This window comes from Choloepus didactylus, chromosome 4 (assembly GCF_015220235.1).
Source record: "Choloepus didactylus isolate mChoDid1 chromosome 4, mChoDid1.pri, whole genome shotgun sequence".
Lineage (NCBI taxonomy): Eukaryota > Metazoa > Chordata > Mammalia > Pilosa > Megalonychidae > Choloepus > Choloepus didactylus.
In genome coordinates this window covers 115,974,327-116,118,505 of record NC_051310.1, presented here as the reverse complement: position 1 = coordinate 116,118,505, position 144,179 = coordinate 115,974,327, and the positions used below count along the sequence as shown (strand labels likewise).

General features: G+C 38.6%; 3 protein-coding genes, 2 long non-coding RNA genes and 1 pseudogene across 9 annotated transcripts in view; 4 read left to right on the top strand and 2 right to left on the bottom strand.

Annotated features, from left to right (window-relative positions):
- The window catches only part of RPS27L (ribosomal protein S27 like), a 3,193-nt gene extending 113 nt beyond the window's left edge, over positions 1-3,080 (bottom strand). The window contains exons 1-4 of one of the 2 annotated variants that reach the window (XM_037833765.1): positions 2,828-3,080; positions 2,089-2,197; positions 1,295-1,405; positions 1-85 (exon numbers count right to left, since the gene is read on the bottom strand). The exon at positions 1-85 is cut by the window's left edge and continues 113 nt beyond it. In XM_037833765.1, coding sequence (XP_037689693.1) covers positions 57-85; positions 1,295-1,405; positions 2,089-2,197; positions 2,828-2,839 — 261 coding nt within the window. In that variant the 5' untranslated portion in view covers positions 2,840-3,080 and the 3' untranslated portion in view covers positions 1-56. Of the gene's footprint in view, positions 86-1,294; positions 1,406-2,088; positions 2,198-2,300; positions 2,320-2,827 lie in introns of those variants that run through there. The other variant, XM_037833766.1, reaches the window with a different exon arrangement.
- Positions 3,081-7,163: 4,083 nt separating this feature from the next.
- Positions 7,164-9,968, top strand: LOC119532771 (annotated as a pseudogene).
- Positions 9,969-25,417: 15,449 nt separating this feature from the next.
- Positions 25,418-37,092, top strand: LOC119533333. The gene is made up of 3 exons (XR_005216629.1): positions 25,418-25,512; positions 35,038-35,438; positions 36,282-37,092. It is a non-coding gene; the product is annotated as an uncharacterized LOC119533333 (long non-coding RNA).
- A 1,117-nt stretch (positions 37,093-38,209) lies between these two features.
- RAB8B (RAB8B, member RAS oncogene family) lies at positions 38,210-102,938 on the top strand. 3 transcript variants are annotated; one of them, XM_037833762.1, is made up of 8 exons: positions 38,210-38,386; positions 82,297-82,357; positions 85,241-85,301; positions 93,265-93,342; positions 94,279-94,368; positions 95,615-95,680; positions 97,828-97,878; positions 98,685-102,938. In XM_037833762.1, the coding sequence occupies exons 1-8, from the start codon at positions 38,263-38,265 to the stop codon at positions 98,775-98,777; spliced, it is 624 nt and encodes a 207-aa protein (XP_037689690.1). In that variant the 5' UTR covers positions 38,210-38,262; the 3' UTR covers positions 98,778-102,938. The 3 variants fall into 3 exon arrangements, with proteins under 3 accessions (XP_037689690.1, XP_037689691.1, XP_037689692.1); XM_037833764.1 differs by lacking the exons at positions 38,210-38,386; positions 82,297-82,357 and adding exons at positions 82,476-82,491; positions 82,671-82,746; XM_037833763.1 differs by lacking the exon at positions 95,615-95,680.
- LOC119531926 lies at positions 49,906-105,216 on the bottom strand. Of its 2 annotated transcripts, none has more exons than XR_005216450.1 (3): positions 104,689-105,216; positions 87,441-87,534; positions 49,906-50,904 (listed from the first exon to the last, which is right to left on the bottom strand). It is a non-coding gene; the product is annotated as an uncharacterized LOC119531926 (long non-coding RNA). The 2 variants fall into 2 exon arrangements; XR_005216449.1 differs by lacking the exon at positions 49,906-50,904 and adding an exon at positions 86,402-87,192.
- APH1B (aph-1 homolog B, gamma-secretase subunit) lies at positions 104,689-137,881 on the top strand. The gene is made up of 6 exons (XM_037833761.1): positions 104,689-105,181; positions 106,691-106,861; positions 114,076-114,146; positions 114,941-115,063; positions 122,610-122,737; positions 134,365-137,881. The coding sequence occupies exons 1-6, from the start codon at positions 105,069-105,071 to the stop codon at positions 134,530-134,532; spliced, it is 774 nt and encodes a 257-aa protein (XP_037689689.1). The 5' UTR covers positions 104,689-105,068; the 3' UTR covers positions 134,533-137,881.
- Positions 137,882-144,179: the final 6,298 nt, after the last annotated feature.

Genomic DNA, 144,179 nt, shown 5'->3' with positions numbered 1-144,179 from the left:
CTGAATTGTTAAGGCATTCTGTGATGTAACACAAATTCAGGAAGTTGTATGGATCATTAGTGTTGTTTTCTTCTAAATGAACATCCTGCAAATGAATCATGACAGCATAGTAAATAAAAATTTATTCTACCTTTGGTATCATTTTAATGACAAAATATACTTGTAAAGTACAAAACTTAAGCTTTAGGAATATTAGATTAATATTCACATAGAGGTTATTTACTTTTATACAAAAAATTTGCTATAATAAAATCTGTTATATTTGGGTTTAACTAGGATATTACTAAAACTCTTACCCCTTTCCTCAAAATGCTACAATGGAGTCTGTTTAAGACCATGAGCCTGAATTCAATAGTTAAAACTATTCAGTGCAAGCTATCAGAAGATGCACTCGTGATTTTTAAGAACTATTCTGAACTACTTCCTCAAGAAAGTAATCTTGATTAGGGTGCTTTTCAGAATTATTAGGAAAACTCTGGTACAGATTTGTCAGCATATGGGCACAAAATTTAAAGGTTTTAGAAATCTTACAAATATAGTTTTATAAGCAACCCTGCTCTTAAATGTATCTGAACTCAATACACTGCAAGTTGACTTCATATTTAGATCTCACCAGGTCATAACAAACAGCTCTTGGACTTGTTGTCAATCCACTTGTACCTCTCTTCTAGTAAGAACAACATGGAATTCACACGTCCTCAAAATATCACAAGCAAGTCTCAAATACCATTATGTCTTTGTAAATCTATACTACTATGGAAAACTATATACATAATTTTTTTCTTATTCCACTAATGTGAAAGAAAAATTCTGATATTAACCATTAAGTGGTGATTAATAAAAATAAAGCCTCTGACAGTTTAACCTATACATTAGCTATCTGTTGCTTAGCTGGTAATAATAACATCTGTCTTAAGTCATATGTACCAAGTAAATACGAAATGAAACATTTACAAGAGAAGATTTAAAAATCATATGGTTTAAAAAAAACAAATGGCCTGCTGTTCGTTTGTTTCCATTCTGATTGATTTTTAATTTGTTCAAAGTTAAGCATTTAACTGAATAAATACATAAGAATTGGGTGTTTCAAACTAAGAAAAATAATTGATAGAGCTCTCTGAAAGGTCATGATTATAAATTTTATCTAATTGAATAGAACACACTATGAAATAGAAAAATTATTTTGGTAATCCTGATTTCATTTAAGATTTATTTAAACTGTTTTTTAGTAAAGAGGGAAACATTTATAATAATAAAATCTCATCGCTGGGTTAGAAAATGCCAAGCAATATACCTTCTGTGAGTCTGGCCTTTCCTCCTGTAGGCTGGCACAACACTGTTGAACAACCTACACAAAGAACCACTGTTTGAGCATGGCTGAAAACCGTAGTAATCTTGTAGCAACCTAAAAAAAAGGGCAATGTCAAACATGAAAAGGAGAAGGAATCACAGCACCTGTTAAACATGTTTATAAAGACCCTGTAAAGAGTTAAAATTATTTTAGCAGTATCCAATAGCAAGCCACATATGTCACTTTAACAGGTTAAAAGAAAGTGATGAAAATAATAATATATTTTATTAGACTCAATATTTCCAAAATTTTATTTCATTAAAATCAATGTGAGGTTTTTTGTACTAAATCTTTGAATCTGGTGTATATTTCTCACACACACACACACACACACACACACACACACACACACACACAATCCCCATTTTGGCTAGCTACTTTTCAAGTTCTCCAGAAGCCACATATGGTTAATGGCCACAGTATTAGGCAGCACGTTAGACAGAAGAATAAATATACTTTTCATTGCATCATGAAAAAAAGAAAACATCATTGAAACAGCTTACATACATAGTAAGTCAAATATATAATACCCTTTGGATTCCTAGTCCTACTTTCACCCCAAAGTGCTTCTACAATGTTTTAAGTACACCTACTGTGAAAATGTCCCTTATGATATTCTAATTTTGTAATCCCGTTTCTACTCAACAAAGCGTTCTAATATATCTATATATACACAACACACTAGCAACTCCTTTGGAAATCTTCCCTAGGAAAGGAATTAAGATTTGAAGTTTTACCTGGACATTTTACATCCATAAAATAAGAATTCGGACTTTGAACTAGCCGTTTCTTTTTATGTTTTTTCTTTTCCTCTTCCAAGGACGGATGTAGTAAATCTCTAGCCAACTGAATAAAAAAAGCATATTATTACTACTAGAGTTAAGACATACGGCTAGCAGAATGAACTATATGTGAAATAGATATGCAAAAATATGAATAACAGTCATACTCAGCTGAGGCAAGAACACTTCAGATATTGAAGTTGTTGTAAAGCCTGCTAGCTTTCATCGACACTTTATAATACTTGTCTTCTCTAAATCCCTAAAAAAGGGGCTGTATGGCGATCAGCAAGCATATGGCTAACCCCGTTTTTCTTTACTCAGCTGAAGAAGAGTCTCCAATAAAAACAAAACCGTGGTGCTAATTAAGAACCGGAACCCGACCCTGGTCTGCTTCGGCATAAATCTCTGAGGTAGACAAGGGAATGTCAACAACAAGATGATTACTGCCTCCAGGGTTCAACGTCCGATCCGACATGAACTCTCCGAGTGGCTGAGGCGTGACCGCCCTTAGTGGAATTAGTATGTACAGCAACTGCGAAAACAGTTCCAAAAAAGGAAACAAGGAGGAAAATACTGAGAGAAGACAGAGGGGGACGAGAACCGCTAAGCGCGAGAAAAGCAAGAACACCCCGAAGAGCCCAGGCTCGCGGACGCAAAGGGGCTGAAAAAGTAACTCCGGCGCAACTCGTCTAACCACAGACTCCATCCAGATCGCGGCCCACGGAGGCGCCGGGTCCTCCCAGCTCCACGCCCACGCAGGGTCCGACACGCCGCGCTGTCCGGGCAAGTCACAACATGCCCCCCACGCGCGAAGGATTCGAGCAATTCGAAGCGCCTCGCCATGGGCGACAGGGAGCCCCGCTGGCCCGGGGACCCGCCGGGCTAACCGCCCCCTGTACTCCTCGCTACACAGAGAAGCCCTAAACAAACCCGAAATCCAAAGTAAACAACTTACAGGCATGTTGATCCTCTCTCAAGCCCAGCCCTTTCAGATCTGAGGTGACACCCCTAGAGAACAGCACGCGATTTTACGCGCGGCATCAACTTCCGGGATAGAGGAGGCTGGGAGGGGAGGAGCGGCGGGCGGGGCCCGGTCGCTCTAGGCACTCCTCTCGGTGGTGGGAGAACGGCCCCGGCTGAGTCTGCAAGTCCCGGGCCAAGGGTGTGTCGGACGGTTTCGCCACTCCGAGTCCAAATTCCGCTAACCCAAGGGGCTCCCAGGCTGGGGCTGCCGGCTCGGGTTTAGGAAGCGCCGGCGGCCACTCGCTGTACGGTCCCGGCGACCAAGCCCGGGTGCTTTCTTTAGCACACCCGGCAATGCTTTATTTTCTGCTTTTTCTGCGGTTCCAGCGAGAGTATTCTTGAGTATCCAGCTTCCAAGTGGCCAGGTTTCTAAGTGCTTTGAGGGATGCGGCTGTTCTTTGGGTTTGCTTAGTCCTGAAAAAGTTTAAGAAGCATGGATTCGCTGCTGTGCTTAGTTCACTGCGAAGTTCCTTTTGCTCTCCTAAGATTACATGTACTTTCCAGCGCCGACAGCTCTGGCCTGAAAAAGCAGCGGAAAAGCCAGTCATGAAAAGGTTTTTAAAGAGGACTGCAAGCTTGAGGGATAGATGTGAGCGAGCATGATTGAAAGCTAAGAAACCAGGGAGACGCTTGACCAGAAAATTGCCTTCGACAGTTTTAACTTTTTATTTCTGTTTACAAAAATAATGCATGTATAACAGTGATCACTTTCAAGGTACGATTTAACAAGTAGTTATCACTTATGTATATATGTTAAAGTTCACAATAAAAATGCGTTAAAAATCATGTATAATACACATTTTGGAAAATGCAGAAAACTGAAGAAAATTAAAATCACCATCCAGAAATAAGCATAGTTAATATTTTTACCCATATCCTTCCAAACATTTTTTACTCACATATAGATTTATTTTGGTTTGGGTTTTATATAATTGCGATCATCTTGTGCAAATTCTTTTGTAGATTTGATCCCCCTCTCCCCCCATTTACTATATAGTGAACATTGCTCTATGTTACTATATATTCTCCTACATCATGATTTTTAAAGGACACATAGCATGTATCCTATGAATACATATTCTCATTTATTTCATCCATAAACTAAATTGGACTTTAGGTTTGGGATTTTTTAATTAAATATTTTCATACAGACAATTATATAGAATAATACAATGTGGTAGGCAGAATAAGGTCCCCTAAAGATGTCCTTGTTCTAATTCCCAGAACCTGTAAATAGGTTACATTGCGAAGGGAATTAAAGTTGCAGAAGGTTAATTGGTTTCTAATCAGTTGACCTTTAAATGGGGAGATTATTCTGGATTATCTGGGTAGGCCTAATGTAATCATAAGTGGATGAGGGAAGCAAAAAAGAGAGAGAAAGAGATGTGACAATGGAAGCAGGATCAGAGATGTTGTGTTGCTGCCTTTGAAGATTGAGGAAGGGGTCACAAGGCAAGAAATGCAGGCAGCCTCTAAAAGCTGGAAAAAGCAAGGAAACTAATTCTCCCATACAGCCTCCAGAAAGGAACACAGCTCTGCCCACACCTCAATTTTAGCCTAGTGAGACCAGTGTCAGACTTCTGAACTCAGAACTGTAAAATCATGAATTTGTTTCTTAAGCCATTAAATTTGTGTTGCTTTGTTACAGCCATAACAGAAAACTAATACAGTAATGGAGACCTGTGTACCCACCCCTAACTCCCAAATCTTAACATTTACTATCCCCTTGCCCCAATTTTTCATTATTAAAATGACAATATAGTAAATATTTTTGTAGCTAAGTTTTTGTGGACATCCTTGATTATTTCCTTAGGATAAATTCTTAAAGGAGAAATTCCTCAATCAAAAGTTATGCACATTTTAAAGTTTTTAATATAAATTATCCTCCAGAAGAGTTAGACCAATCAGCATTCCAGATGTAAATGTATGAGATGCCCCTTTCTTTGCATCCTTGACAATGTTATGTATTATAATATTTTCTCTGTCAGCCAATCCAAAACTATATGCTATTTTGCCATATTTCAACAACAGTTTTAATTAATATTTTGCATGTTTATTGACCATTAGCACTTTTCTATTGAGATGGTCATCTCTTTCTTTATTTATCCTTCTATATTAAGGATATTAACCATTAACCATGGATCATATATGCTGCAAAGATTTACCCCAGCTTCTTGTTTCCTATTAATTTTCTTTTGGGATGATTTTTTTATTAGATGTAAGTTTTATGCTCTGTCCCAGGAGGCTGACTTCAAATGTATATTTTCAAGTCTACTGATTTTTGTCCATTATTATAGACAGAACTTCACTACCTCAGGAATATTTGCCCATGCTTTCTTCTAATTCTTTTGTTGTAATATTCATTCTTTAACTTTTAAATTAACTTGGAATTTATTTTGACACTGGCTGTGTAATATGTCCCAGAACAATTTCTAATGATCAGGGCTAGTTATTGCTTCAGTTCCTTGACCAATGCACAGGACAGTGTCAAAAACATCTAACCTCTGAGGCACTGTGGTAGCATGAGAAATAACACTCTAAGGGTCAAGGAGACCTGGACTCTATTTATAATTCTGCCTCCTCTTCCAAAGCTATTTCTCCTAAAATGTCCCTGGAACCCTCCTCTGATAGCAGATTAAGGGGCATGCTCATTTTGTAGGGCCCCTCTGCCTTGACAGCCTGCTCTCAGGGAATCTGCAAAAGGTGTTACTGCCTGACTTCCCAAAGAAACTTCAAGTGGTATTGGGAGTTCTGTCCATTGCCCTGAGAAGCTCCAGCTGTTCCATCTGGCGGAGTCAGAGTAGGTGCGACTGTACTCTCCCTTCCGGCACCTGCCTCCCTTCACCTCAGAAGTGTGCAGTCATCTCCACTTCCTTCCCCTGTTACCAACTTCAGGCACTGGGCAAAACTCACATGTGTTCAGTCAGGTCAAGCCAGGAACCCAACTGGGACTAAATTTCAAGCCAGCCAAGATGTGTCATAAATAGGTCAGATCCTTACCTTTCCCCTTGGGCTGAAGTTCCTCAGACCTATGCCTTTCTTTTTTTCAGGAAGATGCTCAGAAGTTTCAATTTGTTTTGTTTTTAAGAAATTCAGGGTGTGAGGTGGGGGCCCTGATGATAACTTTCTCTCTCCTGCCTTTCTAAGTATTTTTTTGAGAAGCTCCTAGAAAGCCTGTGTCATAAGCAAACAAGACTGCATTCTTCTCCTTTCATCATCCACCTGTTGACAGTTTTCAAACCACTTGTAGCTTATTCTCAACACATTCCTGAAATCAGCAGTGACTTCTGAAAGTTTGCCTCTCCTTTGTGCACCAGTTCTCCAAGTGAGTCATAGCCATTGCCTTAAAAAGCTCTAACTGAAGGTTGCAATCCTTCTGCCATTCGTGAGGATTCTTGATGCTACCAGGGACACTCCCATCTATAAGGGATAAGATTCTCAGGTACAAACTCTGGTGTCACTTTCTTTATTTTCAATGACAACTTAATTTCTAATTGAGGCTGAACCCCATTGGGCTGGGCTGGCAGAACATTTCACCTCATTGTGCTAGGTTTTCTGTGTTCAATCCCCATCAGATCTGCTCTCCGTCCTTCACCCTGCTCCATGCCCTGGAGGCTGACTTTGATGGGCTGCATCAATTGGGTTCCCTTGCCTTCTGGTTTCTAGATGGGTTAGGTCAATGGGAGGCATCAACAGAAATCAGAGAGCAGGAGAAGAGCAATGTTGGGGTATTTACTCCCCTGGATCTACCCTTGATGGACTATGTTTCTCCCAAGTGACTGTGTTTCTCCAAAGACAACAGCTGCTTTAGGTGGCCCTTTCCAAAGCTCTCATTGGGTTCCAGTCACCATTTCCTCTCCTTGCCTTTTCTGACTGAGGGGTGGTGCCTCACAATTCTTTCTTGGTTTCTGTTAACATGGCCCCAACTTGTGAAGCCCTTTCTTGAAACTCTCTTCAGTTGTACCTTTTGAGTGGACCATCTGTGATCTGCCAGGACCCTGACTGACATGGGGATCATCCACCAGCTGTGCTCCCCTTGTGGCCTGGAATGCTTTGCCAGTGGGGTCCAACTGCACCTCAGTCATCAATCCAACTGGGTCCCTGCAGAAATGCCCATTGACCCTGCCTGTGGAACCCTTCAAGTCTGACAGGTCATGGTGTCTCCTGTTCTTCACTTGAGATAGATATAAGAACCTTAAGGGAGATGGCCTATCATTCTAGCCTTGCTACTTTGTGGACCAGAAGCATGGGTATCACCTAAGAACATGTTGGAAATGCAGACTCTCAAGCCCCACCCCACACCTACTGAATGAGAATCTACTTTTTAACAAGATCTCCAGATGACTGATATGCACATCACAGTGTGAGAAGCATGGCCATTCTTTCTGGAGTCTTCCTACCTCCCCAACAAGGCCATCAGGAAGCTAGAACCCAGATTCCTGCTACTTCAGAGTAACACATTAAGGGTGTTTCTCTAGATTGGAGCAGGGAAGATCCCTCTTCTCCTGCTTCTCCAAGATATTTTGTCCATGCCAGAAAATCTCATTTTCTCTTACCATCTCTAGGAACCCTAAATCAATGATTTGTAAACTTGGTTGTACATTAGAATCACCAGAAGAGCAGCCCAGGCCAATTAAATTAGAGTATCTGGGTGATATCCAGGTGGCAGTGTTTTTTAAAAGCCCCCCCAGGTGATCCCAGTGAGCAGCCAAGGTTGGGAACCATTGCTGTAAGTTCTCCTGAGGGCTCAGAATTTTCAAAAGCAAAACCCAGAAAGAGCTGCAGGCAACTCTTGCTTAAAGGGGCAAGAGGGAGAAATACAGGGAAGAAAAGAATCACTAGACTCAGTAACCAGGTAGGATCTCCTAGCACCTGTCCTGCCTGCTTTGATGATCAGATCTGGCCTTATCACTCCTGTTATTGCTTCTTGCAAACCCTTGAGCTATCTACCTCAGTCTCCAAGGAAGAATGTGAACTACTTAGAGGTAAGTCACTCTCTCAAACTTCATTGTATTCCCATAGCTCACAGTAAAAATGTTTTATAAGTTTATGAAGTCAGCATAACCTTACGCAAATATAATCTCTCCCGTTTCCGAACTCCTGCATCACTTATTGCCTACATTAATCACTTAATAACCACTGCTGTCTTGCATGTGTGTTTTTAAAGCACTTGTATTGCTATTTCATTTTCCTTGTGTCTATGTCTTCTCTTCCTTGAAAGTCTGTAAGCTTCTTGAAGATCAAGAGTTTGTCTCATTTTCCCAATGCTTAGTACTGTGCATAAAAAGCCCTCCAGTAACATGTTAAGTGACATAACTTGATGGCCATTCTTTAAGACTGGCCATTCTATCTCTGGTTTTTCCAAAATCCACCTCTTCTGGCCATAACTTTACTAGGTCCTTTTTCTTGATGCATGCCTTTGGTCATTCCTCTGCCTCAACTTAGTTCTGGCTGAATTTTCTTTTTTCTAAAATTGGGAAAATATTTCAAAGTCGTTGTAGGGTTAATGAGACAACTTAGTGAGCTCTATGCTGCTTCCGTTAGCAAATGTGTACAGGGAAAATAATACGAATCATGCTGTTTTTCCGTTAGATAATAAGCAATTATAAGACTAATGGGAGGCGGCGGAACCGCGCAGGCCAGAGCCGGGCTGTGAGGCTGTAGGTTCTGCGCGGCAGCAGCTGAGGAGGAGGACGAAGAGGAGGGAAGGAGGGCGGGAGCGTCTCCGTCGGTGGTCAGAGGCGAGGCTGCCGCAGTGCGAGCGTGAGCGCGGGCGATCCCGCGGCGCCTCCCCCGGCGGGTGGGGACGAGGGGGCCCGGCGGCGTCATCGGCGGCGAGGAGCCGCGGCGCAGCAGCCTAGCCGGTCGCAAGCGGGTGAGGAGCAACCCATAGAGAAGACGGGCGCCCCCGACAACTGACACGAGGCTGTCACCGGCCCGAGCCAGAGGCGGGGTCCGGCGCTGGAAGCGCGGCGCCCCCCAGCGTGAACCAGAACCGCGCCGAGGGCGACCAACGCCGGCAAGAACGAGGAGGACGCGGGAACAATGTTTATTGGCGGCCTGAGCTGGGATACCAGCAAAAAAGGACCTACAGACCTATTTTACCAAGTTTGGAGAGGTTGTTGACTGTACAATAAAAATGGATCCCAACACTGGATGGTCAAGAGGGTTTGGGTTTATCCTCTTCAAAGATGCAGCCAGTGTGGAGAAGATCCCAGACCAGAGGGAGCACAAGCTGAATGGCCGTGTCATTGACCCCAAAAAGGCCATAGCCATGAAGAAAGATCCAGTGAAGAAATTCTCTGTGTGTGTGAAGGGGGGGTGGGGGTCTGAATACCGAAGCCACTGAGGAGAAACTCGTAATACTTCGCGAGTTTGGGGAGACTGAAGCCATTGCGCTTCCCATGGATCCAAAGTCGAACAAAAGACGGGGCTTTGTTTTCATCACCTTTAAAGTTCTGGAGAAAAAGTTCCACACCGTCAGTGGAAGTAAGAGTGACATCAAGCAGGCCCAGCCCAAAGTCTGTCAGCAGCAGCAGTATGGCTCTGGGATCCGCGGGAACCGTAACTGAGGCAAGGAGGCAGTGGCGGCGGTGGAGGACGTGGAGGTCAGGGTAGCACAAATTACGGGAAGAGCCAGAGACGCGGTGGCCATCAGAATAACTGCAAGCCATACTGAGGCTGCGGCAGGACGACCTGCTGACCGCACGTGGCTTGTTTGGCTATCGAGTGAGCACAAACAATTATGTACCAAATTTAACTTGGCAAACTTTCTATGACCTGTCCCATGTGCATTTTATTAAAATTTTACCCCTGGAAATCACTCTTCTGTTTACTATTTCCAGAGCTCTAGTTGTTGTTAGGCAGCGTGTGGCGTTATCCGAGGCCAGAGCGGCATTACGGGCTGATTGAACCAGGTTCCCCAGAGCTAGATCCAAAGGTCTGCTTCCGGCTGCCACTCTACAGCCTGGACTTGTGGACCCTGGTTGTAAAGAGCCACCTGTATCTTAAGAAAACAGTGTCACCATTTTTTCACCTTTTAATTTTATATTATTTGCGTCATACGCTTCCTGTAATGGAAGTGTTAATTGTACTGTACTTTTTGATACCTTTGGGGAATCCAATGTTTTGTAAGGTGTTTAACACGTGTCCTGATTTTGCCACAACCTGGATATTAAAGCTATTCAAACTTTTGAAATAAAAATTTATCCCCCTTCCCCCCCAAAAAAGGCTAATGGGTTAAAGGACTCAAAGTATTAAGAAGAATGGTGTGCTATTTAATAACATTGGAAAACTTATTCAAGTATTTACGGAATATCTGCTATATATAAGGCAGTAGGCAATGCAAACCCTGTTTCCTAGGAGCACAGAAACTTTTTAACTCTCATGGCCACTTAACTTCTAAAAGCTGTTTCCCCATCTGTAAAATGAAACTAATGATACCTATTTCATATAGTAACATGAAGAAAAAATGAGAGAACGCATGTAAAGTGCATAGTGTAAGTGCCTGATAAATGCCAACTATAATTCTTGTGCTCACTGACAATAAGTAAATCAGTCAGCTCTAGGAGTCTTGGATTGATGTTGATTTCAATCATAGCAACTTGCAAAAATGTAGTGTCTTTACAATGACTCTGCATTACAGGAGATGATGAATATGTTCCATCCGTAGAAAATGTTTGCTGGAATATTTTACCTTTGAATCAAAAGCACAGAGATTGTTCCTTCCAAATCCAATAGGTGGCACAAGGAGTACCTGGACAGGACAAGCACTGGTCAGCAGAGAACTTTCTCTCTCCATTTCCAGAGGGCTTTTCTTGGTGATTTTTTCCTTGTCTGTGCCATGATCATTCCAAAAGTAACTGCAAATTAGGCTCTTTAAATATACTGACCATGGTTATTTTGAGTCTTCCTAAAGGAAAAAGAGATGTGGCCTAGAAAGTGGTTGAGGTGTTTAATTTTCCTCAAATATTCCCCTAAATATTCCACTCATCTGAAACTAACTAAATTAAACTATTTAAATTCCAAATTGTCCTTACATGAAAGTGAAATACTATGCTAGTTTAAAGTTGTTATGTACCTCCAGAAAAGGCCATCTTCTTTTAATCCATTCCTGTGGATGTAGACCTTTGATTAGGTTATTTCAACTGAGATGTGACCATCCTATTCAAGGTGGGTCTTAATCCCCTTACTGGAATCCTTTATAAGAGGATAAAAGATACTCAGAAAAAGCTGAGAGAACTCAGAGAAGCCCCAGAGAAGCTAAGAGATGAAATTCAAAGAAGCTCCCAGAGAAGTTGAGAGAGGAAGCCAGAAGCTGAAAGCAACTGGAGCTAAGAACCAGCAGATGTCAGCCATATTCCTTCCCATGTGACAGAGGTGTCCCAGATGCTGGCAGCCTTTCTTCAGAGAAGGTATCATCCTGTTGATTCCTTAATTTGGACATTTTCACAGCCTTAGAACTGTAAATTTTTAAGCTAATAAATCCCGATTGTAAAAGCCAACCCATTTCTGGTATGTTGCATTCCAGCAGCTTTAGCAAACCAAAACAAATACCAAAGCCTCTAAGTATATTTTTATAGAGACACATAGTCCAAAAATCTAGTAAAAGGTCTGCCATCATTATTAATGATGTCGGTTCTAATAGGATTGGGTAGCATAGTCTCTAAAGCAGCAGGGCACTGGTAAATGAGAGCTCAGATGGGGTGAAGTGGGGGAAGGAAGGAGGGGGCATGATCTATAGTGTTTGCTGGTTTCTGTGGTGTAAACAGTCCCACCATGGCCTATTTTGAAATATTAAAGTGTAGTCACTTTACACAGAGTTGTGCACAATCTCCTAATCAGATAATGACAAGGTCTTTTATTAGGACTACTTCCCATTATCACCAAACTACTAATAAAATCCAGATCAACACTGGATGATGGCATGGAATAAAGGAATAAATCATTTTATCAGTCTGAGCACAACACATTGCCCAGAGTAAGAGCTCTAGAAAATGCTGCTTTCTGACTTGTTAATTTGGCAAAATATTAAATATGGAATTTTGAGTTACAAAGGGACAATCCACTCCAGTTTAGACAGTTCCGCTTGTTCCTTATATTGTGTCAAAATCTGCTTGCTTTTTCATTTAAATTCACCTATTGAGGCTCTGGCCAAGAGAGGGAACATAGAAAATACATGTCATTCATTTTCCAAATGACAGTCCAAGAGCTAATTGAGTGTTCTCTCGCTTTAGGCTTTACTTCTCCAGGATGAGCATCACTGGCTCCTACTAACAGTATTTGCAGTTTCTAATCATCCTTTTCACGTTCTCTGGACATGCTCCAATTTGCCCATATCCCTCTGAATCGAGGCTCAACAACTAAAAACATTGCCAGCTCAGAATAGCAGAGAACCATTATTTGTGATTATCACATGTGTATCAGTACAGCCCAATATCACATCAGCTTTTTTGGCGATGCAATGGTAGCATACTATTGATTTATGTGTGCTTGTAATGGACTAAAATCCAGTCTCTTAAACTGTTATTAAACCTCATACCCCCTCCTATCCTATAATTGCCTTTTAAGAAATCTAAGTGTAGTAAATATACTAAAAACCTTTGAATTGTAGATTTTAAGTGGGTGAATTGTATGGTGTGACTTATATTTCAACAAAGCTGTTTTAAAAAAAATCTAAGTGCAGGAGAGAAAGATATATTTTGTATATTCTATTGAATACCTACTAAATTTTAGGTACTTTGCCAGACATATCACTTCTTATAATCCTTTCAATAATCCTCTGTGTTCTAGAGAAACTAAGAAACCTGTCTAATGGAAGGGTAAGGATTTGAACCCACCTCCACTCAGATGCCCATACTCATGTCATGCTCATTCCACCATGCCACCCTGCCTCCCTGTCATCCTACTGAGTGCTAAGCATTATGATCAGTGACCAGGTAAAGTCATTGGAAGGAAGTCTGCCAGGAAGGCAGAGCTGTGGGGCCATGTGGACCCTTGGAGTAATAACAGGTCATATGGTAGTTCCGTCAGGTTCAGGGTTAGAAAAATCCAACTGGTGGCAAAAGATAGCAGTCCAGTAAGTAGGCATATATGATTACTGGTGGTGGTGAAAGTGGGCGTGGTGGAGTGGTGGGAGATGTTGGGAAGAGCAGAGTCAGTGACTTAGAAATGGTGGTCTGTGTCAGGCAGGACAAGTAGCAGGTAGCGAGGTCCCAGCTTGGTCTGTGTTTCAGGGGTGTTGCCTGGGAGAATAGATATAGTCAAATAAGTGCCCTGATTTTGAAGGGACCAAGGGTCCTCCTGGTCAGGTCATGAGGGCTGGGCCTGAAGCCTGGGAGATCAAGGACTCAGGTCCTGTACCAGGGAGTCAGAACTGAGGTTCAATTCCCGGATCAAGGCAGAAGCCCGGTAGCCAGAACCAGGGCATTGGATCGGAGCAGGACAAGTCACAGGGTAACTTATCTATGTCCCCTGAATTACCGAAACAAGGCTCCTTAAACCTCTTAGCTGGAGAAAGGATTTACCCCTGAATTTGGAGCAGGGCCAAAGCTACAGATGAGTGTCAAGTGCCCCAGCAATAGACATGATCTGGAATTGGTGAGACTATTGCCTACCCAGTTTTATTTTCATTGCAATGTACATGATCAATGACAGTCACAGGTATAGAAATATTCAGGATTAGACAAAATTCTGGGTGTGCCATCTGTAATAACACCCGTTCCCTACTGCACAAGAAAGTATGTCAGGAAGTGACTAAGAGAGAACATTATTTTAGGGGTAACCATGAGGCTGCTCCATGTAACGTTATCATCAGCAAAAAACTACCAGTGTGCATATTTGATTTTGACAGGCCAGCATGATGGGATATCTGGGTGGGCATCACCACGCAGACCCTTCCTGTGCAGGCAGGATTCCTGACTTAGCTCCTCTCTCTTCCAGCTCCACTGTCTTAGCCAAGGCTCCTTGTGTTTCAAGTAAAAGATACATCTTGAACTTGCCAGAGCTAAAGTGGAGAGTATACTGGACGTGGGCCAGGGCAGGAAGGGCAGCTGCCTCTCACAGGGGTCGGAACAAAGCCCTGAGAGGCCACTGGGACTTGAGACAGCTATTCCCTTACTACGTCCCTTTTTTTTTCTTGGTGACAGCCTGGTTTCTCATCTCTGTTTCTCCCTGATACTGTTTGCCGTCTCTCTCTACAGCCCAGTTTTCTCTACTTCCCAGGACACATAATGAAGGGCCAATAGTGATTGACTAAAAGGCCTGTGTCCCAATTCCAGATGCCCTGGAAAGAGAGTCTGGTTGCATCAGCATGACCAGGGCAACAGGGACCCTTAGGGTGGTAGTGACCCCTAGGGCCCACTCCTGTGGGAAGATGGGGCAACTCTTAGGAAAGGGGACATAGGCTGAATGGAAATCCTGTCAGATGCCCACTCCCACCACATTGTGGTCACTGCTACCTTCAACTCTAAGTCCCCCACTTCAGGCTGCCTCACTGCTCTGTCTTCTTCCTGAAACACTGCATATTAATTAGATAGCATTTGTCAACTGAAAACATTTTCTACATAAACTTCAGCAAATTGGTGATGAACGTCTGCAACAAAAACATTTTTTTCATGTAGAATAATCAAATCTGGGACCACAACCATTTTAAACTAAAGACACATCAACTACATTGGCACTGAGGCCGTTTACAAGGATCCACATATCCCTAACAATATATTTTACAACCTACAAAATTCCTATGCATAATACACCAGTAATTAATTTGCAAAGTGTCTTTTAAGCAACCCTCATGTTATGTCTGAATTAGAACTATCTTATTCATATTTCTCCAAGTGGCCAAATAATAGAATCTGAAATTAAGGGCTAGAAGTAGAAAATCTGGAGGTTCTGACCTAAAGGGGTTTCTGCCTCTGGCTTACAATGTGGCATTAAGGAAACTATGAGGCAGCTTATTAAATCCAAAGGTTCTTAGGTTCTGAGAGCAATCAAGACTCTTTCTCCTATAATCTCTAATGAGGAGGAGGAGGAGGATGATATCAGTGTCCCAGTTACTGTGCTAAGTACTTTACTTGAATTGTCTCATTTAATCTTTAACCATCACTATGAGGTAGATAGTATTATTATCCCCATTTTACAGATGAGCAAACTAAGGCACAAAGCTAGTTAAGTATCTTTCCCTGGGTTCCATGAATGGTAACTTGCAGAGCAAAGATACAAACCTGCATCTGGCTAAAGCTAAGATGGATCATAATCAATATGATATACTTACATCTTCCATATAAGAACATTTTTTAAATATTTGAAAATGAAACTTCTTATAATTTTCATCACTCACTAGGTCTTTTCATTTTCAATGTATTTTAACTAGTATTTTTGTGTCACCTGTAAGGAAGGTCTGATGTCGTGGGGAATGTGAAAATGATTAAGACCCTTTTCAGGCTTTCAAGGAGCTCAAGGTAATCTAACATCAAGGAGGATTCAGAACAAACATAATGATAACACAACACTGAATACAGTATGCTATTGTAGAAACCACAAAGACTCCAGGCAATTAAGGGATGGAGGGACCATGCCCACTAAGTATATGAAAATTATTATTTGCTGCATATGAATAGATGAATAGTGTGAGGGAGATGGAAAGCTCGTGTTAGCTAAAGTAATCAACAATTCCCAGATGTGATTCTCAGCAAGACTAGTATACTTCTAGATAGACATGTCTTTATGCGAACCATCACGTATGACCCTTATGAGTAAGACTCAAGATTTTAAAGAAGGAATGGATCCTAGGCAGGCCTGATCCTTGTTGCATGTTCTCAATAAACACTGCCCCCCAAAGAAAACACTGCCAACATGAACTGTCAGCCTGCAAACCGAGGCAGGGACCATAGAAACAACTGCAGGTGACAGCTTCGTAAAGAGCCCTTCCTTTAGTGTGACACTTCAGATCTCAGGATCTTTCCAGAACAGTGCCAGGAATACACCTTGTTCTTTGTACTTTGATTGCAGAAACCAGCCCATCACCTGCCACCAGCTGGACCCAGTGGATCTTTGTGCCGTCTGCCATCCAGAAATCTGAGACATGCACTGATTACTTGCTCTGTTCAGGTAATGCAAACCCAGTTGCGCTTTTCCACACCCCTGAGGTCTGCAGCAGTCTGTGATCTGGACTTAAGAGGCTTAACTGTGGCAGTGGAAAGCAGGATGCACTCCAGACTTAGCTGACTTTAGACAAAATAGCTCTAATGCCCCTTTTCATTTATGTGCAACTTTACATTACAAAGCCCATCACAATCATCATTAATTAAACTGCCTACTGGTTGCTCTCTGAGGTAGCACTGAATTAGTCGGTTCATTTTACAGCTGACAAAACACACAGAAAGGCTCGGGGATTTGCTGAAGTGAAGTGGTATTCAATCAAGAAAGTCTGGCCCGATTCCTTTTCTACTTCATTTTTCTTGGCCTGGAAGAGGCCTTCAAAGTGATCACCTCTTAACTCCAAGCAGCTTCAGGAAGTCAGTTGGGAAGAAGAGCTTGGTGGGGAAGCAGCAGAAATCTAGGTGTGGGGCTCAAATTATTTGAAAACAGCCATATCATATTTTTCTGGTTCTCAGTGGATGTTAAATACACACACACACACACACACACACACACACACACACACACACACACACAGTTTCTCCGGTCAGGCCAGGAAGCAGGGCCAGGAGGGTGGGACATAGTTGGAACTTTGCTGGTGAAAAATGCTAGATCTGACCTGGTGGCAAAGCAGCTCACCCCATACCTGCACATCAAGCCCCTGTTACCAGATCCTTTACGGTAAAACTTTAAATGCATTCAAAATCAAATCTGTTCTAAGAGCAGGCCCAGTGCCACATTTATGGGACCTGGGGAAAGAATAAAAATGAAGGCCCACATATCATATATCTAAATAAGTGAGGGTACCACTCCAATTAAGATGGCAGAGTGAGGCACTTCAGGGCTCCATTTCTCCCACTGATGCTTTGAACAACCATCAGGAACTGGCAAAAACATCTTTCTCAAAGCTCCAGAAAATTGTTAAAGGACTACAGTAACAGGGTGAATGCCAAATCAAGAAAATACTACTTAAAAGTGGTAGGAACTGGTGGTGCCTTGGCTAACCACTCCCCCATCCCTCATCAACCCACTCTTCCACTACTCAGATCTCTGGTCCCAGTTCCAGAGGGAGTAGAGTAATCCTCATGCAGATACATCTGGCCCAATCTGTCTGGTGGTGGCCTGAAAGACTCAACTTCCCAGAACTTGCCCTGCATGTAAAAGGTGGCTTACCAAGCTCTCCTACAGAATGTTGCGCAGTGCCCCAGAACTGCAGAAGCTGTGTATTAGTTAGGGTTCTCTAGGAAACAGAATCAATGAGAAGTGTCTCTGATTATCAAATTGTAAAAGTGACTCACGCAACTGTGGGTATGCACGAGTCCAAATTCCGTAGAGCCGTCAACAAACTGTCAACTCCAAGGAAGGAGTCCAATGAACTCCTCAGGAAACGAACTGGCAACTTCGACGAACTCCTCAGGAAATGAACTGGGATCTTCGACGAACGTGTTCGATGAACTCCTCAGGAAATGAACCGGCAACTTTGATGAACTCCTCAGGAAATGCTTCACTGGGCAGCCGAAGAAGAAGTGAAGGTCCTCTATCTGTCTTGCTTATAAGTCTTCAACTGATTAATTGGATTAAATCCAGCCAATAGCATCCTCTAATTGTGGAAGGCACGCCCTTTGATGAGTCATCAGTCACAGCTGCAGTCAATTGACTGATGATTTAATAAACCAGCCTGTTGGTTTATTAACCAGCCTCAAATGTCCTCACAGCAATTGTTAGGCCAGTGTTTGCTTGATCAGACAGCTGGGTTACCTGGCCAAGTTGACACATGAACCTAACCATCACAGTCCACCCCTTGTCAACTTGGCAGTTATACACATCACCTAAAACCATACCTTCAAAATGAACATTACAGCTTATGCCATATGATAAGGGGATAAGACAGAGAAGAAAGCAAAGATATTTGCTTTACAGACAAATACAAACATAATCATAACAAAACAAGGAGGAAATATTCATGTCATCATAGTCCTCGTTTCTGTAACTGGTCACGTGACCGTAGTTCATATTTATCACGACCTTCTTCCACTACCCGTTCCGTGTTCCCTTTACCCTCAGCAAGCACTTCAGCTGGCCGTGGTTCTTTGTCTGGTGGGGTGACCCAAACCTTCATTCCTGAAGTTTCTTGGCCATTGGTAGTCCTGCCTGGATTGGGTTGTTGCAGTTTTCCATTGACTTGAATCACGGGGCATGGTAGTACTAAGAGACGCCCCAGGGGATCTCCTGTATGCCAGGAAAACTCTTCTTTACTTCCATTGTGTAGTTGCAGTGCTATTTCCCCTTGATAGTCAGGATCAATCACCCCAGCCAGTACAGTAATCCCCTTCCTTGCCTGTTGATTCAGAGGCATAAGAAGCCCAAAGTGGCCAGGTGGCAGTCTTAACTTCCAGTTCAATGGGATAATTGTTGTGTTTCCTGGTGGAAGCACTCCTCCTTTTGGAACCAAGACCTGTAGACCAGCAGAGCTTAAGCTTGCAGGGACAGGAAGCAAAAATTTACCTAGGGGATCACTAGGAGTGATAGTGAGTGGTGCCACTCCTGTTTCCACCCCTTGATTCCTGGACCCTTGAATTCTGGCTATGGGAGAAACAGCACCATAGAGTGGACGCTGATTCAGAGCATACACAGCCTCCTGGAGAACACTGCCCCAGCCCTGCAAGGTATTGCCACCTAGTTGGCGCCGTAATTGAGTCTTCAACAGGCCACTCCACCGTTCTATCAACCCAGCTGCCTCTGGATGATGGGGAACATGGTAAGACCACAGAATTCCATGAGCATGTGCCCATTCCCTCACTTCATTTGCTGTGAAGTGGGTTCCTTGGTCCGAAGCAATGCTGTGTGGAATACCATGACGGTGGATAAGGCATTCTGTAAGTCCACGGATCGTAGTTTTGGCAGAAGCATGTCGTGCAGGGAATGCAAACCCACAAACCCATATCCGTAGTATGTGTCTATTCCAGTAAGAACAAATTGCTGCCCTTTCCATGATGGAAGTGATCCAATATAATCAACCTGCCACCAGGTAGCAGGCTGATCACCCCGAGGAATGGTGCCATATCAGGGACTGAGTGTGGGTCTCTGCTGCTGGCAGATGGGACACTCAGTAGTGGCTGTGGTCATGTCAGCCTTGGTGAGTGGAAGTCCATGTTGCTGGGCCCATGCATAATCTCCATCCCTACCACCATGACCACTTTGTTCATGAGCCCATTGGGCAATGACAGGAGTTGCTGGGGAAAGAGGCTGATTGGTATCCACCAAATGGGTCATTTTATCCACTTGGTTATTAAAATCTTCTTCTGCTGAAGTCACCCTCTGGTGAGCATTCACATGGGACACAAATATCTTCACGTTGTTTGCCCGCTCAGAAAGGTCTATCCACATACCCCTTCCCCAGACTTCTTTGTCACCAATCTTCCAATCATGTTCCTTCCAAGTCCCTGACCATCCAGCCAAACCATTAGCAACAGCCCAGGAATCAGTATACAGACGTACCTCTGGCCAGTTCTCCTTCCAAGCAAAGTGAACAACCAGGTGCACTGCTCGAAGTTCTGCCCACTGGGAGGATTTCCCCTCACCACTGTCCTTCAGGGACATCGCAGAAAGGGGCTGCAGTGCTGCAGCTGTCCACTTTCAGGTGGTGCCTGCATATCGTGCAGAACCATCTGTAAACCAGGCCCGAGTCTTCTCTTCCTCAGTCAACTGACTGTAAGGAACTCCCCAAGATGCCATAGCTGTGGGCTGGGAAAGAGAAGGTAAGGTGGAAGGAGTGGGGGCCATGGGCATTTGGGCCACTTCCTCATGTAACTTACTTGTACCTTCAGGACCTGCTCGAGCTCTATCTTGTATATACCATTTCCATTTTATGATGGAGTGCTGCTGTGCACGCCCAACTTTATGGCTTGGTGGGTCAGACAACACCCAGCTCATGATAGGTAACTCAGGTCTCATGGTAACTTGGTAGCCCATGGTTAAGCGTTCTGTCTCTACTAAGGCCCAGTAGCAGGCCAACAGCTGTTTCTCAAATGGAGAGTAGTTATCTGCAGAGGATGGTAAAGCTTTACTCCAAAATCCTAAGGGCCTGCGTTGTGATTCTCCTATAGGAGGCTGCCAAAGGCTCCAAACAGCATCTCTATTTGCCACTGACACTTCCAGCACCATTGGGTCAGCTGGATCATATGGTCCAAGCGGCAGAGCAGCTTGCACAGCAGCCTGGACCTGTTGCAGAGTCTCATCTTGTTCCGGTCCCCACTCAAAACTAGAAGATTTTCTAGTCACTCGGTAAATGGGCTGGAGTAGCACACCTAATGAGGAATATGTTGTCTCCAAAACCCAAAGAAGCCAACTAAGCATTGTGCCTCTTTTTTGGTTGTAGGAGGGGCCAGATGCAACAGCTTATCCTTCAGCTTAGAAGGAATATCTCAACAGGCCCCACACCACTGGACACCTAGAAATTTTACTGAGGTGGAAGGCCCCTGTATTTTTGTTGGATTTATCTCCCATCCTCTGCCACGCAAATACCTTACTAACAAATCTAGAGTAGTTGCTACTTCTTGCTCACTAGGTCCAATCAACATGATATCATCAATATAATAAACCAGTGTGATGTCTTGTGGGAGGGAGAAACGATCAAGATCCCTGCGGACAATATTATGACATAGGGCTGGAAAGTTGATATAACCCTGAGGTAGCACAGTGAATGTAAACTTCTGGCCTTGCCAGCTGAATGCAAACTGTTTCTGGTGGTTCTTATTGACAGCAATTGAGAAAAAAGCATTTGCCAGATCAATAGCTGCATACCAGGTACCAGGGGATGTGTTGATTTGCTCAAGCAATGATACCACATCTGGAACAGCAGCTGCAATTGGAGTCACCACCTGGTTAAGCTTACGATAATCCACGGTCATCCTCCAAGACCCATCTGTTTTCTGCACAGGCCAAATAGGAGAGTTGAATGGGGATGTGGTGGGAATCACCACCCCTGCATCCTTCAAGTCCTTAAGAGTGGTATTAATCTCTGCAATCCCTCCAGGAATCTGGTATTGCTTCTGGTTCACTATTTTGCTAGGCAGGGGCAGTTCTAATGGCTTCCACTTAGCCTTTCCCACCATAATAGCCCTCACTCTGGGAGTCAGGGAACCAATGTGAGGATTCTGCCAGTTGCTGAGTATGTCTATTCCAATTATGCATTCCGGCACTGGGGAAATAACCACAGAATGGGTCCGGGGACCCACTGGACCCACTGTGAGACGGACCTGAGCTAAAACTCCATCAATCACCTGACCTCCATAAGCCCCAACTCTGACTGGTGGACCAGAGTGACGTTTTGGGTGTCCGGGAATTAATGTCACTTCTGAACCAGTGTCTAATAATCCACGAAATATCTGATCATTTCCTTTTCCCCAATGCACAGTCACCCTTGTAAAAGGCTGTAGGTCCCCCTGGGGAAGGCTGGGAGGAAGATTAACAGTATAAATTTTTGGCAGTGTAACAAGGTCCTTCCCCAAGGGTACCTGGCCTTGCCTTCATTCAAGAGGCTCTGGATCTGTAAATTGTCTCAAGTCTGGGAATTGATTAAGGGGCCATGACTCTCTGTTTTTGTAATTCAAGGGAGACTTTTGTTCACGTGACCTAGAATTCTTCTGCCTGTATAGTTCAAACAAGAATTTAGTCGATTGCCCATCTATGTTACTACTTGGTACTCCATGATCCACTAGCCAACGCTGTAAGTCTCTGCAAGTCATATTATTTTGATTGCTGCTTTGAGTCTGTTTTCCATTGTGGTAGCCATGCCCACCTTGTCTGTGGCGATTAACAGCAGCCACTTGGCTTCTACCAACTCCAAACCCGATTATCCCCATTGTGTTTAAGAATTCTAGCTCAGTGACAGCAGTTCCTACAGTAATATCTGACCTACAGAGAAGGGCGACTACAGAGCTCCTCAGGGATGATGGAGCTAGTCTCACTAATTTATTCCTTACAGTCCTGGTAAAAGGTGTGTCCTCTGGACATTCCAGGGCTGTGTGAGCAGGTTTTCCATGATAAATCCACTCTAACATTCCAGTCTCTCTAAGCCTTTGAATCCCCTCCTCCACATTGTACCAGGGCAGTTCTGGCATTTCAACCTTTGGCAATGCCGGCCACCTTTTGATCCCTGTTTCAGCCAGCCACCCAAACAAACTGTTAACACCCTTTCTAACCCCTCGAGCTTCAACACTGAATGCAGAATCTCTGCTTAGTGGGCCCACATCAGTAAATTCAGCCTGATCCAACCTTATATTCCTTCTACCATTATCCCACACTCTCAATATCCATTCCCACACATATTCCCCTGGTTTCTGTCTGTATAAGTTGGAAAACTCATACAGTTCTTTTGGAGTATAGCGTACCACTTCATGGGTCACACTTTGTATCTCACCTTCAGGGCTTGTTGGGATTTGAGCCTAGTTATAGGTCTTGAAGCAAAAACTGGTGGTGGGGGTGGGTCATGAAAAGAGTTAGAATTATCTCTCAAGCCATTCACCTCAGGACATTCTGTTGCATTTTCATCTCATAAAACAGGATTAATCTCTCCAGACAAAGGAGTGAGGGCTGCTTCCTCAGGGGAGGTGATTACAGGATTAGCAGGCACTGAAGGGTTCATCTCCTTAGGTGGGGGTTGGGTGGCAGGCTCCCTAGGGCAGACTGGAGGTAGGAAGCTGTTTCCCCAGGACAGCCTTCTACAGGTAAATCTAACAATGACCCAGCAGAATCCAGGGTTCCAATGTCCTCACTGCCATTATTATCAATCCATATGTCCCCATCCCAAGTTTCCAGATCCCATTCTTTTCCAATCAGTGCCTTTACTTTAACAGCAGACACCCTGAGAGGTTGAGATTTTAGTTTACATTGTAAATTTGCTACTCACACAATGAGAGACGGCGTCTGGTTTTCAGAAACTTCCAGTCTGCAAGCACAGGAACTAAGATTTTCTTTGAGGGCACATATGGAAACCTTTACATCTGTCATACGGCGTTTAAGTTTTGAATTTGAAGCCTATAGCTCATCCCTTTTTCTTACAACTTTATCCAAAGTATCTAAGAGCAGCCAGCCAACATCACTATACCTCTTAATACTGCAAAACTCTGTGAAGGTGTCGAAAACACTGTCACCCAGAGCCTTGCTTCGTACTAAAGTATGATTAGGAGAATCAAATGGTGCTATTTTGCGTATTTCCTTTGCCAACTCATGCCATGGACTGTCAGTGCTCTCTTGATTATTGGAAATAGAGTCATTAGTGCCTCTGAATCTAATCAGAGTAGAAAACAAATTGTAAAAGCCCATTTTAAGATTCTGTTTCTCAAGAAACACTCCCGGTACCAAGTTGTATTAGTTAGGGTTCTCTAGGGAAACAGAATCAATGAGAGGTGTCTCTGATTATGAAATTGTAAAAGTGACTCACGCAACTGTGGGTATGCACGAGTCCAAATCCCGTAGAGCTGTCAACAAACTGTCAACTCCAAGGAAGGTGTCCGATGATCTCCTCAGGAAAAGAACCGGCAACTTTGACGAACTCCTCAGGAAATGCTTCACTGGGCAGCCGAAGAAGAAGCGAAGGTCCTCTATCTGTCTTGCTTATAAGTCTTCAACTGATTAATTGGATTAAATCCAGCCAATTGCCTTCTCTCATTGTGGAAGGCATGCCCTTTGATGAGTCATCAGTCACAGCTGCAGTCAATTGACTGATGATTTAATAAACCAGCCTGTTGGTTTATTAACCAGCCTCAAATGTCCTCACAGCAATTGTTAGGCCAGTGTTTGCTTGCCCAGACAGCTGGGTCACCTGGCCAAGTTGACACATGAACCTAACCATCACAAGCTGTTTCCAAGGGAAGAGGGGCCATGCACCCAGGGGAATTCGTAAGGCCACTCGTGCATGCTCAAGATAAGATGCATATGCAGAAATGGTCAGGCACCTATAGGCGGCGCCTATGCTTTGGCTTGGAACTATTCTCTAAACTCATTGTATGGATGAGCCCTGAATAAGAGCACTTGCACAGGTCAGGCTGCAAACTGGGAAAGGTGTTTTCTGTTAGCTCCTGGCAATCAAGGAAAGTTCTGCCATAATACTAACTGGATATCAGCCTAAGGAACAGAAGTCTCAGAGTCTAAATTCCAGTGGTAACACATTAAAATATCAAAATGTCTAGGTTTCGACAAAAGGTTACAAAACATACAAAGAAACAGGAAGTGATGATCCAGGCAAAGGAGAAGATTAAAACATAAGAAACCATCCATGAGAAGAACCAGACCTGGGACATACCAGAAAAAGACATTTAAAAATGATTCTAAATAAATTTGAAGAACTAAAAGAAAACATGGACAAAGAACTAAAGGAAATCAGGAAAATGACAGAGGAACACAAAGTGAATATCAATATAGAGATGGAAATTATGAAAAGGAACCACCCAGAGCTGAAGACCACAGTAACAGAAATTAAAAATTCCTTAGAGGGGTTCAACAGCAGGTTGGAACTGGAAGAAGAAAGAATCAGAGAACTTCAAGATAAGATAATTGAAACCATTTAGTCTGAGGAGCAGGAACAGTAAAGAATTAAGAAAAGTGAACAGAGCCTGATGAATCTGTGCAACACTATCAAGCACACCAATATATGCATTGTGGGAGTCCCAGAATGAGAAGAAAGAGAGAAAGGGGCAGTGAGAGTGTTCAAAGAAATAATGGCTGACAGCTTCCCAAATTTAATGAGAGACATGAGTATACACATCCAAGACTCTCAACAAACTCCAAACAGGATAAAACCAACCTGCACCATGTTATAATCAAACTGTTAAATGCCAAGGATAAAGAGAGAATTCTGAAAGCTGCAAGAGAGAAACAACATGTCGTGTATAAGAAGTCTCAATAGGCCTCAGTAAGATTAAGTAGCTATTTCTCATCAGAAACTATGGTGGCAAGAAGGCAATAGGATGATATATTTAAAGTGCTGAAAGCAAAAAAAACTGCCAACAACAATTCTATATTTGGCAAAATTGTCTTTCAAAAATGAGGGAGGGATTAAGACATTTCCAGATAAACAAAGCTGAGGGAGTCTGTCACCACTAGATTGGCCTTACAAGAGATGCTAAAGAAAGTTCTGCATGTTGAAAGGGAAGTACATGAGATAATAGATTGAGGCTGCATGAAGAAATAAAGATCTCCAGTGAGATTAATGAGGTTGGTAAATATAAATCCCAGTACTATTGTATTATGGGTTTTTAACCCCACTTTTTCACTTCCTACAGGATCTAAAAGGCAAATGCATAAAATGTAATGTCAAATCAGTGGTTTTGGACCCATAATGTATACACATGTAATTTGTGACAAAAATTACATACAGGTGGGGGGGACGGGGGTATGGGAACATAGTTTGTTTATACTATTGACGTTAAGTTGGTATCAAAGCAAATGAAATTGTTAAAGATTTAGGATGTTGAATTTAAGTCCCAGGGCAACTACAAAGAAAATATTGGAGAATATGTAAGTTCATAGAGACAGAAATTAGAGTACAGATTGCCAGTGGTGGGGGCGGGGGAGAATGGGGAGTTAATGCTTAATGAGTATAGGTTTCCTGTTTGGGGAGATGGGAAAGTTTTAGTTATGGCAGGTGGGGACCTTAATATTGTGGGGACCATAATATTGTGAATGTGATCAATCCCATTGAATGGTATGCTTGCGAGTGGTTGAGATGGGAAAGTTTATGATGTCTTTATGTTCTCACAATTTAAAAAAAAGAAGAGCAACTAAAGAGACAATAATAATTAAATGCAATACATAATCCTGGGTGGGATCTAGCATGGGAGGAGAAAAGAGTGAAAGGACATTATTGTAACATATAAATATATGAAAAAATTATAATACAGACTGTAAGCTTTATGTCAGTGTTAAATTGCCTGAACTTGATAATTGCATTTCAGGTGGTTACATAAGTGAATATCCTTGTTCTTAGGAAATGAACATTGCAGTATTAAGTGTTTAAGGAGCATTACATATACAGCTACACTAAAATATAGGTTAGACAGATATATCGACAGACGGAATAGATAGATGGATAGATGCATAAGAATGATACAGTGAATGTGGCAAAATGTTAAAATTGGTGGATCTTGTTATCTGGGGGGTAGGGATACGTTGGAGTTCAATGTATAGGATTAGTATAATGCCCTGTAAGTTTGAAAGTATTTCAAAGTAAAAAGTTAGAAAAATAATAAAAATTAAAGTTGAAGCTAATAAACTAGCCTTCTACCTTGACAAATATACCTTTATAATGACCAGACAAATCTGTTTCAGGCTCCTCAGAGCTCCTCACCAAAATGTAGTGGTTCAGGGAGAGCTTTCCTGGTCTGGGGCTGTTCCCTTGCTTTCTGCTCCCAGGTCAGAAGGGCTTCACACATGCATGTGGATCCCAGCCCACAGTTCATAGCTCTGGTCACATGCCCATCCCCTTTTGGCCACAGCATGGGCCTATGGTGCCACACCAATATACAGTCCACCCTCAGAAGGGGAAGCTGGAAGCAGGGCCTGTGGCAGAGAATTCTGTGGTTTGGGTACCCAAAGAGTGGCATAGAAGTGGAGCATGTTTCGGGGTGACTAAATCCTCTTGGCCTGTGGACTCCTTGCCTGTAGGAGGAGTGACCAGAACAGGACAAGGATAGGTCTCTCTAAACAGGAGGATAGGGGGAGCAGGGAATGGGCCCCTCTTGCCACAATGTAAGAGCACATGAGATCTGGCCAAGTAATAAAATAAGCCCAAAATGTGAGTTAATAACTGGAATCTGCACAAATCTGGATACCGTAAATAATTTCTACCTCAACTATAAAACACAGAGGAATGAGCCATTTTAAGTGTTTTATCTGCTGCCTCCAATAAATAACTTGCTTATTCCGGGTAGCATATATGATCTTCAGTAGATATAAGGGCCAGAAACCAAATGAATGAGCTCTGTAATTGAATATTTCTCTGCCGAGGTTGAGCTCCCATAAGAAAGCCAGATATCAAAGCTCTAGATGGTGATCCTAGGAAATGGACAAGGTGGGAGGAAGAAGAAAAGCATCAGTCCCTGGGCCACTGGGCATGTGGTGCATTGCTCTTTGTGGGGGGGTTCCTTGGGTCAGCTGAGGTTGTGAGGAGCTGGAGGACAAAGCAGACCCCTCTACTTTCATCATTTCGCTCATCAATAACCCAGGCCAGAGGCAGGGTCAGGATCCTGGCTTGAGATGCAAAGTTTAAAATTCTGAGCATCCTTTTTATTAGCCTTACCTCAGTTTTGTTTAACGATTTTCTACATTTTAAGGGAAATACATGCACATACAAACATATTTTTATCCTCAAATTCTCAAAGATGTAAATAAGGAAATGTGAAAAATGGATGCCTTTTTAACAGCATTGAATTCTGGGTTCTTGGCCCAGGTATGGGCTTTAATCCAACCTTCTCTGGCAACATTGTTCCTGGTATATGAAGGACACAGTTCCTTGATGATCTTTGGAGGTTGGTTATATGAATTAATTTCCTAAAATAAAATTTTGCATTTAAAATGGAAGCAAAAATACAGCCAGAATCAAAGTAAAACAGTTGGTTCACACCACCAGGTGGTGATCACTGCTGTGGCTGGACAGGCAGGCAGGCCCTCCCCACCTCCCCCAGAGCCCTCTGCCCCACAGACCCACCCTGTCAGTCCGGCAGAGCAGCCCTGCAGAGCCAGGGACCATTCGTGTGCCCGCACCAACCCCATTTCTGTGTGTCACTTGATAACTTGGCCTGTCTACTTCTGTCTTGTGGCCCCCACAGTATCTAACTTCCTGAAAGTCTGTCCGCAGCCTCTCTCACCACGGTTCGGGTTCCCATGTCATTCACCCTCCTTGCCCATCCAGTTAAGCTGAATTGTAGTCCAAGTACCGTGACTCGGTGCTGGCCAACAAGATCTTGCTGGGGTGATCATCCCGTCCAGCCCTCTAATGAACAGCGAGCCTCCTGGGCAATGCTCCTGACTCTTAGTGAAACCTAATTATACTGGGTAAGCTGCTTAACTATAGGTTACCAGGTTTAGAAGCTGTATAAACCAGTTTTAAAAGAAATATAAACTAACACAACAATACATTACAGTCATATCATGATTCTACCTAGCAGTGTGATTGTTTATGTGTGCTCTTCCTCTCCTGAAAGACCATAGGCCTCTTAAGGGTTGGTCTCTATGTTTCATCTTTTTTCCCTGAAAAGCACCTAGCAAGTTGCCTTCAATATTGTAGGTGTTAAATTTTTTAAAATAAATGAATGAAAATATAGAACATAAACTATAATTTGCTTACGTGACTTAATCCTTCTTTGATGACTCAAAAGACCCTTTAGGATTACACATTTCTTTAGGGTTGCTATTAGGTTGCTCTGGGGATGTTTAAGTGGAGGCCAAGTGGCTGAAAGGGGAATTCCGTAATGACTGTAAAATAGGACTTGATGTTTACTGACTCATTCCAGTTCTGAGTTTGTCTATGTACATGTGTTTAAAAGTCAAGTATAGGAATGATCCCACTTAATATTACATAAAAGAGATACCACATCAGAGTAATTGTAGCTGAAAACAGAAGATTACAAGTAAAGGAGGGTTAGCCTCTGTTTATAAGCCTTAACCAGAATTTATGGTCCTTGATCAAGATAGCTCAAGGAATATATCTTTGGTAATATAGGATACCATTATTACATTAATGTATTGTTACCATTATTTAATTTTATTAAAGTCTCATCATTAGATTATAGTTTATTAATTTATGTAAACATATTTACCACTATGCACCTATTATATGCCAAGCCCTGTGTTAGTCATTAGTGATACAATGTGAATATAATCCGTGCCCTCAAGAAATTTAAATAGTTCATCTTTTAAGACATTTTATTGTGCTGATCATTTTACAACCCTGTAAATGTTAGTGTAGGAAATTAGCCTGGGTGTGATGTGACCTTCTAATATATCCTATAACTCACTCAAAAGAAAGAACAATAAAAAAGAAAAAACTACTGTTAGCTTAATTACTTGACATTAGTCTTTTCTCAAAAAATATAGCAGGCAGAATGTTCATTTAAGAATCTAGTTTTTTTGTACTTTCAGGATTCTGGGTAAATTTTCTTTTGCATCTAAGGTGATTTTCATTCCAGTTTCCAAGGACTTGTGTTGAAGCAGCTGCCCCAGGTGGGGAAGAAACAGCCATCACGGTCCCTCCCTCTGCCCCTTTCCCCCACACCCTTGGCTGATCTTTCTGTGGGTGTGACAATGGCAGGGGCAGCAACAGGGAGCCGTGTCCTTAGACTCTGGGGAAACTTGGGAGGCAAGAACAGGTGCTCTCAGTCCAGTTTGTCAGGAAATCTGGTAACAGCTTCCTGTAAACATGCAGATTTTCATCTTGACAGTAGGACTTTATAATTTAGTATCTTCATATCTAAAACCAGGGGTGTAGATTAGAGCTTCTCCATAAGCTCTGTATGTATGTATGTATATATACACATATATATATACATATATACATCTGCATACACACACACACACACACACATATATATATCTGCATAACATGGACCCCTTAAGATGTTGCAGCAAAAAAAGGAGCTCTGGGGGCAGGAGTGTGGGGAAAACTACAGGGGACACCATGTTGTAGAAATTCACAAGACACATCAGCAGGTTAAAGTTTCTGAGAAGCTGAACAGTCAAAACGCTATTATAGCAGCATTTCTCAAAAGGTTTTGCTCACAAAATCCTTTCTTCTAGTATTATCTACTAACATCTACTGGATCACTTAGTGTTCTGAGGATTTGGGGAATAAATAATCTCTATGCTTATTGGTTTTATAGCATCTTAAAGTGGAAAATAGCCTTAGAACTCAGAGATCCACTGATGTCAGGTATTCTGCCAAGGACCCCACAGCTCATCAGTGGCCAAACTGGGTCTCTTTCCTTTGTCAATTTCTTGCATTCTTTTATCCTTATAACACCAACAAATGAAATTTTACTGTGAGGAGAGCTCAAGAAAGCATCGATAATTGAAATCTATAGATAATTCCCAAGCTCCAGAGTTTCCACTTTTGGCTTACCACTATTGGTTACAGTGATTCATTATTAAGCAAAACTGGCTTGAAATTTATTTCTTCTAGTGGTGCCTAACCATAATTGAGTGGAGGTGTTACTGAATAGAGAAACATCCACAATTCAAGAAGCTAATAAGAATAGGGGAAGGAGAAATGCACAGTACAGGGTCTAAAACCCAGGTAATTAGTTCCTGGGTGACTAAACGTAAATTATCTTTTTTTGATACTGAGCTCAAGGCAACCCTTTGATTTAAAAAAAAAATTTAGTGATACATATGAATTACATGTTCCTTTGGCATCAGGACTAGGAAAAGAGATTTGATGCTTGCTACACTGATCCTAAAGCCCAGTATCTTAGATAGTGTGTCTTTAATGCAAGCTCAAAAAAAGTTTCACACATCACTTCACAATGGTCTTTGCCTTGAGTTAAAAGGACAAATATAATTTTAGGCTTCAATTTCTTTCCAAGCTGTTTGTTTGTAAAGAATTCTATAAGTTGGTGTCTAAGTAAATAACTGTCTTCACCCAGCAGTGAATTGGCTGTCCTACAGTCCCAAGTATAGTATTGCCCAGCCCGAAAGTAATTAAAGAACCAAGTGATTTGCATTATTTTTCTACAAAACTACTCTTGAGTAGCAGATGGCAAACACAAATGTTTTGCTCAAGAGACATATGGAAACCTCTCTGTTTCATAAAAGCCTCAATGAATATTAAACTTCAAATGATGCTATTCATTGCAGAAATAAAATGTGATAATCCCCCAACAGGCCTAATTAGGCCATATAGCTATTCGAGTTTCAGAAAGTAATAGGTGGGAAATTACTATGTGATTGGGATTTCATTAGCAGTTTTTCTTAATCTGAATATTCATCTTCACCCAAAATAATCACCTATTCAGTCTTATTTCTTCAGCATTCTATTAAGTTGTCATGATCGTTCATAATTGTAAATCTTAAAAAAGAGTAACCCAAGAGTTCTGTTTCAATTCATATTAACTCTTCAGTTTTGTCTGAACAGTGGGAGTGAGGAATTTCACAAAGAGATAGGATGTTTTATCACAGGTTTTCAAGCAACTCAACATGCTCCCTGATGAACTGTTTCTAAGCCCTTGCTGCTGTTAAATTAGAAAATGAAAAAAGTTTATGTTTAAGGATATTCAGGAAATGATTATTCAAATAAAGTAGAAATTGGAGGCAGGGATGTGATTGGACTTGGCTCAAAATACAAAGTGGATTTCATTTTTCTCTTAACCCAGTAGGTTGGCTGTTCAATAAATTGTTGCCATCTCAGAAAGGACTGAAACTTCTCACTTGTTGGAAAGAGAGAAGTAGCGATAACTGAGTCATAAGAGTGAATCGAATACAATTTAGAACAAGGAACTTTGGTGTCTTGGACTCCTTTTGCAGCACCACACCCTGCATGGCCACTGAGGCTGCTGATATATAATTCCCTTGATTCACAAGGGTGTTTGGGTAGCCTGGGAGAACCAATGTCTAGAAGGCCAGAACTCCAGGGCAGATCTCAGTTCATCTGAAGTTATGAGAGCCTGTATCCAAGAACCAAAGGATTTTATAGATGGAAAGGGATTGTTTAATCCAGCCCTGCCCCCTCATTGTTTTACAGATGAGGAAACTGAGGCACAGAGAAGTTGTGCTTGTTTAAGAAGTTGTGTTTGTTTAAGTTGTGCCAGAGCTAGGAACAGAGGTCACCTGATGCTAAATTCAATCCTTTTTCCATTAAAAAGTCCTAGGACAGACTTCTCAGAGCCTGATAAAGAAATCAGAAATTTTGAGGCTGTCAACATTTTCATAGGCCCTTTAACCTTAGCTGTTTACTGAAGTAGCGTAGAAAAGGGACCCATGCCCAAGTGCTTGAGTGAAGTGTTAATTCTGGCTTTGTACCACCTATCCCCTCCTCAAGGAGACAATATTTTCTTCTTGTCCTTTCTTCCCAGTTCAATGTCAGTTCATCTGTTCAAGAGAATGACAAGTCAGAATTTCCCTAGATTCACCTCCATGATGTCTCCAGAAGCTCCAACATAACCACCCACTTTGTAATACTCAATGTGAATATCAATATACATTTGACATTTAAACACAGGTGCTAGAGTTTATTTGTTGCTTCCCTAGCACCTCTTCCTATCTTCATCATTTCTAAAAGAATCCTCTGATTTAGGGTGAGACTGACCCAACATCCAGCTCCTGTGACTTAAGCCAGTTGGCCTAGGCCATTCTCTTGGCCCTAGTGATTGGGTCAGGAAAGGGCAGTCAAAGGCCATGGAACTCAATTCCAGGGCATTTGTTTGAGCTCTGGCAGGGGGAAAGGATTCTCTGTATTCTGCTTTGTTTGAATCTGGGAACAATTTGTTCCAGGAGTTTCAAGAAAAAAAATTGCAACCACATGGCGTGGGCCTGTTGCAAAAAGTGCTGCTTTGAGGAAGCAGTGCTAAGAAACAGAGAGAGGAACCAAGTCCTAGGCTTGCCATTTGAACTGCTGGATTAAACTTCACCTGTTACTAGATCTATATCTGATTCTTTTAGTGTGTGATTAAATAAGTGTCTTTATAATTTTAGCCAGGTTGAGTTGATGAGTTGAATGTTCTGTTATTTGCTATCAAAAACATCCCAATACCTATTATGATGCTGATTGTGGGTTTCAGCACATCTTGACTTTGCCACTGGACCAGAGTCTATTTTAAAATTGGTCCCAAAAGGTTTTCTTTAATTATTCAAGCTTATAAGAAACTCTATCCAAAACACATAGTATTTATTGACAAAATTCTACATAGCAATGCCGAGGTTAATGAAAGCAATGAATTTTAGTAGCATATTTTATTGTCAGAACTTTATTACCAGAGAAAGAAATAATCCAAGAGGTTTTAGAGTGGATTCCTTCTAAGTCACCCTTTAGTAGAGCAAAATATTAAACCCTACTCCCCATGCCAGCCAAGCTGCATCTCCCCTGTTTGTGGGCTGGACCCTACCTAGAAATGAGCCACCCAGAAAAATTGCAACCGGGTAGCTTCTTCTCTAGGTTCTTAAGCCACCCAATCCCTCTCCCAATAAGAGTTTCCCCTTTGTGTGGGCACCGATCCAGACCATATTCTAGGGGCCTTTGCCAGAGACAGCCTCCGGTTCAGCCTTGTTTATTAACCTAGGGCTGAGGGATGCAGAATTTCTTCCCATCCTCTCTACCCCAGGGTGACTTTGTTATAAGAATCTTGGTTTGCAGAGATTTGTTAGTCAACTAGATACTGTATTTTTATGTAGCAATTTTTTGGCATTATCTCATTTTTATTTAACTTTAGCATCCAGTGGTGATACGCAAAATATTTAACAATCAGTATGGCGCGAGCATTTGACCAGTCAGATGGGAAAGCTGGCCAATCAGAATGTATGTCCAAGCAATCAAAATGGATACCCAACGAATCAGAAAGGATGGCTGACCAATAAGAATGGATACCTGTCCAATCAGAATGGACTTCTGACCTATGAGAATACATGCTGTCTATACCAGTCTGCCTTGCATTTATCATTGAACTTTTCCCTCGTGGGCTATCCCCTCAATAGCTGGGAAACAAACTGAGGACAGAGACCACATGATAGATTCCTGATATTCAGGTGCCTTGCTAAAGCTGGTTTCCATAGAGTGAACTTAATGACTATTTGTTTGAGTGGACATTATTCACCCAGTAATTGGTCAGGAAATATCAGTGGGTGGAAAAAGTACAGTTTGTCCCTTTCTGATGAAGATAATTAAAGAATTATCCCACTGGAAATCACTAAATAAATGGCATATTTTTGGATGACACAGAGGTGATAAGAGAAACTGGTATTTTTGAGAGCTTATCATTCGATGTCATCTTGACAAGCTAGAGAAATAACATATAATCACACTGATGTCTTAAGCACAACAGTAAACACAGTACTTGCAGAATGCATAACATTTACAATGCAGAGTATAACCAGAAGGGTAATACCAAAAATATCTGGGTCTTATAGCAAACAATAAAAGAGTCCCCAGATATTATTTAAATAGAGTGCTGGCATGATAACTAGATGTTCATTTATTCATTCAACAACTTAACTGAGTGCCTATTGTGTGTAAGAAAAGGTAGCATGCTAGGCATCATGGGGCAATGTTGTGAAATTATCAAAGTCCCTTTTCTCCAAGAGCTCAAGTTTTAAGGGAGAAGACAAAGAGGTACACAAACTGTTACATAACAGAGAGAGAACTTATTCGAAAGCTGAGCCATCATCAGTCAAGATAACCACTGAGAAGGACAGCTTTGTAGCCCCAGGACAGCTGTGTTCAACAGTCAGCAGAGAACCAGAACCCATGAGTGGTTGAGCAGAAGCATCCACATTGGCGAGAACAGACTGATAAACAAAGACTGTTTTGCCCCTAATTTTTCAGGACTGTGTAAGCTTTTGGATTCTTATAGGATACGATTAAGGGAAGGGAAAGTCCCAATAATGACTGATATTGGTTTTGCCAGCCCTTGACAAGTAGGGAATCTTGTCCAAATTTAATTTAAGCAATTAAGAAAGGTGACATTTCTTGCACTTAACTTGTCATGAAGCAAGTTAAACCAGTTAAAAATGCTTATATTAATTTGAAAATTTTCACAGAGAACACAGACTCTCAAGAAAATGTTTCCAGATTTTTTGGGATCTCTGACCTAGGATGAAGATCTGTCCTTGAAATTGTGCAACATGCCTGTATGTCTTGCTACCATGAGGAAAGCCAGCCTGAGGACAAAGTAAATCCATAGAGGAAGACAAGAACAAGACAATACAGGAAAATGAATTACGGCTCTGATCAAACCTAGCCCGAAGCTCACAAAGACACCAACCAGGCAGCCCTCCTTTGAGCATCATGACCCTACCTCCTTAGAAAATGCCCACAGAACTAAGATTGACCCAGCCTGTGTCATATGCACACTAATGTATCCTGGAAGAGTTGAAGTATCATGATTCACAGCCATCAGTGGGGAAGGCAACTTCAGAAAAGGAGGAAAGAGTACTGGCCAGTAAGTTTGTGCACCACTGTTGAACCATTCAAGCATTTTGGTATATTGACACTACTTCAAGAACAATCAGATTTTTTTCCTTTGGTTATTATTTTTGATTTTCATGCTTTGTTCAACAATATGTTACTTAGAGATCAGCTTCTCATGGTAGTAACAAAGTACTATTGAATCAAGGCACTTTGCTCAAAGAACTGGACAAAAAAGTGTATTTGTAGAGCTGAGAGTACCACAGGTAACAGGTTGCCATTGTCCCTTCTTTCTCCAAGCAGCTCCAGTGAACTTTCTAAAAATCTACATTATTGTGTTCTGAGGAAACCACATCAACACTTTTTGTCAGTTGCTCCACCCCAGCCCAGAAGTGTTATAAAACACTGCAGACCACTAGGCAGCCTGCACATTCAATTTGATTTGGTCAATTATGTATTGAAGCCTTCTATAGGATTAACATTACATGATAGCATGTTTACAGAAATCTAGATGTCCAAGTAGTTTACCCTGAATGGTTCAACAGTGGTGCACAAACTTACCAGCTAGAAAATCTTCATATTATATACACTTGGTAGTAGAGAAAAAATGGGGAAGTGAAAATAAGACAGAATTATTCTTTAAAGATTCCCATTAATTAACAAAATTCCCCTAAGGAAATTTAGGGACTTTAAAATTCCTAATTCTAGTTCTTCAGAACGTAAGTTCTTTACCACATCAGTGCGTTCGTATTCATACTGAAACAGAATGCCAGTAGTTGCGTGCAGATGGTGGAATGAAAGTATTTTAATAAGTACACATTTTAAAAGAGAAAGAAGATTCCACTAATCTATGAAGATTTTTTTCCTTCTTTTTCAGGAATGAGGATGAACGTGTACAACTAAGCTGTCCACACTTCTTCAGACCCTAGCAAGGGCAAAGTTCACAGACTTGCTCAAGGACTGGCTGGAGCAAAGAGGCTCAGCCTGTACCAGAGGGCAGAATTCTTCCTCCTTTATCAAACTTGACTTTGACTTCATTAAAGCATTGTTCCCATCAAGTGGACTATAGGAATTAGCCATTAGACTAGCAGCAGCAGCCTTCTGGGTCCTATCTAAGCAATAAGTATTAATGATAATGCATTTCACAGTCTATCCACATAGAAGGTGAAGGCCAATTCTAGGGTCAGTTGAGACTTCTCCCACAACAGGACTAAGAATGGAATATTCTTGGCATTGTATATGACCATCACAAGGCACTCAAAATGTGTTTTAGAAAAGCTTGTTGTCTTGTTCAGCTATCTGTGCACATTTTTCTTATTCCACTAATGGTTGAGTCCACTGGTTCCTTTAATAACTTCCTCTAACTTCCAGAAGGCGTTTCCTTATGTGGAAGGCAAATGCCTAGGCCAGCAGTTTACTACTTTTGGTTTCAGGACTCCTTTATCCTTTTAAAAATTATTGAGGACTCCAAAGAGTTTTGTTTATGTGAGTTACATCTGTCGATATTTTGCAGTATTAGAAATTAAAATTGAGAAGGGAGAAGCAGAGATGAGACACAGAGTCCTGACAGGATGGAGGTTCCCATCCCAGCCCCTCTCAGCTGCTCACCTGCCCTTCCACCTTACCTGAGGCAATAAACTTCCCTTTCAGAAGGAGCTGATCTGGCTTGGTTTCTGCCACAAGTGAATGAAAAAGGTTCTAACAATATATCCACAAAACAAAGAATCAGTCCAAGACAGTAAATAATAAGAGTATGGAGTATAAAGGAATGCTGTTTTCCCCTCTTCATTAATGACCAGAAGGTAACCATTACCACTAACATACCTGTAAGTGCCTTATAGGTTTCAAAGTGCTTTCATATTCAGCATCTTAATTTTTGCTGCAACCAAATGAGGTAGTTTGTTTTATACCCAATTTACAGATGAAAAGACTGAGGTGCAGAGAAGCTGTGTGACTTGTCAGGGCGGTTAAGTGGCTAAGCCTAAACAAAATCCAAATCTTAATCTCTAAATTCCCACGGTCATACTTCCCCTCTCACGTTAAACTTCCAGTTTTAAAGGGGACAGATCTGTAGCACAGCCTTAACACTGTCAATTCCCACGATGCTTTTTAATCCATCTTTCTGGTGGTGGTGGTTTTGTGTAGCAGACCCTCTAAAATACTCACTATATTTGACTTGGAGTGTGTGATTTGAAAAAAGGGGCACGGTGAGGTTCAAGTCAGCTTGGATATCATTCTTTCTGAGCCCTGTGACTAGGGAATGTGGGAGGGTGCTTAGAGGTGTAGGTGGGCAGGAATTGGAAAAGCAGGATAATGCACCCTATAGATAGTCCACAGGCTGCGCCACAACAGCGCAAAGGAAAGAAAGCATCTCGGCTTCGGGTCCAGGCGGAAGACATGCGGGTTCCGTGGGATTCCAGATTCCGAGGTCCTGGATTTGAAAGGCCCCCGTACACAAAGAAACGCCGAAGTTAAGTTCCGGCGGCGCGACGTGCAGGGTTTGAATAGGGGTTTCCTACCCCAGCTCTGGTGGAATCACCTAGTTCACCCGGTCACCCCGCCGACAGCAAATCTCCTAATTGTTCGCTGTGGCTGCTCGGACAGCCCGCGCCCGGCACGCCCGAAGCTCTCCGACGGAACTACAAGTCCCATGAAGCCCTGAGGCGTAGGCGGTGATGACGAAGCCCTAGTGGATTGGCCGCGCGGGGCGGGGCGCGCAGGCCTTTTTCGAGGGGAGGGGCGGGGCGCGGGGCGGGGCGAGCGGCGGCTTGGCGGGCACGCCCCCTCGCCCGCGGCCCCCTCCCCGCCTCTCCCCGCCGCCTCCTCTAGCTCTCCGGTCAGAGGGCCGGAGCGAGAAGATGGCGAAGACGTACGATTATCTGTTCAAGCTGCTGCTGATCGGCGACTCAGGGGTGGGCAAGACCTGCCTCCTGTTCCGCTTCTCCGAGGACGCCTTCAACACCACCTTCATCTCCACCATCGGTGAGGGAGGGGCCACGGCCCGGGACGGGGGGTGAGAAACGGGAGGTGGGAGAGAGGGGCCGGAAAGAGGGTGGGGGGCTTGGGAGCGCCTGAGGGGGGATCCCGGGGGCGGCAGGGCACGGGGGCATCGGGAGAGGGCGAAGGCGTGAGAGAGAGGGGCGGACGGGATCGTAGGGCTGGTGGAGAGAGGGGGAATTTGGGGGCAAAGGAAGGAGAAGGGGAACCAGGGGTATTGGGGAAATGATAGGGTTGGGGCTGACAGGAATGAGTCCTTGAGGGACAGAGTGGGGGACGCAGGAAATCTCATGGGGAGAGAGATGGGGATAGTGGGTGTGAAAATGGATTAAAAGACAGGAAAGAGGAAGGAAATGTGAAGGGGGGAATGAAGGTTTGGGGGAATAGGAGGGAGCGAAATCAAGGGACAGAGGACACAAGGGACAAGAGAGGCGAGAACCAGACAATCGGAAGGGAATTGAGGGGGATGAGTGATCAGGAGGTGAGGGATAAGGGGATACTGGCCACAAGAGGTCTGGACATAGATGTCATGGGAAGGGGCAAAGAAAATTGCAGGTGGGAGAAGAGTACAGGGGACAAGAGGATGGAACGAGGATACTTTGGCGGAGAAAGTAAAGGAGGGCTGGTGTGAGACAGGGAAAGAGTATGTATAGTGAAGAGAGGTTGAGCAGAGAATACAGAGAAGATGGAAAAGGGAGAGGAAATGGAAAGCAGCGGGATGCAGGACTTTCTCTGGTAACTGGGAACACTCCTTATCATTTTCCCTCTCTTTACTCCCCTTGGATCAAGTGTAGGAGAAAGAGCAAAAATTGATTAATGATGAAATAGTGTCTGTGGAGCTTTAAATTGCTCCCAGAGTGTTAAGGGGTGGTAAGGGAATTGGTGATATGGAGGAATGGTGTAGTGAGGAAAATATGGTTCACCCCTTTACTACCTTCTCCTGAGAAGGAACATTTCTTAATTAATTCTTGGACTTGCATGTTTAATAACTTCTCAGCCAAGGAATTGATCTTACATTCTCCCTGCCTCCATGTATATTTTGCTTTGGTTCCAATTATTACTTGCTAAATGAATCACAACATGCAATATACTCTCCAGTTACTTCCAACTGACAAGAGTTTTTTCATCTTGGCTGTGAGCTTTTTTCCCTACTTGTGTTTAGGTGACAAGATCTCTAACTTACATAAACTGAAGAGTTAATAAAATCTTGTTTTAAGCTGCCTATAGAAGTGACCTAATCGTTTTCCTCTAAAATAGCTGCAGTCAATTAAGCGCCTTAAGAATCTTAGCTTTTTGTTTGTCTAGGTGATATTTGTGGCCTTTAAAAGTAGCTCATTCAGACATCTTTCAAATGGTGGCAATAGCGTATTTTCACCTGGAATTTCTGGGTTGGGAAATTTCTAGCACTTTTGTAATAAGTGTGTGTTTTAAGGATAATTTATCTTTTTTAAAAAAAGAATATTTTAGGTATATAGTGCTCTTCAAATCAAGTATTAGAAAAGACTATGGTTTGTTTTGACCTCTTAATTTTCATATGGATTGGGTGGTCGGAAAACTCATGGGTATTTGATATTTGAGGTTAGGGAAGTCTGAGCTGCAAGTTCTTGGCAGTCAGTCTTGAGTGGGACTTTTTCTTTTCTGAGGAAGCAGGTTTTAAATGTCATGTCTCAAGTATATTCCTAAGAGGTTTGGTGGGAGCTGGTACCGGAACTAAAGGGTGTTAATTTTTGACGCTAGTCCCAATTTCAGAACCCCAAACAATCCTTTTTCATTGTTGAAGGCATACTGCAGTATAGATGGTCTTAAAGGACAATTTTTAACCAGTTGAGTAGGTGGCCTTTTGTCCATTCTCTGTGTGACCCTCCCAAACTGTCGTCCTGCCTTGAAAGTGAGTGAATCTTGATGGTACTATTTCTGATAAGCTCCTTTGATGACTTTTGCTCCTGTTAGTTTCTCTTTTTTGCCTTAATTTTTGTCCCATATTACCTGTATAAGGGTGTCCATTTCCTTTTATTTTATTTATAGTTTTAATAATTCAATTTTATTGAGATATATTCACATGCCATGCAGTGTTTTCCTTTTAAAATAGCAGCTTTTAAAAATTACTTTTCATTCTGAAGGATTAGAATCTTCATTGAGTGGATTTTAAAAAATGAAATGTGAGTTCTGCGGAGGGTTGCAACTATTAAGGCATGAAAACCCGTGTCTTGAAACTCTAGATCAGGAGGTAGACGTTAAATGGGGTGACTGTCATGTAAGATCTTGGTCTTTGTATTTGCTGTGGGGTGGATGTGGTAAGGAGAGTCTGTGAGCTGTGTCTTCAGTTGACATGGAGGAGGGGAAATCCCATGCTTCTTATTTAGCCCCAAAACTCTGGTAGGAAGTGGTAGCATGCTGCCTTCAAACAGCAGGTGAGTTAATATACCTGAAACCTAATGCTTTGCAGTTGAAATTAAGCTGGGAAAATAAGATGAATGTTAACATCATTCTAGTGAAAAGTTCCACAGACTCTTTCCTGACCACAAACCTAGTCTTGGAGTATTAACATTTCTGACAGCACTGTCTACCTTCCAAGTCGCCTACTCCCACCCCCAGGTGATCTGAAGTTGTTATGGTGAGAGCTGGTGGTCCATCTCCTCCTGAGTCATAAGGATTTCTTGAAGTACCAAGGTGTGTAATTTCCTGGGCTTTTCTGACTGGGTTCTTACAAAGTCTGCCACAGCATTGCTGACAAAATGTGATAAGGCCTACCTCACAGGAAAGATCCATTTTGTAACAACTTGGGTTTGTGTGTGTACGTTTTGGTAGATACATATGAGTGCCTGTTTCTTCCCATGGAGACATATTTTAAGTCTTAATTTTGCTCTGTCAAAGTTTAAGTACTTTATGAAAAAGACATCTGCCATCTTTAGATACTGTTTCAATAGGTGTTCTGCCATCACTAAAGGAAGGAAACAATTAGTCATTTTGATTCCAGATACAGTGTCTCACAGATACTTTCTTCTCACTTTTCTAACATCTTGCTATCTTCTCTGATATTCTGGTCTCCTCATTCTCTTACTGTCTTTCTGCTCTTGGAAGTGGGGTGGGGAAAGAGTTTTTCTTTCATCTGACTTATTGGAGACCTTCCAGTTCATCAATCAGGTAATATTTGTTAATTATGGAGTGAGGTTCTTTTATCCATTCGAAGCCTTAGGTTCAGTGTCTAGAACCAATGAACCTTTCAGTTTAAATGTTGGAGGACTGGAAAAAGTTTTTTGATTGGTTTAAAAAAACAAAACAAAACCTTACAGAGTCATAATTAATGTTTAATTACACGTCTGTAGAATGTAATATTAAGACAATGAGGAAAGGGCAATAACAGTCTATATATTATATTTCCTGTGAGATGTGGGTGCATTTTATTATTGACATAAGGACATTTCAATGCTTGGAATGACCTAGTACCAAACAAGGTGCTGGTAGAACAAAAAGAGAGCACCCAGCCCTGTCGTCTAACAGGACAATCTAAGCTTCTTCCCTTTGCTTTCTGTCCCCTGCCCTGCCCCCTTCTTCCTGCTAGGGTATTTCCTGCGTGGTTTCATTATTTAGTATAGTCATAGTTGACAGCAGAAAAGGTTTTAGAAATTGTCCATTTTATGCCCCTGCCCCAATTTTTATAAATGAGAAAACTGGAGTTAAGTTGATGCCCTCAAAATCACACAGCTGGTTGTAGTAGAGCCTCCAAATCCAAGCCTGTGTCACTTTTCACAAAATAGCCTCTGCTGTTTCTAATCAGTATGATCATCTCCCTCAATTCAATTCATCTCTTTTTCCAGGGAGGAATTAGATTTTGTACATATGTCCTTTTGTGAGGAAAACCGAGACATTTCCACTTTGATTAACCAATTCTATTTAGGGACACAAATTCCTGTAGGAGTTTACTTTGGGATAACTCAGTACATAGATGTTCTGTGCCCTTTCTTTCTGTGTCTGCAGTTTCAGGTTAGGAGCTCAAAATGCATCTTGTCATTAAAATTCCTTCCATGTGCAAAATAACTAATGAAATCATCTTAATAGTGGTATGTTGGTAATCATTGCAGCCTAATCTCATCAGAGCACTTTTAGACATTTTATTCCGTTATATTGTATATTTTTCCTAGGTTGACTTTCCTTGAAATCAGGGGTTGGTGAACTCCCAGATCTGGCCTGCAGCCCCGTTTTTATAAAATCCATGACCTAAGAATGGTTTCTACACTTTTAAAAGGTTGTTTAAAAAACCAAAGAAGACGTGTGACAGAGAACATACGTAACTTACAAAATCTAAAATATTTACTAACTGGCCCTTTGCAGAAAATGATTGCTGACTCTTAAACTTAAAAACTGTTTTTGGTTGGTAGCAATTCGAAGCTTTTATCAAGACTTATTGACTGAAAAATAAACTTTGTCATATTTACATTTTTATCTGAGATGATATCAGCATTTGGCTGAGCATAATCCAGATATGTAGAACAAGTTGACTTTAATTTTCACAGTTGCTTCTCTTGGTTTCAATTTCTCAAACAAAAATGTGCAAGGAATAAGAAACTACAAATTGAACATTTTGTACATAATGCTTTATTTTAATGTCATTGCGTTCTTTCAAAGCTGCCAGTAGACTTCCCATCTAAATATGACCCTTTTGGAATTCATATGAATTCCAAAGCTTTGATGACACTATTTCAGAAAAAGCAGAATTTAATGCTTGATGATAAAGGGTTAAACTCATCTCCTAAATTAGTGTTCGAATGTATGAAAAAAGCTACTCAAGCAATGTAAGGCTTGGAGTGGGGAAACCAAGTCTTGGATACAGATATGGATATGTCTTAAGGATTTCTTAAATGTATTTTAATAGAGAGTTCCACCAGCTGTTCTGCAGGGAGGAGGTTCTCTTTGGCAACAGCAGCAAGATTGTTTGGATCCACAGAGAAAGGCTGTAGGAAAATAGATTTGGATATTGTTTTAAAGGGACATAGTTTGGTCTTTGAATACAGGGGAAAACAAGGAGTTGATTTTTTATTGAATGCGGTAACTGAATCTGAAAAGAACCATGGAACCAGAAGTGGAAGACTGAGAAGCTGCTGGCATGGCCTTCAGTTGGCTCTAGTCTGTGTCTGCCTGCCTGCATACAGTGCTGTCCTGGGGACCAACTTTCTTATGTATGTTAGAATTGCTACTTGGGAAAAGTTTGCAGGAAAAGAGTTTTCATAGCAGAGTGAGACGGGGGTTGGAGTGGTGATGGGGAAGTAGATTTTAGGTGATGAGTAATGTTGTGCATAATCTTCTGGAGCTTCTGAAATGTAAGCAGCCATGGAAAGATGAAGGGGAAATTCAGGGTAAGATAATATACAGTTACGGTCTAGGTCAGGGTTTGCAAACTCAAAGGAGACAGGTAAGAACAGGGAACAGGGAGAGTAGGCCCAGAACGGGAGGCAGTAGTGAGTGGTGTGGACCCTGGCACACTGAACAGCATATTCCCTAAAGGAGCGGCTGCTTTTCAGCTGCAGCTTTGCTGTTACCATGCTTGAAAATTCTCTCGTGTTTCCAGACATGCTGGAAATTTCTCATAAAAATCCAAATTAGTTGACGGTTAATAAAAAAAACCAAGCAAACAAACAGTAGGAGGACCAGTACAGCATAAGGACCCAACAGTCATGTCTGTAGGCTGGAAGAGGCCTGTGAGCCTCCAGTTTACTATGCTTGAGGCTGTATGACGGCTACACTACTTTAAAATGGGTCCTTTATTGGAGTTGATCAGAATTGAAGTGTTTGTGTATAAAAGCCCTAAAATATTTTCAGTTTTCCAGGCAGATGAAATGAACTGGTTCATGTTTGGTGTTAGGGAAGAAGCATGGTGACTTAGGAAGAGCAGTGGATCTGAAGTCAGATCTGAGTTTATGTCCAGGTATCTGCTGCTGTAAACCAGCTTTTTGGCTTTTGGTGAGCCAGTTATCCTTCTAGGGCCTTGGTTCCTTCATGTATAAGAGAGTGATAATAATAGTGTACCTACCTCTTAGGGTTGCTGTGAGTTCCCTAGCATAGGAATCAAGTGTTCTTCACCTTTTAAATTTCTCAGGCCTGTATTAAATGACTAATTGACTGGATAGAAGGATGGATGAATGAATTGTGAAAGCACTATAGGAGTAATTAAACATTGAGTGAATTTCAATTATTGTTATTATCCTTTATAGTCTTATAGATGATTCTATGATGTCTGAGTTAAGATTAAAAGTATTACATTTGAATTCTTAACACTAGGATGGTATTTCCCCCAGTATAAAATACTGTATATCCTGGTATAATCTGTTTTTAAAAGGATGCTTTAGAATATGAAAGATATTGCATTTATCTTTTAGTTTCCATAATAAGCTAACACCCTGCGTCCAACCCCCACTAACATAAATACCAAATAGAAAATGAGTGAAATCACTGGGTTTGCATTAGAAGAGCCATTTCAGCTTTGTCTCTGTCCATTAGCTTGAAACAATGCAACAGATGCCTGTTAACAGTTTCATGCCCAGTTTTAATTAGCAGATGGAGCTCTGTGTATGTGTTCTGCCCAGCACTCATTTGAGTGACAGGGGAATGAGTGGTTTGTCTCTGGGCTGGGTGTTTGGTTTGAATAAAGCTAAATCCTATTTGTAAAAAGATGTATATAAACATTGATAATATAGAACCACTTGTATTTCTCATTGGAACAACAGTGTCTAAAATAAAACTGATGTTTACAGTTATGTTTTCTGTCCTTATTAGAGAGGGAAAATAACCATTTATTGATTTAAATGAAAGTTTTACTTTAGTCTTGAAACTAAAGCCACTATCACAAAGTGGCTTTCTTTGAAGATCCATTTCAATGTTTTGACATAGCAATGCTGAAGAATACTCCAAGCCAGGGTGAAATCGGCTTCAATATGAATGGCAATACTAACTGATTGCTTGTGGCCCCTTTGGAATACTGTGTTCTGTAGAATTCTGAGGTCTAGTCTGAGCCCATGTCTGCCATGGGCAATGGTGGGAGAGGGAGAATAACCATCCTATACATTTGCCATCTATTTTCTAAGGTTGAGGTAGTTTTTTGCTATCCAGCATAGTATGGCTAAATTTCAGTGTTAAAAATATTCTCATTGAGTAATTACATTATGTCTAAAGATGTGTCCTTTTCATGTGTTCAGTTTTGTGGTTTGGGATTTTTTTTTATTTTGAATTGACCTAATATTAACCTTAAAGGAAGAAGGTACCTGATTGTAAAGGAAGAAATAAGTCTGCTTTTTAAAAGCTACTTAGTTACTCAGGACTTCCTTTGGGGAGCATATAAAGTGGTGGAAACAGTTAAGAAACAGTACTACTCAGGAGCCCTGTTACTTTGCTTTGATGGAATTTTCTACCTGTAGCATTCAGCACTGGTTTAATTATGCACTTTGGTTTTTACCTGTTGCTGAACCCTTGGACATTTTCCAGGCAACTCTCATCTTCCTCAGCCCAGAATTTTAATTCTTGGCTCCCAGGGGAAAATGGTAAAGCTCTGCATGTCTGCATGTTCATCAAATTTAGGCTTGCTATCACTAGTATATTCAGGATGACAGTGCTACTTGCAGTCGGTGACAGCATTGCAGGATTTCAAAGCACTTTGCAAAAGCTAGGTTAGGTTTGGAATCCCACCACATCACGATAAAAAAAAAAAAAAAAAAAAAAAAAAGCCAACCACAGAGCAGTTATGCAATATGTACTGTTTTCTGCTGGCAGAGCTGGGGCTGGTGTGGCTTCCCCATGTCACATTATCATTTTGTATATTTTGGCAAACAATTTGGCAGTAATTATTTCAGTAACTCAAAGATATTTTCCTGATACATAAAGTGGCAGAAAAATCTGCAGATGTATGACCAAGTTTTGACATGAAATAAAGGGTGATCTTTTTGAAAGGTTGAATTATAAGAGTTCATTTCTTATAGCCCTATGCAACATTTGCTTTTCTGATATACTCTACAAAATACTCTGATCTCCTCATATGTATACACTCACACAAATACACAAAATCCATTACAAAAAAGTTTGCATTGAGAGATGTCAGTGACTAACTTTACTGTAATGTGTTAATTGCTTATGAATTTGGATGGGATATATGTTTATGGTTTTCAACAAGGAATTTTTCATTTTTTCTCTTTGAAAGATCTCTGAATAAAATCTTGAGAAGGCATGGAAAACAATTAATTCTTTATGGGGAAGTAACTGTTCCATTTTTGGAATGGCTCAGACCATTTTCTCATTTGACTGCCCATTAGCACCTCACCCATACCAGGATTTGAGGCAGAGGAGATTGGATTGGGAAGAGGAGTAAGATTAAAACAATATTCTACCCCCTCCCCCATCAGTTTCTTTTGCTACTTGTTCAGTCTCTTTTGTTGCTTGTTCCCAATTAAACTATTTGGTAGGCATTAGAAACTTCTTCCTAAAATCGTTTAAGAATTAACAGCAACCTGTAACTGCTATTCCTTTCTTATATTGTTTAGAAGTAGATGACAAAATATTGACGCATGTCTCAGTCATAGCCAGTAATGAACAAAGACACACAACAAGGTGTTGTTCACAAACAGAATATTTTGAAAGAGTCTGTTTCCTATTTTGTCTACCTACCATTGTTCTGAAAGTTTCTAATCTTATAAAAGTATGAAAATTCTGTGTTTGTGTGTGTGTGTGATCACAGGTGTGTCTCTATCTTGGCCCTTCAGGCTTCAACTTTGATAAACACCATTATATTTTGAATTTATGTTGTAATTATGTGATTTGTCACTTTTTTTGTTCAAATCATCTTATTATTGCAAGATATATAGTACTCTGAAAAAAAATCGGTGCATGTTTCCAACGAGTCATGGCAATCCCCTCCCAAAGAAATCAGACTAGGCCTATTTTCTCATCAGAAGAGGCAAGTTCAGGCTCCAGTGGTCTTCAGAGTCTTTCTGTGAACCTATGAAATCAAGAAGTGTTTCTAAAGGGGTTTGTCCCTTTCGTTCTTCAATTAGTGATTATGGGTTTGAAGTAGTAGTAGCATTAGTTAATTCAGGCCAAGCTTGTGTTGATCTTGTCAGTCGGTTAACATTTTTACAGTACTGAAGAGACTGCTTAATGTTTTTGAATCCTGCCCTAAAATGGCTTGCTTTTAACAATAAAATTAAGTATCTCCAGAAAAATAACTACTTAAAGTTGTAAAAAAAATTTCTTTGAGAAGAGATTTATAAAGTATTTTCAGATAGTCCCATTTTCTTCACTTAAACTTGGTGAGGTAAGTGGAAAATGATCTGAAATAATAGGAAGCCTTTTGCTGTTCCATTTGGCAGATGAGGAGCCTGAGGCCCAGAGGCACTGTGATTGCCCAGTGTCACACAGAGTCTGCACCTGATCATTGGTTCTCTGATTTCAAGGACATAGTCAATATTTTGTAAGAGAAAGGGAAGGGATTGAGAACCAGGAGATGGAGGATTTAGGCACATCTCTGCCAATGATTAGCCATTTGATTAGCCAAAATGCATATTCAGGCAAATTGAACACAACAATAAGGACTCCAAAAGGGATAAATATAAGATATTTCAAAAGCACAGAGGAGAGGTTGGAGAAAGCTTCTAGAAAGAAATGAGACCTAAGGCAAAGTCTGAACTCAAAGGAGGACTTAGTTGCATGGAATGGGAGTGAGCCAGCGGGAGGGCTTTCCAGGCAGTCAGTCGCTCCTGCAGATGGAAGAGATCGCACAGCCCTCTGAAGGAACTCGAAGGCATCCTGTTTGACTGAAGCCTGGAGTAAAGTGGGGTGTGTGACAAGGCATAAAGTTAAAGGGTAAATAAAGGGCAGATTGTGAAGGACTTTTAAACCTTGCTCAAGAGTCTGGACTCTACCCTGAGAACAATGGGAAGTGTAGTTTTTTACTCAGAAGACCAAATCTGGGGGCCAGAAGACAGGATCAGTTGCTCCTTACTTTCTTGTGGACCTTTACTATTTATAGAGAACTTTCACTTACATGGTTTTATTTAGACTTCTCAGTAATCATAAAATGGAAAGATTAATATTCTGTCCTCTAGACAAGGCAACTCATGCTCTAAGAGGTAGTTGACTTATCAATTAAGTAAGTGGAGGAGCTAGGACTTAAGCCTAGCACTTCTGGGTCTGGACCATGCTCAGTCCAAGACAACCTACTCCTCTCAGAGTGGGTCCTGGAGTTTTCTCTTAGACTCAGTGCTTTGGGCACTTAGCCAGTAGGAGTGGTCCTTTCAATGGTCTGTAAGAACTGTGTAAACTGACCACAAACTCTTGAGAAGTGTATTGAGTGGGGAGATGAAATCAACTCCTCCCTGGACAAGCGGTGTTGCCTGTGCATTGTGTTGCCTGTCGGCACGTGTAGGACAGTGGATTGTAGTTAGGGTTGCCTCCTGACCCCTAACCCAGTCTGGTTTGGTAGTCCCTTCTTTAGGAAGCAAATATGTGTACAACAGTGTGGGTACAAGAGGGGACAGAATTTAATTATGAATCTGACTCTTGTGAAAAGAAAAATGATATCAGAAATCTCAGCATTGCTTCTCCACATGGGGCTATTTGTTATGCTTGTAGGTTGTTGGCTTAGACTGTAACTGTAATGTGCTGTTCCAAGAACAGCTACCTTAATCAGGAGCTTCCTTCTTTTGACACATTAACTTTAAATTTCACATTAGCTTGTCCTTTCCTTCTTTTGAGGGTTTCGTTTGTGGAATCTGTTTGGCAAAGTTTTCCTCAGAGTCACAGTGGCATTGCAGACTAGGCTAACACCTGATTTGGTTGTTAACCCTCAGTCTCCAGAATGTGGCTGGGAGCCGGAAAGCCTCAAGGCCTGAGCAGCTAAACTTGACATAACAGAGGCCATTTGCTAAAACTCAACTTGCCTCATTGGGGAGCTCCTGGGCCCTCATTTAGCCTTTGCATTCTTGATTTATACAGTGGTCATTGGTTTTTCTCAGCCCCTAAAAGTTTAGAAACAGGGTGGAGGACCTCTTAGGGGCAGGCCACCAACATCTGAGAGGAAAAAGTGGCACTGTGGTACCCTGGAAATGACATTCATTATATGTGACTTTGGCAAGTCAGTGTTAAACTTCCTGGGCTTCCATTTCTTCATACGTTAGAAGGAAATGTGCTAGATACACTCTAAATGTGCTAGATACACTCCTCTCTAAAGCTCTTATCCCAAGTGATAACCAGTAGACTTACTGACAAAATGGAAGAAGTAGACATGAGCAGCTCAAATAACGTGGTGTAGGTAGAAGAACTTGGGCTTTTCAGATAGAAACTCCCAAATTCAAATAGTTCTACTGCTTCCGATTTGAAAACCTGGGGCAAATTATTTAACCATTTTTTAATCAATAAAAGGAGAGTAACTCTTTGAAGGATTTTTGTTTTGAGAATTAAATGTATTATTGTGCGTGTAGTATCTTTGGCACACAGGAGACAAAAAAAAAAGGTGAGTATGTGAATATGGGTGTGCAAAATCAGTCCCGGTCCACCCAAGGTAGGGCCAGACAGCTGTAAAAAAATCTCAGTAGTCCCTGGGGGCTTCATTATTATAGCACTTACTTTTAATGATGAGTTAACATTTATTGAGTGTTTACTATACATACCAGGCCCCGTTTTTGTGTGGATTAACATTTTATGTGGATTGGCTCATATGATCTTTACAAAACTTCTTGGGTGCATTCTGTTACTATTCCTGTTTTCCAAATGAGGTAACTGAGGCACTGAATGGTGAAATAGATTCTCAAGGTCATACAGCTAGTAAGTGGTAGAACTAACCCAGATTTGAATATAGGCAGTCTGGTTCCAGAAACTATGTTTTTAACCACTATGTCTTACTGCCCCAATGGTGACTCTGAAATATTTTTTAAAAAAGAAGGAGAAGGAGAAGGAGGAAGAAGAGGACGAGGAGGAGGAGGAAATGAGTTATCTTTAGGGAGGCAGGGTAGTGGAGTGTGAACCCTCCTTGCCGTCTGGGTGACTTCATCCACTTCTTTAACTTCCTTGGTCTCAGTCCCCTCTTTTCTGCAGAGGATTGTTGTGAGGTGATTTAATGAAGTCATGTACTAAAGCTTTTAGCATAGGACCTAGCATGCAGTTAGGTTCAGTAAATGGTGAGAATTTTTCTTTTTCCAGTTTTGTTAACTTAAGAAGCACCTGCTAGAAAGAGTTTCATAAAAAATATGAATGGGAACATTTTGATTACTTAATGGGATGCATTTCTGTTTTCTAGAAAATTAGTTCTCAAGAAAGATTTAGAGCCATATACATTTACAAAGCTAGATTAGAAATATTTGTCTTTAAACTGATCTCCAGAGTGAAGGTTATCGTCTCTGGCCCCAGCTCGCATAAGGGGACATCCAGAAGCAGCCTTGACTTGGATACAGCATGTCAGTGTAACATAAGGAGCAAGTTCTTTGTGGCCTTCCAACTGTTGCAAACTCTCATGGCATCTTGAATTCCTAGTTAGGGTGAAAACAAAAACAAAAATGAAAAAACAGTAAAGAATGCCTGTCTAGTCCTGCTCAGTGTCCTCTGCTGGGGCCATGAATTTTAAGTGCAGTGAGTTTCGGAGTGGAGCCTCCTGAATTTTAATGAGTTTGTTTGCATTCATGAATTTGAACAATACATTAAATCTCAAAACACCATAGCTGATTTTTTTTTTTTTTTTTTTTTTTTTTTTTTTTACTGCTTAACTTCCAACATGTTCCTACTTTACCCCAAGAAAGTTACATACTATAGCAACATTTCAGTGAACTTGTTCCTACTACATCCATCAGAAATTAACAGACCATAGTCATTTCTGGGCATCCCCAGAACGTTAAATAGCTTATCTGTTCTTCTTGGATTATTGTTCCCCCTTCCTTAATTGCATAGCTGATTTTAATGAAGAAAATTACCCAACTTGAAAGTTAGTTAATAGGATTTTCTTTACCTAATAATCCAGATGATGATTCTTTAATCTCAAAAAGTCATTAATATTTTTACAATAGGGATACATGCTATTGAGTTCTTTTTAATCATTAAATTGTCTCATCAAGAGAATTAGGGAAATAAATTTGTCAATATTTGTATAAAGCATGATATTTTTTCCCTTTTAACACTTTTTTCTCCCTGTAATATTCAGTACATAATGAGTGATGACATAAATAAGGTAGGCATAAAGGTCGAATTGAGTTTGGTTTTGTATAGTACTTGCTTTGGACCAGGAGGTTAAGGCCAGATGCTCTTTGACTAGCTTAAAATATTTTAAACATTAAAAAAGTAAGTGTAAGGATGGGGAAGAAAGCAAAGAGGTGGTGGGGACCAGGTCCTAAAGGACCTGGAGTGCCAGTGTATGGAGGATGGATTTTATTCTGACTATAATTGAAAGGGTTATGTGCAGGGAAATGAGACCTTTGATTTATAATTTTAAAAGCTGAAGTCGTTTTTAGGAGAGATCATTTTGGGCTTTAATGACACTGAAAAACCATGCCATGGAACCCACTAGTCCAGTCCATTCCTTAAAACTATGTTGCATCCAAAAAGTATCTTGTTAAAAATGTTCAGATGATGAGAGTCTTACTGTCTAATGAAGCATAAAGGTTTGCCATGGGAGGTTCAGTTAATGCTCAGTACCGAGCAATGAAATGTGCCAAAATGCTGGAAAGAGCAGAAGCTTTCGGGACACATCACAACTGGTTGTAACCCCCTCAAAAGGACAGGAACCCTGATTTGCCTCTTCAGGGCTCATTTCTCTGATGCTCAGGCACACTATATATGTTTGTGGAATAAATGAACTAGCACATTGTATTTCCTTCTGACAAATGGATCTTGGGCTCCTGCAGCAGTGAAATCTCATCCATTAGCACATACATAAGCTTGAAAGGATGTGTAATTTTCAACTGTTATTGCTTATGTTTTTTTTTTTGTTTTTTTTGTTTTTTTCTAGATGTGAGGGTGATAAAATCAACCTATTTCTCTTTTACTTAGGGTATTTGTCAGTAGTAACAAATGCCTGCTAATTCATGTATGCTCATGCATAAATTCTTTTCCTGGTACATGGAAGACCCTCAGTAAATTTTGTTGAGTGACTGCACAGTGACAACCAATGGCATCTCTTCAAGAGCCAGCTAACTTTTCACATCTCCTACAAATCACAGCAAATGACCCACCCCCATATTTGAAAAGACCCCCATCCCTACCCCACCAAGAAGAGTTTCCTCAATGTCCTTTCTTACCATCTCTAATTTCTGAATATTTTCATCTCTTCTTCACCTTCTCTTCCAGGAGCCAGTGCTAACTTGTTCATCATTGTCCTTTATCAAATAATACCTTCCTGGGTCTGGGCTCTGGCCATCATTCCCCTCTTCTCCTAAATCTTGTCTTCACTTTTTCTTTCTCTCCTGGCCCTTTCTGCTCTGCTGTTAAAAATCATCCCATTCTAATAAAGAGATCTCTTGAATTCACCACTTTCTCAACACACACATCTCTTCATCTCCTTTCCTTTATTGGTTTATTTCCTGAAAGATAAGTCTTGTCACCTGCACTTTTCTATCATTTCCTCACTCATAATTCCCTGGAATCCTTCACATCCTTCAAGACTGTGCTCAGGTCATCATGTGCTCCTAATTGAACAGTCTGATGGCCTCTTCTCAGTTCTTGTCCTCCTTGACCTCTCAGCAGCATTTGGCTCCTTGGAACTTGTTCTTCCATTGGCTTCCAGGAGTCATCTACTCCGATTTACTTCCTACCTTTCTAACTGTGCCTTCCATCTGTTTCCATTGATAGTCTCATTTTGTCTTTTAAGCGAAGTATTTTACAAGTGTCTGCTTTTCTATTCTTTTTTCTCTTTTGGAAATTAGACACTTTAATACAATTGGTAATCACACTCATCTGTGTGATTATTGCTTTGAAGTCTGTCTCTTCCTGCCAGATTGTAAACTCCATGAGTGTGGGTACCAGATCTGTAATTGCTCTCCCTTGAATCCCTAGCAGCTAGTACAATGTCTGGCACATACTAAGTGTTCAGAAATCCCTGTATGACAAAGGCAGTAAGCTTGCCTTCTTCCATGCCTTCCACCTATGACTCCCAACTTTCTATCTCATTATATCTACAGCCTCTCCCAAACTCTTGCCCTGAATGCCCCACCCCAAAATGAATTCATTTTCTCTTATGTAACACCCATTCATGAATTTGAATATTTTTGTAAACACCACTGTCATTTTTTTTTTCTTTTGGTTATCTAGGCTTAAAACCTGGATGTCATCTATGTTTCTCTCCCTTTCCTCGATTCCTATATAAGATTTGTTGCCAAGTCCTTTCCATTCTTTTTTGCTATCCTAATTTAGGCCCTCAACCCCTCTCACCTGGACTTTACAGTAACCTTTTAAGTGACCTTACCACTTCTCATCTCTCCCATGCAACCCTCTCCCATTCCATCCTACACACTTCAAGCAAATTAGTCTTAGAGCATTAGCTATAATTGTATTATCGTATGTTCTAGTTTGCTAATGCTGAGGAATGCAAAACACCAGAGATGGATTGGCTTTTATAAAATGGGGGTTTATTTCGCTACACAGTTACAGTCTTAAGGCCACAAAATGTCCAAGGTAACACCTCAGCAATCGGGTACCTTCACCGGAGGATGGCCAATGGCGTCCGGAAAACCTCTGCTAGCTAGGAAGGCACCCAGCGTCTGCTCCAAAGCTCTGGCCTCAAAATGGCTTTCTCCCAGGACATTCCTCTCTAGCAAGCTTGTTCCTCTTAAAAACATCACTCCCAGCTGCACTCCGTTCCCTCTTTGAGTCAGCTCATTTATATAGCTCCACTGATCAAGGCCCACCCTGAATGGGCGGGGCCACACCTCCATGGGAACATCTCATCAGAATCATCTCCCACAGCTGGGTGGGGCACATTCCAAGCAAATCCAACCAGCACCAAAAACTTCTGCCCCAAAAGACCACAAAGATAATGGCAGTTGGGGGACACAATACACTCAAACTGGCACATCGTATTAATCCCTCACCAACTCTCCTCCTCTTCCCCAACTCTTATGCTTTAATTGAATAGATCATCCTGGGACTATCATTCCAAACTCCCCACAGAGTGATTCCAGCCCACTCTTCCAGCTCTACCTCCTTCTGTTCCTTCCAGGAGTCCTATACTTTAATCTAGAGAGTCCTGAATACCTCAACAGACCACAGTAAGATGGCTAGCTGTCCTTTCATGGGAAGAAATGCCATTTTTAAGTTTCCGAGATGATGTGCTTCCTACATTTTTGGAATTAAAATGCTTTATGAAATGATGGTGATAATAGAAGGTCATTCTCTCACTATCATTTGCAAAATAAAAATTGCAATAAAATCCTTGCTATATATTTTGTTTCTCTGAGAGAGAAAAGACTATTTGCAGCTTAATTTCTCCCCAAGCAAATTTTATGGAATACACAGTTCCTATCTTAGTATGTTCTGTCTTTCAAACTTTATTCTTCCTCCCACCCCCACCATTCATTTGTTTTATTTTTTACTGACTCACAGAATTAAATGGTCTAGGAATAGCTGCTATATCCAGAATGGATGGTTCCATAAACACACTTCATTTCTGCCTGTTGACATCTTGTCTTTCCTTCTTGGTGCCCCTCATTTGCCACTTTCTTCATCATGCCATATAAGAGCGCTCTCTCTCCTCTCTCTCTCTCTCTCTCTCTCTCTCTCTCTCTCTCTCTCTCTCGCTGCTGTCGCCCCTCCCCCCACCGATGTTTTCTCTTTTCTCCTTCCTTAGGGGTACTTTGTACCGTATAGTACTTTGGACTTTTGAATGGCACTCACCATGATTTTCCTGTGTTATAAGTAGAACCATCCTTCTTTTCCATTTCCCTGACTCCCCACTCCCATGATAAATTCCTTTAGGACAAAAACTTGTTCCTTACATTAACAAATATTGTCCTTGGCACATATTTGGTGCTCCTGAAATTTCAGGAGGATACTAATGAAAATGTTTGATTAATTAAAACTTTCATTTTTGGGGGAAGGTGATCTTTAAAGCAGTTAGGTGAGATTTCTTTCCTGATGATTCTGAAATTAGAATTACAGCGGCTTACCAAAACATGGTAGAAATGTTTGCTCATTTATCTTTTAAAGATAAAATAATCTTAGACTTCTACTCTAGACATCTAGGAAGGGGATTCAGTTGTGATTGTAGTGGTTAAGTTGAGAAATTACATGTGTCATTTGACATTTTTCTGTGAAACCTTTGTTGACAAGTTGATTTTGATTTCATTTTGACAGAAGGGCCCTGAAAAATCTTTTCCCCAGGTGATAGGCTGCAATATTCTTTGCCTCTGGCCTTCTCTGGCACTGTTAGCACCTTGTGAACACTGCCCTGATCTAGATAATGAGGCTTTCTCTGTAAGGGCCTAAGAGAAAGCCATCCTTAAGCTATACACAGGCCTGCCCCGTTCATTGTTCCTTAACATTTATTTTCCAATGAATTCAGTTTTTCTTCTTGCTTTGTCTACCTCTATCCTCTAGAAATCTTTTGAGTTTGAATTGTGAAAAAGCAAACCTGGATGGGCGATAGATAGTGCCACTGCCAGGCCTTCTTGTATACACTTGAAGCAACCTTCTGTGCCATCAAAGTACCTTTTATCTCCAGATTCCCTACTTTTTATGGTGCGATTTTTCACTTTTGCCCCCGAAACACTGAGATCATTTTGGACCTAAGAAAGGTGGCAGGGTTTCTGACATTGAAGCCCCTGAAAGGAATACAAAAAGTGAGCCTTAGAACTTGCCTTTCCTACTGAAAAGAGGGAAGGGAGGGGGAGAGGATTAGCGATGACAGTGGTGGTGGCTGCAACTGTGGGCAGTGACCAATTGGCCAGTTCTTAGCCTCCTTTCTCTATGGTGTAGGCTGGTTTGTGTTATGAGTGGTATATAAACAAAAGATGAAAATTATCTCTTGAAGAGAGTGAAGACTTAATATCATACCACAGACATTTTCTAACATTGTATTAACAATACTGCATGGTGTGGTTCTAATTAGCTTTGAAGAACCAGGCCTTAACCCAGCCCAAGGAAAGCTCTTGTGCCAAAAGATACCCCTAAACAAGCAACCATTGGAGCCCTTGCATTATCAAAAGATAAAAGCAGGAAAAGAGTTTGGGGAAGGATTCTATGATTTGTTTAAGATGTATGCCTTATCTGCAAAAGCCCAAATAGTGAAAGATCAACTCTGCTTTCCTTGGCTTAAGTGTTTTGCATTAAAATCTCTTTTGGCTTCTATGGCCTCACTTTTTTTTTTTTTGGACAAGGGAGCAAATAATAGACTATTTTTTTCTAGATCAGAGGTATAGAAATTATTGAGATTATGGGGAAATGTTTCACAGATGTTCCTGAAACTACAGCCAAATTGAGTAAATTCTTGCTGCTTTACGTGTTGGGAGGTTGGGAGATTGGCTCACTAAATTGGATATTATAACGTGTGCTCCACCCCAGTCTGTATACACTCAACACATTTCTCATCAATAGGCTTACTTAACCCTATTGTATCTTTAACTTCAATGGCCATTTGAACAGGAAAAAATGTTTAAGCAAGATTTTAGACCGATCCTTAGCTTAAATTTTCTTTCTAAATTTTCTTGGCACTATATTTAGCAAATACAGTACTTCCTTTAAATGTACCATGATACAAGTAAAAGCAAGTGTGACAGAGTTCAAAATTAACCTCAGATTAAATTCAGTTAATTATTTTGATGGATTCTTTTGACCAGGAGCATATTTTTTTTAGTATTATTAATCATGTTGATTGACCAGTACACCTCATATATATCATATTTGAAGGCAAAATGCCTCTAGTTGATTGTTCAACATCATTGAAAGCCCTGTCATTTAGTACAGTGCGCATGGTCCTTCCTTCTGGGTTGGTGTGGAAGTTTCCTTGGTATATAACAAGCAGACCATGCTGGACTAGTTCATGGCAAAAAAACAAACAAAACAAAAAACTTTATCCAGGTTGTTCTTGAATAGGTCTTCATGTTTATCATTTTTGTACATTGGAGTTGGGAGATAACGTTAGGAAGGGATTTCAGCAGTACGTTTTCTGTTTCAGTTCATGTTCAGCTGTGACTCATATTTATTCTAGTCTAACCCCATTTTGCTTGGAAATTTTATGTATTAGAAAATGTCACTTTCAACTAGAGGTGGGGGAAGTTCTGATTGGGGTTCAGAAGAGTCAAGATAGAGTAGTGATAATTTGGCATCACTTTTGATTCAAGGAAAAAATACAGAATCCTTACAAGAAAAGCTTTGTAAAGTACAAAGTGATTCTTATAATTAGACAGGAGAAGGGAAATGGCACCTATGAGCTTTCCTGTGGAAAGAGGGCAGAAGGAGCTCAAGTAAATTACTGTAAAATTTTCAGACATGATGGGGAGATAATCTCTGGAGTTCCCCAAATGTTTCCCTAGTCACTAAAACAGCTCTAGTGATTGCCTTGTGTTTAGCGTATGAATAGAAAGACACTAGAACTCTTAAACTTGATCCTGAAGGGCCCATCTTCATATATAATGATCCACAGATGTCTGTATGTGATTATCTATTCCCATGATGAGGGAATGATAAATGTAAATGAAAACCATGAAATAATTTTCCCTTGCTTGCTTGCACATTTTCAGAATATAATTAAAAGCACATGCCACTGTCAGTAGTTAACTATGAGGTTTGTGTTAGGTTTTTATAAGACTTTGGCAGAAACCTAAAACATGTTTTAGTGTCTTAAGTTCTCCCTCCCTCCCTTCTTACTTTCCTCTTTTCCTTCCTTTGTACTTCTCTCTCTCTTTCTTTGTTTTCTCTTCCCACTTTGGAATCAAAAGGGGAATTTCTAAATTCTGACTATTCTCATTTCAAAGCTAGGGCCAATTTCAACCTGCACGCAGATTAAATTTCCATTTTTCTGCTTCCCAGATGGTACTTGAAGTTTTAACTAAGTTATACTGGATAAATTGCTTTTTAATTCTTCCTTCAAATAAAATTCTAGGAGGGTAAATGTCTTCTAGGCACTATTTCACTACCAGTGACAGGTTGATGTGTGTGGAAGGTGGGATGTCGGAGGGAGAGAGGTCAGTGGGTTGCTGCTTGGTAAATTCTGGTTCCACAAATAGAGCCTGCAAGCCCAGAAAAGCCACTGTCCTGTCTAAAGATGTTCTTGTTTAAGTCTATTTAGTCATTCTGCTTATCTAAAACCATAATGTGCACATCATTTAAATTCAGTAGGCTGTGCATTTATGACTGTAAATGATGCCACTTTCATTTTTAAAAAACAGTAAAATCTTAAATTTTAAATTCAAGTTGTAATTTGGACACTGCCCTTACCTCCAACTCTCCATCCCCCGCCTCCCCACCACCACCAAAAAAACCCCACGATTTTCTTCCTGGTTGTGGAGAATTCTTACATCAGTTCCTTCCAGCTGTCTTTTGTTTATATGAGTGTGGCAACTTAAATTGACTTAATTCTGTCTTTTAGATAACTTTCTACATTTTCCAGATTTCTGTTCTCAAGAATAAAATAAAAGTGGTTTTCTGGTATACCTTCCTTTTTCTCCACCAACTTTGAAAAATGTAGAAATTTGCAGTATTTAAAAATTCAAAATGTTCATTCCTTTCACGGTATTCCATTTTGGGGTTATCCAGGAACTTACTTTCAGTTTGAAAAAGAACTCGGCAGTGGTGTTGAATTCCTTGGAAATGGGTGTACTCCATCTCTAACACTTGACAAAGTTTTTCCATCTGATGGCAGAGGTGACCAAGGGCTGGCTCTCCTGCCTGCAGTTTCAGCAGCGAGTTCATTTCTCTTTTCTTACGTAACTCTTGAGATATGAGTTTCTGCTTTTGAGAGCTCATGTTTCTGATTTTTTCCCCAGACTTAAAAAACTACATATAGTGGTGTTTTGTTTTGTTTTCCCAAAGAAATTAGAAATATTTTCTATGGAACGATATACTTATTTTTCTTGTTTATTAAGGCTTTAAAATTGAACAGGGTATATTTATTTTTCTTGTTTATTAAGGCTTTAAAATTGAATTGGGTATATAGAGCTTTTGTGCTTTCATATCCTCCACCTTGTTATCATAAGAGTCAAGTGTCTACAATCGCACAGGATTCCGAGTTCCTCCCCCATCTCAGACACAGCAGATAACTGTTGTTGCTGTTCGTGACCAAATGCCATGTTTGTCCCAAACCACCAGCGAAGGTCCAGGGAATCTAGAAGTTGAAGACAGCAGCTAACATTCAGTCATGGGGCCCTTACTCTCGCATATTCATCCCTCCTCCACTCTCTGACTTAGACTTTCACCTTCCTCCATCTGATTGCATTCTCATTGTGAGTTGTGGGTACTTTTGTGTTAGATCTCACTCATTGATGCATTGATTTTATTTTTTTATCAGTTTAACTTTTTATTCTACTTTTGAAGAATATATTTACATAGTTAAAAAAACTTTCATAAAATAAAAAAAGGAAGTAAAGCTGCATTTTTACTCTGATACTTTTAAAATTATTTTTATTTGGTCTTGGATCTTTTAGATCTTTGTCCTTCTGTACACATATTTTCCATGTAATTTTAATAATAATACAGTCTATATAAAATTTGGGCTTGCCCTTTTCACTTGCCATTTCTTCATCAATATCTTTTCATGTTGGGTTTACATTTTAACCACTGCATAATATTCTGTTGTTATTTTGGTTCGCATGATTTTATTTTAAAATTCATTTGTATATTTCTGTTCTGTTGATAATAGTGTTACAAAAGCTGTCTTGGAATTTTTCACTTACTTCTTTGGTTTTAAGTGGAAAACTGCTTTCTGGTCAAACAAGTTTGCGAAGGGTGGAAATTGGAGTTTTTAATGCTTATATAAAAATTTAATCAATCGAATACTGTACCTTTGTTATGTTATATTCTTTGTGGTCTTCTAAGGAATTGGAAGAACTGTGTGATGCACTTTACTAGTTGTAAATGGATTATTGAAGGGAAACTTACTTGCAAGTTTATTTTGAAAACTCCCTAGGTCTTCATAATTTTCATTTCCAGTAATTTTAGCCACTTTTACGATTGTCAGCTCAGTCTTATTTCACAATCTTACTTTTTGCTGAAAGTTTTAGGTTTTTAAAGTTTTTTAAGTGGGAATTGGCAGAGGAGGCAGAAGACATGGGGTGAGGAAAGAGGAACTATGTTATATTTACCCTAAGAAATGAAAGCTGTCTGAGAGTCCATATTAAAATCAGCATCTTATACAGCTTAGCTCCATAGCGTGTTCCTCTTCACTATAATTTTTCATATATACTGTCTATACTGACTTCTCTCCTCTATTAATGTCTATATGAATGTTTCAGTCCAATTTTTAAGTTTTGAGTCCCACTGATTTAAAGGTTTTAGCATGTAAAGTATTTCCCTTCTTTTATTCATAAGATAGCATCTGTGCAAGTGTCTGCACTGCCTATCACAATGGGGGATTTTTCCCTGGGAGAAGTTGTGCTCTGACCAGCTGCACATGGGTTGATTACATTTATATTTCTCTTAATTCTACTGAATCTGATTTTTTTTTCATTTCATTATGTTTTCTGAGCTCAAGATAGTTCTCTTCATCTTTAGAAAGCTCATTTTTCCATCCTTAGAACCCTCTTGTCAGAGAACTCATATACTCAGGCAGGTAATAGGAAGACTGATGTACTTTGCAGATGCTGATGAAGAGGTGGTACGTATGGAGGTTCGTTGGTTTGTGGACTAGGTTATTGTCTTGGGGAAAGGCCAGTTCCATATGATTATTTTCTTGTGGAAAAAAAATACATTTAAAAAAATTGAATAGGGTACGGGACTTTTCCATTCAAATTTTCTAAGCTCTTCCGATCTTTATTCTAATAGTAATTTAGGCACTTAAGAAAAACTTTTATTTCACTATGTGGTGCTATGTTTGGAGGTTGAGATAGACTTTTGCTTGGTGGCCCCTGTGTAACAAGTCTGTGTCCTTGACCAAATTTGGAGTTGCTTATGGCCATTTGAAACCAAATGAAAGATCAAGGGACTAATGATTTTGAATAGCTGTGAATGACTCCCACAAGCTTGAGAAGGGTTTCAGTTGGTGATATAAAGACACAGTGTGCAAATGAGTGTAATTAAAGCATTGCCTTTAGTAATACTTGATTACCTTTAGTTTAGCTTGTTTTTTCCCTAATGAGGAAAATTTAAAAATCTTCACAAATTAAAATCTAATAAATACAGCATTTCAGGAGAGGGAGGGATAGATTGCTGTTTTTGTGCAACTTAATACTTGTATCAAAAGCAAACTCTCACTTTGAAATTCTTTCTAGTGGTGAGTTTTTTTACCCCTAGATTGATAACACAGAGTTTACTTAGTAATAATTGCTGTTGAAATTGACGTTTAGGACTACAGAGTTAAAACTTAGTTACCAACTGCTGTTTTCTGAAAGAATTTTTCTTATTTAAAAGGACTAATTGATTCCTCGCTCCTAACCTCCCTCCTTTTCTTCTTCTGTTCCTTCTAATACTCCATGTATGTTGTGCATTTGGTTATCTATGCTCTATGCATATGCTCATATCTTTTATGCTGGCAAAGGAATGTGCCACTGGGAGATGAGCGTTTAAAGTATCAGTTGAGTTCCTTATCCCAATATTTAATTCTCTAGGTGTATGATCATAATCCGGTTACCTAATTTATCTGGACCTCAGTTTCCTCTTGTGTAAATTGGGGAAAATAACCTCCATGTAGGCTTGTTATGAGAATAATGATATGATATATTAAGTGACACTAAGTAAGCTCTTGAGCAGTAATAGCTATTTTTATTAACCATAGCCTATCCCATTATAGCTGTCAGTATCATTATCTGTTAAGTGGGGGTCTCAGGAGAGTGTCTTAGGGGATACTATTTGATCCCATCATCTAAGGTTATCTAATCTGACGCTCATCTTTTTTGGCTTCATTTTATTCTTTGGTACAGTTTGTGCTTTAGCCATTCTGCACTGATTTACACTTAGAGTCCTTGATTTTGCAGGCAATTTTCCTCTCATTTAAAGGTTATAGTCCCATTTCATTCATTTTAAATAAGGTCTGTTACCAAACTCTGTTGAACTCTTCTGTCCTTTTGTCATGGGCCCTTCTCTCTTTTACTGTGGATCAAAGCATCTCAGGTGATTGAGGAAGTAGAACTCCTGGCAGTCATGCTAAAAATATTTGGCATGTTGCCTGGGAAATATTTCCATTATTGGAATTCTCCTTTTCTTTCCCTTTAAATGTTAGCTTCCCCTCCCCTCTGTGTTACTTTACCCACAAAATAGAAAACAAAACAAAACAACTTTGTAATGGCCTCTAAAGTTCAACAAATATTTTACTGCCCCCCACATGGAAGGTCCCACATTAATAAAGTTGTCAATATTTTTTTCTCTCTCATTAAAAAGTGGAGCTAGCTAGAGTGGCCTTTCCTTACCAGCAGTGGATTCAAAAAAGAAAGAAAATGAAAAAGCATGTGACTTTTGGTTGACTTCTAGAATGGTTCTTGAGGCTAATGTTTTTCAGATGTGGGTTGCAACCCATTATTGGGTCATGAAATCAGTTTAGTGGGTCCAGACCCCAATTTTTTTTTAAATGAAGGGGAAGAGACTAGACTGGAAAGAAATGAAAGTACAGAGTCCATTGCACGTTCAGTAATAACAAGGAGTAAGGGTCAACAGCTATTTTATGAAACTTTTGTTTTATTTATATAAGTATGTATTATGTGTGTACATTGTTGTGATGCAAAGTGTATTTCTTAACTGGGTCAAAAAAGCTTGAAAGCCACTGCACTAGGCTGGGTTTGCCACTGAAGGCTTGTCTCATTTTTTAAAATACCAATTCTGTGGAAGCTGTATTTGATTGGACAGTTCCCTTTTTCATGAAAGAAAACGGGGCCTTTTAATTGACCCGTCTTTATTGATGGAAGGCTTTGGCTGCTGGCTTGGCTAGCTATCTTTTTGTTAGCATCCCTTGGGTAATGAGCCTATTGTCTCTTTCTCTTTTTGGTTTCCTGCTTTCTGTTCTCTCAACCATTCTAGTTGCTGGAACTTGGCAGAAGTTCCAGCACAACCATAGGGACATCTGCAACATATGGTTTTGTGCTTGTCACTGAAATTTTAAGAAAATTATGTTTTCTGAAGAAAGTAAAACTTTCTAAACAACATGAAATATCCAGTTCTTTTTCTTTCCCCTGGTCATAGCGCTGATGATATTAGTCTTCCTAATATAATTACAGAATTGATATTTATCTCATTGTGTAAAACATGATTTTAAGGATTACAATTGAGACACTGGTAGCAGAATCTTTCATTCAATTCAGTTTCTTTAGAAAAAACTGAATTGTTGTCTTTTCTCCATCCTGAAAAAAAAGACATTTACTTTGTGCTTAGTATTGCTGTTTTGTGATTTGGGCTTTTCTTAGTAATTTAAATGTTTTAGTGTTGTTATTTATTTTTGTGTGTGTATGTCACTTAAAGTTATCCAAATATGTAACTTAATTTGTTAGTCATTAAGATGCATCCAGTAGGATCAATTTGGAGATGTGTGAACCTAATTGTATTCGGAAGTAATTAATCAATGTCGAAAAGAATTCATTGAGTGCCTGTGATGTGCTTAGCAAATAGGAGGGAGGTTCCAAAGGAAGTACTATAAGTAAAGCTCCTGCTTTTAAAAGGGCTTATCTTTCATTCCTCCCTCTAAACATTTATTAAGCATCTACTCAGCTAGCTACATTCTATTCCAGGTTCTCCACTCAAGTCCAATTGGGAAGGCAAAACTTACTGTATGAAACAAGAATAATTAAACATTGAATCTAATGATATTTATTCTAAGTTCTGTAGGAATTTAGGGTAGAGAGTAAGCGAGCGGAAGACAGGAGGTACATGTGGTATTCCTCATAGTTTAAGGTGGGTAATTGTAGAGTTACATAAGCTAGGAAGGCACCCTATATCCTGCTGTGCTTACAGGCCTCTTTGGGATAAAGGAGAGTCTTGTAAATAGCTAATGAGGCTGTACTATGAGTACTCTGATGGAAGGTAGTATTCTGATGGAAGTATTATAAGCACAAGCATAGAGTCACCAAGTCAGTGGCTACCTTTGAGCTATATTGGTACTGCTGTGGCTTTGGGCTTGGCAACAGTGCTGACTCAGTGACAAACTTCCTTTCTGGAAGGCCTGACTTGCTGGCATATGCCACTCCCAGTTCAGTAGGTCATCCTGTCTTGACTCACCCGGTAGAATGTGAAGCTGCAAGTCAGCAATGGCTAGGACTACTTTCTACCACTGGCTGGGCATTCTGCTGCATTCCTGGAAAGATTCCTGAATGTGCTTATCTTTCAGAACTGGCCATGATTGGGGGTCTGTACATATACTTGCCCGCTACCATGGGCTCACAAATTAATGGTAGAAATGGTTTCCCCAAAGCAATTCTTGGAAATAGATTTCACTCTTCTCCATTTATTTGATTCTCCATTCATTTCGCTGTTTTGTCTGCTGATTTACCTCCCTTCTTGATGTTGTTTGTGCAGGTATGTATCAGTCAGCCTTTGCTAAATTATACAACCCCCAAATCTCAGCAGCTTACAACAGTAACACACATTTAATTCTTACAGCTGAAAATTAGCTGAAGTCCTTGGTCCTGTGTCCCTCAGATTCGTTCCTCTGTGTTCCCCTGCCCAGCTCCTGTGGCAGGAGATTGGAGCAGAAGAGAAGGGGAGAAGCCAGGGTATTTCTCCTTCTTGCTCTCTGCGTCAGGTGCTTCTCTAGCAGAGACTGTTTCTCTCTGTTTCCATCTTCCACGGGACAGGCCCACCATGGTTCCATCCTCTTGTCATGTGACTCTTGGCCCTCAGCTCCAGTAACACCATCTCCTCCTTTTGTCTCTCTGGCTTAGGGGTGGCTTTCTCGTGTTGCTAAATCTCTAACCATCACCTATTTGGATCAGCAGCTTCCTGGCTTGCGTAACCAATTCCCTGTATTAAATTTCTTCTGTTGTAAATACTTGAAGTAGTGTCTTTTTCCTGATTAGACTCTGATACATTATTCCAAAAAGGGATTTTTTTTTCTTTTGCCTTTTATGTTGTCTTTTCTGTGGTATAGCCTCAAAAATAGGTATAAAAACAATCCATTTTATTATTCCATTAAATGTCTCCTAATGAAGCAATGTGATGTAGTGGTAAGAGAATAGGATTTGGAGTCAACTCAGACCCAGATTAGGATCCCAGCCCTGTCATTTCTGGCACTGAGGCCTTAGACAAGTCACTCGTTCTCTCTGAGTGGAGGTATTTATAATTCCTGCCATACCTACATCTTCAGGGTTGTCTGTAATGATCAGAACAAGAAAATGCACTATAAACTACCAGGCTTTATTCAAGTGATGCGGGGAGCCTTAGTGATATCATAGAATGGTCTACCAGCTGGTTATGTTTTAATCTTTTATGGGTATTTGTAGTTTTTTCCAACATAGTTATTTTTCATTATATACTCAGTATTGGAGGATGCAAATACAATTTGATAGCTAAGAGTTTTATAAAGCATTCATTCACCTCATGTTGGAAGAAATTTATGTGCATTTAAAAAGTATCCTCCAAATGACCACTGACCATATTCCAGGTACTCTATCCCCAAACTTTTTTGGTTCTTTCTAGCTTTCTTGTAGAACCAAGAGCATGTTCCCTGGGACAGCATGAATGTCACACTCCCTGTCACATAGGCTAATATGTGATGTTTTGGTCGAGTGAGCAGACAGTAGCGTTTTGCCCCTTCTGCTCAACATCCTTTGTTTTGGGCCTAGCCCTGGGGGAAAGATCCTCTCTGATTCAGAACAGACTTACATGGATTTGAGGCTTTTCCAGTTTGCAAGATGCCAGGATGGTCAGATCTATTTCAGACTAATCTAGAAATAATAGTTCTTTATAGAAGGGCTATACTAAGCATACTTAAAGTATGCTTACAAAACTTGATATTCAGGTCTACTCGAGTGGACCCATTCTCCTTTTATGATTGAGAGATGACCTGGAGCTTGGTTCTACTTTCAGGGCTCTGTTGGAAACTAATTCCTACCAAATCTTTTTTACTCTGAGCTAGTACCTTCAGGGCAAACGGAAAGGTGATATTCTTATTAGTACCACTTAATTCACAGAATTATCATCCTTAATAGCCCAATAAAGGGAGCAAGGGCATTGGAGCTAGGCAAACATGGGTTAAAATCCCAGTTCTGCCACTTACTAGCTTGTTATCTTAGGCAAGTTACTTAATCTCTTTGAGTCTCACGTGTTTATTGATAAAATGGAGGATAATGATGGCTATTTCTGAGAGTTATTCCTAGAACATAGTAGGTAGATAATGAATAACAGCTCTTAGTATAATATCCTGCTTATCAGCCAAAGAACTTTGGAATCAGAGACTCAAGACTCCAAAGCAGAGCTACAGAAGTTTGCTGAGCATCCCCAGCCTTTGCTAATATAACCTAAAACTCATGTGGTTTGATATCCCCATTCTTTGTAAATGTGATTTTGATAATTTTGATTTTCAACTTGAAATTCTCAGAGAGAATTTCAAACTTGACCAAGACTACAGCTTATTTATTAGAGGGCTAGAAGGGAATGTACAGGTGATGGTAAAGTGAGTACTTTTTTTTTTTAACTGTCTTAAATGTTAGGCCAAATTTGTTTCTAAACAACAGTGAAAAATTGCTATTACCATATTTTCCATTTTTGATAGAGAAATGTCACTTGTTTATGCTCAGCCTTTGGAGAGATAATTATGTGCTTGCTTGTGGAATTGATAGAATTAAAGCATGCAGTTTCATGTCTTAGGAAATCATGTTTTCTGTTGGTGCATCATCTGTTGTTAGTCCCTGCTTCTGAAGAGTGAACCTAGTATATTATCTTTAACAAAAAACACAGGTATGGAGTGGGATTTTCACATTATGAAATTTTAGTGACTACCAGGAGCTCTTTGAGGCCCATAACTTTTCATCTTTGTATTCCTTTTTGCCTAGCATAGTGTCAGACTCATGGTAGGTGCCCAGTGTTTGTCAAATTGAATATTGAAATCTGTCCTTTTATTTGCATCTTGATTTTCATTAAATTTAACATTTGACTAAGCTAAACCTCATAATCCTTCTCATACTTGATTGGTATTTAGCTGTATCTTTTATGTAGCTAAAACGAAGCAGCCTCAGTTGTGTCCTCAATTTAAAAAATGGGTTGTATTCACATATAGCCAGGGGAATTAGTTGCAAAGTCTAAGAAGCAGCCAAGTCTTCTCTGGCTTTAGTGTCACAGTCTCACGTAGGCAGTTCATGTTTGATCATAGGGTCAAACATGGACTTCAACCATGAGGCCTGCAAAGATGTTACTGGTTATCAGAAGTAGATTAAATATCAGTTTTTCTGAATGTACAATTTTTTTCTCTTTCTTTTGTCACTCTCAGAAATGCATTCAAAACACTGTAGCCCAATGATGTGACCTCTTTTGTTCCCAAATGACCAGTGACATTTTCTTTCACACTTCTCATTCCACTGATAGTCTATTTGGGGTCAAAAATACACAGTCATTGTATATCATGTTTCTTAACTTTTTTGCATCACTGTTGTATGCATTTCCTGACCTAATGACTATGCTGTCCAAAATGGGAGAACTAAAATTGTAACCACCAGATTTGGAAATCCTGCCCTAGTCTTGCCTGAGAACATCCTTGAAATTACAGTGTGTCTGTAAAATGATCATGTGAATGGGTGGTTCTGGTTTTGTTTTTCATATTAATAACTTAGGTTGCAATTAGGGTGCTGCCAAAGTACATTTCATCCATCAAAAACTGGGTAGATAAATTTAACATCGTAAAGCAACAACTTTTCAATTGCAGAGGGAGTTCGTTTGTTTTATTGATGTTCATTTTTTTATTTAGTTTTACTTTTTTTCAATTGTTTATATATGGCAACACTTTGGCTCCATCCAGCCCCTATATACCCAAAAGCCCAGAATTTTCCACCTTCTATACCCCTGAATTTATTTTTAAAATAGTGTGTGTATTTTTGCTGATTTTTATTTTTACTTTTTTACCCATTGTAATATGGGGCCTTACATGAAGAATGATGAGTTAAAAATATACAAAGCAAATTATTCACCTAGGCCACTTTTGCCCTTTGTCTGAGTGGGAATTCACTGTGATCCTTTTAGTTGAACAGCTGTTAAAATTCAGTGAGCTCATTTTATTAAAGCATGCAATGTTGTCCTCTCCTGTTTTACAGCTGATTAAATTAATTGACTATGATTAATAAATTATAGTATGGCAAACTCAGAATTATCCATGTTAATTAGTAACAGGGATACCTTGGAAAAATGATAAAGGCAAATAATTCCTTTCTTCCTGGGTGTGTTTCTGCAGATGCTACAAAGAAGCATCATGTGAAAGCAAGTTTTTTATCCCTTTGTATCCTGCACATTCTCTTGTAGGTGACAGCAAATAAACTGGAATTGTGGGAATCAGGGAGAGAGGAACAAATTTGTCCAGGCTATTTGCTAGATAATGTTTGCAGTCTCTAGTTAACACTGGCTCTTTCCGATGTGAATGTGTGAATAGGCTGTTTGGCACTCTTCATGCTCTTTTCTCATAGAAGCAACTTTATACTCAGTGGTAAGATTTTGCAAGGGCAGCCTCCCAAAGCTTCTTTAATCCAGAATTTGAAGTATTGTTGTACTGATTGCTGGTTCATCTATATAGCATGTGTAATATTTTCTTCAAAATTACTTAAAGCAAAGATAATATAAGATTAAGTGAAATTTTAAGTTCATAATTTTGAAAATGATCTCATGTCAACATACTAAAGTAACTACTGCTTTACATCTTGCTTTCCTTTATGCACATATATTTTCTACATAGTTGCAGACATAGTGCATTTTCTATTTTGCTACTTTTGTAACATTATAATAAATATTTTCCAAGTTTTTGTATAATCTTAATAGATCCAAAATATTCCTTCATGGTGAAAAAGACGCAAAGCCTTTGGTAGCTACTCCAGCATTGAGAAGTAGGAGTTGGGACATGTGGGAAATTTATCTTCAAGGAAGTATGTCTGTACCCGCCTGAGAAGACATAGCTCTTGGTCAGTCACTCCCAGGTATTCTGTTTTGGGGAAATAAGAGCCATTGCCTTCCAGGGCCCAAGCTGCTAGATACTTCCAAATGAGTCTTTTGTATCTTACAGCCTGTCAGTTAAAGCAACTGATTTTAACCTGTTTAAAAAGGTTATTTCTTATTTGTCACTTAAACAAAAAACTCCCCAAGGAAGACAAGTTTGAATTTAGTTTTATAAAAACAGGTTGTGATAAAATACAATATGAATAATTCTTTTGTCAATGTTAGAAAAAGTTATATGTGGTACTGGATGATTCTCCAAGCCATTATAGAATCAGGATGGCTTTTTAAAAAGTCTCTTGTGAATGTCATTTAGGTTTTCTTTTCCCTTTCTCCTTCCTGAACACTGGGATCTGGAAGTAGGGAGAATAATGATTGAATGTGAAATCTACTGTAGCATATTTTGACAACCCACTCATTTTATGCTTTGAATGTAGTTATTACTCATCCTTTGTTTTTTTAAAGTTTAAATGGCAATGAGCTGGAGGACAAGGGAGAGAAAATGTGTTCTAGCTCCTTCATTGGTCCAGACTTCATTGGTAGATCTGAAGCATAGGTTAGAGATCTTGGATTTACCATCACAGTCGTACCATTGTATTCTGTTTTAAATGCCAAGCCAAGGAAGTCGTAGGCAACAGAATTCTTTTTCATCCTATAAAGTTAGAAAAATGTCTTTGAATTATTTTGGGGCCAATGGCTATGTATATAGATATGTATAATATGCTTGTGAAGACTATAGAGTGTGGTCAACTTCAAACTTCTGTATCATAGAGGATTTTGTTTACAAATCAGGATGATATGATCATTGGTAGAAGTTTTTCACTTTTGATTAGGAAAAACTGTATTGTTTGTGCCAGTTTTGTTGATTTTTGTCTCACCCTTTTACTTGCAGATACTCCATCTGTTTGTTTTAACCGTACTCATTAGTGATAGCTTATTATAATTATACATCTGTCTCACTGGCTACACTGAGCTAGAGATGTTGCTTAATTTTACTATGCTTTTCTGGCATTGATGTTGGTTTTAATCAAGAAAAGGCACTGCTAACTAGATCCAGAGCATTGTGAGTTGCCGTTATGCTTGTTTATTGTATAATCTCTGATTATTTTCCTTTTATCCAGAGAAAAGTCAGTGGAAGAAGAGGATGGGGAGGAGAAGTGGGCGGATAGGAGAGAAAGATTATGACTTACAGATTCTTCCCTTCTTATCTATATTTATTTGTACAGATTCCACCCACCCCCAGCCCCAAATATTGTTGATTTGTATTAACTGGTTGAAGGAACTTACCAGATTTTACATTTTGCACAAATCTAAGCTGAAAACTTTCTAAATAAATGATTTGGGAATTTCCCTGGAAAGTAATGAAATTATATATGAAGTTTATTTCAGTCCTAGTTGCTGATTTATTACACAGATAACAACCTTTTTTATTTTTCCTCTCTTAAGAACTCATTCTAAATGGGGAAAAGATGTCATTTGTTTTTATTTAGTTGTACCATATAATGTTGTTATTTAATTCTTTTACTTTATTATTTTTCTTTTTAACTTTCACTTAGCTCTAAATGAATGGAAAATATGATACGTGGTTAATACTTGAAAAGATTTAAAGGATTGGTATCACTGCATTTTTGGTGTAATGTCATTGGAATGTTTTAATTTTTTCCAATGATAATTCCAGTGATTTGACAGTATGGTTTTCTGATAGCAGTAGTGCATAAAATCAGGATTTGTATTTTTCCTTCATGTTTTGAATGACCACAGTATTCCCTTCACCCTTAAATGAAACTGAGACCTGACCCTGAGTTGTCAAAGTGCAAACAAGGAAATTCCAGGTTTAGGAAAAGCAATAATGACTCATACTGGAGTTTTCCTGTTACTAAGGTACACTTTCTCGGAATTGGTGGACAGAGCAGAGGAGATGCAACTGGTTTCTTTTTTGGAGCAGCAGTTTGGTTCCTGAGATGGTCAGGGGAAAGGAGTGGAAGTCTTAAAGGTGTTCCAAGCTTTTATTCTTCAAAAAAAATTAGATCACAAGTTAGGCTCTTTTTGAAAAAAGAGATTTTGTTGATGGTAAAACATGTATTCATTATGAACCTCTAAAATTCACATTTTGACATCTTCCAGTGTATCACTACTTCCAGATTGAATAACATTTAAAACACATTCCCTTTATTATTTTTTTGAACACGTTTCCTTGAAAGTGCAAGATTTGCAAAAGATACTTGGCATACATTCATTCAGCCATTCTCAAATACTGAGTTGAATGCTGGGTAATCTCTTCTGGCTCCTTAATCAGATTTAAAATCCACAATCCTTCATAGGTGTTTCTGCATACTTATCTGAGTTGTTGTAGCTCTGCCATTACACTTTTTTTTTTTTTTTTTTGCTATTTTGCTATTTCTGTTTTTCTTTCTTGACATTTTGGTAGTTCTAGCACTTAGAAACCTTTCATTTGTGATTCAACACATGGTTGTATTTTAGTGTTTATCATTTGGTATGTCATAATTTATCTTGCCTTTTTATTTCCCAAAGATATTTTGAGGGGTAATTAAATCATTATATTTTATATTATATTTGAGCTTCTCAAATATGAACATCATCTAAAAGTATTCTTACCTGTAGTATTTTTGTCATGCATGTGTTTATGGCTCAAGGAAAAATTAGGAAGTCCTTCCTAATTTCTGGAATTAGTTTAAGAGTTTCTTGTCTTTTGTTGACATGATCAGACTTTATGGATGCATCTGTCTTATGAAGAATGCCAAGAATTGAATTTAATTCAGCAGCAACTAGAAAACTAAAACACTGTAAATATGTGCAGTTTTTTTCAGCAGGAAGTGGTAATGAGTGTCATTGCTGATTTACACCATAAATGGGGTTTAATTTACCACTTTCTACTCACAGAAGAGAAGAATCAAAGAAATCTGAAAACTTCTAGTCCCTCTTATTTTAGTGTATCAAGTATCCTTTTTAAGGGCAAGTTATATTTACAGACCACTTGTTAGTCCATGGTAGAAAAAAAAAAAAAAATCCCCATTTCTTTGAGTGGATTTAACAAAACTAACATAAACATATTCAACTACCAGTGATCACTTCAAACTCGTTAAAATGTCTTCCAAACTTATGTTCGGTGTGCTTCTCGTCTTAAACTTTAGACTTTCCAATTTAAAAATTAAAAAACATAGTAAATTTTAACATAAAGTAAAAATTGATTTTAAATATAAACAGTGAAAATAGGCTTTTATGAACTTGTTGAATGTGTGTTTACAAAAGAACAATGCCTTGCTCTTTTAATATAAGTAGCATTCTCATTTTATTTCTACTTTTACACATTTTCTCTAAGTCCTTTATTTTGGAAAAAAATATTTTAAAGCTTCAGTTTATGACTCATATTTTTTCTATTTCAGGAATCCATTTTTTCCCATTAGAGAGTCCAGCTAATTATCCTAAAGTCAGCTACTCTAAACTTCCATTAATCTCCATGTTTAAAAGTCCACCAAAAAAAAAAAAATTAACTGTGGTTATCAAAGAAAGCTTCAAAAAAAGCTGGCAGGATTCATCTGAGCCATATCTTCATTGTTAATAATAAAAATCTTGAGTAAGGAAGTGAATGTAGCATTTCTTAAAGTGGGTTCAATATTTGGGAAACTTGTTTTTCTGTTTCTGGAAGATTTCTGAAATGTAAATAGACAAACCACGTAACAAATGTACATTTGAAGCAAACTGCATTTTTTTCTTTTAAATTATAAAAGCACAGTTAAACGTATGCTTCTTAAAGTGGGTCAAAGGGATAGGTAACCCATGTTTTTGTCTCCTTTACACGTGGCATTGTGAGTGAATCCAGCATTGATATCTTAGTTGCTATCGTTCATTGAAAGGCTGACTGACCCAGAAGTTTGAATGTGGTTTTTTTCATGCCTCCTTAACTACAGCCAAATTAGAAAATCTCAGTAGAAACTCTCAGTTGAAGGTCCCGGATGTTTCCCTACCCCTGATTTGCCTCAGTCAGGCAGCAGACTTCCTGAAGTGACCAAGATCGTAACCCGAGATAGAAGAGAAAGCTCCGAGTGCTAAACTGCAGCATCCACAGGACAAAATGCATCAAGTCACGGTTTACACTGAAGGTCAGGAGAACTGACTGGCCTTCGAGAGGGAGTTTTGAAGGCCATGGAAAGTCCTCCTTTTGTACTTTTTTCCACATTCAGCAGTGGTATCCTTTCACCCATTCACAAACCTGGGGTCAACCTCCCGATTGTCTTAAAACAGAAAAAGTTATGTTATTAATATCTGTTGCCTGACTGATTCTACTTTCATGTAAAAATTCTCTTCTCTTTTCATATTAAATTTTATCTAATTTGTGGAGTGAAAACTGGCCCCATACTGGCTGTTCCAAGTTCCTTTTCCCTGTTAGGTCTGTTAACCGTGGGTTTGAGCCAAGTTCAAAGTTTCCTTCTCTCTGTTCTGCTGCCCAAGCCCTTCCTTCCAGCTGCCTTCAACTATATCACTTGGTTTCTGAGAAATATCTGATTAAGTGGTACTCTGGGCAAGTGCTTGTTCCATATTTCTGACTAGAGCCTCATTCCTAGGTCTCTGCTAGCTCTTGTGCCCTGTGGATTCCCCAGGACAATGCTGAGGCCTCAAGCTGCACTTGGCCTTCTGAAAGGTGCAGGGCAGAGACAGCCTAAGCGCCCCTCCTGCCGCTCTCCAGCCGCCCCCCTTCTCCTTCCTCTCCACCTGTAGCTGTGCTCTTCCTTTTCCCATTGGAGTGGAAAATCAGAACCCCTTTACTCCTCTCGCCAAAGTGCCACTCTCAACATGGTGACCCAAATCTGTGTTTGTCATTGCTCCTTGGCCTAAATTGAAGCTCTTTTTCCTCGAGGAGGAGGAAATGTCCATGAATCCCCTGCTTGAAATTGGAGTAGGTGGTGTCCCTGGCTACCTCAGTCCCCTGATGTGCCTCCTACTTTCTGAACTGGATCCGGTCTTGCTGTCACCCATATCTGGTCACCTAGGGCTTACAGGCCCTCTTTATATTGAACAAGGGCAGTGGTGCCTGCTGTTCCCCTGCCTAAATCTTCTAAGGTACCTTCCATGTCTAACATTTAGTTTGATTTTTCTACTACCCTTAGTGAATGAAATGCTTACATATGGCATTTTTCTAGATATCTAATACTTGCTTTTAAAAGTTGTGAAAATTTTCACACATACCAAAAAATAAACTAATAAAAAAACTCCCAAGGTCCACGTACCCAACACACAGTTATGATTCTTTTTTCTTTATTAGAGAAGTTGTGTGTTTTCAGAACAATCATGCATACAATACCGGCTCCCCATTTACCACCCTATTTTTAACTCCTTGCATTAAAATGGAACATTTGTTACAATTGATGAAAGCACATTTTTATAATTGTACTATTAACTATAGTCCATGGTTTAAATTAGGGTCTACTGTTTCTGTAATGTAGTTCCATGAATTTTTAAAAAAATTTTTATTCTGTTACTATACATACAGCCTAACCTTTCCCTTAAACATTCAGATGCTATTATTTATGTTTACAATGTTGTGTTACCATCACTACCATCTATTACCAAAACATTTCCATCATTCCAAATAGGAATTCTGTACATTTTAAGCCTTAACTTCTCATTCCGTATTCCCACCCTGTCTCCTGGTAACCTATATTCTAGATTCTGACTCTGTGAGTTTGCTTATTCTAATTATTTCATATCAGTGAGCTCATAAAATATTTGTCCTTTTGTGCCTGGTTTATTTTATGCAACATGATGTCTTCAGGGTTCATCCATGTTATTGCATGTGGAAGAACTTTATTCCTTTTTACAGCTAAAGAATATTCCATTGAATGTATACACCCCATTTTGTTTATCCATTCATTGGTTGATGGACACTTGGATGCATCCTTCTTTTGGCTGTTGTGAATAATGCCACTATAAACATTGGTGTGCAAGTATCTGTTTGAGTCTCTGCTCTCAATTCTTTTGGGCATGTACCTAGTAGTGGGATTGCCAGGTCATATGGTAATTCTGTACTTAACCTTCTGGGGAACTACCAAATTGTTTTCCACAGCGCTGCACCATTTTACATTCCCACTAGCAATGAATGAGTGTTCCTATTTCTCCACATCCTAACATTTGTAATTTTCCATTTTTTTTTAATAGCAGCCATTCTAATGGGTGTGAAACAGGCTCTCATGGTTTTTATTTGCATTTCCCTAATAGCTAGTGATGTTGAGCATCTTTTCATGTGCTTTTTGGCCATTTGCAGGTCTTTGGAGAAATGTCTATTCAGGTCTTTTGCCCATTTAAAAAAATGGGTTGTGTGTCTTTTTATCATTGAGTTGTAGCATTTCTTTATATTCTACCCTTATTGGATATGTGGTTTCCAAATATTTTCTCCCATCACCACACAGTTTTTAGAAATAATAAATTAATTTAAGGACCCCTCTGAACCATTCTCTAATCCTCTCCTTTTCATAGATAATGCTTATCCTGAATTTGTTGAAAATCATTCTCATGAATGTTTTTTCTACCTTGCACTCACATGTATATATATAAATGATACTATTGTTTGTGATATTTTTGAAATTTTACAGAACTGGTTTGACTGTATATTTCTGCAACTTGCCCTTTTAAATTAACATTATGTTTTTTAGATTCATCTGTGTTGAAAAACATGGTTCTAATTCACTTCTCCAGAATGCTCAGTTGTATACCAAAATATTCTCCTGTTGGTGGACATTTCAGTTGTTGCCAAAGTTTTGCTATGAGCAGGTTTTCCTGGGGAGACAAGACATTCTTGTACATGTCTCCTTGGGAAGTCCTGACCTTTAAATGCCAAAATTTGATTTTAACCACTTTTTGTTTTGATCTTTGTGAATTTCAGTAAGTCACTGCATCTCCCTGAGCCTCAGTTTTCTTATCAACAAAGGGAGAACTGGAGTAAATAATTTCGAAGATTCTTTCTAGGTCTAGAATTTATGATTCCATTTTACACTTGCTTCCCTGTCTCCTTCTAGTGTATAATATGTACCAGCTCTGAACAACCTTTCAGCATGAAAATCAATTCAGAAAAAAATGAAAATCCATAAGTATACATATGTGTGTATATGAATATGTATTTAAATTAAAAATGAAATGGCTTTATTGAGTCCCATGGAAATGTTTTCTTACAACTTAGATTTCCTGTTTATTGACTAGATAAACATTAATGAGCAAATTGGCACTGCTTTAAAGCCATCAGATAATTAATGTTGGAGCATATTTGAGCAACATGGAAGCAACTTTTGATCTTGTCTCTTGAAATTAGGTTTGGGGCTGAACTTCAAAGGTGGGCCCAAGCTGCATGCAACCTTGTGGGGTGGGCCATGGATTGCTCGTAAGATGGGATGACTCAGGGTTATCATTTTGAATATGAATTATTATATTCTGTGCTGCCAAAAAATGATGCTCCCTAAAAGGATATTGAAATAAGAAAGACCTTTTGGCCCTAAATTTATGCCCTTCAGAAACTCAGTTTTTTTGAGATTCTGTAGATCTCTTAAATTAAAAAAAAAAAAAAAAAAAGAAAAGTTGCTTCCTTTCTATCAAGATGAGCTATGGTTCTTGCTGCTGTTCTTTGCAGTCTCTCATCATCTGGGGTTAGGGGATAACCCAGGTAGGTCTTTGCGGTTGTGGGCTCAGGGAGCCCCCAATCCGTAAAGGTCACAGTTTAGTGCTGAGATTTAATAGCAGCTACTTGGTTTGCTCATTGTCCTTTCTTCTTTTCTGGTTCTTGGCTGAACACTATACAAAATGAATTTCAGAGAAGTACTAGTTTATCACTAAATTTAGTAACATTCTTGACAGGGTAAGAGTGACAGCTGTTACGATTTGTCCATTTCATATAGCTGTGACTATAAAATTTTATTAATTAGGTACATGCGTCTTATTGGAGCAAATGTTATGATCCCAACAGCCTTTCCACTCTCCCTTATTGTATAGTAGCCTGTGGATTGGGGAAGTGACCCCGTTCTAAGGATGGGTCTTGATTAATCTAAATTTAAAGATGGGTTTAGATTTTTCCAGTCTTGGTAACACTCCATGCCAGAAATTGGTTCTGACATAGCCCACCAGCACATGACATTCCTCTGGTTATAAATTCAGAAATGGCCTTGGGAACCAATTTAGACCAATGAGACATGAAGGTTTGGGGAAATATTTCCTTACTTTTAAGAGAGAGATACAAGGAAAAGAAGATCTCTCTTTCTTTCTCTCTCTCTCTTTGATATTGTTTTTGTTGTCAGGAACTATCAAGGATGAAATTTATATTCCCAGCAGGGCAAAGCCAAAGGAGGCACAGAGAAATGAGCTGGGTCTGCTGAATTGAGCCAACCCTGGACCCTTCCTCACCACTGGGCTTTGATACACGAGTCAGTAAATTTCCTTAATGTTTAAGCTAGTATGAATTGGGGTTTCTGTTATTTGCAGCCAAAAGCATCCTAAACGATATAATTATATTGTCTTCTTATAACTGATTATTCTTTTAATCCTTGGAATAGCCTCAAGAAATTATCCTTTCTTTAAATCTTAATGTTCATCTACTATATATTCCTATAGATCTTGTCAAACTAATTTTAATGTAAGGATCTTCATTTTCTTAAGGTGGAATGAGATTTTCTCAGCATATCTACTATTATTGTATATTAAGAAAACTTGGATTTTCTAGTTTTCCTTTAGTCCTCTGCATACCTGGTAGTATTTAACCTTTACTTAAATATTTAAGGGTATGTAACCTTAAGTTTAGTTCTGTGCACTTCCTAGCTGGCAAAGAGAGAATGGCGCCCTTGCTTGATTTGAGAACAATTACAGAGCAATATGTTAACAGTACCCTGTATCACAGGATTAAATGACCATGTGAAAGCCAGACCCTGAGGTAGTGATTGGACATGGCTCAGTGGAGATGAGGAGGGAAGAAGGGAAATACTGCATGGGTGGGGTGGCACCCTCACAGAAGGAGGTTGAGTGAGGTGTCATGCACATGGTTGGAGAAGAAATGCAGGACCTACTGAGAGAAATAAAAGGCCTAAATTGAGAGAGGCGCTGTGGGGAGAGTTTGGGGTTGCAGAATTGGGAGGAGAAGGTAGGAAAGGCTTGTATTATCAAGCTGAGGAAGCTGGACCCACAGCTTCTTAAATAATCCAGTGACATTACCACAGGGGATTGTTGAAAGTTATTCTAGCAGTGGCATGTAGGGGAATTAGACCAGGTAGAGATGTTGGCACAGCGTCTTGGAAAGCTATTACCATAATCCAGTCATGAAGTGACAAAGGCAACAGGATAATAGAATCCGCATGTGTAATCGCTTACATTTATATGGAATTTCAGAGTCCCCAGAGCGCATTCACACACGTTATCTAATTTATCTAATTAGATGCTCACAACAACCTGTTTAATAGATAGGAATGTAGAGGTGCAAACCTGTCCAAAAATTGTTAATGACAGACCCCAACCTAAAATCTAGGTCTCTTGATTCCCTAGTCCAGTGCTTTTCAATAATAATGTATATTTTCCATTTTTAGTGAAATTCTTAGTTTCTTAAAATGTTAAATATTTTAAGTTCCAGCTTGCATTTTTCAAATTGTGCTAATTTGACTGTGCTGTTTTGTCTGTCAGCCAGCTCTTGATAGCAGCATAAACAGAAACTAAATACCAATGTTCACAACTCTTTACAAACATTGAAAACCTCTGAATAGTGAAAAGATGGTTAAGTATCACAGATAATGGCAGAACTTCCTCAAATAACAGAAAGGTGATACTTCTAACAAAAAAGAAAAAACAAAAGACTAGGTCAGTAGAAAGTTTCCTAAATGTTTTAAATCAACTGAGCGTAAGTGAGACTTTAAAGGAGTCTGAAAATGGCCTTATTGAATGTAGAAGGTCACGTTGCCCATGACTCCAACTACAGGCAAAACCAACCTTGAAAGAACAGAAGTTAAAATCTTAATAAGCCAGAATAAGGAAAGTGTTAATTCAAACGGGCATTTTGATGTGCAGTATCTTTTATTTAAAATACAAATGAATTATTAAATGATGAAAGGTTGGACATTAACTTTGTGATTAAGTTATTCTCCAAGTATAAAGTAGAGATTTTGAACATCATGAATTAAAAAAAAAAATTAGTATCGTAAACACTTCTTGAGTTCCTACAAGTGTTAGGCATTTTCTTGATGTTGGATCCATAAAGAGATATAGAATAGAGGAGGGATCCCTAAAAGGTCTTTCTTACACAATAAAAATCAGTGTGTATATACCCAAAGAATTGAAAGCAAGGACTCAAACAGATACTTGCACACTGATGTTCATAGCAGCAGTACTCACAATTGCCAAAAGATGGAAGCAACCCAGGTGTCCATCAACTGATGAATGGATAAAAAATGTAGTGTATACATTCAATGGAATATTATTCAGCCATAAAAAAGGTATGATGTTCTGCTACATGCAACAGCCATGGATGAACCTTGAAGACATGTTGAGTCAAATAAGCCAGACACAAAAAGACAAATATTGTATAATCTCAGTGATATGAAATAATTAGAATAAGCACACTCATAGAGTCAAAAACTAGAATATAGGTTAACAGGGGCCAGGGTGGGGGTAGGGAAATGTTTAGGATGAGGGAAATGTTTTGGTAATGGATGGTGGTGATGGTAGCAGAACATTGTGAATGTAATTAACAGCACTGAATTATATATCTGAATTTGGTGAAAAGGGGAAGGTTTAGGTTATATATATATTACCAGAATAAAAATTTTTTAAAAAACCATAGGACTGTGCAACACAGTGAACTTTAATATAAACCATGGACTATAGTTAATAGTAAAATTATAAAAATGTTCTTTCATGCATTGTAACAAATGACCACACTAATGCAGTGTTAGTAATAGGGTGGTATATGGAAACCCTGTATTTTATGTATGATTAGTCAACTTCTCTAATTAAATTTTTCTAAAAAAATCAATGTGCTTTAAGGCTTTAAGGAGTGATGGCAACAGTAAATTCTGATTAGGGGGAGGGGCAGTGATGCTAACCATAATATTCATGCTGTGTTGCTAAGTTTTACTTCTGCCTCCACAGACCCAGCAATGCTGAGGCACCGTTGAAGGGAAAATGTGAGCCACGTAACCTGGGGATATTGGGTATCAGATTGTATTTGTTAACAATACATAGTTATTAGCGAGGAGCAAGAATGATGGAGAAACTGTTCTGCTAGATTAGCTTGGGTGTGATTATTGTTTATTTCAAGGTTCATTCACAAGAGAACATAAAAAGTTTCCCTTGGATGGGGGTGGAGGGAAGTACCACAGCAAGAAGCCGCAGAAAATCCAATCTGTTTATTCTTATGTATTATATAAAGCTGGAGCTTGGAAGCAGCCTTTTTCAGGTGCTCTCAATGTTTATATGTTGAAACATAGCAACATAGCTGTTGAAGGCTTCCCAGCCCTCCACCCCACCCCACCCCCAAAAAAGCCCCACAAAAAAACAGCAGTTAATGTTTAAGTCAATTTAGAAGATACATAATTTAAATGTTTACTTGGAATGCCTTAGCAACCACTTGAAAGGGTTTTGTATAGAATGCAAGAGAATAGAAACACCTAAAACAAAGCTGAATAGCCAGATGATGAGGATTTAGCAAATTGCAACCAAGTAGTATTCACGACTGGTCCCCACTGAAAGAGTAAAAGCTTATTTCTGAAGAGTAACATGTTCATATTTATAAAGGACTTTTTGGTTCTTTGTATTTGAGAGTTCTGAATAAGTTTTGGCTGTCTTGGGCTGGGGGGGGATAGGTGAGGGAGGGGCTGAACATTTGAAGTGCCAGAGCGCCGGATGACTTTGACATTCTACCTGTCAGACTCCTGTTGAGTCTATTGGGTCAACTCTGGCCACCTGGGGAGCTTTAAAACTTACTAGTTCTCAGGTCCCACCCCTGACCAATTACATCAGAATCTACTGCAGTTAATGTTTAAGTCAATTTAGAGGATACATAGTTTAAATTTTGAGAAGAGGCAGATGTAATCATCAGTTTTGTTTTTTTTTTTTACAAGTTCCCCAGGTAATTCAAAAGTGCCACCAAGGCTAAAAACCACTCTAAGCTACTTCAGCTCTAACCAATAAGTTGTTTTGCTAACTGTTTAAAATAGGTATGCAGGCTTTCCCTGCCCTGTGATCAAATAGGCAGTATTTTTTTTCCTCAGCCAGCGGTAGATTCTGAAGAACCATATGGAAAGAAAGGTAGAAAGACATTTTAAAGAGGTCCGAGGAATTCTTTAGGAAGTATGGGGGGTGGGGTGGGAAGCATTGTTTAGATGTATTTCAGGAAGTAGAAAATATGTCATGGTCTCAGTCTATCCAAATTATGTAACCTTAAGGGATATAATCCATTTGTGTCAAAATAATGAGGCATATAATATGTTGCATTTAACATGTGTGGAAACTCTTTGCAGAGTAATTAGCATTCCTTTCTTCAGCCTGTATTCAGAGGAAACATACCATTCACACCCCCTCTGTGTTCACATTTTCCAGTGCGTTGGAGAGCTTTTTTTCAATAGGAATCTTTGTCCTTTTCCCAACAGGACTTGGATTATATTTGAAGAAACTTAACATATCTTTCTTTATTTTTCTGGCAGGAATTGATTTTAAAATCAGAACGATAGAGTTAGATGGAAAGAAAATTAAGCTTCAGATATGGTAAGTAAAAAAATATGTATATATATTTACCTTAATTGGGAATTGGAAGTGGAAACTGAAATATGAATTGTGAGAATTTAGAGGCGTTCTGATAGCTAACATGTCTTTTCTTTATCAGAACCAAGGGGAAATGAGTAAGTATTGAGCATCCTTCAAAACTATCTCCACCAAGAGTGAGAAAGCGAGGAATGGCATCACTAGATCTTGGAGCCAGAAGAAATCTGAGAGCCCATTCATCTAAAACTCTAATTTTGTAGGGGAAGAAACTTAATTCTATCAAGTGCAAATTACTTCTTTATCTTCGTTGTTGCAGTTGTGAAATCAGATAAGGCAAAGCTGTCAACAGGAAGTGCAGATCTAGGTTCCAGCCATCACGCCACTGAGTTGAGGTGACTTTGGGGCCAACTGCTTCCCTTCTCTGGATCTAATTTTCCTCATTTGTAAATTGGTTGGATTGATGACATTTGAGTTCTCTTCCAGATCTGTTATTTTATAATTTTTTTCATATTTCTTTTTGTTAAATTAAAAAAAAAAAATGAGGAGGCCCATTTGACTGGGAAATACAGGAGAAAAAAGGCACATCTTCCATTTTTCATGTTGCAGTATGCAAGGCACAGATATTATGATCACCTACCTCTGGCCAGTATATTCCTGAAGAATTTGTCAAATGCCAGTTAATAAATATGATTCTTCAGATTGCCAAGTAGAATATTTTTGGCTTGAACTCAGATGCTCTTAGATTTTTTTTTTAAACCTCCTAGAAGGAAGAAACTGAAGCTGGTTTAATTTCTTTTGGTACACTGCCTTGCATGAGGCCATTTGGATTTAGTGCCTTGAGGAATGTTTTTGATGATATTTGCTTATTTACTGTTTATTGATGACAGCAGTAACAAAGCTTAGAAATTGGAGACAGCATAGACTAAGAAGGAGATAGGGCTAAAATGAAGTAATGTGTATCAGCTTTTCCCTTAGGCTCCTTTTCTTCCTTGAATTTCAGAACTGCGTTAGAACTGGAACATTATATTGAAATCTATCAGCCCTTTTCTGACAGAGGAGGAGCTGGGATTTAGAGTGGTTAAGTCCATCTGAAGGCATATGTCTGTTTTAGTGGGAAAGCTGGGATAACTTAACCAAATCTCCGGGAACATAGATAGCATCAGCTTCATATACTAGCTTAGTGTGGTGGTCCCCAGTATACTTCATTGGAAAACATTGTGAAGATTACCACAGGCTGCCTTTTTCATCTGTTGGTAATTAGTAAGAAGTTGGATATTTTAAAGATACAAAAAACATATTTTTAAGAGGGAAAGTTTTAAGAGGGAAAGAAAGAGAATTTCTGATTCTGTGCTGATCGTAGCAATAAGGAACAGGGAGTCTTAAGAGTGTTTCTCGGAGCTTGTGGATGATCAGCTAATTAGAACTTAATATGGAGTGGCCAAAACATCATGACACTGTCTATTCATTATTACCTTTAGCAGCAAAATAATCTTCATTCAGTCCTCACAACCTACATTTAGTGTGGTAGGGATTTTTCCTCCATCCTCGCTGCAAAGCTGACTCTAAATGAGTAATGTGTTAGAATCAAGAAAATATGGTTAGTCTGCTCAAAGATTCTTAGCCTCTGTTTTCCCCATAATTTGTTTCCTGTGTACTAAACAAGTGCCCAAGCGTCTAACTGTGATCAGTGAGAGAATAATAGGATAAGATGACTTTGGTGGGAATGCTAGCCCTGCACTGAACAGCTGAGATCTAGGATACATAAGTCTCATTCAGAGGTTTAAGCTGTTTAGTGGCAGAGCTGGGACAACAGCCCTCCTGAGAATGTTTCCTCTTCTGCAGAATGAGGATGCTGGCAATACCCACCACTTTGGGCTGTGGTGGACACCATGTGAGTGCAAAATACTTTACAAAAAAGTATTTTGTAAAGTATACATAAATGTCAAGGTATTTATTAATGCTTTTTTTAATCTACTGTATTTCCTTTGGGCCTTTATCTGTTTCAGTTTGGCATGTGTTAGGTTTCTAGTATGTTTCCACAAATGCCTCTTTCTTCCCTACAATTAAATTGTATACTTTAGTTTGTCTTAGTAGCATAGGTAGTGAATTAGTTCTGGCTATAAGTGGCAAATTTGGGAATATTGATTTTCCCAAATGTGGAGGAAATTTGACTTCCTTTAATGGGATTGCTTCCATAAATGTAATTAGCATTTTTCAGGATATACTTTAATGGCATACCATCAGCTAAAATGGGAGAATATATGAAAGGTTATGTACTTTTGAGGTGTTGTTCATGTTTAAGTCTCTGGAAATATTGCCAAGGATTTTGTTTTAACTCCACTCTTCCATTTGATCATGGGCTCCATAGCTGCAAAAGTTCTTTAGGAGATCCATTTTAGTATCTTCTGCCAAGATGAATTTACACAGTCATAAGTTCAGTTCAGTTGTTTGCTTTGTGCAGAAATCAGACTTTCAGTCAAGAGAGCAAAATGTCTTAATCATTAAGCACTTATACAAATGATTATAACTACCGCTGGGAGTCCAAGAATTCAGAACTATTCTCTGTTCCCTCCTACATGTATTTAACTAAAATTACGTACTAGTTCTTAGCAGGGCCCGTGTATTTTCCTGTTGCTTCTTTTATCATCAAGGTCCAAGTTTTTCACCCAAGCCATTGTGAACTCCCAACAGGCTTCCGTTGCCACCTCCACCTCACCTCCAGATTGCAGATGCCCAGCAGGCCCCCTTTGTGTCCTATTCCCTTTTCCTTTGACACCACTGTACTTGTGAGCAGACCACAATTATATCTCCTACAGCTTATAGTCTCTTCTCAGTGATGCTGGTGATGACTTTTAAAACCACTCTCTCCTTTGTTTCAAATTTTAGGGACACAGCGGGTCAGGAAAGATTCCGAACAATTACGACAGCATACTACAGAGGAGCCATGGTGAGTGTGTTTGAGGATTTTCTAACTCTTCAGGTGAAAGTAAAACATGAATCTTCATCTATCAAAGATTATAGGATTCAAGCTAGAATCTAGTACAATAGGAGAAAACAGATTTCTTGAAATGAAAACAAGACATTTAAAGGTTTTTTTGTGATGTGTTTTGTGTTTAGTGACTATACTTTGCCATTGGTATTCATAATAATAATCAGACGATTAGCTTGTAGATGTTCTAGAACTCTTCCACACATTCTAAGGTGATTTTATATTTTTGTGATTTTTCCTTTTATTAATAGTTTATGCCTAATCTTAGTCAGCCACAAGCCCTATGTCGAAGTAATAATTTCTTGCACCCTATTATTCAGCCCTGACACCATCACTCCTTATCTCTTACTGCCTCCACAGCCTCCACTGCTTATGGCTCATCTTTGTGGAGTCTCCTTGACCAGCATTCTGCCAGCTGGCAAGGAGGTAGCTGAATGATCTGTGACTCTTTGAAGCTTAGAGTCTGGTGAATCTTAACTACCAAGCCCTTCTTTGATACATCATGGCCTTATTCTTGTTACCATAACTTCATCACTTGGTTATTTTCCATCCTATAATTTTCAATCTGCTCATCCCATTTATATTGCTGGGCTCTGGGCAGGTGCTGTGTGGTGCTGGGAGTACAGTGGTTAGTAAGACAACTTAGAACCTAGAACTTCAGGCCTACATCAGGGCTTTATCTCTATCTTTAGGCTTAAGCTTGAACTGTGATGAAACCCAGTATGCTCAGAGATTTTTTGAAGGTTGAGCAGTTGAGATCATACAGCCTGACCTAGTAGCTTGTGGGGTACCAGCTGCCACCATACCCAGCCCATTACTGACTATTGTGCTCCTGGGAATGGTGCCAGGGGTGATGGAACTGAAGGGGGGTGATGGCTGTGCCTTTGCCTCCAGGAAGATGCGATCTGAATCCACAGATCCCTTCATTATCATGCTACCATCTCTTCCTCCCCACTACCACTCACCGTCAATTATCTGAGCAGCAGTAACTCATCCCCACAAAAAGATTGGAGATCCCTTTTTTAAGCTGTGTACCTTTGCACTACACACCCCTCAGCACTTTATATGTACGTGTTCTCCATATCCCACCCTAATAGGATTGTGAAGGGTCATCATTTTAAGAAAGAGAGTTGCCACCTGCTCTGTTTAGCTTAGCTTGGAATCACTCTAGTGTGGCAGGAAGAGGTTTATTTATTTAGAGATAAATAAGAACATCTTAGCAGGTATGATTTGGAATAGTTTACAGGTAATTCTGGTTAGAGGCATCTTATACACACAAGCCTTTCTGTTGACCAGGCTTTTAAGAGGTCATTAAAATGTGTTATTTAATTTAGATTTGGGGATCATCTGCCTTTTTCATTTATCTACTTCCTAGTCATTTCTCTATTACTTCAAATAATTAGAAATTGTGGCTGTTCTAGTTAGTATTGTCTTTTCCATTTTGAAGGCAGGGATTTTTGTCTCTTGTTCTGCTGTAATGCCAGTGCCCACACCAATGCCTGATGCAGAATAGATGCTCAATAAATACTTGCTGAATGAGTGAACCAGTGGAGAATTTCAGTCCTAGAAACAATCTTAGATAAATCTTCCAAGAAATCCTGGTCTGCTTGAGTCTTTTGGTTCTCTCAGGTCATCTGTTCCTGTGGGATGTGGGTCCATCATGTTCTCATTGACATGCAGCATTTTCTGCAAGTGGTGGTTATGGCAGGTTTACTTTGGTTGATTTGGGCATGAAGAATGCTTATAAGCACTGGACCGGAGTCTGCCACCATTGCAGAATCCTTTGGTCCCTTTCAAACTCTTCAGAACCGTTTGCAGGCATAGCAGTAAATCCTGATGTACAGTGGGGCTTTTAGGAAAAAAAAGGATCATATCATAGACAATTATCAAAATTTCTCATGGACCAGTACCATCTCGTGAACTCTAAGGAAGCTGTTCTTATTGTGGGCATATCCTAGATTTATAATGTTTTAACTGATATACTTGAATTTGTATCTCCAAGTGATTCATATCATCAAATCATTTAACTTACAAACATAGGAGATAGTTGGATGGTTTCTGCTATTGAAATCAAAAGTATAAATTAATTATACCTACCATTTACTGGGTTCTGGGTCAGTACTTTACAAATAGAATCTCAGTAAAGCCTCAGCAACAATCCAGTGTACAGGAAGATGTTATTGCCCTCATTCTGTAAATGCAGAAATGGAGACTGAGAGAGAGGAGTTAACATCTCCAGGATCCCCCTATTAGAACGTGGTGGAATCTGAGCTTGAAGCCTCTGACTCCAGAGCCTGCACTCTTCACCACCACACTGTGTTCACAGTTTTTCTGCTAACTAAAGTGCAGCTTCATAACATAGACATAAGACATGTAACTGATCAAGGTTGTCCAGACAGTCCAAAGGGTAATAGAGCTATGGCAGTTATTTGGTTAATTTTTAATACTAAAGGCAGCTAGACAGAATGATCCTTTTTGAATCAGGAATTATTCATATTCCACTTTGATTTTTAAAAAACAAAATTATTTACATTGAGACAATTATAAATCTCCCTTACAGTATAGCCAAATGAAACATTTGCATTCGACACTGGGGGGAGGGAGGATAGAGGAGAATATTGTTCATCATTTAAACAATAATATGTATTTTTTTGATTGTAAAAAAAATACATGTAGTATAGAAAACTTAGACAATTCCTAGAAATATAAAGACAAAAATCATCCAGAATTCCACTGCTGTGAAAGAGAGCTTCTATTAATGTTTTGTTGTATTTCCTAGATTCTTTTGTCTAATATGTATGTGTAATTTATATAGTTTATATTTATTTACATTTATATTTTATATTTATTTACAAAGTTGGAAGCCAGACCTGTTTACCATGCTAAGGAATTTTAATTTATTTATGAGTGCAATGGAGAGGTACGGAAAGATTTTAAGCAATGAAGTGATGACTCTGGTGCCCTTTGGAGAGTGGATTAGAGGAGGTTAAGGATGAAAGCAAGGAGCCAGTAATCCAGGTTAAGTAATCCAGTTAAGGCTAATTGATGACAGTAATCCAGATTAAGGCTAACAGATGAAAATCAGTAAGGCCATGTGTATGTGTGTGCATATGGGGGTGGAGGTGAAGATCAGATTCTGGAAGTATTGAGGCAATTGGGACTACAGTGCTTAGTTACTGACTATGGAGGGGAAGGTAACTCCCAGCTGTCTACTTGGGCTGGCTAGCTGGGTAGTAGTGTCCCTCACTAAAATGAAGAGAATACAAAGAGGAATACAAGATCTGCAGGGGTGGGGGACAGCCTTAAAGGTGTTTTGTTTTGTTTTGTTTTTATTTAGTTAAGTTTGTGGTGACTTTGGGAGATATCTAGGACCTGATATCCAGTGATTGGCCCCAAAGGCACATCTGGGCCCTGCCTAACTCTTTGGCCTCAACTTATACCCTTCTTCCATTGGATCTGTGTACTTCTGCTAAGCTGACTTTCTTTCACTCAATCTGGTGGGCTCCAGGCCTTCATAATCAGCAAAATATGTATAACACTTCTGCTGTGTATCAGGCACTGTGGGTTTCCCCTCTTCACCCCACCTCCAACCCCTCTGCCCAGTTCAGGTCTGTTTGGTCACTTTCTGACCAACCCAGCCCCTCAGCCCTTATCCCAGATTAGGTTATGTTCCTAATGTTGTGCTCAGAGTACCCTGTGCATCTTCATAACAATCGTCAAAATTATAATTAATTTTATAGTTATATGTTCATTGTCTGTTTCCTTTACTAGCCATCTGTGAGAGGAAGGGACCTTGTCTATTGTTCACTACTGGTAACACCTAGCATAATAACTGGCATATAGTAGGTGCTCATTAAATATTTTTTGAATGAGTAGATGGGTGGGTGGATGTAGCACTTAGTATGGAAGTGCAGTCTGGAGATATAGATTTTGGAATAGTTAGCATACAGGTTTTAGTTGAAACAATTGGAAGGTGAATCCTTTAGCTATACTAGACATGGGTCTTAGAAAAACATGACAATGCCTTTCATTAAACCTGTTTAACAAATGCATTATATATTTTAAGTGTCTTAGATAAACAATGACCTTTTAAAAACTGTCTATCAATCCATTTTCTGAACACTTGAGTGTAGGTTATATATGTCATGCTCCTTTAACACTTAGTACTGCCATATACATTTCTTAAGAAATTTATGTAACCACTGCAAGTACAGTTACCAAGTTCAAGAATTTTAACACTGATATAAAGCTTACAATCTCTATTTCAATGTTTCATATGTCCCAATAATGTCCCTTTGAGCCTTTTCTCTTCCCTTGTGAGATCCCCATCCAGGATCATGTATTGCATTTAATTGTCATTGTCTCTGATTTTTTTGTTAATGGGGGGACTGTTTCAGTTTGCTAAAGCTGCTGGAATGCAATATACCAGAAATGGATTGGCTTTTATAAAGGTGATTTATTAGATTACAGATTTACAGTTCTAAGGCCATAGAAGTGTCCAAACTAGGCATCAACAAGAGGATACCTTCACTGAAGAAAGGCCAATGGTGTCCCGAACACCTCCGTCAGCTGGAAGGCATGTGGCTGGCATCTGCTGGTCTTTGCTCCCGGGTTGTGTTTCAAAATGGCTTTCTCAAAAATGTCTCTGGCTTCTGTCTCTCTTAGCTTCTCTCAATTCTCTGCTTGGTTTTCCTGGGGCATTTCTCTCTTAAGCATCTGAGAGTCCTCTCTTCACTTCTCCGAGGCAAACTCTGGGCTTCATCTCTTAGCTTAGCATCTCTAGACATCTTTCTGTTTGCATCTCCAAGTGTCTGGGTTTATGTCGGCTCTTAGATTCTCCCAGGGGCAAACTCTTAGCTTCTCTCCAAAATGTATCTCTCAGCTTCTCTGAGCTCCTTCTCTCCATGAGCTCTCTTAAAGGACTCCAGTGATTTAATTAAGACCCATCTGGAATGGGCGGGGTCACACCTCCATGGAAATGATCTAATATAAAGGTTTCACCTGCAGCTGGGTGGGTCACACTCCACGGAAACAACCTAATCAAAAGACTAATAAGTCTGCCCCCTAAAAGACTGTGTTACAGAACATGGCTTTTGTGGGGGACATAATAGATTCAAACCAGCACAGGGACATATATACAACATAAACTTTTCCATCTCAACCTCTCCCAAGCATATCATTCAATGGGATCAATCACATGCACAGTATTGCAGTACCCTCACCACCTTCCATTATTAAAGTCTTCCCATCTCCCCAAATGGAAATCCTATATCCGTTATGCATTCCTCCTGCCTCCCACCCCTGGCAACCTGTACTCTAATATCTGCTCTATGAGACTGCATATTCTCCAATATTTTCTTAGTAGTTACCGTGGGGCTTAAATTTAACATCCCAAATCTGTAACAGTTTCATTTGCTTTAATACCAACTTAATTTCAACTAGTCTCCTAAACCCTCCACTCCCCACCTTTACATAGCCCTTGTCACAAACTGCATGTTTATACATTATGAGTCCCAAACCACTGATTTATCATTACATTTTGTGAATTTGCTTTTTGATCCTGTAGGAAGTAATAGGTGGAGTTACAAACCCAAAATACAACAGTACTGGCATCTATATTTAACTAGAGATCTTTATTTCTTCATGCAGCTTCAGTCTATTGTCTATTGTCCCTTCCTTTCAACTTGTAGAACTCTCTTTGGGGCCAGTCTAGTAGTGACGAACTCCCTCAGCTTTTGTTATCTGGAAATGTCTTAATGTCTCCCTCATTTGTCAGACTTTTTTTGTCTGTAATAGAACTCTTGGTTGGATGGTTTTTTGCTTTCAGCTCTTTAAATAAATATGTCATCCTACTACCATCTTGCCTCCAAGGTGTCTGATGAGAAATTGACACTTAATCTTATTGAGGTTCCCTAGTATGTGACATGTTGCTTCTTTCTTGCAGCTTTCAGAATCCTTTCTTTATCATTGGCATTTGACAGTTTGATTGTAATATGCCATGGCATGGGTCTATCTGGGTTTGTCTTGTTTGGAGTTTGTTGAGCATCTTGGATGTGTATATTCATGTCTTTCATTAAGTTTGGGAAGCTTTCAGCCATTATTTCTTTGAATATTTTCACTGCTCCTTTCTATCTTACTTTTCTTTCTGGGACTCCCATAATACATATATTGGTGTGCTTGATGGTATCCCCCAGGTTCCTCAGGCTCTGTTCACTTTTCTTCATTCTTTCTTCTTTCTGCTGCTTAGACTGAATGATTTCAATTGTCTTATCTTCAAGTTCACTGATTCTTTCTTCTGCCAGTTCCAATCTGCAGTTGAACCCCTCAATGGAATTTTTAATTTGTTACTGTGGTCTTCATTTCTGGTTGTTTCCTTTTCATAATTTCATATTTCTGTTGATATTCTTTATGTGTTCATCTTGCTTTCCTGATTTCCTTTAGTTCTTTGTCAATGTTTTCCTTTAGCTCGTTGAGCATATTTAGGACTATTTTTTAGTCTTTGTTTAATATGTCCCAGGTTTGGTCCTTCTCATTGATGGTTTCTAATGCTTTAATCTCTTTGCCTGGACAATCACTACTTGTTTCTTTATATGTTTTGTGACTTTTTGTTGAAACATGGTCATTTTGATATTTTAATGTATAATTGCTAGAATTTAGACTCTGAGAGGTGTGTTCCTTAAGCTTGTAGTCAGCTAGTACTATGACGAGAGCTTTCTTTGGTTGCCAGAAGCTAAAAGAAACAAAAAAAAGAAAAAGAGACACCTTTCCCAGTCTTTGCAGACTAACCTGTGTGCTTTCCTTCAGCGCTTATCTCTAAATTGACTTTGAAGAATAGCTCTGGACCAAAGCATAGGGGCCTGCTTGATCCTTTCTGTGCATATGTTTTTTCTTGGGCATGTGTGTTTGGTGCTAGGAATTACCTACTTAGGGTTCGGAATGTCCCCTATTCCCTGGGAAAGTTTCTTCATGGTCCCAGTGCTGCGATGTATCCTACTGCACTGTGTCCTACAGCCAGCAATCACTTGCTCCAGGCAGCTGCTTGACTGCTCTCCCACAGCAGCTCGGTGAGCAGCTTTCTATACACAGAGCAAGTTCTGAGACAGTGAGACCCCTCAGGTCACCACCAGGTTGGACCAAACATCCATGATCCCAGTATGTGCACAAAGGTTACTCTGCTTCCTCCAGAAGCAGGACCAGGGGTCTGCCTAGCTCCATGCGGAGCTGAATAGGAGTGGGAAAGGGGCCAGCCAGGGCATCACAAAATCCTACCACTTTTAAATAGCCTTTTTCTTGATTTGGCACTCTCCCAATTACTGCAGTCCTTTAACTATTTTCTGGAGCTTTTGAGAAAGATGTTTCTCCCAGGCCTTGCTGGTTGTTCAATACTTCTGTTGGGGAAAGAGCCCTGAAGCATCTCACTCCACCATATTGATTGGAATAAGCCTCTAAATAGAGAGTTTTGATTAGCACATATAAAAAATAATATGTTTTCAGTCTTACCAGAGGATTAAGAAGTCAGTCAATTTCTACTTGGAATTAACAAGTGCACAATGGAAGTGATTATCTTTTACTCTCAATGTTATCTCTGTTTTAATTTAAATCCTCTTTCAGTGCCAGTTTGTGCCAGTTCTTTTTGTGAGGCTAGGTTAAAAGGGTGTATCACCTTACCCATAATCACTAATTCATTAAAGGTTTACAGTGAAAATGTTAACAGTTTTTATTTATTTACATGGTAAGACAATGAAAGAATTTATTTATATCTTCTCTGTATTTTTCAAGTTTATTGTGAATTCCTTTTGTAAAGAGGAAAAAAGGATAAACTGATAAAAAGTTTCTGGAAGGGAGAAATACATTGACATTAATATTCTATAACTTTAAATATATAAAGTACCAAATAAAGACCTTTTTTTCCCTCTTACAGGGAATTATGCTGGTCTATGACATCACGAATGAAAAATCCTTTGACAATATTAAAAATTGGATAAGAAACATTGAAGAGGTATGTGTATACAGACAGCGAAAGATGATAATGGAGGGAGTCCTGCCGGATTCCGCTGTAAAGCTACTTCATGAGGCAGCTGAGCTGCTAAGAGCATGGCAAGCTAGGCGCTCTCCCGCTGAGGGGCACTCTGGAGGGCTTGCTCTCCTGTGCTGCCAGTCTGACTACTCTGGCTCTCTGTGAGGGGCAGACAGAGGAGAGGTTTCACAGAATTTTAAACTTGGGCCGGATCTTGGAAATCATTTAATCCAGGTCCGCATTTTACGCATGAGGAAACCAAGGCCAGAGAGAAGTGACTTGCCTATCCTCATACAGCCTTTAATACATCTGATCCCTATGTTGTTTGATTAGCAAAAATATAGTGACTTTGGCAACTTATCATTTTGCTCATCTAGCGTTTTCTCTATCTTAGATATTTGAAAGCTTGGTCTATAAATTTGGATTAATTTCAAGGTGACTGGTATCAAAGTTTTTTTTGTATCTTTGACATTTCAATAAGAAATCTGATTCTGAAGTAAATTCATACATATCTGTATCAACCTACATGAATTATTTTTAAATAGTTCAGAATCCAGAATACCTTCCACACTGGGTCACTCAGGACCAGGGTCTTTTTTTCTTCTTTGACCCTAACAGATGTTTGGATGTTTCATGGTTAGGTAACCATGAGTTTTATTTGTTCATGTGGAAAACAAAACAAAACAAAACATGGGAATGAAGTTCTGCAAGCCTTTGGAAAAAAAGTTTGCACAGGCTGCAGCTTCTCCCCTCTTCCCATCTTTAAACTCTTCTCTGAATTAGGCCTTGTGTTCAGTGAAAGATTATTTGTTCTAGTATTAAATTTATGGATGTATTTCTGACAGGTTAGGATTTGTCCATTGGATAACTGTGATTTTTCTCAGGCTGTTTTTATAACATGCTCTTTTCTCTTGGCAGCATGCCTCTTCAGATGTTGAAAGAATGATCCTGGGTAACAAATGTGATATGAATGACAAAAGACAAGTATCAAAAGAAAGAGGCGAGAAGGTAAATTTGAATTGAATGCATAAAGGTTGGAATCTACTCACATTGAGCATTTATTTTTTTAGTATTATTTAATTATCGATTTAAGTTTTAAAAAGATCTGTGTTTCAATCCTTTCAAACTGGATATCATCAACAAAGAATGTAATCCTTACTTGAATGGTGTGAATTAGTATTCGAGAACCAACGCCATATATTATGTGGTCATGACTCATTCCTAAAGAATTTGCTAATGTTTTCTGGGAGATATAAATTGGTCTTTTTAGGATTCCTGTAGTTTAGAGTTCAGGCTATTTTTTCTATATCTGTGTGAAACTGGCCAGTTTTGACGTTGAAGTAATTCATTCTCTTTGGAAAAAAAATTAATAGTATGGGTGAAGTTTCAATAGTAATCATTTTCCAATTGTTTGTTCTAAGAATTTTTTTACTACATATTAGTTATAGTCATAATGGATTAACTCCCTGTAATTTATCAAGCTGTGGAGGTCATTTATTTCATTTATTGGTGTTTCTCTATTTTGTATCCTGTAAAGCATAAGATTATTTTATATACATATTAATTTCCATGGCAGTTCGTAATTTGACTTAGAAGCTTCATATTGCTCACTTTTTAAGTCTTGGAATTTTGCTTTAACCTTTGTTCAGTGATACATGCAAAATGCATTGTTTGTTGATCTACTGTAAAATTTTTCCCCCTAAAAACATTCACTTAATTTTGATGTTGTAAATGAACTGAGAACTCTTTGAGAATGGATGAAAATATGGATGACTTCACAGTTTTCTCAATCAATAGAAATCAAAGAAATGGATATTTCAGTATTTTAAGCATGTACTTCTATTATACACCCAATTTATTAAAAAAAGAATTAAAAACAAGTATATAGGAACTGTTGAGAATTGTATTTTAGGAACAGATAAAAAGAGCCAGCAAATCCCATGTTAATGGTGGGGGTGGGTGTCCTCTCATAGGTTTTCTTGAAAGTATATTAGAGAACTAAAAGTACAGTAGAAAAAAGAAAAGTACTTAAATTGTGTTCTAAGTGGAAGTTGAGCCTTTTTTACTTATGATGCTTATGTTAAATTATTAAATTCAAAACATAATAGAAGAAGGCAAAGAAAAACTTGAGAAGCACAGGCATTCCAAAATAGATATCCTGCCTTTGGGACTTTTGAAACACCTATCAGATATAAAACCTTTTTATTTTTAAGCAGCTTTCCCTCAGTTTAAATGTTTCTGTCTTGCCTTTCAGTTAGCAATTGACTATGGGATTAAATTCTTGGAGACAAGTGCAAAATCGAGTACAAATGTAGAAGAGGTAAGAAAAGAAACGTTTGGTGACTTGTTACAAGGTGGCACTACTGCTGAGGTGCCTGTATTTGAGCAACTCTCAAAGCCTTGTTAATTTCTGATCAACTGAATACCTACATACTGCCTCCATTTTGTGAACTTTTATGATTCTGAGTTTTATGTGGACTCTGGTTGTTGATTTTTTAGCACCCAGTCTTCTCATGAGTTATATTTGATTGCTCAATTAAGATTCACTGAAGAAAAGATGGAAGTTCAGTTTAAATTCAGTTCTGCCCTTTGTTTGGGAAACTGGAAATCCTGGACTAGCAGACCAAGCACCGTCTCCTCTGCTTATTTATCATTGTTCATGTCATCCTATAGTAGCCTGTAGCACAAGAATCTTAATTACTTTCATGTCTGTACTCTCTCAAGAGATTAAACTGTTGGTTTATTGAACAGATTCCCTTAATGTGTACACAAATGGAGTAGATTAAGCCTGATACTTTGTAACATAATGGCATTTAATAGAAATAAAAAAGTGTGCTTATCAAAGAATAGCTTTAATTTTCAGTAAGTTAGCTGTTAAAGAAAACTAAATCATCTAAACTCTTCTAAGAACATGTTCTCTTCACCAATGGCAGAATTGTTAACATTTTCTTAAAAACACTTTTTAAACTGATCATAAAAATAATACCTGTTTACGTATTAATATGTGGTACTACAAAATTCACTTAATAATATTGATAGTATTGAATGATAAATAATTAATTTCTTAGGCCACTCACTGTTCATCATAACATCTTGGCCCAAAATCAAACTTTAATAGACTTTTTTGGCCAGTGGACACTAATTAGAACTTTTTTGTTTTAAATGATGACATATTCGTTTTTTTTCTTTGGGTTGGCTAATGGGTGTTAGGAAACAGGAAGCCTCTACTGATTTATTTACACATGCACAGATAAGCAGAAAAACGCTTCCTTCTGGCTGCCATAAATGGATTTCCCTCCGTCAGAAAGAGGGGAGCCCCTTAAGCCAACATTATTGGAGGTGGTCACTGAGATGGTTCTAAAAGACTTGCTCCTTACAGAATGAACTCTGTAGCCTGGCTTAATGGAGCAGGCTTAGGTCTCTGTTAGTAGCTGTACCCTGATCACAGCTGGGGCTTAGAGAAGCATTGAGTAATGGAAATCTAAAGCTGGGAGTTGCGTGAGCCACTTATTCTGGCCAGTTAGTCTATAGAAGTTAGTGGTTTTCTCAGAGATTTAAACTAGGGTGGCTGGCCTCATAAAAACTGGCCTGAGCCTTGTTTAGAAACTTAGTCTCACAGATGACCAGTGTGGCATTGAAACCACTGATAGCAAGTAATAATCATATTGTTTCTATTTGATTTGATTAGGAAATAATCCTTTTCCTGAACATTTTATTTGGGCAGTAGCTGTGGTTGGGAGCAAGAGGCTGACGTAACAGTGGGTTTAGCATGGAGACAACCTAAAAACTTTAAGAGTTCTTGGCTGTATAGAAATGGAGTGATGATAGGTTTTTTAAAAGTTTAGTTTCGGTCAAGAGACACTATGGATAAAGTATCACTGAGATTAATCAGATTTGCCCTGCTTCCATTTGCACTGATATCCATGGTGGGGAATTTAGCTGAGCTCCAAGAATTATCGGGATTTTGGAAGGTTAAGACGGAAAATTTGAAGCATAATAAGGGTGATCAGGTATAAGAGTGAAAGAGCTTTGAAAGAGAGAAGGTTAGGAATAAACAGATTTTTATGAAGATAGAATTTAATCATTTATTCACTCAAACAGATATTCATCTTCTCCAAATCAGGCACTGTGTCCGGCTCGGTGAATACAGGGGTGGCTTAGGTACTCTTGGCCCACAGAAGAGCTATTCATAACAAGTTTCATATTAGGAATTTGTACCAGGTGTTATATGGAGAAAATATTTGATGAATGAATAAATGATAGTTTGATAACATTAGAAAATGTTTATGATATAATTGAAAAATAGGTTACAATATTCATGTACATCTGATCACAATTACGTTCTTTTTTTGATTAAAACTTTAAAATTAATATATTTTATAATGAAATAATGTAAAAATTCCATATTTCTATTTAAAAATATATTATAAGTATATAATAATGAAAAACTTTTTTTTTAACTCTTAGGCATTTTTTACACTTGCACGAGATATAATGACAAAACTCAACAGAAAAATGGTCAGTATCACTTATAATTTTTATTTTCATCATTATTTTTATTTGGCATTTGATAAAAAGACTAGGCCTGATTATAGTATATTCACATTAAACTAATTTTTTTCCTGACCTATATATTCACCTGGTTGAACTTTGATTCTTTTTTCCAGCAGCTGTTTCATTTCTTTCATTTGGCCTTTAATTGAATTTTGATCAGAATAATTAAATTAAGTGGTCTTTAATTGAATTTTGATCAGAATAATTAAAATTAATAATGACACAAATTAATTTTTTGCCATAAAATTATCTACTTTGGTTTTAATTTGGCAGGTACTTGTAGCTATAATAATTATGATCTTGAAATTGCTAATGTGTTCTAAATTTGAAAATATCTCAGTGATGAACCATTAGGGCAACCTTGAAGGTTTGTTTTAACCTGAGTCCTGAATATAATTGTATACCTCATGTTACCAACTCTTTTTACCTCTAACAATAGGACTGTGTATACCAGTGTCTTAGTATTGTTTCTATCGTTAACCTTGAAACTCTACACTCTTATGGCTAAAATTTCTTTGGACTGGAAAATATAGCTTCCTATCTAATATATTATTAATATAAAATGTGCTACACTAAGAACATTTTTCTCTTTTTAATCCATCATTTCCAAAGAAAAAGACATAACATTGGAGCTTAGTTAACTTCCTTTCTAATAAAAGACTCTAGTGAATACATATTTATGGTATGGTTTGATATTTTTATTTTGTAGGTAATTGGTGTCAAACCATGAAACTTTTATTTCCTTGGTAATTTTATCCTCTATGTTTTAGAATGACAGCAATTCATCAGGGGCAGGTGGACCAGTGAAAATAACAGAAAATCGATCAAAGAAGACCAGTTTCTTCCGTTGTTCGCTACTTTGATGAACTCTTTCTAAGAGACTGCAGCACACAAGAGGACCCTTTCTTGCTTCTCTGAAAGCACAGGTCATCCAGCCTCAGAATCACACCGCCCAGCTGCTGCTGAGAGCACCACTCAATCTAGACCTCTGGACACAAAATACCAAGTAGATTCCAGCCTCTCAGCCTAGCAAGTAACAGGCTCTCTTTCTCAAACATGGAAGCAATGAAGTGGAGACACATGTGGGACTTAACCTTTTTTCTTTTAGTATCTGTTGCAGAAGCTGCTATCTTTCTTTTCACTTTGCACATCAGTTTTAGTCTTTCCATGTTACAGCACAATCTTAGACTTGTTTTTGCATAGTTTTTGTCTTATGAAATTCTAGACAGATTTGTGCATTTGGGAGTGTTTAAATAGGAGTAGAACATTTAAAGTAGAGGTTAATGTACTGAAATTAAAGGACATTTGGTATGGTTCTTATCACCAAATGTTATTGCATTTGTAGCATGTATTTAACGGCTCTGATGTGTGATTTTCTTAAATAAGAATCATTAAATTCTGATAAAGTTTATTTTAAAAATTCATAAAAATGCCCATCTATTCCTCAGAGGCCACAGTTTATTTCTTCAAATTGCTTAGAGCTTTGCTTCATTCCCAACCTTTTTGCCACAGAGTATCTGGGTAGTTGAAAAATCACTTTTTAAATTGATTACCTCTGCCTAATCTATAAAAACTGCATTTGGGAATCACCTTAATCTCATTTTTCTTGGGGTTTGTATTTACTATTTTTTCCCATCTTTGATCTATTGTAATTATTCAGTTATCTAAAACATAACATATTTGGACATTGTTGTCTGTTTCTAATTGTGAACTTCTTGAGCTGGAATTTTATATAGGCAGACATACCATTTAGGTTTTATTTCAGCATCTCATTGTAGTTCTTTTGCATCAGGATACTCAATATGTTTTTTCTTAGGTTCAAACCCTCAGCTTCCTGGTTTGGTTGTAATACTCAGTTCTTATCATAATCCCTGTTTTGCAAATTAACAAGAGTTAGATTTAGTCATTTTAGTTTGCAGAAAGCTTACCTATAGGGTGAGAGATTAACTTGTTGAAATAGATTTCATAAAGATAGCTTTTGGTAATAGTGAAAATAACAAATTTTTGATTCTGTTTTTATTGAGGGAGGGGGGTTATTTTATAAGAATAATTAGAGCTAATGCAGCCTCTAGGAAAAGTCTTGCCTTTTCACTAGAGAAAATGGTTTCAGTTTTAAACCATTGTTGTTGAATACTGGAACAATTCTATCTGTTCAGGTTTTGTTGTTAGAGAGCTTGGTCCAGTCATTTGGACCAAATGCAACTAAAAGCTTAGCTGCCTTTCTCACTGGACACTGTTACTGGTATACTTTTTGCAAATGAGACCATCATAGAAGGAAAAAAAAAAGGCATTTATGTTAACTTATGTGCCAAATTCAGATCATTATGTCATTGCTATTATTCTAGCCGTCGTGTCATAACATGGAAGGGAATAATAAAAAGGTGATAGGGAAATAATTCTGTTAATAATTGTTTTTCCTGGTACGCCTATTTTGCTTCACAAGGTTACCATCATGCTTGATAGTTAAGAATAGGGAATGGAAGAAATGGATTACTTGTTACCACAGAGAATTCTGCTTCAAATTAAGATATGTCATTAGAATGCTTGGACCAGTTAAACTTTCCAACTTGTCTGAAAATTTATGCACAATTTAGAGGCAGTAAATATACCAGAGCTAATTTTTGATAGATACACTAAACCTACTGTTGACAAATTTCAGCCTTCCTGATTTTTTTTTGTAGTTACCTATAGGTTTAAAGGCACCTGTGGCTGTCCCAATATAATCAATAGTTCTCTGATTGAAAGTTGATTGTAAGTCTACCATTTTTGAATTAGACACATTTTTGAAAAATAAAAAATAATTTGTTAGAAACATCCTGTATTCACTAATTTTCTGAAAAAGATCCAAGCAATTGAGCTTTCTGGATGGTAACAATGTACTTTCTAAAAGGCAAGTGTTATGACGCCATGTATGAATGTAATTCTGTTAGTAATTTACCTCTGACTATTTGGTGTCTTAACACTTGGTTTATATCTCAGGGGTTGTCTGCAAACCAAAACTGACATATTCTGTGGTTAGCTTTTTTTTTTTTCTTAATACAAAATCCTTTGCCTTTGTTATTATTTCTTTTCTCTTCTCTTATGTGATATAGGTTAACAACTAGTCTCCAAGAACTTCCCTTTGAAAGAGCCTGTAAAAAGTTAAATGAGTCTAATAGTGCTCTTTGAAGTAGCAGCAAATTGGGAGTATATGCTCTGTTATATAGAAATAAAATGTCATTGCTATTTTCTTACATTTAGCTTTGCTAAATTGTATATAATTTGAGCTAAGACCATAGGAAATTCACTTTCTGCATGGTAAAATGACCCAATAAATATTCCACTTTGCTTAATAATGTACATATAGTGCATTATTTTTTCTATTTGCAGATGAATTTAGTGACAGATAATTGTCTGTTCCCTGCTGAAACTGAAGAATTCTAGTTTTGTGTGAACATTTTTGTGGTCTTATGGATAAGGTACATGAAGATTTTTGCAGCAGTATTAGTGGTTCAGTGGCTGCACTTTATTATCAGTGTGCTAATTTTTGACAATGATTGGACTAGACCTTTTCAATAGAGTCTGAGAGTATCAGACAATGAAAATGTGCTGTAACTAAGTAGCATGTAAATCGGTTGATTGTAAAATGTTTCACTGGGAACTATTTTAGCTATATTTTACTTCAGACAGAGTATGATAAAATAATCCAACCTGTGCATCAGTTAGTAGGTGCTGCAGGGTTTCTTACTATTTACATAAACATTTTGTGCGGTCTTTGTTGTAAATTTTCAGAAGACTATACTCTTTACTTTGAAGGACTATTTTTTAATTATACCTCATTTAGCTAACTAGTATTCTAATACCTGGTAGAAAAACAGTGAGCCAGCCTTTAAGCATCCTGCAAAATCTAGATATGTTTGTTTTGAAGTAAAGGCATCATTGGGATTAGTTTAGAATAGAACATATTTGTCATATCCAATAGTGGAAAAAGTAATCTCTCCCTGTCTCTATTAATAAATTTAGCTGTGCAATATAGATAAAATTTTGCAGAATTTTTTAAGTAACAGATTATAACTCCGTTTTACAGGTTCTAGATGCCAAGAATCTGTATTAAGGTTTATAAATTTCTTCGTTATTAGTAAGTGATATGTTTAGGCAGAATCTTTTTCCTAATTCATGACTTAGATTCCTTTATAAATTTATTCTTAGTCTTTAAAAATGAGCTTCTAAGCTTAAAATTTTAAAACTGCATTTCATTATGTTGTTTTATTCATTTCTGTAATCAATTTTTTAGAAATTTTTTTAACAGAAAGGACATTTCTTTTTCCTTCTTGTCACATTCAAAGAAGAAAAAAAAAGTGTGTCTAAAAATGAAATCCTTTGACTTAGAGGAAATTAGAGAGACAGACTATGCTAATAATATTTCAAATTCTAGCACGGTTTTGCAGTAGAAGCAATCTTTTTTTTTAGATTAATAAAATTAATGGGTGTCATGTTCACTATGAAAACAATTTAAATCACTGAAATGTACAGAAATGAAAATTAGCAGTTATTTCAGAGATATTTTCAGATATTACTTCATTTCTTGAAATTTTGTGCCACATTCAATTGCATTTCTTGTTGCCAAGAATTGATTTTCTTTCATTTTCTTACCTTTATTTTTTAATGTGAATTTAATTATTGTAGTTCATTCCTATGGCCTTTTACACTTGGGTTTTATTTTGTGTGCAGCTGAAACTGCAGTTCCTTTAATGCAAAATACCATAAACTGAGTAAAATCATGCCCCTAAGGGAAAGTATCTAGTTTTCCCAAAGAATTATCTTAACTGTGTGTGTTTAAGCATATTTTATTTTTGCTCAATGGCTTATTGTGAAAAGCTCCTGCAGATAAAGTGGAACTGTCACGTGGTTACACTTGTTTAAGCCAATTCATTAACTGTGTACTGATACCAATGCTGTTTTTTTTAAATAACAATGGATTTTATTCCAGGTGAACTTTTTTTACAATAATGTTCATCTAAAATAAAGAGTACATAATGAAAATACTCATGGACTCTCTAGAATGAATTCCACATTTCAAAAATTTTTCTTCAAACTTGCTAGATCTCTGACTCTAACCATGGTAGACTTGAGATATTTTAGCCACCTTTATATCTGACCTATCTAAAGTCGTTTAACACTTAGGAGAATGACCAGATCCCCTGCTCATACTTAATTTAGAATACATTGAGCTTATTTTACTGTTAAACATGTAGTCTCAAGGTAATCATTCTTTCTTTTTTGTCTTTACAAGTTTAATTTCTGTTGTTTTGTTTTCATTTCCAAATGACATAATTTGACTGCACCAGCCCTGTGATGTTCTGCCACTGCCTGTGCATGTTCTCAGTTGCAGCCTGTCCCGTTCAAACCCGCAACCATTTCAAACCTTCACTATTCTCCTCAGACTTCCTGCTTTCTTCCTCCTAATCTTGGGAAACAGATCTTTCACCTTCTGTTTCACAAAGAAAACTATCAGTCTAAAACCACCCCAGCCTCCCTCCCCAACCTATAGGCCACCATGAACTGTCTGCTTTGCATCCACCCTTATCCCACCTCCTTCCTCTTGGTAGCCGAGTCATTCCTCCTATTCTGGGCTCTTCTCTCTGCCTCTTCTCTGGATTCATTCCCCCCCCCCCATCTCAGGGAATTCACAGCTTTCTTTTATCCTTCAAACTCTTACCCTCTCTTATCACTTTCCCTTAATATCTAAGCACCCTGGTCTGGTTTGCTGAAGCTGCTCCTATGCAAAATACCAAAAATGGATTGGCTTTTATAAAGGGGATTTATTAGGTTACAGATTTACAGTTCTGAGGCCATAAAAGTGTCCAAACTAAGGCATCAACAAGAGGATACCTTCATTGAATAATGGCCAATGGCATCTGGATCACCTCTGTCAGCTGGGAAGGCTCGTGGCTGGTGTCTGCTGGTCCTTTGCTCCCGGGTTCTAGTTTCAAAATGGCTTTCTCCAAAATGCCTCTGGGATTCTGTCTTTGCTCCTCTCTCTCAGCTCCTGTGCGTTCTTGCTCCTTTCTCCCAGGGCATTTCACTCTAAGCATTTGGGTGTCCTCTCTTAGCTTCTCCCTGGCAAACTCAGGGCTTCATCTCTTAGCTTAGCATCTCCAAGAGTCAGCATCAGGGTTGGCTCCTGAGCACTGTTAAGTACTCCAGTGAACCAATAAAGACCCACCTTGAATGGAAATAACCAAAAGGTTCCACCCTAATCAGCAAATAAGTCTGCCCCCCCCCCCCCCCAAGATTGCATTAAAGAACATGGCTTTTGTGGGGGACATACTAGATTCAAACAAGCACACCCCCCACCCCTTTTGCCTTATCTCACCTACTGCCTTTTCCTCCTCTTTGTGCCATACCTAAGCTTCTCCAGAGTTGCCTGTAATTCTGTCTTCACTTTCTCATTTTCCATTTATTTCTTAACCTACTCCAGCTTGGCTTCCATCCCCATCACTTCACCGACATTGGATTTACAACAGCCTAGTTGCTAAAGCCATGGACAATTTTCAGTCCTTATCTTGATTGGCCTCTTGGCACCATTTGACCAGTGTATCTCTCCCTTTCAGAAATGTTCTCTTCCCTTTTTTTTTGCGACAGGATTCTCCCCATCCACCAGTTTCCCAGAATAATTTCATCCTTTTACACGCATGGCTCTTTAAAAGCTTACAACTTCCGTGGTAGACTGAATAACGCCCTCCCCCACTCCTCCCCCCTCCCAATAGATTTCTACATGCTAATCCCTGTTACCTGTGAATGTTTCCGTATATGCCAAAAGGGACGTTGAAGTTGTGGTCAAGTTAAGGATCTTGAGATGGGGAGATTATCCTGGGTTATCCAGATGAACCCAATATTATCTCAAGGGTGCTTATGAGAGGAGCACAGGATCAGTCAGAAGAAAGCCATGTGACGACAGAGGCAGAGAGAGAAAAGGCAATGTGATGCGGAGGCACCGTCAGCGTGGGGAGGTCACAGCTCCGGTCCCAGAGTCTCCAGCAAGACCCTGAGCTGCTCAGAGCCCAGAAGCCTGGTCTGACTGGGAGCTCCTCGCCCCGCCCCGGCCGGGGTCTGACTGCGCCGTGCGCCCCCTGCGTCGCCGCCGGGTGCCTGGATTGGCTTCGGCGGTCGCCATGACGGCGGCTGTGTTCTTCGGCTGCGCCTTCATTGCCTTCGGGCCTGCGCTCGCCCTCTACATCTTCACCATTGCCACCCACTCGCTACGCATCATATTCCTCATCGCCGGGTGAGGCGGTTGCGCTGGGAAACCCGGCCGCCGGGGCTCCCCTCCCCCCGCCGAGGGCTGCCGGCGCCTCTTGGCGCCCTCACGAAATGGCTCGACCTTGTCGGGGTGGAGGGGAAAGAGGTTCGGAGCGGGAGGGCGGAGACCCTGCTCCCCGGGGCTTTCTCGCCCTCCCCCGTGGGGCTGCGGGAAAAGAGCCAGAGCCCGAGACCCCAGCGGGCGGGTGCTGGGGAAGGAGCTCTAATTGCGTGTCTTTTTGCCTGGGGTCCATCGGTGGACTTCAGTGGGTCAGGAAGTCCTTAGAATAGTATGAAAAATGAGGATACGTTCATATATGCATTTTTCATTTTTCTGGAGAAGAAGTCCTTCCTTAATTTCTCTCAGATTCTCAGAGCTAAAAGCCGCTGTAGTCTATGGCAGCGGTTCGCACCCTTTGCCCGTTAGAGTCACCTGGGTTCCGGGTGCTTTAAACCATACAGAGGCCCAACTCCCACCGCAGTCGTCAACTGAATTAGGATATCTAGGGGGTGGGATTCGTTTTTGCTTTTTCGGGGGGGCGGGGCGCTGGGGGAGTGTATTTTCTTTTTTAAGCTCTCCAGGTGACTCAGGTGTGAAGCCGAAGGGCAGCACCTGCCCTGCATCTTTCCGGGAACTTAGTAAACACCGAACTCTGGTGGCGAATGCGGGCATAATCCTAGTTTTCATCTGTGGCATCTCTTGCTAGAACACAACCTCTCCTTCACCCCTCTTGAGTTTTCCTTGGCACTAGGAGAAATAACCAAGCTAGGCCAGTGATTCCCACTTTTCTGAGCTTCTTCAGTTCCCTCAACTGTACCGAAAGTGCTGCATCACGTGTCGTTTTATAAGATGATAGAGATTTGGGCCAAACGTTTGTAAAGCTTGTAATCATCAGAATCAACACAGGACGTTGTAAAAACCAGGCCTGGAAAACTGATCTAGATCAGGGCACAGGTTTTCAATCTTGGATTTTTACCAGTCATTCCATTAATAGAGATACAGACATTTTTCTGGAAAAGACACTATTATATTTTCAGATACCTGACCAGTATATCAATAATTTCTGATAGGTTTTAAGGTGTAAAAATTGCATTAGTCACTGATTGTATATTTTATGTTTTGGCACATCAGTGGACAGAGCATTTGATTAGGAAAGTTACACATAATGGCAGTTCCAACTGGATAGTCCTTGGCAGATAAATAGCGTCTGCAGATGTACTTGCAAACAGCAGGGTCACCTAAAGAAGTTATTGTCATGAAAATCCCACATTTCTCTTGGACCACATGTTTGCTCACCAGGGAAAAAGCACTGTCGATTGAGAACCACTGATCCAGAGCATAATTTTTTAAGGACTTGTTCCCATCCCCCACCCCCACCCCCCATTCTAGAGTCAAGAAATCTGTTACTTTCTCAGGCAGAGTTTTTTTCCCTTTTAAAATCATTGTTATTGCTGTACTTATGTTTGCTTTTAACTTTTTTTTCCTAATTATCAGAGCTTTTTTCTGGTTGGTGTCTCTACTGCTTTCCTCCCTTGTCTGGTTCGTGGCAGGAGCCATTACTGGCAACAGAGATGAATCATTAAAGAAATATCTGCTGGTCATTGGAGTGCTGGTCTCAGTGCTTATCCAAGAAGCCTTCCGGTTTTCTTATTATCATCTTCTAAAGTAAGTTAAAAGTTTGCTTTGCCTTTTTTTCCCAGGTAAATATGAATCGTGAGGGCCCATGCTTTCCTACATAAGTTCTAGCCAAGGGAGTGGTACATTTCCAGTGTGAAAATATTGAGTATTCTTTTAACCTGTGGACATTTATGCCTTCATTCATTCAAAAAATGTTTCTTGACTACTTACTACATGCCTGGCACTATCCTAGTTGTTGGGTATACATCAGTGATAAAAAGACAGAGTCTCAGCCCTCACGGAGCTTATATTATGGTGGGAAGAGACAGACAACAGACGGATGAACGAGAAAAATACACAGTATGTTAGAAGATAGTGTCATGGAGAAAAATAAGCTAGGGAAATAGCCATTAAAACAACAACAATAACAAAAAGAGTTCCAGCACTCAAGATACTTAGAATTTATATCTGTTTCTCTTTGCCACCACCTAAAACAAAAATTCTTATGGAGATTATGCCTACCATTATTTTGACTGCATTAGGGGAAAACAGGGATTCATTTTGTGATAGTTCATGATGTTTTAAATCTACAAAAAAAAAAATATTTTTAAACAATGCTTTGGCCGCAAACTCCCTTTTTGGGCCAGACAGCAGGTCATCTGTAGTACACATGAGCACCTCACATGAAACCACTGATTTGAAACACAACTAGAACTTCGAACCATTATTTCCTTTCAGGCAGTCTTGAGGTTAGCTTTGATTATGTCATGAGACTTAGTAGAGTGGTTAATGTGCCATCCTTTGTCTTCTCTGCAAATGAGGTAATTAGGGCTCTCCATGAATTTCATGATGTAACCAAGATAGAATCTCAACAGCAACTCTGAGAATTTGTTCTTGGCAATATGCTAGGCTTTCTGTATTTTTTACTTTTTGCTTTTAATGACAGATATTGGATTCCTTTTTAATAACAAAGCAATTTAATTCATGTTGAAAACGAGGGCCCATTGTTTAGAAGCAACAGTCATATCTTAGAAAACATTTAAAAATGAAATTCTCATTAATCCCTGGAAATATTAAAAAGCAACAAACAAATATCAAAGATAAAATTTAAATTTCATACGAATACCACATCCTTAACAGATCGACATTCGACTGTGATTGAATGTTATTGGTACTCAACTGTTACCACCATTTAACGATTTTAATTTTAACTGTAGAGTATTATTAAGGTAATCCTAATCTGCCTCCTCCTGACCTCTGTTCCCACGATGAGCTGCACAGGTAAATGAAATCTCTGCTACATTCTTGTCATCATGTCCTTTCAAGGCTAAACATTCCCCATTTCTTCACTTGGAATCCAGAAGACATGGGCGTGGCTTCCACACCTTTCACAGTCTCTGTCAGCTGCCCAAAACATATCCTTTTTGTCAGTGCCTGTTTTTCACCCAGGCTCAGGACCCAGCTCATTGCTCTGCAGCGTGGTCTAACTAGTATAGAGAGTAGAGGCCCTTCCAGCCCTAGCCTGAGCACTGGACTTTTAATAGCTCAGTTCAGATTACATTCAGTTTTCCTGTCAGCTGCGGCATTGGCTTGTACCAGTCTTGCATTTTCACATGTAATGATTCTAATTTTGAAAAAAAAAAATGTAATTTCTAATACAGAATTTCATGATTTAAGACATGGATTTAGTAACCCCCCTTGGGACGTTGATGTTCTAAAACTTGACTTCCCCAGAGTGCCTAGGTGGGCATTTCCTCTTCTTCACTACTTGTTTCTTCATGGTTGCCTCCTGAAATGACAACCTTTTCTTGGTGCTAACCTATGGTTCCAAAGGGTCTGAACAAAAGTTGCCATTATTTATGAGGGCAATGAGGGAATAGGGAAGCATGAGGAAGGAATTATGAATGTCAGTCCAAGGCTTTCATGCCCCGAACTTCATAGAAGCCTGTTTGGCCTTCTCATACTGCTCCTCTAAAAGGACCTTTGGAAATTTGCAGACATATGGTAAGACAAGCCTGTATTAACAGGTGGCTTTGTTTACATCTGCAAAGTGCATCTTTAAAAAAGCCTGTGGGGTATTGTATAAAATTTTTCTAGCAAATTTCAGAAATGTAGTTACATGTTAAAATAAGTTTGAGAATTAATTGTAATACTTCATTCACGACTAGCATTTGCATAGATCCATTTATGGCTATACTACCTTCAAACATAGGGACTTAGGTTTAATGAATAGTTTAACTGTCTACTGCCAAATTAGGTTTTGAACCATAGGTTAAAGGAATATCTCAAGTTTTTGCTATCTGAATTTGGTGCCAAGATTAAATTTGTTGGAGAATTTGCGTCAGTTTTTAATACACATGTTTTTATACATCAGTTTTGATGCATATTGTAGAACTGAATAAAATATTTATCATTGCAGTCTAGTATAAACTTATTTCATGGGTCAGGCCTTAGAAATAATCACTTCGTCTCAAATGAATGAATGAATTATAGCCTTCAGCTGAGCAGAGAATTCTGCAGTGAGAAATTGGCATGTGGCCACAAGTGGTAGCCCTTTCTATGTTAATAATAATAACTTTTTAAAAATTCAAGTTATGGTCTTGTATGTGGCCTGAATCAGATACTTTTTTTTCTGCCTGGATAGAAACTTTTTAAATTTAATTCAATTTTGTCTTATAATGCTGATATTGTAAATATTTTGTAATATTAGAAAATTTTCCATTTATAGGAAAAATGTTAAGACTACCATGCTACTATTTCTTAAAAGGCATAAGTCTATTTTAAAAATATTCAAAAATGGTGTATCTAATTTGTATGCATTTCCTTACACACACATACAAAAAAGAATCAGAACAAACAAGAAAGACAGTATGATTTATCAGTAGTTTTTCATTCTTTACATTTTAAAAGGACTTTTTTTGTTGTTTTTGGAAATGCAATAATAAATGAAAGCAAAGAATTTTCCATTTTAGTAAAATGGTCAGATTAAAAACACTACCCCTTACATCATCTGATGTGTTCTATTCATCAGGAACACGGAAACTGATCATGTTTTGTACTTTTTCACTTCCTAATATTAACATTGAGAACCGTTAGTGTCATAGACCTTTCTTCCACAAATATATGACAGTGAATGAGGAAGTTTATTAAACTTTTGAATGTATTTATTTAACATTTATTGATAGAGGTACTTTGCTATGTGAAATAGCAGGAATCTTGCATTCATTACTGAGTAATTTGTACAAAACAAATCCTCTAAAAGTTATTGATTCTACTGTATTGAAACATTTGTTGATGGAAATTATGACTATTACATATGTCTCATAAACTTGAGCCTTTAACAACATCCCTGTGACATGTTTATTTACGAAAATAGGTCATTTGAGTTGGTTACTGGTTCAGAGGAAGACAACAGTCACTTTTCTGGCTCATGTCTTACCAAATGATGCTTCCTAAGGGAGAACACTGAAATGGCAAATAGTTTCTTTTAGGTCTAGAAAAGCAAAGTACCCCTTTCTTTATGCTTATTACCATTTAGGTTGAATTCTGCATTGCTTTAATTTGATATTATCAGTGATATCTTTATTTATGTACTGAATAGGCTAACTATAATGAATACACATACTTGAAACTTAATGTCCAGAAAATAAGTATGTTCCTTTTTAACTTTTAGAGTTAACCTAATGCTTTCTTTTTCAGCACTTGTTGGAAACTCATTCTAAAATGTTTGTATTGCTTTAATAAATATACTTTATTGTAAATATTTAAATATTCTTTGAGTTAGGTTTGCAGGGCTTTTCAGCTGACAAGGATTAGTAATATAGTGGAATCAACCAACCACACCCAGCTTTCCTAACACGTCTGCCTGGGGGAGGGGAGGGCTCATGGTAAGTTCCTGAGTTGGTCATAACAGAAACAGGGATAAAATCACTCTGAAGATCATTTCCTTTGTGTGTGTGTGTGTGTGTGTTTTAATTGTGTTAGGACATATGTAACATAAAATTTGCCATTTTGATCATTTTTAAGTATACAATTCAGTGGCATTAATTACTTTTACAATGTTATGCTATCATCAGCACCTTCTATTACTAAAACTTTTTCAGTCACCCAAAATGGGAAACTCTGTACCCATTAAGCAATAATTCCCCATCCCCCCACCCAGCCCTGGTATCCTCTACTCTGCTTTCTGTCTGTATGAATTTGCTTATTTTAGATAGCTTATGTAAGTGGAATCACACAACACTTGTCCTTTTGTGTTTGGTGTCTTTCACTTAGCACAATGTTTTCAAGGTTCATCCATGTTGTAGCAGGTATCAGAACTTCATCCTTTTTTGTGGCTGAATGGTATTCTATTGTATGGTTTTACTGCATTTTGTTTATCCATTTATCTGTTGATGGACATTTAAGCTGCTTCCATCTTTTGGCTATTGTGAATAATGCTGCTATGAACATTGGTATACAAGTGTCTATCTGAGTCCCTGCTTTCAGTTCTTTGGGAATATATACTTAAGAGTGGAATTACTTGTGTTTTATGGTAGTTCTGTGTTTATTTTTTTGAAGAATGCCAGACTGTTTTCCGCAGCAGCTATGCCACTTTACATTCTCATCAACAATTTATGAAAATGCACCAGAGTTCCAATTTTTCCACATCCTCACCAACACTTGTTATTTTTTATTCTTGTTTTGTTTTGTTTTGTTGATAATAGCCATGCTAGTGTGTGTGAAGTGGTATCTCATGGTGGTTTTGATTTGCATTTCTCTAATGATTAATGATGAGCATCTTTTCTTGTGCTTACTTTCCATTTGTATATCTTTGGAGAAATGTCTATTCAAATCCTTTGCCAACATTTTCATTGGGTTGTTTTTTGTTGTTGTTGAGTTGCAGCAGTTCTTTATGTATTCTGGATTTTAAACCCTTATCAGATATATAATTTCCAAATATTGTCTCTAATATCTGTAGGTTGTCTTTTCACTTTCTTGATAAAGTCCTTTGATGCACAAAAATTTTTAATTTTGATGAAGTCCAGTTTATTTTTTCTTTAGTTGCTGGTGCTTTTGGTGTCCTATCTCAGGATCCATTGCCAAATACAATACTGTGAAGATTTTCCCCTATGTTTTCTTCTAAAAGTTTTATGTTTTTAGCTCTTATGTTTAAATTGTTGATCCAGTTTAGTCCATTTTTGTATATGGTATGAGGTAGGGGTCCAGTTTCATTCTTTTGCATATGGATATCCAGTTTTCCCAGCACCATTTGTTTAAGAGACTATTCTTTCCCCAGTCAGTGGAGTTGGTACCCTTGTTGAAAATCATTTGGCCACAAGAATGTGTGTTTATTTCTGAACTTTGAATTCTATTCCATTGGTCTATATGTCTGTCCTTATGCTAGTATGACACTGATCTTTGCAGGGAACTAACTTTTGGTTTTATTGATTCTCGATGTTATTTTTCTATTCTCTGTTTCATTTGTCTCTGCTCTAATCTTTATTATTTCCTTCCTTCTGCCGACATTGGGTTTAGTTTGTTCCTTTTCTAGTTCCTCTAGATGTGAGGTTAGGTTACTGATTTGAGAGCTGCTTTTTTAATGTAAGCATTTATAGCTATACATTTCCCTCTGAGCACTGCTTTTACTTCACCCCATAAGTTTTCATAAATTCTGTTTTTATTTTCATTTGTCTCAATTTTCTAATTTGCCTTAAGATTTCTTCTTTGACCCACTGGTTGGTTGAGAATATATTGCTTAATTTCCAGATATTTGTGAATTTTCAACTTCTCCCACTGTTATTGATTTCTAGATTCATTCCATTGTGTTCAGAGAAGATATTTGTATTCTTTCAATGTTTTTAAATTTATTGAGACTTGTTTTGTGACCTAAGATATGGCCTAGCCTGGAGAGAATGATCCAGGTGCTAAAGATAATCTCTTATTAAGCAGTATTCTATCATTTCATTCAAGTATTCATTTATCTCCTATTCTGGTGGTAGCATTTTATTCCATAAGCTACAACAAAAGTATCAGCTACTTTCTCCCCTAAAGCCTAATTGGGGATATAAAACAAATACGTAAAATATTTTGGAATCAAAAGACTATGATTTAGTACTTGTTCCGGTTTGCTAATGCCGTTGTTTTGCAGAACACCAGAAATGGATTGGCTTTTATAAAGGGGGTTTATTTGGTTACAGAGTTACAGCCTGAAGGCCATAAAGAGTTCAAGGTAAGGCAGTCGGGTACCTTCACAGAAGAATGGCGATTGGCATCCGGAAAACCTCTGCTAGCTCAAAGGCACGTGGCTGGCATCCGCTTGCTCCCAGGTGGCGTTTCAAAATGGCGTTCTCCAAAATGTTTCTCTTGGGGCGTTTCCTCCTCTCTTAGATGCAGCTCCTCTTCAAAATGTCATTCTGGGTTGCTCGGAGGTCCTTCTGTCTGTGAATTCCTTTGTAAGACTCCAGTGATCCAATTAACCACCCTGAATGGGCGGAGTAAAAGCCTCCATGGAAATTATGAAATCAGATGTTTCACGCACGGTTGATTAAGTCACATCTCCATGGAAACACTCAAAGGATTCCAATCTAATCAACATTAATACATCTGCCCACACAAGATTGCATCAAAGAATATGGCTTTTGGTGGGGCATAATATCTCCACACTAGCACAGTACCCATATAATAATTCAGACCATCAGTATTATAAATTTTAAGAGTAAGGAGAGATTAGTGATTACTGATCATTGGTAAGGGTAGCTTCTTTGAGAAGCTGCTACTTGAACTGGATTTTGAAGAAGAAGTAGAATTTAGGTTTAGTAGTGTGGAAGGTGGAATGGAGGATGGCAGAAAAAGTGTAGCCTGGGTGGAAGATACATCAAAGTACGAGTAAAGTGGGGATGAAGTTATAGCACTTTGGGGAGAGAAGAAAGTTCAGTGTGGTAGATCCCATAGGATATTAAATGAATGTATACTGAGTTCAGAAAGTAGTCAAAAGTGTTTTAAAAAAAAAACAAACTCAATCCCTGATGGTGATGGCTTGTTTGCTTATATATTTCCCCTCTATGTGAAAATTAAAAAATAAACATTAGTTAAAATTTTGGTTGATTTTAGTTAATTGGAAATTTGCTGGGTTTTATTGAAATGGATTTCAGACTTAAGAGTATAACGTAAAAGCCTCAGTAAGTATCTGGATTTGAAGTATCTTGTGTATTTTTGTATTATACTGCATTGTGTTTTTTATTTTGTTTTGTTTTTAAATTACATGTGTGGTTTTATTTTAGAAAAGCCAATGAGGGTTTGAAGGCCATAAGCCCATTTGAGACAGCTCTGTCTATGAGATTGCTGGCCTACGGTAAGTTAGAACTGGATGGTGTTATTTAAAAAAATCAGACTTGGCATAAAAGTCATTTTTACCTTTTGTGTCGTTATAGATTTCAAATAGTATTTTATTACTGCCTTGGCCTATTAGTGCACGTGATTTGTTCATTTTTCCAACTTTCCAGGGCCTTTATGTAAAGGAAAATAATTGTAGGTGAACCTTTATCTGTATATCCTTTAATTATTAACCAGGTTTGAAAGTTAGGTTTTTAACATGTATACACTCTAGTTAACTAATCATTTCTAAATGATGTATCGCTTAACTTCTCTGGATGTTTACCATGGCTTTAGCTGTACTAGGAGGACTCTAAATATTAGTGTAGTTAACGCCTCTGCTTATTTTTCATTCGGAATTATGTTTAAAGATTGAATCTAGGTCCCAGTTTGGCTCAGGGATCACTCCTTAAAATAGTTCAATTCCAGCTTTAAGTCATCAGCTTAACTCTACAGCCTCTGTTATCATAAAGTAAAATCAGTTTCATCATCATATCCTCCCTCTCTTGCCTATTTCTTCTGTGCCTTTCTTCTCTTTTTGCATTTCTGTGCTGTATTCCACTGTGCATCTCCCTTCTTCCCCCTTTTTTTTCCATTCGTCATTTAGTCAAGCCCATGATTTTTCAAAGCCAGCTTTCCACAGCTTCTCCAACATCATATGCACTCCTTCCTCCTTAACAAAATTACCATTTTGTTCTCTAGTGCTTGGAAATTTGATTTGAAAAGAAATCACAGTATGAAAAGGTTTTAGCAGTGTTTTTCTTTCTCTTTTAGTTTCTGGCTTGGGCTTTGGACTCATAAGTGGAGTATTTTCCTTTGTGAACACCCTGTCTGACTCCTTGGGGCCAGGCACAGTGGGCATTCATGGAGATTCTCCCCAGTTCTTCCTGAGTTCAGGTATGTGCTTGGCAGCTGTGCATGTTCAAGTTTCTGGTCTGTCTGTACAACAGCTTACAAGTTTTAGCTATTTAACCTGCCCATCTTTTCTTTCATGTGGGTTAGGGTTCATTTTCATTTCATTTGAAAATGCAGAAAAGATAGTGACTTCCCCACAGCAGTGCAGTGAGTTGGGACTGGAGCTAGGGTGGAGTTCACTGGCTTAGGAATTCAGGTGGATAGAAATTTATATTCTGTCTTCTAAAGGCAAAATACCAAAGTGAAGGACTTAGGATATAAAAATTTTGATTCAAGTGCTTTAGAATTTTAGGGTGGAATTTAGCTTGCATAAAATTTGTTTTGATTTTACCATATTAACAATGTTGCTGAGTAGTTGAAATATTAGAAGTGAATTTTTATAGGCTTTATGATTTTTGGTTTTTATTAGTTGATATTTATCTTTAATATAATCTCTAATTCTTAATTAATTTGTCATAGTGGTCACTTTTTGAGATAAGTAGTATAATTAAATCTTGAAATTGAGATTCAGAAAAAACTAATAATAGATGAGTTGATCTTTTTATTTAAAAATGCAGTATAAAAGGATGAACTCATTTCAAACAATCTTTTCATCCACCAGATAAAAATTGTCAAGATGAAATGATCACAAATTTGAGAGTTGGTAATATACATAATTACCATGAGATTCTCCTAAATTCTGCAATAGTCTTAATAAATAGAAAAAAATCCATTGTATTTATAGTTAACTTCATAACAGGTATATCACTGAAATAAGTGAGCCCATTCACATGTTCTTTTAATTAAGCTATCTTTTATTTAACATTTATGCTAAAGCAATTCCTATTTTCAAGGAGCTTACCCACTAGTAGGGGGAATAGAATAAGACAAATGTATAGAAAAATAAAATAATAAGTGTTTCAATAACAGTTTCAAATAATAATAGAAAAGACATCAAGAAATAGGACCAATTTTAAAATAAATTGTGCAGACAGTAATTGCTGCTGTAGTTTAAAGACATCTTGCATGTAGTGGTCTCCAAACCCGAAGGACACTTGTTTACCATTCTCAGTAGACCTTTAGCTTCCTTTTCAGTTTAGGCCTTGTCATCTCCTGTCTGGATCACTGCCATCAGTCCTACCTGCTTAGTTGTTGTCTTTCCTCTCCACACTTCCTGTGTGAATCCATCCCGTATGCAGCCACCAAGCTAGTCTTCCCTGTTCGAAAATGTTTAATGGGGCTACAAGTTAGAGAATGGGAAAGTGTATATGTGGGTCATACTTATTTAATGGGCCTCCAACTGAGCAATTTATCTTCCTTTTAAACATTCCCTAATTAGAATATCTCTGGCATATTTTTTAATGATTATAACTTGAAGGATTAGGTTTTAAAATCAAATGTAATATTATTAGCTAAAATCTGTTCGAGTTCAATATAAATGAATAAAATATAATTACAAGTGGATATGACTGCCCAGTTTTCTATATTTTCTTAAATCCATCTATTACACTGCTAAATAAGGAGTTTTCCTTTTGGTCCTCAGATGGCATCCTCCTAATGGAATTTATTTTTATGCCAGCTCCTTTCACTAGATGGCGCTACTTCCTTTAGTGAGATAGTCTGTTTTTTTGACTTCAGCTTACTTCTTTTGGAAGAAATTAAAAGAAAGATATGCTAGCAATTTGAGGATTGTGTTTTTATTTTCTTTAAATTGAAGGGGAAAGTAAAAAAAAGAATAGTTTAATATCTTTAGCCAAGCTAGGATGGCAGAGTGGCCATGCTTTGAATATATGCCTATAGAATGGAAGAAAAGAATGTTATTTTATTGTGGGCAATAGTTTATTTGCTATAATATCATTCTTTGGAGTGTAAACATGGCATATATTTCAGAAATTAATTTTTATTACATTTTAAATTGATGACCCCAAATTTGTATATATTTTTATTTATGGTATTTTTAATGTATTGTTTGTAACTGCTGCTGTTACCAATTTTTAGGCACAAGTTCATTTTTAATTTTTAAGTTAAATTGGTAAGTTTATTTATTAGTTTAACATATGCCATTACAAATACTTAAATAGTAATCAGAATATCTAAGAAACATGGGGTCACTCAGGTACATATGTGTTAGTGCGTGAGAGTAAGATGTCCTTTATATGAGACCTGCATGTACGTAGGTTTCCATGTTGCAGGCAGGCATAGTTTATAAATAATGTGTACCTGTAAGCTAATTCTTTTTTTTCTGAAGTTGGATAGTAGGCTAGCATTAACTTTTATTAGAACCGTTTCATGGAAATGCTGTATTGAAGCAAAAGTATAGGAATTGGAGTCCCAAGTTCCAATCTAATCCTGGCTCATTAAATTAGTATTTTGGACAAGTCCATTTTATCATTCAACTACTTATACCACAAATAATTATTAAATAGTTTTACTCACTAGGAGTTATACAAAGCCATGAAAGTACAACCCAGGCACTCTCCAAACCTCTATACATAGTAGGGGATAAAGACAAATAAACAGATAATTACAGTGAAGTGTGATAAATGCCACAGTGAGAACACAAAGTACAGGCCCCAACCTATGCTTGGACAGTACTGTACTTTGGCAGCATTCATCACAGTTGTAATTAACTGATTATGTCATTATTTGTCTAATATCTTCCTCTGTAGTCGGGTACTAAGTGATTCAGGTGCTCCAGGAATAGTTTTGTAAATATGAGATGATAAATGCTATTTAAACAACTGTAGTCACTCAGATTGCTCTCAGGGTATCTTTTTTTTTTTTTTCATTATAAAAACAATTTTATTAATAAACACGCTTGTAAAAACAAATTTAGAGCATATTGTCTCACTGGGAGACTCATGCACAATAATGATATGTGGTAAAACAAGACAGTGAATTCTGCCCACAATGGTGATGTTAACTTACGCATATGGTCATCAACGAGGGAATAAGTCCATGTGATAACTGTCAAACTGTACGTACCTACACGTCTATACCCTGGTCTGTTTGTTAAATTCCAGTCACTTCACAGCAACTCTTGACAGTATTTTGTAAGATGAAACAATGAGATTCCTTCTCCAGGTTTGTTTTCATGAACTTATTACGTGGTATTTTATTGGCTTGGGTTTTTTTGTTTTTTTTTTTTTTTTTTTTAACCAGTAATTAGAAATACTTAAAAACTGCTAAAGTTGCGGTAAAATCCTTATTGAGAGAATTCAAGAGACTTAACAAGTTCCAGTCACAAGAATGAATCAGGACTTAGCTAGTAGGGACACACAGCTGCATGAGCATCCCCGTGCCACAGAGAAAGTGAAAAATAAACAAGTATACAACATTCCAGAAAAAGAGATTGCTTGGTGTTCAAAACCTCATGAAAGGTTTGCTTTTATAAAAAAAAAAATCAAAGACTTAAAGAGACTTAAGTGGCACAGTAAAATGTGCCCGTTTGTTTGTGGCTTCTTCTCTCCTTAGATATGAAATAAAATAAAATATGATGACAATATTTTTAGTATTCTAAATTCTTATTTCATGACTCAGGCCTTCATATTTCTCCAGAGACTTATGCTCCCCAAGGGTAGAGACAGTGTTTTGGAACAAAGAATACTTTCAATATATGTTTACAGGGCTGCCCTCAATAGTCCAACTCTACTGATACAGGATGGTGACAAGTGTATATTAAAAATACAAAGGTAAAATACATTTTAGCTCTTGTACCCCAAACCCCCTCAAGGCTTGGCAGGGAAGTCTGAAAGAAGCTGTGTGTACTTCTTCCAGGAGACCTTTCTCTTCTATGTCTCCTCCTCTAATAAGGGGAGAATTATCACTAAAAGTTTTCCGACATGCATAATAACCACAGGGCATCTCTCCTGGATGATTCTCAGATGTAGCATAACGCTCTAGGCTGGATCAATTTCTAATATGACTCTGTAGATGACACGTGACAACCTGTCACAAAAGGCTTTGTCCTGGGGATGATAAATTTTGTTTCTCCTTAGGATGAATTCTTAGATACTGAGATACTTATTTTTCTGACCAAAAGATTTTTCTTAATAGTTATTTCAAAAGGTATTTCACCAATATAAGTTCATTCAAGTTGACAGAAGCAAACCCATTTGCAAAAGTCCTTCCTATATCTTTTAAACTCCACTGTGTATTTTTTGGTGGTGAGTGAAGGATGAACTGTGGCTAAAGCCTTTTCACATATGCTGCATACATAGGGATGGGGCATCTCTTTTATGATCTGGCTGGTATCAAGAGATAGTACTATACCTTTCTTACAGCTATGAATATGAGGTAGTTTTCAAACTGTATTTTTATCGTGGAGAATATTGTTTAAGTAATATATACATCTTTATTACAATAAATAAGGTCACAGGATTCTCTTACATTTTTTTTTAAAGCAAAAATTTTAAGTTAAATCCCTGTTAGGGAAGGGCATTTTCAAAAACATTAATCTAGTACTGTGGCCTGAATCCTATTTGGGATAGGTCACTGGGGACATCTCAAGAATTCAGAGAGTTTCTGTACAGTCACTCCCACCTCATGACACCCCAGACCCTTCTCTTATTTGGAAAAAGAAGCCAAAAGCCACTGGTGTTCATATCCTGCTTATGGGCAGTTAAGGCTGAGCTCTGGTTTTGGGAATCCCTCCTCTGCCTATTGCTGCCACCACCCAGCATAGCCCTTAGCTTTCTCTGGTCTAGTTATAGAAATGCTGAAGTTGAGGGTGGGAAGCTAGCTGATAGCAATTTCTATGCTGGCAAGAATCTTGAATTAGAATCCGTTGCCTAGACAGAGAAAAGTAGATATCAGGAGCTGGAGAGAAAGGGAGAAGTGTGAAAATGAGGAAACAACCAATCTGTGTGCTAGAGAGTTTTGCATATATTCAGGAAAGGTAAAAGAACTGAATGGTAAATGTTGCCTCTTAGAGATGACACTGAAATATTTTGTTCAGAAATATGTCATATTGAAACCTTCTCTACCAAAAGAAATGGACTTAAAAGAGTATTAGATGGGGAAATGCTTTATCAAACTAGGCAGCTGCTGTTGTCACAATCAGATGTACAGTACTTAATAGAATTGTTTAGTTTTCTGATTAATATTCCAGTCTGTGAAAAGAAAAGGAAAAGGAAAGAAAAAACAGAGGCATGAACGTAAGGTATAAGTATGGTAAAGAAGAGTTCTGGTTTCCTGCCATATGGGATAGGATGCATTTAAATATTAGAGGAAAAGTTGTGAGGTTATTTGGATCTAGATTGTGGATGACCTTGAATGTTAGTCTGAGATGTTTGGATTTCAACTTGGGAAGTAGAGTGAATCCATCAAAGACTTTTGACCAGGAAAGAGCCTAGCAAATAGAAATATAGACCTAGAATTGAAAGAAGGATGAGGGCTAATGTTGTCTTGAGAATGCTTGTTTGACGCTCACAAGAGAATAATACTCTTTTGGACAAAAATGGACTGGAAATTCAATAAGTAAGGGCATTCTCCAAGTAGCCAAGCTCAGGACTTGACCTAACAGCATTATTGGTCAGTCTCAAAATTCATGGTCATGCATAGAGATAAGGGCAAATAATAAACTGACCTTAAAGGTGTCATTGCTTTCTTTAGACATTTGATTGACATCTTGTTTTTATACAAACTTTAGTGTGTAAACACTTTACAATAAAAAACAATCAGTAAGTACACTTGTGCCTGTGTAGATCTCAGTTTCTGCCTTGGTCCTTTCTGGCAGAGAGAGCCTAACTCGCTGGGTACAGGTGGTGGTCTAGACTCTATTCTATCACCAGGCATCTATCTCCAGGGATTCTCTCTTTCTAAGATCATCCCTGGGATTAAAATACATCATTTTAGTTTAGTCTACCTTAGCCCCAAAGTTCAAAATGATGGTCCTTGTCTACTTTAAAGTATTTCCCATCATTTACGGAAATGATGGTGCTGGCTGTTGCCAGATGTAAGGGTGCACTTTCCATCCATTGTAACAGGTCTTTAAAAAAAACAATTTTTAAAAACTATAGAGTAAAAGCAAAATGATATAAAGCAAAATGGTATTTCTAAAATAACAGGTATGATACAAAAAAATGATGCTGCCGCAGACATCTGTGCAACTAGCTGCCTGTTGAAGATCATTATTACCTTTGGGGCCCCTGTGTGTCCTCTTCCATCTCGTCCTCCCCTTCTGCAGGAGGTGGCTGGAGGGGAATGCTGTTGCCAGGGACAAGGCAAGAATGTGCTATACTCTGTACTTCTTACTCCCATGGGTTTCTTTGAAAAATTTCTAGTTAGAGTTGTTTCCTCAAAAAGTATTGTTTTGCATGGTTTTGACTTTATATAACATTTTTCCACAATGTTTTTTTTCACTCAATTCTATGTTCCTGAAGTCAATTATATTGTAGCTCATATAGTATTCCATTGTGTAAATATACCACAACTTATTTATGCATTCTGGTGATGGTGGACATTCAAGTTGTTTCCAGTTTTTTTATTCCAAACAATGCCAATATGAACACTTCTATAGAGCGCCTTGTGTACAGGTGTAAGAGATTCTCTAGAGCAGTGCTTCTAACACTTAAGCATGCATCAGAATCACCTGGAGGGCTTCTTTAAACACAGATTTGCTGGGTCCTCACACCCATTGCTTCTGATTTAGAAGGTGTGGGATGGGTAGAAGAATGCAGTCCTAACAAGTTCCCAGGTGAAGGTGATCTATTGATTTGAGAAATAACTGCATCGGAGTAGAGATCTAGAAGTGGAATTGCTGGTATGAAATAGTATAAAATTTCAACTTTACTAGGTAATGCTAGATTGTTTTCTTATGAGCAGTGTGAAAGAGAATTGTCAGCCTTAAATATTTGCCAGTCTGGTGGGTGCTAATGCTGTCTTCTTAAGGGGCCAAAAAGAGATATCTGTATGCCTTTTTTTCCTTCATGTTAAAACTTGCAGAATATATGGAACTTGCCCACTTTAAATAAAGAATGTTATCCAGGACACACACACACAAACACACCCAGGCAGTATTCCACAGAGAAACCTGTGTGTGCTGATCAAATTGCTTAAGAAGAATCTTAGATAATTATTGTAATTTTAAATATCATCTTATTTAATTCTCTGGCTGTTCTTTTTAAAAATGATCCAAGGAGAAATTTTAGTGAGGAAACTTGTTTTAAACTGAAGATATTACTTTTAATTGAGAAAAGTCTCTTCATTAGTGTGGAATGCTAATCTGGGGGCAAAGCATGTTAGATATCAAAATAGTTGTATTGCATCCCTCAGGGAAACTGCTTTAAGCCAGCTCCAAGTTGGCTTTTTGTTTATTAATTTCACATTCTAGATAAGAAGCTGCTGCAGAGCTGATCTTTTCTACAGAAATTTTGCTTTCCAAGTTACCATTAGAGCAAATGCATGTCAAGGTCCTGTTTATGTGAGATAATATTTAAACTCTTGAGTAGTGAGGTGCAGCCAGAGAACCTGTGCATGGTGATGGGGGTCGGTGGGCTTTGTTGTCTATAGTAGATATGACTGGCACTAATTGTTGACTGTCTTTCAGCTTTCATGACTCTGGTTATCATTTTGCTGCACGTCTTCTGGGGTATTATATTTTTTGATGGCTGTGAGAAGAAACAGTGGTGCACCCTTCTTGTAGTCCTCTTGACCCATCTACTAGTGTCAGCCCTGGTGAGTATTGTCACCATGTTGAAAATTGTTTTTTGGAACTCAATTCCTTCTAAAATAGTAGGTTCCTCTCTAAGTGCGGTACAAGCTCATGGGAAAATTAGAAAACTCAAAAGAGTAGTTTAAAAGACTTCAGTCAGTCAGTCATCTAAGTCTTAGCACTGAAGGGCAACACTACTAATTTTTGTGTACGTCTTATGAAGTATTTTTTTCTATGTGTTTTTCTTTTAGTGGGTATAGTCAAACCTGAAACAGTCTTACATTATGCTTATGTTATTTAACACATCTTAAACAGTTTTCCTTTAAAAATATCCATTTAATAGCTTTATATCAATCCATAAAAATTATAATTTACTTAGCTAGTTGATCACGACTATTTCTAACATAGGTAGGTTATCATAAACAATGCTATCGTGAACATCTTTGTGTACGAAACTTCCCCCATATGTTGTGTAGATTTTAAGGAGTGGAATTAAAAGGTGAAATGGTATGAATATTTTTAAAGTCCTTGATGAAAATTGCTAAAATACTCTCCATGAAGGTTGCACCATTTTTACTCACTCTGACCAATAATGAGTGTGCCTGTTTCACTCCCTCCTCACTGGCATTATAACAGTAATGGTTTTCAAAATAAATAAAGTTTAAAAAAAAACTTTACTAGGTATATCTTTTAAGCAGTATTTAATCGCATTTATAGCTATGTCTCTAGATACCATCTGTTAGGCTGTGCTTCTGCATTTCACTTTCTGTTGCAGGCCTCTCTTCTGAGCCCTGTATTCAAATATCTGCTTACTCAACACCTCACTATTGAAATCTCATGAACATATCACTCTTGAAAAAAATTTTTTTATTAGAGCAATTGTAGGTTTACAGAGAAATTATGCTGAAAGTACAGAGTTCCAATATACCTTCACACACAAATACACACAGTTTTCCCTTTTATTAACATAATGCATTAGTGTGATACCTTTGTTACAATTGATGAAACAATATATTATTATACTATTAACTTCAGTCTGTAGTTTACATTGGGCTTCACTTTTGTGTTGTATAGTTCTATTCTGGTGACATTTATATAGTTTAAAATTAATAATTTTAGCCACTTTCATGTATACAATGCAGTGGTGTTAAATACATTCACAATGTTGTGTTACCATCAGTCACTATCCATTACTCCAAACGGAAATGCCACACCAATTGAGCATTAAATTCCCATTCCCCACCCCTACCCTGCCCATGGTAACCTGTATTCTAATTTCTCACAGTATGAATTTACATGTTCTAATAATTTCATATAACTGAGATCATACAATATTTGTCTTTTTATGTAGGGCTTGTTTCACTCAACAGGAGGTCTTCATGGTTTATACATGTTGTAGCATGTATTAGAACTTCATTCCTTTATACAGCCGAGTAATATTCCACTGGATGTATACACTACATTTTGTTTATCCATTCTTCTGTTGATGGACATTTGGGATGCTTCTACCTTTTGGCAGTTGTGAATAATGCTACTATAAACATCAGTGTGAAAATATCTGTTTAGGTCCTTGCTTTCTATTCTCATGCAGAAGTGGGATTGCCAGGTCATATGGTAATTCTATACTTAACTTTCTGAGGAAATGCCAGACAGTTTTCAACAGTGTCTGTACCATTTTATACCAACAATAATACAAGGGTTCCTATTTCTCCACATCCTCTCCAACACTTATTTTCCATTTTTTAAGCAATAGCCATTCTAATGGATGTGAAATGGTATCTCATTGTGGTTTTGATTTGAATTTCCCTAATGGCTAGTGATGCTGAGCATCTTTTCATGTGCATATTGGCCATTTATATATATCTTCTTTGGAGAAATGTTTATTCAAGTCCTTTGCCCATTTTTAAATTGTTTGTCTTTTAGTTGTTGAGGTGTAGGAGTTCTTTATATGTTCTGGAGATTAAACCCTTATCAGATATATGATTTCCAAATATTTTCTCCTATTCTGTAGATTGTGTTTTTACTTTTTGGATAATGTCCTTTGATGCATGAAAGTTTTTTCATTTCGGTGAAGTGCAATTTATGTTTTTTTTTTTTGTTGCTCTTGCTTTTTATGTCATGCCTAAGAAACCATTGCCTAATACAAGGTACTGACAATGATGTTTTGGTACTTATATTTAGCTATTTGATCCATTTTGAGTTAATTTTTTTATGTGGTATGAGGTAGGGATCCAATTTCATTCTTTCACATGTGGAATCCACTTTTCCCAGCACCAATGATTGAAGAGACTATTCTTTTCCCATTGAGATGAGGGATTTGGTACCCTTGTAAAAAATCTGTTGCATAGATTTGAGGGTTTATTTCTAAACTGTCAGTTCTATTCTGTAGGTCTATATGTCTGTTGTTGTGCTAGTACCATGCTGTTTTGATTACTATAGCTTTGTAATAAGTTTTAAAATAGGTAAGTGTGAGTCTTTCAACTTTATATTTCTTTTTAAAGATAGTTTTGGGTTTTCAGAACCCCTTACCCTTCCAAATGGTTTTTTTTTTTAGAGAAATTGTTAAGTTTACAGAAAAATCATGCATAAAATACAGAGTTCCCATATACCACCCTATTATAAACACCTTGCATTCGTGTGGTATATTGTTACAATTCACAAAACATTTTTATAATTGCACTGTTAACTATAGTCCATCCTTTACAATAGGGATCACTGTGTTGTACAGTTCTATGTTTGTTTTCTTTTTAATTTTTATTTTAGTAAGATATATACAACCTAAAATTTCCCCCTTTTAACCACATTTACATATATAATTCAGTGCTGTTAATTATGTTTGCAATTTTGTGTTACTGTCACCACCAATCATTACCAAAAGTTTATGATCAACCCAAATAAAAACTATATACAATTTAAACATTAACTCCCCATTCCCTGCCCCTATCCTGGCACCTGGTAACCTATATTCCAGTTTCTGACTCTGTGAGTTTGCGTATTCTAATTATTTCACATCAGTGAGATCATATATAGTACTTCTCCTTTTGTGTCTGGCTTATTTCACTCAATATGATGTCTTCAAGGTTCATTCATGTTGTTGCATGTATCAGAATTTCATTCCTTTTTACAGCTGAATAATATTCCACTGAATGTTTATACCACATTTTTTAACCATTCATTGGCAATTGTGAATAATGCTGCTATGAATATCAGCGTGCAAATATCTGAGTCCCTGCTTTCAATTCTTTTGGATGTATACCTAGAAGTGGGATTGCTGGGTCATATGGTAATTCTATATTTAACTTTCTAAGGAACCACCAAACTGTCTTCTGCAGTAGCTGCACAATTTAACATTCCTACCGACAATGAATGAGTGTTCCTAATTCTTCACATCCTTTCCAACACTTACCTTTTTTTTTTTTTTAATAGTAGCCATTCTACTGGGTGTGAAATGGTGTACCTCATTGTGGTTTTTATTTGCATTTCCCTAATAACTACTGACGTTGAATATCTTTACATGTGCTTTTTGGCCATTTGTCTGTCTTCCTTGGAGAAATGTCTATTCAAGTCTTTTGCCATTTTAAAAATTAATCATATGTTTTTTTATTGTTCAGTTGTGGGATTTTGGTATATATTCTGCATCCCATAAGTTTTGATAAGTTGTGTTTTTATTGTCATTTGCCTCGAGGTATTTACTAATTTCTCTTGTAATTTCTTCCTTTACCCACTGGTTTTCTAAGAGGGTGTTGTTTAGCCTCCATATGTTTGTGAATTTTATGACCTTCTGCCTTTTATTTATTTCCAACTTCATTCCATTGTGGTCTGAGAAAGTGTTTTGTATAATATCAATATTTTTAAATTTGTTGAGACTTGCTTTGTGACCCGACATGTGGTCTATCCTAGAGAATGTTCCATGAGCACTTGAGAAAAAAGTGTATCCTGCTGTTGTTGGATGTAGTGTTCTATAAATGTCTGTCAAGTCTAGTTCATTTATCATACAATTCAACATCTCTGTTTCTTTAGTGATCCTCTGTCTAGATGTTCTATCCATTGATGAGAGTAGTGTATTGAAGTCTCCAACTATTATTGTAGAGGTATCTATTTCTCCTTTCAGTGATCGCAGTGTTTGCCTCATGAATTTTGGGGCATTCTGGTTTGGTGCATAAATATTTATGACTGTTATGTTTTCTTGATGAATTGACCCTTTTATTAATATATAGTGTCCTTCTTTGTCTCTTTTAATTGTTTCGCTTTTGAAGTCTAACTTGTCTGATATTAATACAGCTACTCCCACTTTTTTCTGGTTGTTGTTTGCATGAAATATCTTTTTCCAACCTTTCACTTTCAGTCTATGTTTGTCCTTGTGTCTAAAGTGAGTTTCTTGTAGACAGCATATAGATGGGTCCTGTTTTTTAATCCATTCTGCCAGTCTGTGTCTTTTTATTGGGGAGTTTAATCCATTTACATTTAGTGTTATTACTGTAAGGGCAGTACTTTCTACTACCATTTTGTTTTTTGGAATTTATATGTCATATCTTATTTTTTCCTCTCCTTTTACCTTTCCTGATAATCTTCATTTCTGCACTCTTCTCCAACTCTCTCTCTCCTGTCTTTTCCTATCAGCCTGTAGCACTCCCTTTAGTATTTCTTGTAGTGCTGGTCTCTTATTCACAAACTCTCTCAGTGTCTGTTTGTCTGAAAATGTTTTAATCTCTCCCTCATTTTTGAAGGAAAGTTTTGCTGGGTATAGAATTCTTGGTTGGCAGTTTTCTCTTTCAGTATCTTAAATATATCATGCCACTGTCTTGCCTCCATGGTTTCTGCAGAGAAATCTGTACATAGTCTTATTGACTTTCCCTTGTATGTGATGGATTGCTTTTCTCTTGCTGCTTTCAGAATCCTCTCTTTGTCTTTGACATTGGACAAACTAACCAGTAAGTGTCTTGGAGTAGGTCTATTGGGATCTATTCTATTTGGGGTACGTTGTACTTCTTGAATCTCTAATTTTCTGTCTTTTATAAGAGTTGGGAAATTTTCAGTGAATATGTCTTCTATTACTCTTTCTGCCCCTTTTCCCCTCTCTTCTCCTTCTGGGATACCCATAACACGTATATTTGTGCGTTTCATGTTGTCACTCAGCTCCCTAAGACCCTGCTCATATTTTTCCATTTTTTTCACCATCTGTTCTTTTGTGTGTATGAATTCGAATGACCTGTCTTCCAGTTCACTGATCCTTTCTTCTGCCTGTTCAAATCTACTGTTGTGTCCCTTCATTGTGTTTTTCATCTCCTCCATTGTGGCCTTCATTCCCATGAGTTCTGCCATTTGTTTTTTTAAGTTTATGAATTCTTCTTTATGGTCAGCCAGTGTCTTCTTTATATCCTTCAGCTCTTTTGCTATATCTTCCTTCATTTCATCAAATTTATTTAGCATTAGTTGCCTCCACTCCTGTGTCTCAGCTGAGCTATTAGTTTGTTCCTTTGGTTGGTCCGTGTTTTCGTGTTTCCTGGTATGGCTTGTTATCTTAAGTTGTCTAGGCATCTGATTCTCTTGATTAGTTTATTTTGGAGCTTGTTTTCTGTCTTTTACCTAGTGGTTTTCTTGTTGGTTGTCTTTGTTTTCTGGCCTCTGTTATTCAGTTCAGCTTATTCTAGACCTCTAACTTATATTGTATTTAGTTGATCAGAATTTTTCCCCTCTTGTTTTTTCTGTTTCTTGCTCTGCCTCTATGTAACCTTTTTGTGAGTGGGTCTCCTCAGATATGGTCGACCCTAGTCAGATTTTCCCAGTCTAGTGAGGCCCAGGTCTCAGTGGGAGGGTATGGAGTTTTCCTGAGAATGAGACCCTCCTATGAGGCCTTTAGAATTGGTGCTTTTCCTCTCCTGTCCAGCAGGTGGCGCTGGCCAGCCCGCAGCTCCCCCACCAGTGTAAGGAGGTGTGGAGCCTTTAGTTCTCCTGGTGACTCTGATCCTGTCGGGGGCATGGCTGACTGAAGCAATGTTCGCTGCGATCTCAGCTTTTCCTCCAATTCCAAACTTGTATCCAATGTGTGACTGGTTACTGGAGACCCCGAAAACACTGTTTCATATAGTTCTTGGGTAATTGCCAGCTGTTCTAGGGGAGAGACAAAATTCTGCTCCTCACCACTCCGCCATCTTGCCCCCTGGTATATATTCTGGATAGTAAGCCCTTATCAGATATGTGGTTTCCAAATATTTCCTCCCATTGAATAGGTTGTCTTTTTACTTTCATGATAAAGTCCTTTGATGTGCAAAAGTTTTTAATTTTGTTGAGGCCCATTTGTCTATTTTTTTCTTTTATTGCTTGTGCTTTGGGTATGAAGTCTAAGAAATCATTGCCTAACACAAGGTCCTGAAGATGCTTCCCTATGTTTTCTTCTAGGAGTTTTATAGTTCTGGTTCTTATATTTATGTTTATGATCCATTTTGAGTTGACTTTTTTAATATGGTGTAAGGTGAGGGTCCACCTTCATTCTTTTGCACATGGACATTTGGTTTTCCCAGCACTGTTTGTTGAAGAGAGTATTCTTTTCCCATTGAGACAAGGGACTTGGAACCTTTGTCAAAAATCGGTTGGCCATAAATGTGAGGGTTGATTTCTGAATTCTCAATTCAATTCCACTGTTCTTTATGTCTGCCCTTGTGCCAACCATTTTTTTTTAAATTACTGTCGCTTTGTCTTGAGGCTTAAAGATCAGGAAGTGTTAGTCCTCCAACTTCGTTCTTCTATTTCAAGATGGCTTTGGCTGTTTGGAACCCTTTATGTTTCCATATAAATTTTATGATTGGCTTTTCCATTTCTGCAAAAAAGGCTACTGTAATTTTTGATTGGGATTCCATTGAATCTGTAAATTGCTTTGGGTAGAATTCACATCTTACCTATTTTTAGTCTTCCAATCCAATCCATGAACATGGAATGTCTTTCCATTTAAATTTAGGTCTTTTAAAATTTATCTGTTTTAGCAAAGTCTTGTAGTTTTCTGTGTACAAGTCCTTTATATCCTTTGTTAGATTTTTCATTCTTTTAGTTACTATTGTAAATGGAATATTTTTCTTGATTTCCTTTTCAGATTGTTCATTGCTAGTGTCTAGAAACACTGATTTTTGTGTGTTGACCTTGTACTCCATTGCTTTACTGAATTTGTGTATGAGCCCTAGTAGCCTTGTTGTGGATTTTTCAGTAATTTCTGTCTGTAGGATCCTGTCATAAGTTTTATTCTTCTTTTTTAATTTGCATGCCTTTTATTTCTTTTCCTTGCCTAACTGCTCTGGTTTGAACTTCCAGTACAATGTTGAATAATAGTAGTGACAGTGGGTATCCTTGTCTTGTTCTGACATTATGGAGAAGGCTTTCAGTCTTTCACCATTGAGTAAAGTGTTAGTTCTGGGTTTTTTATATGTGCCCTTTATCATGTTGAGGAAGTTTCCTTCTATACTTAGTTTTCTGAGAGTTTTTATTAAGAAGGGGTGCTGGACTTTACCAGATGTCTTTTCTCCATAAATTAAGATGAGCATCTGCTTTTTTTCCCTTTTTTCTATTAATGTGGTGTATCATAGTGATAGATTGTCACATGTTGAACCACCCTTGCATTCCTAGGATAAATCCTATTCAATTGTGGTATAAATTTCTTTTAATGTGTTGTTGGATTAGTTTTGCTAGTAGTTTGTTGAGAATTTTTGCATCTATGTTCAAAAGGGATATTGATGTGTAATTTTCTCTTTCTGTGATATCTTTATCTGGCTTTGGTATTAGGGTGATGCTGGCCTCATAGAATGAGTTAGGAAGTATTCACTCTTCAAATTTTTGGAAGCCTTTGAACTGAATTAGTGTTAATTCTTGGAATGTTTGGTACAATTCACAGTGTAGCTGGGTTTTTATTTGTTTTGAGGTTTTTGATTATCTCTATTTGTTATTGGTCTGCTGAGATCTTCTGTTTCCTCCTAAGTCAATGTAGGTAGTTTGTGTGTGTTTTTATTTCCTAGCTGCTAAAACAAATACCACACAATGAGTTGGCTTAACACCAGGAATGTATTGGTAGTGCACATGATGGTGGTTTCTTTTTTCTCTTCCAGTTCCCATCGCCCTCCAGCTTATGATTGCTTCCTGTGTCTTCTCTTCCCTTGCCATTTTCTTTTGCCTTTAAGGACCTCAGCCATATTGGATTAAGGACCCCCTCATTCAGTTTGGGCACAGCTCAACTATTAACACTTTCAAAGGTCCCACTTACAAATGGGTTCACTCCCCCAGAACTAGAGATTGGGATCTGACCATGCCTTTTGTGAGAGACATGATTCAGTCCCCAACAATGTGCTTCTGGGAACTTGTCTGTTTCATCTAGGTTATCTTCTTTGTTGGCAAACAATTGTTTATAGTTTCCTTTTATAATCCTTTTTATGTCTATGAGTCGGTAGTAATGTCCCCTCTTTCATTTCTGAGTGTAGGTACTGACATCCTCTTTCTTTTTTGTCAGTCTAGCTAAAGATTTGTAAATTTTATTGATACTTGCAGAAAAAAAAAGCTTTAGGTTTCATTGATTCTATTTTTTTTTAATTTTCTATTTCATTTATCTCCACACTTTATTTCCTTCCTTCTGCTTACTTTGGGTTTAATTTGCTCTTCTTTTTCTATTTCCTCCAAATGTGAGGTTAAGTCACTGATTTGAAATCTTTATTCTTTTTTAATGTAAGCATTTAGAGCTGTAAATTCCCCTCTGAGCACTGCTTTTACTGCATCCCATAAGTTTTGGTATGTTTATGTTTTTGTTTTCATTTGCTTCAAGATTTATCCTAATATCCCTTGTGATTTCATCTTTGACCCATTGGTTGTTTAAGAATGTACTGTTTATGGAAATAATAAGTGTTCAAGAAGCACAATATATAGAACATACTCTCAAAGGTTTAGAAAATAGGTAGATGGATAGATTGAATGATATGGCAAATATGGCAGAATGTTAAAAGTTGGTAGATCCTTGGTATCTTGGTGGGGAGTTTGTTGGAGTTCTCCACATGGGTTTTGTATTATTTTTACAACTGTCTTGTAAATTTGAAATTATTTCAACAGAAAAAGTTTTAGAAAGAGTGTATTGTTTAATTTCCACATATTTGTGAATTTTCCAGTTCTATCTGTGTTACATATCTCTGGCTTCATTCCATGGTGGTCAGAGAAGATACACTGTGATTTCAGTCTTTTTAAATTCATTGAGACTTGTTTTGTGACCTAATCCATGGTCTATTCCAAAGAATGTGTACTAAAGAAGAATGTGTATTCTTCTGTTGTTGGGTGAAGTGTTCTATATGTATGTCTGTTATGTCTAGATGGTTTATAGTATCATTCAAGTCTTCTATTCTTTCTTGATCTTCTTTCTAGATGTTCTGTCCATTATTGAAAGGGGTCTGTTGAAGTCTCCTACTATTGTAGAACCATCTATTTCTCCCTTCAAATCTGCCAGCATATGCTTCATATATTTTGATGCTCTGCTGTTAGGTGTATATATATTTATAATTGTCATATCATCTTGTGAAATTGACTCCATATCAGTATATAGTATCCTTTGTCCCTCCTTCTTTGTAACAGTTTTTTATTTCGTCTATTTTATCTGATGTTAGTATAGCTGTCCCAGCTATCTTTTGGTGACTATTAGCATGAAATTTTTTTCCATCCTTTCACTTTCAGCCTATTTGTGTCTTTAAGACAAGTGTCTTGTAAACAGCCTAGTTGGATCATGCTTTTTTATCCATTCTGTCTTCTGTCGATCGATCTCTGCCTTTTGACTGGAGAGTTTAATCCATTTTTATTTCAAAGTAATGACTGATAATGAAGGACTTTGTTTTTCCAATTTGCTATTTGGTTTTTGTAAGTTTTATACCTTTTTTGTCCCTCAATTCTTCCATTACTGCCTACTTTGGTTTTATTTTCTCTTTGGTAGTAAACCATTTTGAGTCCCCCTCTTTTCCTTCTGTGTATATTTTTTGTATATTTTCTTTGTGGTTACTGTGGGGCTTAAATTTAACATCCTAAATCTATAACAGCCTTATTCGATATGAAAGCAATTTAACCTTCAATAACATACACAAACTGTGTCCTCTGCCTCTTCTACCTTTTTGTTTTTCTTGTTACAGATCATATCTTTATATATCATATGTCCAAAACTGTAGATTTATCATTATTTTTATGCATTTGCTTTTAGATGCTGTAAAAAGTAAAGTGTAGTTACATGCCAAAAATACAATATGATACTACTGGCATTTATAATTATCCATGTGGTTATGAACATATCACTCTTAACATGTCCACTTTGGACTTTATTTCTACTCATCACTCCAAGATTGGTGTTTCCCCAAATCTTTTAAACTTGGTTTTCCTCAAGTCTTTCTTAGTTCATTAAATGGCACCACCATTTACCTAAAGTCAGAAATGTGAAAGTCATTCTTCTCCTTTTCCCTCTTATTCGGTCCTGCAGAAAGTCCTTCAGTTCATATCATCCACTCTCTTCATTTCCAACCCCTCTGATATAAGTCACCATCTTGTACTCTCATCTAATACAAATCTTTCTAAGTAGTCTCCCTGTTTTCACTGTAGCCTCATTTAATCCACTCTCTACAGTTTTAAAAATAGAAATCAGGTCGCTCAGCTCCCTTACCTAAAACCGTTCTGTGGCCCTCCATTGCTCTCAGAGTAAAATCTGCACTCCTTACATCGAGCTACAACACATTACCTAGTTGGCATCTGTCTTCCCCTCTGCACCTCTTGATCATTGCTCCCTCAATCACCAATACTTCCTTAATGTTGACTCTTCCCAGGTTCACAGTTATCCTGAGCTCTTTTCCCTCCTCGGTTCGTCCTCCTCTCTTGGTTTGTTCTGTCATTGCCTCCCACCCCCCTTCACACAGCTCAGTCCTCCTCCAGTATATCTCAGCTTAAATGCCACTTCCTTCAGACCTTCCTTAACCATCCTAAGTAGCTCCCTTGTTCCTATCTAGCATCCTAGCATCATCACAATTATTCTGTCCTAGCATTCATCACAATTTGTAATTATTTATTTATTTGTTTCTCTGTTCATTAACTGCCTCCCTTACTAGCATATGTGCTCCATTAGGGTAGGGACTTTGGTTTTCACTTTTGTGTTCCCAGCATCTACACAGTACCTGGTACATAGCTGCCATTCAATCGGTATTTTTTAAATGAATAAACTTTTAGAACCTGCAGCAATTGTGCAGATGAAAAAGAGATGCTATTTCCTCTTGTCTCATTGAATACCAAGAATATAGCCCATTACCTAGAGTAACTTGGACTTGTCTCACTTTGTTGTAAATTCTAAGACCCAATTTAATTGTCACAGAAATGAATTTAAACCAGGACTCTGGTTAAACAGCATGTATCCTCTCCTGGGTATTCCATTAGGTTCTGGCTTTCTGACTACATGTTAGGGTTGCCATTTGAGTACAGCACAGAATCTAAGGGGTGGTGTGTGTTGACTGGGTTAATTATATATGTTCTTTTGGATCCTAGTGCTCCTTGACATGACATGCATCTTATGTTTGGTGAAACAGACCCCAGCTATTGAAAGTCTGCCATACTTTGCTACATGTTTAATAAGTTTGCTATTATTATTTGATTTATTTTTCCTTTGCAGACCTTCTTAAGCCCTTATTATGTAATAAGTCTGGTGTCCGCATATATAATCTTGGTGCTCATGGGTATCTGGGCATTCTTCGTTGCTGGAGGCACCTGCCGAAGCCTGAAACTGTGCCTGCTCTGCCAAGACAAGGACTTCCTCCTTTTCAACCAGCGCTCCAGATAACCTCTGGGAACCAGCACCTCCCAAGCAGCAGGCTATCTTTAGAAGCAGCAACACTCTGCCTTTTTCTAAAAATTCCTTTTTCTGGTGGAATTTAGGGGAAAAAAACCACAACTATCTAGATATGAGTCCTATTCACATGGGTTTCATTAAACAGCTCTCCAAAAGGTGTAAGTCAGTGGGGGCAATCCTGGCTGCACATTAAAATCACCTGGGGAACATAAAGAGTACCAATTTCTGGGATCTACCCTCCAGCTTTAATTGGTCTGGGCATTTGGTATTTTTTAAAAGCTTCCCGAGTGATTCCAATGGGCATCCAAGTTGAGAATCATTGTTGGATGATTATCCATAAGTGGGAACTTCCTAAGAACATCATAAATAAATAAGAATCAGATTCTTAGCTTTCTCCTAACTCTGGCTGAGCAAGTAAATATCTTAAGGACAAATCCTGGTTAGCCTTTGTCTTTTTAAGTTCTGAAGTCACAAAAAGGCTGAAAGGGCTATCATCTCTGTGATCTTTTTCATATGTGTCACTAGCACCATGTTTATGAGAAAGAACATGGTGGGCTGAGTTTCTACATGTGATAATAAATTGCACTGATTCCCTATGATAATTTAGCCAAAAGAAGATATTAATTAATTAATAAGCTGTATTTTCCTGAGGTTTTTCCCATTGTCTTTGCATTTTGTGACATTGCATTGTTTTTAAGCATAGATTCAATTTCTTTTACTAAAAACTATTACTTCTTGACTTCCTGGGAAGCTAATACAAAATCAGTAATTTTTGTACAACTTTTTAAGTTTTTCCTTCATTAAATGTTTTTCATGAGCTTTGCTCTAGGCCATCTGTTGCAGTGTTTAACACCTGAATACTGACTGCTGGACTAGTTGAGCTGGAGCCCATTATTATATCTCTGGGCATCTGTGCAAGGAGCTTAATGTTGTGTCCTGGGACAGATTTCACTGGAGTTGGTGCGAGTTTAGCCAAAAGCATGCTGAAAGAAGCCAATAGGGTAGTTGTGACACTTTTTTTGCTCTTGTCATATTAAACAGCTTTTTTCACCCAAAATTGAGCAGTGTAATATTTCTTATTTGCCAAATTCATGTTTTACATAATGTGTATAAACTTTAGATCTAGTTAACTTCTCTGGGTTTTGGTAATACATACAGCATTCCCTTTATGGAAGTACCCAAGTTGTTCATTCAACTTCTAAACAACCCTCTGGATTTCCTTTATAAAGAAGAAATGCTAGTGAATTGTACCTTTACTACTAGAAATAGTTCTCAGTGGATGGCTTTGGGGGAGCTCATAGTATGAAATTGAAATTACCTACACATTAAAGTGATACATCAGTGAATCTTGTATGTGCAGTAGAACATCCAAAAGAAATAGGTGCAGCAATGAGAGTTTGAGTCCTTATGATAAAGTGACATGATAGGTGGATGGATTTGGCAATACTTTGGTGGGAAGAATATGAACATGTTTAAAACAAAAATGTGGCCAGTATTTTGGGCTGGCCCATGTCATTTCCAGGGACTATAACCTTACATGCCATCCTACTCCATGTTTAAATTATTAGAAGATCTCAGTCAGGGGATTCAAGAGGAGTAGGGCTTCAAGGAAGGCTGTGAAAAGTCTCATAAACAATTATAGGTATTCCCCTAAAGTTTACATCAGCAGTAATGCCAGTGCTTCTGCTGGAGTATGTAATTTTCCAGCTTTCTGCAAGATTTTCCTTAAAGAGTCAAAAACATAGAGACTGAAGAGTTCAATTTACCATGCAGAGTCAAGGGAAATAAAATACCCATTGAACTGGGATTTATTCTTATTGGAATGTAGTGTTCTTTGATGAACAGAATAAGAAAAATGTATAGTAGGTTATTACTATTGACTTATAAATCTCTTAAATGAATAGTCTAATAAAATATCTGTTGATTTGTAAAGTGTAGAAAATCTGAGAATATTAATATTACTCATATTAATTGAGCTCTAAGGATATCCTCTGTATAGTAATAGTTTAAGAAGCTAGGATATTGCACAATCTCATTTGTAGAAGCTTCTCAGGTGAGAAGAAAAATTTCTTTGATGGTGAGACTGTTGTTTTAGTTCAAGAAATTGTTATTGGATAATCTTTGATTACCCATGAATAAAGGAACTTTGTAACTCTTATTTCTCTTAGAATATGAGCTCAGGCACTGTTGTTTGAAATAGCCTTGCTTTGCCACATGCCAAGGAAGCCCAGGGGGAGGTATAGTCTTCCTCTGTTGCTGCATATATATTGACATGTTGTTGTTGATGATGTTGTCCATTGTTCTTGTTTGCATTTGTTATCTATAATGAGTTTTCTGAGCCCTGATAATACTATGTGGAGAAGAAGAGATGGCATTGATGTGTGCCCTCCTTCAGGTAGGATTTTCTCAGGAAAAATCCTACCATTGGAGGGAAATGTGGGTATAATTCAGGTTGACCTTGGAATTGTGAATACTGTTGCAGTGCTTGAATATGTTACCATGTGAAAGATAGAGATTGATTTTGCTGCTCTCTAATAAAAGCTGTACTTATCTTTAATTCATTAGAATTAGTGGTAATAACTGGAAAAGTTTTATTACCTCTCTCCTGGCCTTCCTGACTGGCACCAAAGTAGTAGCAGTCTCTTAGATAGTCTTAATGAAAGGAATACGTCATGATACCTGCAGACCGCATCAGAAATGGTCTGTGTTCCCAGGGTGAATATTTTTATACCTAAGTGCATTTTAATGCTTGCTGAGAGGAGCAGAGTCACATCCAAAATGCTAGCTGTTCTTATGCATAGAATTGACACTGTGTAAGCAGTGGTGACAGAAGCTTTCTCCTTACTAGTACTCTTGAATACACTCGCATTGCCGTAGCCACAAGTCAGGGATTAGCAGCTGTCAGCACAGGCCTGAGGGGTCCAGCAACGTCTCACTGGCCACCCAGCAAGGGTGCCGCCCATGGCGGGCATCAGCAGCTGGCCTCTCCGGAAAGAGCTCCTTGAGAGTGCTGACTTTTTGTTAGCTACATTTTTTCTGGGCCCCACCATTCCTAACTCCAGGTAGACAAGTTAGATGTCACAACAAAACAATTTTAAAGTGTTTTGCTTAGAGTATTTTGTTTATAATTGCAATGTTTATATTTCTCATTTAATAAGGCACTTTACTTCATTCTGCAGATTTTAGAGGCAGGTACTATCTCTATGTAAAATATGTAATGTTTTATATAAATTATACTATTATGTCATATATATTTGCAATATCAGACCTTGCATTCAATACATGATGACATAGAATCTTTCCAGACCTGTGTTTTTCAGTGAACAATAAAAAGATTGTTTGGCACTACTGTTTCTCAAGTTTCCTCTTCTTTGGATAGCCTATCAGTTGGTGTCTATTATTACAATTTTTGTCTCATAGAGAACTTGGATGGACATTCTATTCTTTATTATGATTAATCAGTTCAAAGACTTCTTTCAAAGAGAAAGCCTTTCCTATGTAACTTAAAATTCATTAGGCCTATTTTATTTACGTGTGTTTGGAGGCCGTGTGGTGCAGAGAAGTTCCTTGAGGCATCTTAAACCAAGCAAAGGAGAGTCCTCAAAGAACCTGATCACTTTGGAAAACCTAGTAAGTAATTATAAAATAGTGAATTTATAAAACATTATATAATTGTGTTTGAAGATGAGCATCTGTTGAGAAAGAGTACGATTTAGTTTCTGCCCAGTGACCCTGAATAACCTAAAGAGTCCTTTCAAGTTTCCACCTTGGTGAGGAGACAGTGCAGCAGAGGGTCGTGCTCAGCCTTTGCCATCAGACAGAATACTTGGGGAATTGATATGACCTGGATCTCAAACTCATCTTCTGCCTGTTTACTCCGATTTGAAATAAGGCTATTCCAGGTTTGTATTGATTGTATTATTGGTTGAAATATCCTCAAAGATGGAGGGCTCTTTGCTCATACCCTGTAAGCCAGTGGACGAGGCACATCTTCCTCAGGCAATAGCCCAGATTCATGTACAATTACTGAGCCTTCCACATTGAAAGTGTGTTTCTAATCTAATTTTGTTTGGTATTTAGTAGGAATAAGGGGATTGCCCCATTAAACATGAGAAATCTTCCATGGAAAAGGAAAAGGAACCACTCAGCTAGCCTGTGGTTCCAGTCTCAGTAGGAAGACTAGGGATTACTCATTTAAGGTGACCATAATAGATCATGAGCCCTGAGCAGATTCTGCCTCTAAGACTCAATAATTTGTAGGTGGCACTTGTCACATAAGCGTGGATCACTGTAAATTGTGCTTCTACCTGCTAGATCCATATGTATTTCAGTGCTTGAGCAAAATCAGAGATGGAGTTTACAATATTTTGGGCTTACCATGCACAGAGCACTGTGCTTAGATACTCAAAAAGGATGGAAAAGAATGAGGCTGGGGATATTTGTCCCCAAGGAACATACAATCTAACTGCACATATTAAAACACAAGTTTTTTTAAGGCAACTACAAATTTACTACGAGTTAGGAAACAGTATAAGATACCTGGAATATATACGATGAAGCTTAAAATCTTAGAAGTGAATGAAGGACACCTGGGTAGTGGGTGTAGCTAAAGGAAAAAAAGACTGAGGACTGCATCCTGGGACACTCCAATTTAGAGGTTGGAAAGGGAAGGAGGAACTGAGAAAGGAGGCTGCGAAAGAGTAAGTGAGGAGAGAAGGAAAACCAAGGGAGCATGGTGGCCTGAGGACCAGGGGAAAAGTATGTCAACTGCTGCTGAATAGTGAAAAAGATGAGAACTGATAATTGATCATCACATGTGGCAAAATGGAACTTCTTGGTGACCTTAATAAAAGCTATTTCAATGTAGGGGTGAGGATGAACATCAGAGAGTAAGAGATAAGGAAGTAGAGACAGTTTATAGAGTACAGGTGACCATTTTATTGTAAAGGAATGGGGTGGTAGGATGTGGGGACAAGAGAGGATGTTTTTCTTTTATTTTTTCTTATGATAGGCACTATAACAGCATGTTTATATGAAGATGGGAATGATTCAGTAGAAAGGGAAACACTAATGATGCAGGAGAGAGGGGATAACTGCAGAATAAAACTCCTTGAGGAGGAGGAAGAGGGAAACGTTTAGCATTAAATACTTAGATTAAATCAGCATAAAGGTTTAAAGTCAATGACCTAAATTTTCACTTAAGAAACTGGAAAAAGAAGAGCAAACTAAACCTAGAGTAAGCAGAAGAAAGGAAACAAGAAGAGTGGAAATCAAAGACATGCAAAGCAGAAAACCAATGGAGAAAATAAATGAAGCAAAAATCTGGTGCTTTGAGAAAATAAAAATTGATCAAGTGAAGGCCAGATTGGTGAGGAAAAAAGAGAGAGTGTCAGTGAAAATGAGGAATGAGGAGACAGAACCTACATCACTAAATGAATGATAAGGAAATATGAACAACTTGATCCCAATAAATTTGACAACTTAGATGAACTGGACAATTTCCTTTAAAACACAAACTACCAACACTCACTCAAATAGAAAACCTGAATATCTGTGTTTTTTTTTCTTGCCTTTTAGCATGCCTTGTAATTATATGTTGAAAGTTGGACATGATGTATTGGGTAACAGGAATGAAGTAAATAGACCTTTAATTTGAAATTTTGTGTTAATCTGGCAAGAAGTTGGACTGTTTAATGTATGCTGTAGCTGTAGGTGCCAGAGACTTCATGTTTCTCTAGTGTCCTTGTTTTCAGCTCCCTTCTTGACTTTGGATGTCCCTAAGTACTCCTCTTCAGAAAGGATCTGTGTCTTGCAGCTCCTTCAGCTGCAATCCACTGTTTTTATACTGGAGTCTTGGTGTGTCTGTAAGATGGAGAGGAGGGTACATATCCTATAATCTTGAGATTATCTCAGTTTTTAGTGGGCCTGTATTCCTGGGCTGAATTTCTTAGCTTCCTCAGCCCCCTTAGGTGAGACAGGAGGCTAGAGAGGGCCCTTCCCCTAGAGAGTAGGTCTTTGTTACGAAGAATGCTCTTGGGCATATTTTACTGTGAGAATCCGGTGGGGTTCCTGGAGGTAAAACCCATGTAAGTGTGGACCTGACTGAGACTATGGCCCCCAGGAGTTTCTCACTCTCAACTAGTCCACACTCAGTCTTCCAGCAGTTTGTCAAAATTACCATTTAAGTGTCCCTACCAGTTTATGGCTCCAGCAGCTTATGTTCCAGGTTAGCAAATCTCAGTTGTGACTCTGGATTTGCCTGTCTCCCCAGGTTTCAGGGTGGCAGTTTGCCCTGAGATCTCAGTTTTCTGGTGGGTCTAAGAAAAATCATTGATTTTCAGTTTGTTCAGTCTTTTCTTTTGTAAGGATGAGAGTGACAACTTTCAAGCTCTTTACATGTTGAAGCTAAAACCTGAAGCCCCCATATTCATTAAAGAAATTGCATTTGTAAATCTTTTCACAAAGAAAACTCCAGGCCTAGAATGCTTCACTGGAGAATTCTACCAAACATTTAAAAGAAGAAATGTACCAAATTCTATACAAACCCTTCCAGAAAATGGAAGCAGATGGTATACTTGCCAATGCATTATTTGAGGCCAGCATTATCTTGATAACAAAACCAGAGGAAGACTTTATCAGAAAAAAATTCTATAGACCCAATCTATCCTGAACATAGATGCAAAAATCCTCAACAATATTTTAGCAAACTGAACCTGGCAACATACAAAGAGCATACTATACATGAACAAGAAGAGTTTATCCCAGCAATATAGGATTTAACATAACTGACTTTCACTATAAAACAAAATCTAGATATATTAAAGACTTATTAAATCTTAAAGATTCAAAGAACTAGAAAAAAATTTTGGAATAGTTTTTATTTAAATAGTTTTAAAATATAAAACTAGAGGAAAAAAACTAAGATGGTGGCTAGGTGAGACAGGGCAAAAATACACCTCCGTGAAAAACACTACATAAAAACTAGAAAGTGACCCAGAATACCAGTTACAGCGATGCGCCAGCTGGACGAGGTCTGCTAGTTCCAAACGGGCCGTATACTTGGTGAAACCGGGAGTCTGCATTCTGAAACGAGTGAGTAAGCTGGCTGGAAGACCCACAGCTGCGCAGCGGTCTGGGGAAGCCAGGGTTTGGAGTTTGGAGACCAACGGGCTCTTTTTTAAAAAAAGAGGGAAAAACCCAGGAGAGGCTGCAGCTGCAATAGTGGAAACCACACAGTAAAACAGCAAGAGGGGGCTAGGCCGGCCTCTCGGTGTCTGGCCTGGAAGATAGCCCACTGCAGATACCCTTGGGGCCAAGGGAACGGAGGGGAGAGCTGGAAGCAGAAAGAATCCCCGCGGCTAGCAGCTGGCACCCCAGAGGGCTGGATAAATTCCTGCCCAGGGCCGTGTCCACAGCCCAGAGCCCTGCCAGTTGTCCCAGAGCTGGGAAGGAAGAACTGTGCGAGGAGGGCGTGTGGAGACGCCCCGTCAGGCCATCTTTGCATCAGGCTGGAAGCACCCCGGCACAGCCTGGCGGCCCGGGGCTTCCCTTGAGGGACGGCACGCACTGGTGACGTAGCATGGCATTCCCTCGCCAGTGGTCCTGGAGGATCGCAGCTAGGCGGGGGCACCCGCTCGGAGAACCGAGGGACACTACACCAACTCCGGTGGTTTGCAGGACAGTGAGAGAGAGGGTCTGGGGCTGAAATGAAATGAAGGCTTAGACTCTTGCAGCGGCCTCGAATCCCCAGGAACCTGGGGGATTTGAATATTAAAACTGTCCTTCCTCCCTGGCCACCCATACACATGCCCCATATTCAGGGCGGACGGCTCCAGCAACACACCCAAACTGAGTTCTCCAACTGAACCCCACAAGAATCATTTCCCCACACACCGTGGGGACAAGGTAGAGAACTGACTTGAGGGGTATAGGTGACTCACAGACGCCATCTGCTGGGTAGTTAGAGAAAGTGTACACCACCAAACTGTGTTTCTGAAAAATTAGATAGGTATTTTTTTACAACTTGAAAGAACCCTATCAAGCAAAACAAATGCCAAGAGGCCAAAAACAACTGAAAATCTTAATGCATATGATAAAACCAGAAGATACGGAGAATCCAACTCCAAACACACAAATCAAAATATTGGAAGATGCACAGTACCTCGTAAAATTAATCAAAGAACTACAATCGAGGAACAAAAACATGGCAAAGGATTTAAAGGACATCAAGAAGACCATGGCCCAGGATACAAGCGACATAAAGAAGACCCTAGAAGAGCATAAAGAAGACATTGCAAGAGTAAATAAAAAAATAGAAGATCTTATGGAAATAAAAGAAACTGTTGGCCAAATTAAAAAGACTCTGGATATTCACAATACAGGACTAGAGGAAGCTGAATAATGTCTCAGTGTCCTAGAAGTCCACAGAACAGAAAATGAAAGAACAAAAGAAAGAATGGAGAAAAAAATCGAAAAAATTGCTACGGATCTCAGGGATACGATAGATAAAATAAAACGTCCAAACTTAAGACTCATTGGTGTCCCAGAAGGGGAAGAGAAGGGTAAAGGTCTAGAAAGAGTATTCAAAGAAATTGTTGGGGAAAACTTCCCCAACCTTCTACACAGTATAAATACACAAAGCATAAATGCCCAGCGAACTCCAAATAGAATAAATCCAAATAAACCCACTCCGAGACATATTCTGATCAGACTCTCAAATACTGAAGAGAAGGAGCAAGTTCTGAAAGCAGCAAGAGAAAAGCAATTCACCACATACAAAGGAAACAACATAAGACTAAGTTGTGACTACTCAGCAGCCACCATGGAGGCGAGAAGGCAGTGGCATGACATATTTAAAATTCTGAGAGAGAACAATTTCCAACCAAGAATAATTTATCCAGCAAAACTCTCCTTCAAATTTGAGGGAGAGCTTAAATTTTTCACAGACAAACAAATGCTGAGAGAGTTTGCCAATAAAAGATCTGCCCTACTTCAGATTCTAAAGGGAGCCCTACCAACAGAGAAACAAAGAAAGGAGAAAGAGATATAGACCAAGACCATGTCCACAGTGGGGTACACAATTCAGTCGACTACGTTATCCCTTTCTATTAAAAATTGAAAAATGTTATTAAAATACACACACACATACATAAAGTCTTGGAAGATAAACACTAAATTGCTCACAATGATTATTTTGCATGTTAAGCTTATGGGGGACTTTCTGCTTTATACATAATTATTTGAATTTTTCAAAAGATGAGCATTTATTATTTTTATGTTTTCAGATAAAACAATAATCAAAGCACTTCCATGACTTTTCTTTGCTAGTATGTGTTGTCTATCATTAAGGTTCTCTCACAATGTGATCCCAGCCACTTTTTTCTGCCTCCTACCATTTTCAGACACACCCCTGAGGCTTCCTCTACCCTGGATTCTCACACCTTCATATTTTTGTTGTTTCTTCAACCAGAAAACATCCTATTCCTCCTTCAAGGTCTTGCTCAAATGTCACTTACTTTGTGAAGTCTTTCTTGATTAGACTCATAAAAGCAAGTGACTTCTTCCACTATTATGCCTTATCACTTTTTAAAATCAAGGAATCATTTATAAACACAGATTTTAAGTATATGCACAGATTT

Excerpts from the sequence above, each read along its gene's own strand:
- RAB8B (XM_037833762.1), top strand. The coding sequence starts at position 38,263 with ATGGCGAAGACGTACGATTATCTGTTCAAGCTGCTGCTGATCGGCGAC. Across the intron at positions 82,358-85,240 it reads AAAATTAAGCTTCAGATATG|GGACACAGCGGGTCAGGAAA; the intron begins GTAAGTAAAAAA and ends TTCAAATTTTAG. Across the intron at positions 97,879-98,684 it reads CAAAACTCAACAGAAAAATG|AATGACAGCAATTCATCAGG; the intron begins GTCAGTATCACT and ends TCTATGTTTTAG.
- APH1B (XM_037833761.1), top strand. The coding sequence starts at position 105,069 with ATGACGGCGGCTGTGTTCTTCGGCTGCGCCTTCATTGCCTTCGGGCCT. Across the intron at positions 114,147-114,940 it reads TATGAGATTGCTGGCCTACG|TTTCTGGCTTGGGCTTTGGA; the intron begins GTAAGTTAGAAC and ends TTTCTCTTTTAG. Across the intron at positions 122,738-134,364 it reads ATCTACTAGTGTCAGCCCTG|ACCTTCTTAAGCCCTTATTA; the intron begins GTGAGTATTGTC and ends TTTCCTTTGCAG.